At 43.9% G+C, this 144,179-nt stretch overlaps 1 pseudogene; it reads right to left on the reverse strand.

The window, feature by feature from the left end:
- Positions 1-43,426: 43,426 nt before the first annotated feature.
- LOC147724348 (uncharacterized) lies at positions 43,427-119,807 on the reverse strand (annotated as a pseudogene).
- Positions 119,808-144,179: the final 24,372 nt, after the last annotated feature.

Genomic DNA, 144,179 nt, shown 5'->3' on the forward strand with positions numbered 1-144,179 from the left:
TAAAGTATTTATGCAGTGCTCACACAGTCATAAAGTTAAAACACAACACACAAAAAATCCCAAACCAATTTACAAAAATTGAGTACATAAGTAAAATAACTCCAAAACAACAAACATCCGATTAGTATAACCTGAGATATGAATTTGTAAAAGTTTAAATTGAAGGCAGCGTTAAACATACAAAGCTCCAACTGCTGAGGTCAAAGTCAAATGCTAATTAAGGCTGACCGTGATAGAGCTCATGTAGACTACAGCGACCAGGTTTGTCTTGGAAACCTTTATGGGTAGAAAGTAGTCACCAATGAGTAGCCAGTGGGGCAAACTGGATCCTAAGCATGGCTCGATGAAGGATAGTTTGCATAAGAGTAGAGTCAGGGGTGCAGTTGTCAACAAAGGCAAGAAACCTCAGAGCAGAGTCCAATGTCTGTGCCCAGGAAGGCCTTGATATCAACACGTTTGGATGGGTGGAGCAAAAGGGGGCCTTCTAATGCCTTCTAATGCTTTTTTTTGTTAAAATTGAAAGGGTCTCCAAAGAGGCTGGAGGTGAGTTCCCATGATTGTGTGACAGTAGAATTATTAACTCCTAACTTCCCCAAAATATTATTTGTTAATTTTTATAATTCTGGGGAAAGTGATTTTATAAACCAACATGTATGTTATTTGAAAAGCTTTTTGGAAGACTATAGGTTGAAGCAAACCACTTTTTATTATATTATACTTATGGGCAATTTTAATAAACATATATGTGAATTGAATTGTCATGTTGATGACCACCTAGGGCCTGCCCATTCTGTGACACCCCACTTTGACACACACAACAGGGGGAAGGTTTGGAGGACCTTCTGTCTGATGCAGATCTCTTTGAACCTAGTTTTAATGATCCAATTGATCGGATTCCCACTTTTAAAGCTAGGAAGAGGGATACTGTTATTGATTATATATTTATCTCCCCCCCCCCATGTTAGCCCAAGTAGTGTTCTACAACACCAGGTTGTCGCCTTTTAGTGATCACAATGCAGTAATATTAGTGCTAGATAGAGACTGTGGTCTTTTGGGAATAACAGAAATGAAAGCGGGAGCTAATTGCATGGTAACAAGTGATCAGGGGAGGAGGCTTCAATGGGCTAAGGTAATTCCGGAACTCTTTTTTTTTAACCTCTGTGAGAAAACCATATTGCAATATGTGTGGATAATACCACCCCATGGGTCGAGTTCCTTAGAGCCTTTGAAGGTATTTGTAGTCAGATAGCATCCAGTCTGATTGTGACAACCAAACCCAGACTAACTTCGGGCCAAAGGTGATTTGACAACAATTGCTCACGGGCCCATTGCAACTTGGCTCAAGCCCTGAAAAATATACCTCGAGATAAGGAGCAGATAGCCATCTTAGGAAAACAGTATAAGACCACTGTTTTTATGCGGAAAAATGAGATCAAAGAGGAGGCCTGGAATGCACTCTTATCTGTTGAAGTTCTAAAGTATAGCTCGAGATTTTGGGCTATTGTTAATAAACCCTTTTTTCCGACATAGAGAATTGCGCTTTGGAATGTAACATTACAGAGGCCCAGTGGCTTTTCTATTCTGAAGCAATTTATGGATCTAATGTCACTGTGGACCCCTCCTTTAGCATGTGAACTGATAGGATTTTACCTTCTGTGGTTTTTAATGAGGAGGATATTGAAAGGGCTATAATAGAGATGTCCAGTAATAAAGCACCTGGCCCTGATTGTGTCCCTGCTGATTTGTATTAATGTAATCCAAAATTCTGGGCCAAGATATTAATTAATGTTTTCAATGCCTCAAGTGCACAGGGGTTTCCTGCTTAATTGTCTTTATCCACCATTATACCAGTTTTCAAAAAGGGCCAGAGAGGGGATCCACGGTGTAACAGACCAATATGATTAATTAATTCTGCCGTTAGAATTTTAGGCAAAACGATTTTAGCTAAAGTCACGGGCTGGGTGAACAATAATGAGGTTGATCCAATTTACAATATGGTTCTAGACAAGTTAGAAGCACCATGGACCAATGCCTTAACCTATATTTAATAATAGGCAAATATACCATAGGTAAAGAAGGTACCTTGCAGATGGCCTTTATGGCCCTCTCTTCGGCATTCGATCTGAATAACAGATCAAAGCTGTGGTCTATTCTGCTTAATATGGGCATTGACCCTTGCCTAGTCCATTTCTTTGCAGACTTACACCGGGATCTCAGCGACAGTCAGGGTTACCCAGGAAGGTAAAGGCACAAGGCATTTTAAATCGGATAGAGGCGTTCGTCAGGGGTGTATACTGGCTCCACTACTTTTTACTGTTTATATTAATGATCTAGATAAGACCTTAGATCAGGCAAGCTTGGATATCCTGGGAGTAGGAGAAAGGAGTATTCTGGTTCTCCAATACGCGGATGACGCTGTGTTATTAGCTTAACAATACATGGGATATTTTTAATATTGCCAGTTTTCTAGTCGCAGCGGTTCGTCTTAGGAAAAGAAGGTATCCACAGCTAAATTTCTATTAACTGAGTTTCTTAAGCCTTGATGTAGGAAATAGACAGCGAAAACAAACTATAATTAGCGAGCTGGATGCCCAAGGCCTGACCATCCTGAACGGCAACGTAATCGGAGAAAGACCAGCAGACACCACGCACTTGAGCTTAAACAGTCAGTCAACCATAGACTTCACCATCACCAGCAATAACCTCATTTCAATAATAGATTCATTTCAAGTTTGCCCACGCCCAGAGAGCGACCATTTCCCGCCCATCACGGAAATCAATATCAAACTGGCACAGGTACAAAAATTTAAATCCTTGCTACAATATGCAGAAAAGTTTAATCTCAGGAGATTGAATTGGTGAGGATCAGACACAAAGCTAATAATGGACACAATCAGGCATTACATAAACCAAACAGGGACAGAGAAAAAAGACATTCTAAAAAACTGGGAGCACTTGGGCCAAGCTCTTATCAAAACATTTCCAGTCATCCCCGGACGCCAAAATAAAATAGAAACAAGGGGGGAGCCATGGTTCAATATTGAACTCCGAGATCAAAAAAGAAGGATCACAAGAGAGGTACGACTTCAAGCAGTGGCAAGAATTTGGAAAAAAAGAGACAAAGGTAATCTCAAGGAAATGTGAAAAATATACAAGAAAAAATTAGGGGATGCAAAAAAAGAGTACAAACAAACCATCTGGAAAAAGTTACTGTGGGCAAGCAATTTGCCAAACAGCAGGGAATTCTGGGGAATCATAAATAAATTGACTAAGGAACCAAGACTCTGGCAAGAAGCAGGAATTAGTGATGAGACCTGGATACATCACGTAAAAAACAACAAGGTAGGGCACAAAACGTGTGCCGAAGCGACAATAGTTTCAGAAACACCTAGCGGACAGATCTTTGGAGCAGAAAAAATCACTTCCCAAGCCTCAGGAAGAACACAATCAAAAAGAGCAAGAGATAAGTAGCAACAAACAAAACAACTTAACTGACACCAAACAATCAAGAGAAATAATAAAAAAGCTTAAAACGGAGGGGGCAGCCGGACCAAAGGGGCTCCCCAATGCACTTTTCAAGCAAGCTTCAGATTTTTGGGCAGATCATCTAATGCCCCTTTTTAATTACATCTATAGCCAGAACAAGGTCCCCAATTCCTGGAAAGGGAACATAATTCATACCATATTTAAACAAGGAAACCACGGTAAGCCAGAAAATTACAGATTGATCTCCTTGATCGACATGGAGGCCAAATTATATGCATCATACCTCCTAGTCCATCTCCAAGACTGGCTAGATGAAAAGAACATCATTCCAAATTTTCAAACAGGCTTCCGGCCCGGAATGGGAACAACCACAAATCTGGCAATTCTGGCACTCTTAATAGAAAAAGCAGCAAACAGGAAAACTCGATTATATGCATGCTTTATCGACCTGAAATCAGCTTTCGATAGAGTAACCAGATACCATTTATAACATAACATAACATAACATGTGTATTTGTAAAGCGCACGTTCACCCAGCGGTTTCTTGGCGCTGAATAACAGATGTTTATTGTTACCCAACTCAATGGTACTCATTTTATCGACCTCAGATGGATGAAAGGCTGAGTGGACCCGCCGGGATTTGAACCTGTGACCATGAGGTCGAACACAGGCCCCTGAAGTGGACGCATTAGTCCACTGAGCCACCAGACCCGGCTTTATGGGAAAAATTAAAAACCTGGGGGTTACCAAGTAAATTACTGGAAGCAATGATCAATCTATATAGTGAAACATGGTCAAGAGTAAAATTAGTTGACGGGAGCAGAGTTACAGCCAGTATAAAAACAGAGCACAGCCTAAAACAAGGCTGCGTCTTGGCTCCAAGTCTATTCAATTTGTTTCTCACTGACATAACTAAACACATTCAATCGGCCAAGTATCACCCGCCAAATTTGGCTAAAGAACAAATTCCCTTTCTACAGTACGCCGTCGATATCGTGGTGTTGAGTCAAAGCCCGATTGGCCTGCAACGAGCAATTAACAACCTAGCAATTTACCTGGACCAGTAAAACCTTGAGTTGAATAAAAAGAAAACCAAGGTGGTACGCCTAGTGGACCCCAAAAAATCTAAGTTTAAATGGTATGTTAATGGGGTGCTAGTTGAAGAGCAAACAATTTATAAATGTCTTGGCATGAAACTGGGACGGGGAACTTTCCATAAGGAACAAAAACTGGACTTAAGAGCTAAAACCCAATCGTTAATCTTTGCCTACAGACTATTGAATAAAAAAATGGGCTGCCCAGCCTACAACCACCTTTTAAAAGTGATGGCAGCTCAAATCCTACCCACCCTGTCATATGGTCTAGAGATGTGGTGTGGAAAGGAGTCTGAATTATTAAACGAGCTCCAAACAAAGGTCTACAAGGCCGTTTTTAATCTCCCTAAGTCTGTATCTCCCGCACAGGTACGGCTGGAATTCGCCCTCCAGATTCAGATATTCCAGGACATGAACTCCTTTGCGAAGCTGTGCCATAAATTTAGATCATCTGAGCCTCGCATATTAAACAGTTTATGCTGGGAAGAGATCGAAGTCCAGGTGCATAGAGAAACATCTAATACATGGGGAGCGTATTTAAGAAAATCCTTGACTGAACTCAATATCAAATCCGCATGGGACAGCAGGGTAGATCAGGCGAACTTCAACAAATCCAGCAATGATTCAGCAAAGAATAAAATCTCTCTCGGAAGACAAAAAACGTTGTCCAAATGACGTCATGCATGGACAGTGATTAATTCCTACACTCATTTAAAGCCTCAAGCTTATTTATCGGTACAAAAGGGGGTGGTGATGGAGGGAGCATCTGAATCAATCAAACACTCACACCCAGTCAAAAGATCTGGGTTTAATCCATCACCGTTCTTTAGCCCACTCTGCCACCCCAGTTCAGACATGGCTATATGCAAATCAGTCTGACCCTGGGCCTCATGGGAACAGTCCTGCCCGAACTGCCAAGCCATGTCTTCCCTGGACCGGAAACAAGCTTCCGAGGACCGTTTTCTGGCATTCCAGCTGTCTTCAGCCCGGCTTGCTTGAATCCAGTGGCAAAGTGAGCAAGGGACTCACGTCTGAGCATAACCTGCCACACTTATGGCGGCCAAAAGCGGTACAAAAGGGGGTGGTGATGGACGGAGCATCTGAATCAATCAAACACTCACACCCAGTCAACAGATCTGGGTATAATTCATCACCGTTCTTTAGCCCACTCTGCCACCTCAGTTCAGACATGGCCATATGCAAATCAGTCTGACCCTGTGCCTCATGGGAACAGTCCAGCCAAACTGCCAAGCCATGCCTTCCCTGGACCAGAAACAAGCTTCCGAGGACCGGTTTCTGGCATTTCAACCGTCTTCAGCCCGGCTTGCTTGAATCCAGTGGCAAAGTGAGCAAGGGACTCACGTCTGAGCATACTCTGACAACTTATGGCCAACAAAGCGGTACAAAAGGGGGTGGTGATGGATGGAGCATCTGAACCAATCAAACACTGACACCCAGTCAACAGATCTGGGTTTAATCCATCACCGTTCTTTAGCCCACTCTGTCACCCCAGTTCAGACATGGCCATATGCAAATCAGTATGACCCTGTGCCTCATGGGAACAGTCCAGCCCGAACTGCCAAGCCATGCCTTCCCTGGACCGGAAACAAGCTTCCGAAGACCTATTTCTGGCATTTCAGCCGTCTTCAGCCCGGCTTGCTGGAATCCAGTGGCAAAGTGAGCAAGGGACTCAAGTCTGAGCATACTCTGCCAACTTATGGCGAACAAAGCGGTACAAAAGGGGGCGGTGATGGACGGAGCATCTGAACCAATCAAACACTCACATCTAGTCAACAGATCTGGGTTTAATCCATCACCGTTCTTTAGCCCACTCTGCCACCCCAGTTCAGACATGGCCATATGCAAATCAGTCTGACCCTGTGCCTCATGGGAACAGTCTAGCCCGAAATGCCAAGCCATGCCTTCCATGGACCGGACACAAGCTTTCGAGGAACGGTTTCTGGCATTTCAGCCGTCTTCAGCCAGGCTTGCTTGAATCCAGTGGCAAAGTGAGCAAGGGACTCACGTCTGAGCATACTCTGCCAACTTATGGCCAACAAAGCGGTACAAAAGGGGGTGGTGATGGATGGAGCATCTGAACCAATCAAACACTCACACCCAGTCAACTGATCTGGGTTTAATCCATCACAGTTCATTCACATACATAGTCAGAGACTCATCCATCCACTCACAGACCTATTTAGACACTCATGCTCCCACTGAGAGACCAATAATTCCACTCAAACACCCACTGAGATATTGATTGACTCAGTCAGATCCAGTCTGACCATCATGTACTGACTCACAGAGCCACTGAGAGACTTATACTTCCACTCATACATTCACAGACAGAGAGATGCACTCACTGACTTATGGAGCCAGCAACACACTTACTGAAAGAATCATCATGAGTCGACTCTGATATCCATGCATAGACTTATATATGCAATGACAGATCCACTCAGAGACTTATGCATGCACTCACATAACCAAGTGAATCATTAATACAGACTGTTATAGAGATATTGATTAATGTTTTTATAGAGTTAATTATACAGTGATTTATCTAGTGTGATGGTTAGAATTAGCAAAATAGTTATAATTTTTGAATGAGGGGTGGCTATTGAATTCCTGCTTTTGCTTTGCATTTTTTCAACGTATAAACAATGGTACCAATGTCATTGCGATCACTGACATTACTGTGAACACAGAAAATAGGTGTTAGAGATGTTTTTTTTATGAACACTCTAGAACAACATGATTTTAGAGAATACTGTAAGAAACCCCTAGTGTGTAAAATACTGTAATATGTGTGGATATATGTGTTTTAGACTTTATGGAAATGGCGTGATCGTCGTGGTTAACGACGTCATTGCGACATCCCAAATAACTGCGAAAACGGAAAATAGGTCTGAAAGATGGTTTTTAAAGAAACTTAGTACCAACATGCTTTAAAAGATGTATGTATATGGTAATATGTGTAGTACAATGTTCAGAATAGATTTTTTACATATTATTTTTTAATGTGTTGATGGTCATTGAATTTCTGCTTTTGTTTTCCAATTTTGCAACCTGTCACAGTGATCGCGTCATCATCACAAAGATTGTCAAAAACAAAAATATTTAGAAAAAGACATCGCAATATTTCGGGTCCCAGGGTGGGTCTGATGAGAACCTTTGCATTGGTTGTGTTACTATGGCTGCTACACATAAGACCGGATGCAAAGTTTCAGGTGACTTAGAAACACCCTATTGCCTTTGTCTGTAAAGTGCACTCCATCATTTCTATAAATTCCATGCATGTCAAAATGCAGAAAGTTGTTATAGATACAGCCCCTGCAATCTTATCTGAGGAATGCAAAACCAATTTTATTAACATCGTTCCTTGCTTTTTTGTCAATCTGTGGACAGAAGTATATTGACCACTTCCATTTCTGTCTTTGGCATATAGTAGACAGTGTGAGGCAAAACAACATCAGTTTTGCAAAGGTTTTTTTTCATTAGGAATTCCAGCCCTACCCCAGTAGGTGTGCCTAGGTCATTGCCACCACAGTGCACAATCATGAAGTGAGGAGCTTGGAAATCCACAATGGATTTAACCAAAGCCAACTACTGATGAATCTTTAACCCTCTCTGGCCAACTCAAGTAATCTGCACACTTGGCAAACACAGTTACCTGTCAATATCTCTCTTTTTTACAGCCTCTTTAGCTCAATAGATATAGCTGTGACCCACAATCCATACTCTATGAATTCTGAAGTGAAGGAGCAATAGTAGTCAGGAGAAGGCTGGAGCTGAATGAGGTAGTTTTCCTAAGGAAAGGCAGTTAAAAAGGAGGTGATTCAAAAAATATACATATTCCATTGGATGCTGTCAGAATGAAAGTGATTAAAATTAGGTAGTGTCTCAGATGCCTTAGGAAGAAGTCTTATTATTGCCTGTTGTTTAAAAAGGAAATGTAATACAGACATGGATATGCTTTTAAATCTGTGGAGTAAACCACACCTGTTGTATCTCATTTGATAGCAGCATGTTCCTCTAGAATGTGCTGTGAACTTGTGACCTACTAGTTCCACTGGGTTGTGAGGTATACTGAGCTAAGAGTGTATTGGGGAGGAAAGGTGTAAAAGAGACGGTACATTTTTTATAAAGTTGAGGAGTGATGACACAATCTAAGTAACGGCAAGCTTTAATTTCCAACTCACGACTTTGTAATAAACTGTTGCATAGTATTTATATTTAAAAAAGTGAAGCTAAATATAGCTTTTTTCCCGATTCCTCCACGATCATTGCAAATACATAGCGAAAGCGTGCTGACAGGACTGTCATTTTCAGAGAGAAAGGGTTAACAGATGCTAACCATTCACAAGTGGAGCTTGAGTAGTCTAACATGAAATACATGATTTCAATTGCTGCTTTCTCATTGTGATAGAGTGGAAAGTTGAAGAGGTTGACATTTTATAGTTGCTTTCTAGAGTGGTGTACCATTCGTGTGCTTAGTTTTTACAAATCATACCAGGATCAAAACTATTCAGAAAGAGCTAAATGAACAATATAATCTACATTCTCAATTCACTGGTATGTATATAACTTTTTGATTATATAAATAATGTACATTAGAAATGAAGATGCACATGGGAGTTTGATTAAAAAGAGTATCACAGTGATGTGAAACAAATATATCAGATGAACTGTATCTGGCAGAAGGTATGTGTTTAAGATGTTAGTACTGTTGAAAATGACCATGAGCAATGCCTTTAACAATGTCAATGTCTTAAATGCCTAAGCATTATCTGCAGGATAGATACATCTATATTATTTGCATTCTGGGAGTTGTGGTACTTTTAGGAACATTATTAAACAGGAGTACTGTAGTCATAAATAAAACATAAGAAAATATGCTGTTCCTGTATATAAATTGTAAAGTTGTAGTACTTGTTGTTAAGTATGTATTGGGATGTGTTTGTCAATGTGGTTTTTAAGTTATATGAACAGTTTTCATATGTTTAGATGGTGAGATATGGTGTTTCTGGTTGCATATAGTTATGCATACAATGAGACTGTTGAGTTTACTTAAAGATGCAGAGAACTATATATTTTTGGAAAGATGGCCTGAAGTTGTATGTCTTTTATGAATTCACATATATGTTTACATGGTTATCTATGCTCAGCAAGGCTGTTGAAAATTTCATGTATATAGTGAGGGTGGTGCATTTCTTTCAACAGGCTCTTTTTAAAATTGGGGAAGGGTAATAGTGCAGACTATCTTTTGAGAGTTTGTGTGCTAGCTTCACTTAGCATGCAACTTTTCTTTGAGAAATTCTGAATATATGTTTTAAAGACATAGGAAATATTTGCGAAATGATGTAGGTATGCCATTAGGAAAAGGTTTTGTACTTTCAAAAAGTGAGAAACATACTGGTGCATGTGGACGCTGAGTAACAGAGCAACATATACTTTCAGAAATCCATTTATGCAATTATATATCAAGTGCGATATCTAGACTTATTCAATCACTCAGCTACTACACATGCACTCTTCCAATCACACATGCACTAATTATGTATTCATTGAACTACGCAGGCAACACCCATTTGTTCATCCAATCGCCCTGATATTAGCATTAGAGTTATGTGAATATACATGCACTAACTATGCAGATATGGAACCACTGATGTAGTTCCTTTATACTCTGGGAATTATGCAAGCACTACATATATTCTGAGGGAATTATGTAAGCATTATCTATGTACACATCCAGTCATCCAGGGTGTATTGTGTACTCAACCAGAAACACATGTATTTACAATGTTTAGGGCTTGATTCTGATAAGGTTAGGAAAGCAGTCCCACCTAGAGCCTGATTCTGATGCAGTTAGGAAGGCCTCCTAACAGCATTTGCTCCTTCCAAATCGGATCGGGAACGTGTCTTCCCGACCGAGGGCCCAATTATGATGCGGTTAGGAACATATGCTCCCATTGAAGTTAATGGTAGTCCAACCAAATCGTATCAGGAAGTATCCAGATGCATCGTACTCCGTCGGTAGGACTCTCCCGATCCGAGTGGGTTCGGAAACCATTTCCAAACCGATTCAGTCGGGAAGCTTTCCAATCCACATCAGAATCATGCCCTTAGTGAGGGAATGTACTCTTTTAGAACCATCTGGTGCATTTTCTATGTAACCTGTCACATACTGCCAGCATGTACTCGGATGAATTAGTAAGCTATATGCTGTGATACACATTAATATGCAGATTGGTTAGTAGAAAAGTATTGAAAGACTAAATATACCAGTGACAAAGTTGTAGAGAGGAACAGAAATAGATCTTATGTTGTGTTTTGGTATTTACAGTATTGAGGCACTGTTTGTACTTTTATGTATGATGTTTATTTTAAAATTGAGTACATAAGGGATAAAGTAGTCCTTTAGCGTGTATAAATGAGAACTGAGATATGGTGCAGCTGTGTTGTAGGAAAGGGTGCTATTATATTAAAACGCACGTAATAAATAAAGTTTTGTGTTTCGGATTGATACAGGTTGATTTGTAGATTTAAAACTGCAACATAACAAAACAAATATTTATGTATTATGTGTAAGCCAGTAGTAAAGTAGCTTGTACATTGGCTAGACAGAAAATTCAAATATAGTTTTGTTTTTTGCAAAACAATATCTGCATAATTACAGACAGATTGCCCACAAATGCTTGGAGGGAAAAGGACCAGAAGCAACTACAGTATCTATGCAGACCTGAGACTCAAAAGGGGCAAAATGAAGAAAAAGTGGTGAACAAACAGAGAGCTAATCGTAAGAGGACAGACTAATTTCTTAAAAATATATGTGAACATTTCCAAAGATTATGAAATAATGGAAATAAAATTCAAACTATGAAAAATAATAACAATGGACAAAATCTATATAGCAACAACAGGAAAGAATGTAACAAAGATGTAATCAGGAGGCAGAAGCAGTTTAAGGAAATCACCGCTAGGATGCTTCGTAGTAGAGTAGTTATGAATCTACTGAGAAATATTAAGAAATATAGAAGAAGGAGACATGCAGTTAGAAAGAAAGAACGACTTGATAGAGTAGTTGATAAGGCCCTTGCTTTGAAGGTGAAGATTTTTATTTTTTATTATAAATAGAATAGAATGAAGACTCATGACAAAAGGGTGTTGTACTTGAGGAAACAAAACCAGGAAAAAGATTAGTGAATAGAAGCAATTTTTGTACAGCTTTTATTAGAGAATGCATACATACATCAAGTTCAGAATCTTTCTTTAAGGATGAAAGCTATTTCCAGGATAATAGATTAGTGAATGCTCTTGATTACAGATGACAATGTTATGAAATGAAGAATGGCACTCCTATAGTGAAAGACAAATGTAGAACAAGTTATTGCAGAACATGAACAAGGAAGGCGGAGTCAGGCATCTGTATAGCAATGGAATTGTAGTAGTACTCAACAGCAATTCATTGATATATTTCCACATATCTTTCCAAGATGAAGTTTAAAACAGAAAATAAGTACTTTACATGGATTGGATCCTTGCAAGATTAGAAAGCATACAAATTTGCAGGGACAATCACTAACTTGTTTATCAAACAAAGTGAGACAAAGCACTTTTCATGATTTCAGGATGTTATTTGTACACCCCTCAACATAGTTGGGAGGCTGTACTATGTGAAAACTCCTGCTTTATGTTTAGGAGAAATGAATAGAGCACTTTTGTATGGTACTGTGGCAGATGTAGAAAAGGTTTGTAATGATGTGTAGTTTCATTTCTTTGGTCCTCAGCAGAATTCTAGTGAAAATGAAGAGCTGTTAAGAGGAGGAATTGGAGAACAGGACACAGATATTACAGTCAATAGTTTTGAAGAAGAGATTACAAAATGTTAAACAGTATGGACAAAAAAATCTGAGTATGTTTCTATATGTTGTCATCACACTGACTAGAAGATTTAAACATAGACTGTTGACTTGTATTTAAAAAGTGAAAAAGTAAATAATGATAATTGGCAAAAGTTAGCTGTATATTTATTCATAGAGTAAAGCTTTGACGTGTCCATACAGCAAGTAGTGTTACAATAAATTAGAAGATAATAAAATGAACAACACATATCTATTAGATACTAATTTTGTATGATAATAAAATGCCCACTAATGTAAAAAAAATCTATGAAGGACCAAAAACATCCACATTTATGATTGCTTGCTGCATTGCGAAGGGCTCTTATGGATTGCTCTCCAGCACTTACTACAAATCTACAATCCATGCAGTATGATGCCATCCGGGAAAACTGTGGAGCCAAATCTGGAAGTTGAGATTGGAATTCTGAAAGGATTCCCTGCCCCAGTATTGTTTTGGCTGGTATTGAAGCTCAGGGTCCTACAGCCTTGCGTTGCCTTCTTGCTGCTTTTACACTATTGTTATGGTATGTTTTTAGAAGGTAAATCATGGACGAAGCCCATCAAAAATATTTGTTATTTGTACCCCTTGACAATGTCTTGTGACATATGGTGCATTGCACAAACCTGCTCACTTTGAACTCCTTTTTAAAGAATGTTCAAGATAGATACATTGCCACGTTCTGTTTATATTTTTAGTTGAAAAGTGTATTATCCTATGATATTCCTATATTTCTCTGTGACATGATTTTCTTTTGGGTTTCCGATTTCTTTTTTTGGGTGATTTTGAACATGGCCATTCTTGAAAACTCTGGAGTCATATCAGTTGCAGTAATCTTACTTTCTCAGTTGGAATTGTTGCTGGTGCCACAGATGTAGATGGTATTCCAGCTAGCCTCTATGTGATTGCCAGTTAGAGATGTATTCTGTAACGTTTTAAGATGATAAAACAGTATTTGCAGTGTGTCCTTGGCAATGGCACTCATAGAATTACACAGACACTACCTGTGCAATCATCAAGGATGCCCTTTCTTCACCATTCTGCAAATGCGCCTCATGGTACACTACTAGTCGGGGAATGAGTCCCCCTGGCTATTGAGGGTTGTTAGGGACCAACTACCATCCTCTTATCTCTAGTGAGCTCCACACACTGAGTTTGCTAGGAGGTCTTCGGAGGCCACACACCCTTTCTGCACCACTCTGCAAACACTACTCCTGGCACGCTTCTGGTTGGGGAATGAAGTTCTCTTGGATGCTAAGGGACCTTTGGGGCCAAGAAGCCCTCCTGGTACTTTCTGTAAGTCCTACACAGCGGGACTCCTGAGAGCTTATCAGAGGCCCACCCCTTCTCCCACCACCCTGCAAACAACATTGCTACCTAAAAAAACAAAGATTACAAGGATGTTATAGTTAGGAATTAGAATTTAGAACAACCTTTAGAAATTCACTTACAAAGTAAAGGTTACAGGGACATTATAGTTAGGAAATAAAATTTAAAAAACCTTAGAAATTTACTGATAAACAAAAGGGTACAGGGACGTTATAGTTAGGCTCACACTTCACTTGTATAAGACCAGAGAAATTCAGCAGTTATAGTTAACTGAGCTACATATAACTTCATATATTACCATCATTCATGACATGGTCAGTGACATCACTGACGACAGCACTGATGACATCTCAAATGACATCACTGATTACATCGTCCACAGAATCTCTAACGAACCCACTCATGCCCCAATATAACCTTTCATACACCCACTCCAATGTCTACACGAGCATTCTCAAAATCATTGACTCAACCATGCTAGTAATTACTCACCCACTCACAGATTCATAGGTCTACACACCCATCCACACAGTTACCCATACAGTCACTCATATACCAACATATTTATTTATTTCTTTTCTAAAGCATACTGTCACCTAACAGGCATTCTGGTGCTGGCAAACTCAGAGTATAATGTGGGAACGTGCAAAAGAAAAAGGGGAAAAGGCACCAGAAACATCTCACTCACTAATACAGCCACTGATATATCCACTCATACACCCATATAGCCCCTCACACACAGTCAGTTACTCATAGAGCTACTCACATACCTACAGAGTCAATCACACATCCATTTACTCACCTATATAGTTATACACACACCCACTCATTTATTCATACAAATACTAACACATACTTACTCACCTATACAGTCACTGACTGTAGAGTGGAGAGGTGTGGCTCACTGGTTAGAGCAGGCGGACCCTGAAGCAGAGGTCAGACCCGGGACCAGGGTTCAATTCCCGACGCGGCAGGGTCTTGAGCTCAAATGTCCACGGACTCGATAATTCTCGCATCGGTGCCTGACCTAATCATGGTTTCACACTCTGCAACTCTGGGCATTAAGCTTGCTTAATCTCCACAACGGCCCCCCACGGCGGGATGCCTGGCTTTCACCTTGGGGATGCCCTGTAGGGGCTATCTCACAGGGAAAAGCAAGGACGGGTTCCCGAAGCAAGTGCTTAGAGACCCCTGGGTGATAAGCGCTATATAAATCCAATATACAATACAATACAATACTGACAAAAGTACACACTCACACATTCGGTCACTCTCACAATCACTCAGTCAAACATCTAGTCACTGGTTTCTTTCAGGGACTTTCTAAGGTCTTTTTATTCCATTTCCTAACTATAACATCCCTGTAAACTTTGTTGATAAACGTATCAGGAACAATCACAATCTTGTATTTTGTGGTAAATAAAAGAATTACCCTGTCGGAATTTCTATACATTAACAAGGATCATGCATATAATGAGAGGCAGAGTCTGTGGTGTCCGATTCAAAAGGGCTTTAATTCAGTAACTCGAGTTAAGGGAGAATCGGGTTCCATCACCACTAAGGATCAGGAAGGATCGTCATCTGAACTTTATTCACAGAGTACATTATTTATACTTTAAACATACATTAACTTGCATGGAGAAGGCGGAGCGCTCCAGGCGGAGCAAGCGAAGGAGAGAGATAAGAGCACATGGGTGTGAAAAGGGCGTGTAAGAAGGCGTACACGTGGGTGTTCCCTTGAGGTGTCATAGGTGGGTGGATACATGGAGGGGGGTCTGCAGGGTCAGCAGGAACCTTTACCCTATTTGTGTGCGCAACTTGATCATGACGTGGAATTGACGTGTAACTGGGGGAAGCTGGGGGGAGCTGACTTTCGTGCTAGTAGAGAAACTTTGGATGTCAGGACGACCTGCACTTCTGGTATTATCTGATATCTTGAGTTTGGAGGATGTATTATCTGACTTAAAGGTCGCTCGAGCAAAGGCTGCTCATCACTAAATGCTAGTGTGTGCATATATTTCTTCGTGCATTGCGTGGGGGCCATGGGCCTTCTATGGATGCGAGTTCTGTAAATCACTTGAATGGAGACAGAAAGGCTAGGCCCTATCGTTTGCAGGCGGAATATGTTTAACTTTTTCATTAAGCAGGAATGTGTTTCTGTGGAGCAGAGCAGATAACTGTAAGCAAAATACTGTCTTGGCAGGCCGGGCTGGGCACCTCTCGGCTGAGCAGGAAGTATGTGAGAGGTCAGGGATACATAGCTAAACTGCAGCTTTCAGAGTGTCAGGAGGCTTGGAGCCTGAATTCGGGTCCTGGCTCGGCTGAGCCACAAAACGGGTTCATCTCGACTTTTAAACGTGCACCATGCAAATACATTGGCAACACAGGCCTCGGTGCAGAATTAACGTTTCTTTCATGGAGGGCTTGGTAACTGACATGCTAACATTGGACGGAAATGCAGAGGCATTATTATTACAGGCATGAGAGGGGAAGTGCATGGTGACATGGACATACATAGGGTACATGTAGGGTACATGTAGGGGACACATTGGCCATATAAAATTTCTATTTCCTCATTCCCTCCTTGTCCCCTACTGGGCCCTTCAGGACACATCTATATTCATGATACCATATATCTGATCATACAGCATCATTTGTTCGTCTTTTTTCATTAGTATACGTGGATGGGGAATACAGGAAGTGGCACACAAGCCGCAAATCGCTGGGCCACATTGCAGACAGAGACAGCAACTGAATATAACTAGCAGAATCATTCCTAGGAACGACAATACTTTCCATCCCCATGCTGATATTACACTCCAGAGCCAGCCGGACCAAGTCCATGTGCCTGGGTTCTGGTGTATCTCGTGAGCTATCTTGTGGAGTCTTGTTATCGCTGCATACACGGATGGCGCGTTATTAGGAATAAACACGCAACAACTGGAGCCGATCACTCTACAAGCTCCGCCCCAATCTGCCAGGATGACGTCAAGAACAAGGCGGTTCTGAAGAACAACAAGTCTCATGGCAGACTGCTCCTCTGTCAAGTTCGCCAGAGCAGATGCAGTCTCATTTACTACTGCTTCTTGAGTTCTTGTTAACCTGCGTATTCGTTTACTGTTTTGGACGGGACCTATGAAGAAAAAGAATCCTTTATTGAAATCTGTATATTGCTCCAAAGCTGTCTCAGTCTGATCAATCACCGGAGAATCGGTCTCCCTCTTGTTTCTAACATGCACTAGTCGGGAATCTCGATGATAATGGGATGGGGCTAGAAAAACGGGTGGCAGCAGGAACGCTATATAACACGTCCCACCCCAGTCTAAGGGCAGACGTACATATGCTGTCTGACCGCAAATGAAATAGGAATGGCGGGAAGCTTTGAAAGTAGACTTTCCTTTATCATTGAATTCGACTACAGTATTACAATCACTGTGTCCCAAATGCACTGACCCTTTCTTTCTAACGCACAATTCACCTTTTACTGGTAAGACTGATATGAACGGTGGACCTGTATTTTTCTCGGACTGGACATTCAGAATCATAAAGTTAAGGGAAGCATTTCCTTGTTCGTACACTTCATTTTCTAGATCGGCCCCTTTCCTCTGGGGAAGACCGTCTTCGTCTGGAAAACATGCTTTATTCATTACTGTGTTCAAATCTCCCCAAATCCAATCGCCCAGGGAAACTGTGAATTTTCTGTCTTGTGATGACATTAAAGCAAACCATGCTCCGCACGAACCATTGTGCGAGAACGGGAAAGGAAAGAGGGGCAGAACTCCCTTCGTTTTCTGATAAGGTGGGAGTCGGCCACATATCCAGCAATTCGTTACATTGCTGGTCTGATGAGAATGGTGCAACATTCAAATAAAAGTATTGTTGCGCAGTGCTAGTCGATATGACAGTTCATGGGGTGGCAGATCACTGAATGTGTGCTCTACTGTGTCATTAAAGGAAGAGTGTATATGTGAGGCAATAGGAGGAAAGAAAACATGTAGTGTCAGGCTGAGACATATAATAGTTATACTTAGAAGAAACATAATAATCAGGGTTACTATATATCTACTCCGTAAAACCTTGCAGTATTTCTCTCTCATCTTGCTCTTTTTGCTATTCTGGTCTACGATCTTATACAAGTCAGGAACCTGTCTAACTGATTCACCACCGAGTGGACTTAAACAATTAAACGCTGTCTGACTTACTAGACCGTAACTTAGACCTATACTCCTGTTGCGGAGTCTTTTCTAGCAAAGGGGGCTTTGAGTCATTATTGTCGGGGCAGTCTTTAGGCTCGATCAAAGTTCCGGTATTTCCGAGGAATTTTCTAATATGCTGGGCGTGGATCCAGCCTTTTCTTCCTTCGACCTTGACGGCAGTCCTCGTGGTAAGCAGTACTAGCTTCGTTGTTCTCCAGCGGGGCTCAAGAGGGCTTGAACGATCAAAATTCCGGATCAAGACCATATCCCCCGGGACGATGGTGTGTTCTTTGACTTGGGTGTTGCCGGGGAATGCGGCGGCAACCTGTGAACGACAAGAGAGTAGTGCAGACATCAAGGAAGCCAGGTAATCTGTCAGCATATTACTGTCAACATCAGTAATTTTCTTTGGCATAGGCGTACCCCACATATTCGGTGGTCTACCAAAAACCACTTCGTAAGGGGACAGGCCGGTTCTGGAATGAGCTACCATACGCATGTAAAAGAGGGCAACCGGCAAGGCTACCATCCAATCCACGCCTTTTTCTGCACAGACTTTCGCTAATTTCGTCTTAAGTGTCTGATTGTGACGCTCGACAAGTCCGGCTGCCTCTGGGTGTCGTACACAATGAAATTTCCACTGATACCCTAACAAAAGGGACACTTGTTTCATTAATTCAGAGGAGAATGGCTGACCATTATCTGAGTACACGACACGGGGCAATCCGTACCGTGGGAAAAACTCTCGTACCAATTGCCCGGCAGTGGTCACAGCAGTATAATCTGGGACTGGGTACGCTTCTGTCCATCTAGATAGTGCACATACAACTACTAGAACATATTTATATCCTCTACATCTGTCCATCTGGATATAATCCATCTGGAGGACTTAAAAAGGATGGTCAGGGGGATGAAATCCACCTTGTTCCACCGGAATGCCTTTGCCTGGATTGAACTGGCAACAGACTAGGCATGGGCGGAAAATCCGTTCCGCTCGCGGATTTTGCGGATTTTCGGGAAATCCGCAATCCGCGAGATTCGCGAATCTCCCGCAAAATCCGCAAATCCGCGAGCAGCGGATTTTGCTCGCACTGCTCGCACTGTTCGCGTGAGTTCGCGTGAGTTCGCGCCCCGCGAATAAGTGCAAAATTGCAGAAATACGATCTTAGCAAAACTGAAAGTAACTACTTACCAGGTTCAAAAGTTCAGGCTCATCATTAGTAGCCATTTCCTGTAGTGCTTCCTGAGGGGCCCCTCCAGAGTTCAGTTGCCAGTTGAAACTATTATGTGACCCTGCTCTGAACCTCAGAATAGTTACACATATGCCACAAAGGTCCTGAATTACAGCTAAGGGAGACAAGCAGGAGCCAGGCTGGAAGTTAAAATCCATTAATCAGCCCCTAATTCATTATTGTCAGTTGGGGCAGGGCAGGTGTTGTAACTAATTTTGCAACAATGAAAGCACTTAGCAAGTGCAAAAGATCACTAATCAGGGCGCACTAAGGAAGCAGGTGCCAGCTAAAAAAATATTCTGTGACACATTAATCAGCCCCAAATTAATTCAGGTCACTTGAGGCAGGGAAGGTGTGCTTTGCTTTGCCGAAAATAATGTACACTGGACAACCAGAGGGTGTGGTGATGAAACAGAGGGTGGCATGGGTGGGCCAGAGGGTGGCATGAGTAGTCAGAGAGTGGCAGTGGTGACAGAGAGTGGCAGTGATGAAGAAGAGTGTCCCAAACAGGCTGGACACGTAGAAACAACAAGTTCGCAAAACTTGCGACCCGACAGGTAAGTTCGCAAATTGCGAAATTGTGAAAAACCCTCGCGAACTGGCAGAAACACGGGCGAACACAAAAAAAAAAATACGCAAATTCGCGGGAATTCGCGGATTTTGCGGATTGCGAATCCGCAAATCCGCAAAATTCACGAACGCGAGATCCGCAAAATTCGCTCATGCTTACAACAGACCATGCAGGTGCGTACTTTCTGTTTCGCTGCTGCACACAGGTGCTTGTTAAACCAAACATTCTGTAAACTGTCTAGCATTGCCTTTTCTCCTAAGTGTGCTGGACTATGTGCTGTGTTTATGATGACTTGTACCATAGAGTCCGGGAGAAACCATGTAGCTTTGCCTTTTGTCATCCAACCCTGGTCAGTCTGGACCCCTCCTTGTTCAGTCCATTTCTTTATTTCGTCTGGAGTGGCATGTGTCTGTATGTCGAGTACATCTTGTGAGGGATCCCTGACTGTCATGCTGTTTGTCAGTGATGATACTTTTGTCTTTGTCGTGTCTGTTGGTGTCTGGGCTGTAAGTTTAGCTGTACGGTCTGCCAGGTCATTACCCTGGGAAATGGTGTCTGTAACTTTCGTGTGTGCTTTGCATTTCAGGATGGCTATGGCTGTAGGCAAATGTATTGCTTCTAACAGAGCCTGAATGAGGGGACCATGCTGAATTTTGGCCCCATGAGAGGTCAGGAAACCTCTCTCCTTCCATAACACTCCGAAGTCATGAACAACTCCGAATGCATATTGTGAATCTGTATATATGTTCACTTTCAAGTTCTTGGCACGTATGCAGGCTTATGTCAGAGCGATGAGCTCTGCTGCTTGTGCTGACAGTGTGTCTATTCTCTGTGTCTCTATGACTTCAGTATCAGTGGTCACGGCATATGCGGCCACTAACTCTCCTGTGCTTGTTCTCATGCATGAACCATCTACATAAAGTGTCAGGTCAGGGTCTGGCAGTGCAATGTCTGTCAGGTCTTGTCTTGGTTTCGTCACTGTATTAATTACTTCCACACAGTCATGTGGTGTAGTGTCCTCTGTGCTTGAGGGCAAGAGTGTAGCAGGGTTAAGAATGTTGCATCGTCTGATCTGCAACAATCACTCTGTCTTATTGCTAGGGCTGTTGCTGCAACTGATTTCAGGCACGCAGGCAGAGCCAGGCCACTGGATCCAATGTACTAGAAAAATAAGCACAAGGCTTGTGTTTTCCTGCTTGATCTTGTGTAAGGACAGATAATGCTGTTCCATCTCGTTCAGTGACAAAAAGCGTAAAAGGCTAGCTGTAACAAGGAGTCGCTAAAACTGGCGCTTGACATAAGGCTTTTTTCAATTCTTCAAATGCCAGAGTATGTTCTTGTGTCCAAGGGAGGACAGTCGAAGACGCTGCCTCCTGTGTTGTTAGCTGTATGAGTGGTTTGGCTAGATATGCATACTGGGGAATCCATTGTCTGCAGTAAAAAGTGAGGCCAATGAAGACCCGTACTTCCTTTTGTGTCTTGGGCTGTGAAAGGTTAGCAATTAACTGAATAGGGTCTTGTGTCAGCTGTCTACCCCTCTTGGACAGCAAGTGTCCAAGGTACACCACTTGCTGTGCACAGAATTGCAACTTCGAAGGGGACACTTTGTGCCCCTTGTCTGCCAAGAAGCGCAAAACTGTCAGTGATGCATGTTCGCAGTCTGGTTCTGTACGTGCTGTGATCAGGATATCGTCTACATATTGGAGCAGTGCAGTGTTGGCAGGCATGTGAATACTGTCCAGTTGTCTCTTTAATGCTTGACTGTAAATGCTAGGACTTTCTGTAAAACCTTGAGGAGCTCTCGTAAATTTGAAGCTGCGTCCATTTAAACAGAATCCGAAGAGGTATTGGCTCTCTGGATGAATTGGGACACTGAAGAAGGCGTTCTTTAGGTCAATTACAGTAAAGAACGTCGCCTCGGAATCAATTGCAGTCAGTAATGAAGAAATGTCTGGGACCACTGGGTATTGCGGAATTATACATTTGTTCAGTTCTCGAAGATCAATCACTAGTCTGTAGACTGGTGGTGCATTAGGGTCTGTTCGTTTAAGAATAGGGATGACAGGTGAATTACATACATTCGAGTCAGTTTCTACTACCACTCCTTGTGCAATGAGTTTGTCAACAATTTTCAGTAAGGCTACTACGGCATCAGGTGGTAACTTGTATTGTCGGATGCGTGGCAGTACTACTCCTGGTTTGAGAGTGACACGGTGTGGCGTAATGTGCATGTAACCTACGTCAGTCGGACCTTGTGCCCATAAATGCTGTGGTACATTCTGGAGTCTGTGATCAAAATCTTTCAACACATAATGTCCCTTAAAATCACGTAAGAACAATCGTACTCCTTCCGGAGAACAACATATAACTGCTCCTAGTTCTTTCAATGTCTTTATACCAAGCAAATTTTCTGGACATGACTTAGTAAGTAACAAGTCTGTGGTACGGGACAATGGACCGACTCCTGGAACCTCGTCATGACTGATGGTAGTTCTGCTCGCCCCTGTGTCAATCAAAAATTTTCTGTCTCTTCCCAATACACGACTATGTACATAGGGACTTTAATGATCTACAGGAATCTCAATAAGGGGCAAGCCAACCTCCCTCTCTAGGCTGTTTCATGAGGACTGTTGGAATTCTGGATAGTCTGACTGTGTGTACTGGTACATTTGTTGCGTGGCTTGTTGTGTGGCAGCTGCTGGTGGGGGTGGAAAATTCGCTACTGTCTGTTGCGTGTTCTGTGGGGTGCTATTCTGTCTAGGAGGATGCGGTCGTTCTTTTGTCTTGCCTGTAGCTATATTGTGTTTCAGGACAGCACATTCATTTACATAGTGACCTGGTTGCTTGCAATAATTACAGTTCCCTTTAACAGGTGTCGTGCCCTTTTTATTCGTATTAACTGGTACCGATTGTGCAACCAGCACTTTCATTTTCGTATCTTTCATGCGTCTCTTTTCATGATCCTGTTCCTCTCTAATTCTGTTCTGGTGATATTGTAACATTTGCAACATTTGGGAAGTGCTGTTTGCTTGCCAGGTACTCTCAACCTTCAGTACTCTATTTTTGATCGGGGGTAAGGAATTCTCTACTAGTTTGCTCACAAAAAGATGTGGATATGATTCACTACTTGGCTTAAGGCCACTATTAATAGAAAAACATTTCTCGAATCTGGAATAAAAATCACTGGTGTCCTCGTCTTGTTTCTGTTTACAGGCTGAAATAGCATCCCAATCTTCCTTTTTAGTAATCAATAATCTCGGCAGAACCTGTATCAGGAGTTCAGGTAGTACTTTAGCTTTGTCTCCAAGACCAACACCAGGGTGCCTGTCTTTATCCTCGGCTTCCAATTCTGCCCAACTTAACTTTTTCTTCCCCACCTCCCAGTCTTTCTCTTTAAGCTTTTCGTAAATACCAGCAGGCAACAGTACTTTCAATAATTTTATAATGTCAGCGTACGTGTAATCCCCTATGCGGAGAATGTCTTTAATTCACGGTGGAACCCCCCTGGGTCTTTATCATGGCAGGGCAGCATCTTTTTCATTTCCAGTATTTCTAGTTTAGTCAAGGGTGTGTAAACGTATACTCGCTGAAGGTTACCCGCTGCATTTTTGACGGGATGTACCTCTCGTAGGGGGTTCTGTCTGTCTATGTGTAAGCTCTTTCTGTCGTGGTGTGGGGCAGGAATCATGCACATGGTCAGAAAAGTCAAATACTTATGTCTTTGGTCCAGAATGACATTAATTAATTCAGTACCTAGGTCTATCCATCTATCTAGAAGTATATCGTCCAGTAATTTATACAAGGGACCGGGATCAGAATATTGACTCTCGTACAACGTTATCAAATGTTGAACCATGTAAATACCAGCCAAACGCTGTTCGTTCGGAGGAAGGCTCAAAAAGGTCTGGGCCACTACATCACTGTTATATATGTTAGAATTAGACACCCATTGAACGGCTGATCGGGCTAATTCCTGTTCGTGTAGGGTGTGGGGTCTATCGCACTCTACTCGTCTTTTCAGTGCGTTCTCAGTAGCTTGGAATAGATTTTCGAGGGAATATCTTTCTTTTATAGGAGGTCCCTGTTTGCGGTAGTCGAGGCACTTGGGCCTGTCAAACCTACATAATTTATTTTACCCATTTCCTCTGTTTCGTGCTCTCCATCTTCTGATGGTGACTCATCTTTCTCGTCAGACTCTTTCTTGTGTAAGTTTAAGATTTCTTTTCATATTTTCCTGTACATACATTCTGTCTGTCCCTGTTTATCATGTTTACCGGCAGCTATGTTGTCACTCCAATCAGTCAGACCCCTGTTTACTCCTTTGTCTGGTTGGTCTTGTTCCCTGATCATACAGTTAATCAAAAAACGTAAAATCATGCATTTAACCTCCACCTTTCTTAGTTCCATGGCCTCTTCTATACTCTCGGGTCCCTCCCCCGTTCTAATGAAATGGTATATTTTGTCTGAATTTTCCTTCATGCCTGGTAATGTGATCAGATAGTCTACAGCGTGTCTTAATCGTAGTGAGTACACAAGCATTGCACCCACACCTGGTACTGGATCGTATATACAATGTGAAATCGTTACATTATGCTTAAAGGGTGATGCTGTCATTTGTGGCGTTCGTTGTAGTCCTGACCCTAGCAGTTCTCGCGTTGCTGGCGGTGTTTGTGGCGTATTTGGTGGCCACCCTCCCACTGCCCCTTGTCCTACATCGTCTTTCACGGCCTGTGGAAGCCGCATTTGTAGAAGCAGATCCTGTGATGGGGGCGGAGGGAAGGGAGAATTGTTGACAGGAGGAGGGAATTCTGCGTTTACATAATCCGGAGCGGGCTCTTCTAGATAGGAGGAAATAAAAGCCTCAGCTTCTGTCTGCTTCTGTCTACGTGCTTTAGTCGGTACTAGTGGTGGTGGCAACTTACTGGGTACTTCTGAGGGTGTCACTTTAGCTAGTCCTTCTGTGAGGACGGGATAAATACCTGCAATAAGGGCATTTCTTTCTCTATCTGCTTGTTCTGCCTTGACCCGTTCCCCCTCTTCCTGTAGCTCCTTTTCTCTGGCTTTTTCCGCTGCTTGCTTACTTCTCTCTGCTTTGTGGAATTCTTTCTCTGCTCTCCTATGCGCTTCTTTACGCCATAAAACAATGGCATCTTTCTGGGACGGTCTCACTTTCTTTTTCCATTGTGCTTCCTCAACTTTCATAATGCATTCAGCATCCCATGTTCCTGAGGCAGGCCATCTATACTTCTCTTCTAGATCCTTCGTGTAATCCACCCATAAGTCTAAAAACAGTATGGCATCTAGCCCGTGCTTTTGATACATAAAATGACCAGGTGTGTCTCTAGGCGGGACGGGAACTGATTCTTCAAGTATCCCTTTCCTGGTCCCTATCTGACGTAATTTCGAGAACAGTGGCATGTTGGAACTAACTTAACGAAAACACAATATACACAAAAATAGACTGAAAACAACCATTCACACTACAACACTAAAATATTATGAACAGATACATTCTAACTAGTACATGGGGAAAACATGAACTTGAAAAACTGTTAACTTTATGTACTGGACTACAGTACAACCATACCGGTCTCATAAGGAGACACGTCTTTACCGTGCCCACTGAAAGGGGTACGTCTTTACCGTGTCTGTGTACCCAGACACGTCTTTACCGAGCTCAAATTAATGAACCCGTCTCTATGCGTTCCCAATAACGGTACTCACCGGGAAGCAGAACTTGAAGGCCTCGGAAACTCGATACTGCGTGACTGCGGTGCTGCTACTGCTACTGCGCATGCGCCTCGGAACAGGTGGGCCTCGGGATACCTCGGACCTTGCTCTCTCACGGCTTGGGCTCTGGTTGGGATGGTCCGTTATCCTCACCGCCTCGTGTGGATGCCTGGTCGCAGTCTCCGTCTCCTCCGTGGGCCTGAGGGAGTAGGCAGGAAGTCCCGCTGTCGTGTACACTTGAAGTCCGTCACGGCTGCAGAAAGGGGTCAGGGGCTGGACCTACATCACCAGCGCGTGGGGAAGGGGACTTGTTCCTGTTCGGGCGCCAGATTATGTGGTAAATAAAAGAATTACCCTGTCGGAATTTCTATACATTAACAAGGATCATGCATATAATGAGAGGCAGAGTCCGTGGTGTCCGATTCAAAAGGGCTTTAATTCAGTAACTCGAGTTAAGGGAGAATCGGGTTCCATCACCACTAAGGATCAGGAAGGATCGTCATCTGAACTTTATTCACAGAATACATTATTTATACTTTAAACATACATTAACTTGCATGGAGAAGGCGGAGCGCTCCAGGCGGAGCAAGCGAAGGAGAGAGATAAGAGCACATGGGCGTGAAAAGGGCGTGTAAGAAGGCGTACACGTGGGTGTTCCCTTGAGGTATCATAGGTGTGTCATAGGTGGGTGGATACATGGAGGGGGGTCTGCATGGTCAGCAGGAACCTTTACCCTATTTGTGTGTGCAACTTGATCATGACGTGGAATTGACGTGTAACTGGGGGATGCTGGGGGGAGCTGACTTTCGTGCTAGTAGAGAAACCTTGGATGTCAGGACGACCTGCACTTCTGGTATTATCTGATATCTTGAGTTTGGAGGATGTATTATCTGACTTAAAGATCGCTTGAGCAAAGGCTGCTCATCACTAAATGCTAGTGTGTACATATATTTTTTCGTGCATTGCGTTGGGGCCATGGGCCTTCTATGGATGCGAGTTCTGTAAATCACTTGAATGGAGACAGAAAGGCTAGGCCCTATCGTCTGCAGGCAGAATATGTTTACCTTTTTCATTAAGCAGGAATGTGTTTCTGTGGAGCAGAGCAGATAACTGTAAGCAAAATACTGTCTTGGCAGGCCGGGCTGGGCACCTCTCGGCTGAGCAGGAAGTATGTGAGAGGTCAGGGATACATAGCTAAACTGCAGCTTTCAGAGTGTCAGGAGGCTTGGAGCCTGAATTCGGGTCCTGGCTCAGCTGAGCCACAAAACGGGTTCATCTCGACTTTTAAACGTGCACCATGCAAATGCATTGGCAACACAGGCCTCGGTGCAGAATTAACGTTTCTTTCATGGAGGGCTTGGTAACTGACATGCTAACATCGGACGGAAATGCAGAGGCATTATTATTACAGGGATGAGAGGGGAAGTGCATGGTGACATGGACATACATAGGGTACATGTAGGGTACATGTAGGGGACACATTGGCCATATAAAATTTCTATTGCCTCAATTTAACCAAACCATCAGTAATACCATCATTGAGTATCTGGATGTGGTTGTGGAAACTGTGGACAATAACACCCAAACTAAACTTTTCAGAAAATCTGGCAACAGCCTCCTCCATGCTCTCAGTGGACACCCTGAAAATCTGAAATGAAGCTTCCGTACGGGGAGCTCCTCTAAGCTATAAGAGACTGTTGTGCAGGCAAGACTTTTTTCAAAGAGTGTAAGATCATGTTAGAAAGATTCAAAGCCAGTCGATACCGAGACTGCGTTCTCAAGAAAGCTGTCATATGCACCAGCCTTCTCAAAAGAGACAAGTTATTGGTAAAGAATACCATTACTGATACTTCTGAGTCCATTCCCTGACTCATACTGACATTCTATAACAGCTCCAAGAAGGTCAAAGAGATCTTTGAAAAAAACTAACCCATGATCAAAGGTAATTCAGTTTTCGGCAAGCAAGTAGGCATGCACCCCAGCATCACTTTCCACAGAAATAAATCCTTGGAGGTTACTCTTGTCAAAAATTACATCACTTTGAACAAGAATACTACACTCAACACAAAGGCTTTTACCTGTGCAGTTGTTGTATGGCATGTAACAACAGTTGGATTGTCAACACATACACCACCTACAATGGATCAACATGCACCATTAATCAGTTCTTGGCATGTAGTACCAGCCACGGAATGTATGCTTTTGTGTGCCCTTGTAATTTAAGATGCATAGACAGTACCATCTGCACATCCATTGAGTGAGGTATCATTTTACTCTGGAGATAGAGGGGATAGCTGAGTGGTAAGATATTTGTGCCAGCACTGTGATCCCAGACAGAAATGTGAGAAAAACGTGTTTTTAATTCTTTTTTATTGCAAAGAAACAACATAAACCAATACAAACCAAAACAAGTGCAGTAAAATGCGAACATTAAGAATTACATCAAGGGCCACAAAGAGGTGTTTAAAAAGACAAATCATTACATGGGGTCTTTGACATAATCATTTGCTTAGTAGTTTCCATCTGTCTCTAAAAAACATTACAGAGTCTCTTGATCAAATGACAGTGGCAAAGTATCACTGAAAGTAACACATAGCAGACCTCTACTTTCATTCCAGGTGCCCCATATTTTTGTCCATTTGTGTGGGCATCCTTTGCTCTCATAAATAACTATATCGGATTCCCAGTTGGTGTAGCTTGGCTTAACCACCCCCTTCCATGTCCTGGCGATGCTGTGCTTTGCCACCATACAACTCAGTGAAACCCACAGTCTTTCAGTTCTGAACAAATCCGTAGCATCCCAGATATTTAAAAGACATAGCCAGAGAGAAACTTCAATAGGTACGTGACATATCCGGACAAAGTTGACATAATCTTCCCCCAATATTTCCATTGGTGTAGATAGGTACCTGTATGGCCACAGCCTCGGGGGCATCCCGGGGAGCTGAGAATCCCCATTTTAACAAGCACTGTGCTAGTGTAGTTGGTTCTGTGGAGTACTTTAAGCAGTATGAGTTTGAAATGAGAACGGATCACCACCTCCCGGGGTGAAGGCAAGGCCTCCTTCCAGACTTCGTCAGTTGTGTCGCCTACTTCATTACTCCATTTAGTACGTAATTTGTCTTGAGCATCAGGTGTGTTCTTGAGGATTTTTCGATAAGTCAGTAACATGGCTTTCTCTGGAAGGTAATCATCTAATAGCCTGTCTTCTAAGGGTGAGGAGACCGGCAGGTTGGAACCTTTAAGTATTGCTTTAAGTAACAAGCTTTGTGCTCCCTGGTGCCTAGTGTGTGGCCCCCTGCTTGGGGATCGCCCTCCTGCGGCAATCCCCAAGCAGAAATCCGCTAGTGTGATTCTCCCCTTTCCAACAATACCTCTTCCATCTGCCTACATGCTCAGAGGACTGAGATAGTCCCACGAGCACGTAGGCAGTAAAACTGAAGTAAGCTATTTTCAGTTTCAGTAAAAAGACGCCAGCTTGCAGGGGGCGTTGATCGTAATTTTACAGGGAAAAAAATGCCTTGAGAGGTTATGGAAGCTCTTCTCCACCTCCCGAGGCAAAAAAAGGGAAATCCCTCCGCTGTTAAAGCAGAGGGGTATAGTGCTTATGTGCACAAGACAGAACGGTTCTGTCATGTGCACACGGGCATGTAGAAACTTTCCGTCATGAGAAAGGAAAGGGTTAACCAGTAGCATTTGCCACCTGGTTGTATATCATTTTTAACATGCTTCCACACAAAATTTGTATTTTGGTTTGCTAATTGCTTTGGTTTGCTAATAATGTTTCATGAATCTTCATGAAACAATCCTAAAATATCTCCTCCACCCCAGCTCCTTTCTCAAAAGTTTTGGGGTGATCCATCAAGTGGGGGCCATGAAATAGAGTGGGTCCCAAAACACATTTTCCCCTTGCATAGGAAAAATGAACAGTGATTCAGAGAAAACAACTGAATGGAATTACACCAATTTGGCAGAAAGGTAGATCTACACCCAGTAATTGTGCGTGCAATTTGTTATTTTGTGTGAATCTTTTGAGCAGTTTTTGAGAAATTAAGAGGCATATTTACAAGAAAGTGGCGAAGTGTGTCGTAAAGCCAAAAAGGCTAACGACACGCTTCGTCACTTTAGGAATGCAGGGCTGAACCATATTTACTAGAGTATGGAGCAGCCCTGCATTTCCCCCTGCACTGGCACTACATTTAGTAGCCTAACACCAACGCAGGCACCCTTGCACCATAGTGTAAGGGTGTCTGCGTTGAGGGGAAGATTGTGTATGTGCAGGTAGGACCCCCATCCTGCACATCAAATTTTCAATGCCGGTTTGTAACTTCTATATGTGCTGCTTAATGCAAATCGGCACTTTTTAAAATGATTGTTTATGTACATGTGTTTATAAACAATCATTGGTGTTTTGCTGTTTCTTGCTGTTCCCAAGGCAGCGCACATGGAAACAGCAAAAACAAGGAGAAATGCTTTATTTCCCCTGGTCTCAATGTTGACACTGCATCCTAATTATGCTGCTCTTGTAAATATTGGACAGCATCAAAATCAACGGGTGTTGTGGTGGAAACGCTCACCACAACACCCATTGCCTGCTCCTTTTATGCTAAGTGTAGCATGAAAGGGACCTTATTTACAAGGCAGCGTTAAGCTACGTTAAGTGGCTTAACACTGCCTTGTAAATAAGGCAAAGCTATCGCCATCACGTCACAAAAAGTCATGTTGTGGTGGCAATAGGGGCTTGTAAATATGCCCTTAAGTTTCAAAATATATATGTTTTTCATGCCCTGGTACCTTCAGTGAGTAACCATGAGGATTTATGGATACAAGTGTTAAAACTATATGATTTTATTCAATGGACGCAACCTGAAGAAATGGTTGCCCTCTAGGTGGAAATTGGGATTGAAACCGCTGATCCACTGCATTGTAAAAAAAAACAAAGGAAGGGCTGGGGTGTTTCTCAAACATGCGGTTACTTGACCACCCAATCAGTGGATGAAAACAGATGTATGACAAGGGTGAGCAAAGGTCCTGCATAAGTTTTCATTTTCGTACTAATGTGCATAAGACAGGGGGTTTTGTGAATTTTTGGAGGAAAGTGGTGCAGAGTAAAGGGCAGTGATGTAGAGAAACAACTGCCTGCTCTGTTTTTGCATTTGGTTCCGGATTCTGCTTGGAGGATGGTGTGGGGAGAATAGAGAGCGAGAGCGAGAGTGGATTGTTATTCCGGACATGTGCATATAGGAGTAGAAGCTTGAGGTAGGTTCTGGCCTGCAGGAAGAACCATAGTGTTCTTTTTCAGCTTGATTGTGAGTGTATTTGTGGCATTTCATGCTTTTGGAGAGTATTTATTATACTGAGCGTGTGATTTCACGTGTGGACAAAGCTGAGTTGAAACATACAGATACATGCTGTGGATACAATGTTGATTGTTTCAGCAAAGAAGGGTGCCATAATAATAATATCTCTAAATGCCTTGAATAAAGGAAATATTGGAATGCTTCGAATGTATGGTATCAAAATAGGAGTTGCAGCATGGATTGGTGAAATCTGTGTGGTCCCGCCATGTTTTTTTCTGGATAGTGAATGTAATATATCCTGCATGTCACAGGGCTTTGAAGGGTCAAACAGGCAATTGAATTGTACATTTATGCGTCAATAGTATAGGAAGGATTTCCAATATTTAAGTGAACAGTTCTAGGCAGTAGCCTTTGCTTGAATGTAGCAGAAAGGATGTTATGGTCAACAGTACTATAGGTGGCTGAGAAGTCTAGAAGCTCGTCAAAGAACTGAATTGGGTACAAACAGGTCTTCTTGAAGGTACAAGATATGAGAATAAAGACCATGAACTAATATTTGATGTTATTATTGCACAGGGATCAACGGCTTGAAATTCAATCATATAACAAACATAATTTGCATTTCTCAGGGAACTTTTTTTTTTCCTTGATAATTTAACAGTTGCAAGTTGCAACTGTTAATTAACAACGTGGGGCGGTCGTTTTTTGGGTTCCCTTTGATGCAGCTTTTGTATTTTTTGCTTTAAATATTAAACCACAGGACCGTGCGCAGAGGACACCTCACTGCCTACCAGTAGATATTGCTGACAAGGATTGTGTTTCTTACTTGAGTGAGGATCTCATCCCTCTCAGTTAATAACTCCCGTTCTTAAATGGAGGTTGCTAGAAAGCTGAATATATCTGCCCTGCAGAGAGGGGTCCCAATGAGGAGAAAAGTACCACATTAGAGATGGTCGAAGAGAGGCAGTACACCCTTCACTGTCAGCAATTAGCAGCCAGGGTATAGAGGCACGGAGAATAAGAACAAATGTCGAGAAGACCAGCCAAGCAAATCCTCAGAATGTTGAAAAATCCAAAATATTTATTACTTGAAGATGTAAATTTTAATATTACACAAATCCATCTGTTACCGTAAACTATAACTGCACATAGAGTGGCATATTTACAATGCAAGCGAGTCTCTTGGCTCAACACCAGGCTCCACCACTTCTGAAACACAGAGCTGCACCCTATTTACAACAATATGGTGCAGCCCTGGATTTCCCCCTGCGCTGACGCTAAATGTAGCTGCCTGAAGCCAATGCATGTACCCTTGCACCATAGTGCAAGGGTGTATGTGTTTCAGGGGAAGATTGTTTATGTGCAGGAAGGTGTCCCTTCCTTCACATAAACAATTTTTAAATAGTGTTTTGTACCGTCTATGTGTGCTGCTTAGTGCAGCACACATAGAGGTTGCAAAAAAGTAATCTTTTAATGATTGTTTAAGTGCAGTAAGAGACACCTTCCTGTACATAAACAATTAATAGTGTTTTGCTACTTCTATGTGTGCTGCACAACACAGCACACATGGAAACAGCAAAAAGGAGGAACATTAAGCATTTCTCCTCGTTTCAGCAGGATAAGGCCAGTTTTTCCCTGGTCTTAAAGTTGTCACTGTCCCATATTTACGCCACCCTTGTAAATATGAGGCAGCTTAAAAATCAATGGGTATCGTGGTTGATCACCCACTCCAACATCCATTGCCCACCCCTTTCACCCTAAGTATAGCGTGAAAGAGTGCCTTATTTACAAGGCAAAGTTAAGCCTCATTAAGTAGCTTAACACTCCCTTGTACATAAGGTGAAGCCACCTCAACGTCCAAAAAAGTGACGTTGTGGTGATGATAGGGGCTTGTAAATATGGCACAGAGTTCTATAGGAGTCCAAGCAATTTAGTAGGAAGTAGGCAAGATATTGTTGAGTTCCAGTCTTCTACCGAGTTAAGTTCCATCATAATTAAATTGCAACAGAGAATTGAGCGCAATTCTTTTCTGGCTAGGAGGAGACCAATATTTCCTCCTCCTGTGGGTTTATAAATGACTACTAATATTTACCTTGTGATTCCTTCCTCGCTGTGATGAGTCTGCAGAAAATGAGGCACAGTGGGTGCATTTAAAACCTTGCAGGTAACTGCTTTTGTGTTTGCAAATGTGTGTATTCTTTTTGGCATGGTGGACAGGGCTGGACTGACTACCAGGAAGTTTGGAATGCTGCCGACCTGGGGGCTGATTTCACTGCGGTGGGGGCTGATTTCGTTCATGGAGACCTGTATGTGCTTCAAAATAATCAAAGCAAAACAAATTTCGTTTAGCACACACAGGGCTCCATGAATGAAATACCTGCAGGACGTTACAGTGCTTCTTGCTCCATTTAACCACCAATTATACAAGGGACTACGTATATGTGATAACACAAAGCATATTGTCATTATGGCTTTTTTCAATTTTTTTGTCAAGAGAGACTCTTCCTGTGTAGTTCAACTGCAACTATGTGCGTCTCCATCCACATAGCACCAAAAACCTCTTCTTTATCATCAAACCTTTTCTGAAGTGGATCAGATGTAGGTTACTGAACCTAGCACGCCACAATGTGATTCGAAAACAACACTGTTCACATGGCTCCAGATTGCAAAGCCCCACTAGTCCAGGGGACACTAATACGACGACACATATATGGCATTTACCTTATAGTTCAATGAAAATTGCAAACGTTTAATCAAATTAGTTATCTAGTGATGCAGTTCTAAATTTATCTCACTGATTCTGACCCGCAGCTTAATTTGATTTACTAACGTGTCTGAAAAAGGACTTTTACTCTCCTGCAGTTCTAAAGTTCACTTGATCAGCTCCTGGATAATGACTGTTAATTAATCACTGGAATCTGAACGTGTGGTTTTTTAAAGAGAGTGATGGAATTCAGGGCCGACTTTAGCACAGGTGGTGCCCAGTGTGACAATCTTTTTTAGCACCCCCCTCATGACCTCCTCCTCAGATTCCCTGACTACCACCAAGTAAAAGGGCCCCCCATCTCTCCATAGACCATCTCTCACATACATTTCATTTGTTTTAAAGTGCAGGTAAAGGCTGGCTTTACTAATCCAGTCAGCTATCCACTTTAATTCCAGATCCGTTCTTTGGAGCAAGCATATTAACCCTCTGCACTACTTCAAAACTGCCACTAGACAAAACTCTGATCTCTCTCTCTAGCAGGAACAATAATCATAAGATGTTTTCGGGACATTTTTATTTCTGCCTGAAATCTGGATGCACAAGGAACTCTGCATCAGCTGCTTTTAAATCGTAAGTTATTCCTAAACTCTGAGCCCCCCACTTGAGGGCAGAGCCCCCTCCAGATTAGCACCAGTCGCGCTGCACTAAAGCCGGCCATGATGGAATTATCATTGAAAAGGTTCGCCGACTTCATTCCAGTAACCACTGAAATCATGTTTCAATATCTCAAATGCGGTTCATGTAGAACCTGTTGGTGAGAGCAGCCGTAAAGTAGCTTCAACCCATGTTTGACTCCTTTTTTTTTTTGGTGACCATGTCCACGTGGACTATCATCCAGGAAGAAGGTATGGGATCTATCAATCTTGGTGTCTGTACTATAAAATTACAGAGGATTATTGGCTATTGTCCTGAAGGTACTTTTTAACTTATTGGGTAGTGTCATTTTAAGGAAATAACAATGTAGACATATTGGGATTCTTGCTCCGACTGAGGATTTATAGCCACTCCTTTGAGCAGAGTAGACTCAATCTGTTGCATTTATCCCACTCAATTCTGCCTCCTCAGCTATCTCTTCTGAAGGATCATGGGACTTTGCTCTATCAACATAATATTTTTTTATATTTCTTACTTCTGTGGTATTCTAAGTAAGTGTGTTTTTCCAGAAGGACATGAAAATGGTTGTCTTATCTTTTCAGTTTGGCAGTTGCATTATGAATGTAAATTGTTTGAAGTGCAACAGAATAAAACTCAGTGTCCATTACCAGATAACAAAGCTTCTTCTTTTGGTTTTACATGGCCTTCTAAGATGCTGCCACCATTCCTGGGTTCTATACAAATTCGATCCCTTTGCAGGCAACATGAGTTCTAATAGCTGATTCTGAGCTGACCAGGAAACCACATATTGGCTCAGCCCCAAAAGGCTGCATTTTCCATCTCTGCATGCAAAAGAGCTCATTTAGCTTTGGGTGGTAACTTCACATTAGAGGAAGTAACAGATCTGTGCATTTCCTCTAGCACATGGGTATTATCGTGGAGTAAACCACACCATTGGAGTCTCCTCTGAATTTGTTGCTGCCTTCAGAAGTTGAAGGATTCTGTGATACCAAAGATCTGTAAATTAGAGCGTATATTTTAGCTTCAGTGAGATCAACACTTCAAAGATCTATTGACTTAGCTTTCTAGAATTCCAAAACGTGGTCTTAAAAGTAAAACTTTAATTGAAGTATGGCTGTTGATTTTACTCTGAAATTAGCGATTCAGTGCACGAAACACTTGCCCAAATACTGCCACAACATCTCTACCAAAAATTAGAAACAAAAAATGGGCAACTGTAAGCACCGCAATAGAAGTGTGTGTGCTGCTAATATGAGCTATTGACGGTAACAGGAACTACAATGAGCTATTTTCAAGTGTTTCACAAAGTAGCTAAAATGGCTTGTGGAAGTTGTGCAAATCGAATTTTACATCACTTTGGTAAACCTTCAAAATATATTGCACTAAATTAAAACGATGCAATTACCTTTGAACTGCTACAGCAAAGTTACAACAATTGCAAATGAACCAAAATCGGAGCTAGGGAGTTATGAATGATCTTTCCATCTCCTCACATCAGCTTTTATTGGTTTAGCGCACCATCAAATGTCAGTATATTGGTAATCTGACATTTCACTGCTTTGTGAATTTGAAAACTCTCAGGAAAATGTTCAGAGTGCTACAGAAAAACTGGTATTTAAACAACTATTTCATCCCAGCTCGGTATAAACATAATATGTGAAGTGTAGCACTTCCACAGTGCTGCAGACCTGCTAAAAACTTAATTAATTGTGCAGGGAACAAACTATCGGATTTATCTCCATTGGCTTCCATTATCAAGCCCTCTGTATCTGCATTTATGATGTTCATAGCATAGGACTTCTGTGCTCAGGCTTTGAGATATCAACCATCACTTTGTCGATGGTTACCTTTTTTCAATCTTCTTTCTTTCTCCAGAATGCATTGAGCTAAAGCTCGGTGCAGAACACGTTCATGTCTGTCTCCAAAACTGTGCATTGATCTACCTCATACACAAAGAGTCATCTGTGACCGTCATATATTACGGAAAGAGTCAACAAACTGTAGCCGGATTCCTAAAAGGAATCATAAATTCCTGCAGGAGTAATATTCGTCTTAGTTCAGTCATAATTAAATACAAGTGTTTATGTATTTATTTTGGTGGCATGGTGAAATTTTTAATTTGATGATGGGCGTAGGAAGTTGCCATTAGCCTGTCTTAATGGCAAAGTTCTATTCACTAACTTCTCTTAAATGCTGTGAAATGTTTGAAAATATATATATAGTTTTATGAGTTTTTTATAGCGCAAACTAAACCTGAGACATTGGGCAGCAGAGCGCTTTACATGAGTAACCAGGGGGCATATTATCAAGGGGGTTTATCTCCGCTTTTTTGGCCTTAAAAGCCAAGAAAGCGGAGATAAAATTATCTCCCTATTACCTAGCTGTCGCTAAAACCAGTTAGCGACAGCTAGTAGGAGATAGCGACCATCTTGGGCCCCGCTTTGCATGTCAGTGAAATTTATCACTAATGACATGCAAAGTGGGCGTGCCAAGATGTTAGCGACTGGAAACAGTCGCTAACATCGCTATCTCCTTTTACCAACTTTTGGAGATATTCGCGCTAAGCTTGTTTATCTCCAAAAGCTAACACCTGCCCCTGAGCAGTTCTTAGCCATGTTATCCAATGGTAGGTGGATAACATGGCTAAGAGCATTAGCTCGGTAATGCATGAATATCGCGGACTTTTCAGCAATATTCATGCATTTCGGACGATTTTTATCGCTTAGGAGATAAACCTTCATAATAGCAAAGGTTCCTAAGCGATAAAAATCGCCGCAGCTCGGCGATAAAAATATTGCCGCTAAGCCAACATAGCGATAATTATCGCTAGGTGTTGGTAATATGCCCCCAGATTCGTTACACAAGGACACATTCATTTTTGTAAGGCACGGGGAGATTAAGTCATTTGCCCAAAATCACAGGATGTTGAGTCTCGAACACTGTTCCCCAACTTCCAGGCCGACTATCTAGCCCAAGGCTACATCCTCGCCTAGTGCAATGGTGGCCGAAAAATTATTTGACTGGCAGGTATTGTTTTGTGTATAGCTGTTATGACGAAATGAAGCAATTTTTGTTTGCAAATTACAAGGTTTACAGTGAAAGGTTTGAATCAGACCCAAGGCGTTTTATCTCCACTACTGTATAGCTTGTTATGCATCAGTCTCAATCTCACCAACTTTGAGATTTTCATTGGGGTGGGGAGGAGGGTCAAGGCATAATATTAAAAATAATATTAATAATAACAATAATATTAATATTGTTTATCATTATTAATATCAACACTAATATTATCCTTATTAGCAATTCTTATTATGGCAGATAATTGAACAATAATATTAATATTTACAACCATAATAACAATCATAATAAAAACACTCATCCTATTAATAATAATAATAATACATGCATATTATTATGGTTGTTATTTTTACTATTATTATTGCTGTTATCTTTATTATCAATAATAATATTGCTCAATTATTATTGCTATTGTTATTATTATTGTTGTTGTTAGATTTGTAAATATCATTATTAATATTATTTTAATATTACTACTATTAACATTTTTAGTAGTCAGGGCCAGCTTTAGCGCTGGTGGCTCCCAGGGCGAGTATGAGTGACCTCTCCATGAATTCCCTCACTACCACCCTTTAACAGTGCCCCTCAAGTCTTCATAACCACGCTCTCTCACATGGATTTAATTCGTTTGAGAGCACCACTCATCCCAGTGTAGGGTGTGAGAGCCCTTTACATCACAAACACATTACACAGAGATAATCATTCAGTGTATAGGATATGTTACATAAGACAGAGGAATACAAGGTGTAGGATCACATGCCATCCATACTGGTAGGCAGTATAGTTTAAGAGTGCTTGGTCTGGAGAAGCACAAACTGGAAGTGAAAAAAGTAACACCATGGATGGAGGTTCTACCCTTTTTGTAACATTAGGATAATGAAAGAAGGGAACAAATCAAAACGTTCTAATCTATACCATGCAGTTAGCATGCAGCTCTTTGATGGCAGTTAATAGTTCACTGTTTTATGCTAGGATTTTAACTTAAAAACTGCAAGTAGCAAAAGTATCTCTATGACAAAAAGTAGTAACCCACTGCATGGTACGTGCCTTGCAGCATGCATATTAACCTTCTGCGCTACCTTATGATGAGAGTCAAAACTTCCAGTAGACAAAACACTGAGCTCTCTCCAGGAAGAATATTAATCACCAGAGTTCTTTTCACATATTTATTGTTGCCTGAAAATATCTGGAGGAAAGGGATTTGGCAGCTGGTCCTTTTAAAACCATAATGTACTTGTACATGGGGCACCCCCACCTGAAGGCAGCGCCTGAAGGGGTGGCACCGGTCGCACCACCCTAGAGCTGCCCTGTTAGTAGTGGTAGTAGTAGTATAACTTAAAATTGTATTATATTTCCAGTCTAAAATGCTCTTAAGGCAAATAACATATGCACTTGAAAGTTCAAACTGATCCCTTTCTACATGTGCATGCTGTTTCGACATTATCACTACAACATTCGCATTAAAGTGCTGATGACAAAAAAAGGTTCGGAAACAAAGGTTTTGAGAAATTGAATAGGGATCTGCAGTACAATGACAGTGTTTTATTTGAAAATAAATCGAAAACAGTTGAGTGCTGCTTATGAAAGACCAAACGAGGAATGCGTCCACGTCGAGGGCGCACAGTGGGTTTTATTGTACTGCAGCAGTAACATTGAGCATAATCCTGCCATGAAGTCATGCAAATGACTTGTGCTGACGGGCAAGCAGACAATTTGTTTTATTCCAAAAGCAGTGGTTCCTCAGCATGGGACCATGTCCTGCTCAATGCAAAATGACTGCATTGTCACCAGAGATAAGCAGGCGCATTTGGTGAAATTCCTTTTTAGTTTAGACCACAGCACTGAAAATAACGAGCTTTGATCTGTTGTATTTTCAATCCCTATGCGCTGTAACAGTGATTGCATATTGCACATCCTGGGGCGGATTTATGTAAACATCCCATGTTTGTGCATGTAAAATGCTTTCAAAAATACCACAAGCTTAAGAAACAGATGGAATAAGGATTAACAAATCAAATATGTTTTACCTAATCGTAAGCAGAACCATTAAATAACCAATTCAAAAAAATAACAGGACCCCTTTACTACTTGTATGAGGCGTCTATTTGCCCAACCGATATAAAGCTTGTTGATTTTGGATACACTTTGCCACGTGCTGGAACAAACACCAAGCTGACAATTGGGGAGCTCGAATATGACGACAATGACGGGGGGCACACGCATCACATTGCTCAGGGTTATCATCACTCTGCTAATAAAGGCACCGTTTGTGTATTGCACCAAGGTTCCTATGGATATTTCAAAGTTCTAGTACACTACAGAATGGCGAGTTAACGTCAATTTCCTTAGGGGATCATCCTGGTCGCCTATGTTTCAGTCAGTTCAAAGGATTCTCATTGATAATATTCCGTCTGCAGGGAGCCAGTGGAGTGCTTTCAATGCAGGCTTGATGTGGTCGCATCCCTGCAGTTTGAGGCACATTTCTGCTGCTTGGTTCTGGAGACTCAACTGTTTGTTGGTGACTTTCTATCAAAGACTGTTGGGAACAATGTTACAGTCATCCGAGTGGGAATCAAAGGGATCCGGTCAGCTCTACCTGGTGTGGAAGGACTCTACTCTGCAGTGAGAACTATCTATCCATGCCCTTGAGCACTAAAAACTTCTGGAAATTGAAACATATTTCAGAATCAAATATAGCACACAAGGGATTAATTACAAACCACTTGTGCCTCCAGTGAGTCACTTTTTCCCATATTAAAAGTGACGCACTGGTGGTGCAAGAGGCTTGAAAATAAACTCCAAAGTTTGCTAGTTTTGAGTGTGGTTGAAGGGATGTTGTTATATTGGAGCGGCTTTGAAATGGCAGTGAGACGGATTCACGTGCAGGTATGAGCAGGAGTTCCACCTGGAATTTGTTCAGACAGAGTGAATTCCTAAGCCTTACACTTTGAGAGCCAGAGGATGCGAGAAGCACAAATTCCAGCAGCCAATCTGTCTGTACTGGGAATGTGGTGGTAGTACACTGATCAGGAAACTATAGCACAACTGATTAAATAGAGATGGGAACAGATAGCTCAAGCCAAATCTCACGTTTTCTTTTACTCTAGGTCCCATATGAATCACTCCAAATAGAATTTCTGCTAAGACTACATTCTCTCTCATTTCTCAGGAAAGATTTGTGGAAAGTCTACTATGTGGCATTTGTTCTGAGCGTCTTTGTCTTCCTCGGGCTTTAGAATGTGGATATGCGCTCTGATAGTTTCTAACTTCTTGTTCCTCTGTGTCTGCTGATGTTGGTGGCTCACCTCTATGGGCATCGGGTCCTCACCATAGTTTTCTTCCACCTTTTTGTTTACTAGCGCACTAAAAATGCCAACCCTTACTGCAAGGAAGTGTAAGCACTAGAGTATGGCAGTGAATCTGTCAGATGGCTGGTGCATGTCGTGTTTGAGCAGACACGGTGGGGGGTCTTGAGGGATGCCCTGGGAGTGCGGTCAGGGCGTCAACCTGCTTCTAATGAACAGGGGCAGGGGAAGGCCTAACTTATTCAGCGGAGCTGCAATAAGGTAGGTCCACACTCTCGCTCTGCTCACGCCGTCAGCCACGTGCGCTGACGTCATCATTTATTATATACTCCCTGGTCCGAGCCCGGTCCAGGGAGTTGAAAGTGCAACAATGTTGGGCAGTGTCCGGGTGGCTCACAACAGTGCAGACACCTTTCTCATTACCTGCCCAATTTTTACAGTACATGTGTTAATTCTACAATTACTATACAAAACGTTTGCTAGTGGGTGCTCACCTCATCCAGGTATGGCTCAATTTTAGGAGTATATTTATGGCTTACAAATATGTACATTGGGGACCCACCAGGGTCAATTGCACGTGACATTTCCTGCAACCATCTAGTTGCAACCAGTTTGTAGCTTGCCTGTCGTTTTGGCTTTCGGGGCCAGGGATTTGTAAATGGCCTCAGACAAGACAATACCACTGCACCTTATGGACTTCTGGGCAAGGGAAACCGTTGGTCCACTGTGCTCCTTTTGAAAGAATAAAGTTGCACCCACTATGCTTAGAGATTCAAGTACATCCTGATAAGATTTTTCCAATTCATATCCAACAATATTCTTAAACCTAGGTACCTAAAATCTTGCAGTTGTTCAAGGGGTGGAACATCAAACCTAAGTGTGTTCCTAAAGAAGTAGTCTATTCTAAATATTCTCTTGGCTTTAGCAGTGTTAGTAAGTAGACCTTTAAATCTTTTAATGCGTAGAACTTGTCAAATATATCTAATAGGTTCGATGGAGGTATTGCCATCATTATCACTAGTAGAGCATTTTCAGCAAACAAAATGCAATTTTGGAACCACCTTAAGAAGGTTCATCATTGATGCCAGTGTTCACTAACTCTTTACAAAGAGAGAAGCGATGACATGAGTGAGCACCTGTGGTGCATGCCTGTCTTTACAGGCAATGGCCTTGTTATTTTCACCTGCTGCTCCCCAGCACTTCTATCATGCAACCTTACTAATATATTAAGAAACAGAATGGAATATCCAGATCATGCAATGAGTTCCAGGGCAGGCTTATGGGGATATTGTCCAAAATAGACTAAAGGTTTACAAACACCTTATACAAAGGGTCCACCTTAGGTGATGCTCATTTGTCCAGAAGTGGATTACATCTAAATGTCTTAACTACTGTAATGATCTGATTTTCTTTTCAAACACTGCTGTTGAGTGTGATAAGCATTATTATACTTGACCCAATATTCCAATACAGGAAATAGAATGCATGTACAAATATTTTGAAGACTATTTACTAAGCTTACTGGGCGGCAAAAGCTGGGGCGTTTCTGCAGCCTGTTGTATTCAGTGCCCCCAGCCAGGATTTAGGTACATGGATCCATTCGTAATGACACTGCTAACAAGCAGGATGTAGTTGCTTCAAAACACAGGCTCAATTTTTTTTAAATCAACTAGAAATGTATCAGAACCCTCTGCCTTTCTCCCTTTTTGTTTAATAATTTCTTAGAAAGCCTCACTTAAAACAAATGGTTCAGGATGGAGATACTATTGGCAGGTGTAATTATTGCAATCTAGCCACTTCTTGCCTGATCGGTTTCAGAGACTAATAATGAACAAGCCAGCAATCTTCATTGATGTGACTTTCTGCCTTTGCGTGGTGTTGCACGTGCTACTGTTTGCTGCTATATGCTAGAGTGACTTCACATCTCTTGACCTGATTGCTTCAACAAGCTGAACCCTCTTGCGTTCTCCCACTCTTCCTTTGTTTCCCTCAACATGGTTTTATGAAGTCTCTTTCTTGCTCTTATAACACATGGGATTTTTCTTCTTAGAGCCTCCTAGAAGGAAAAATGGCTCATCTGTAGCCTGTATCAAACGATGGATGTAACTGTCTTTAATTACCCTCCTACGACAGGCGGTTTTAGTGCATTACTGAACTGTATATTTCAGTACACTGATGTTGATTCAAAGTTCTTGTGCCCAAAGACCCTATGACGCTTGCAATGAAATTTGTCATAAAGGGAACCTGCTGCTACATAATCTTACTTCACTCTTCACCAATTAGTTGCCACTAACACCTTATCACAACCCTCAAGGCTTGTAGATGAATGCTGAAAGGTGCTTCGTAAGAGGTGTAAAACTAGCGGACCATGATCAGGTGCCAGACAGTCCTCAACTAGCGTGTCAACCATGAGACTCCGCTTAGGGTAGTCCAGTATGATATAATAGATTGTGCAGCACAGTGTTGATGGTGCATCGCCACATGGAGTCTGGCACGGACAAGCCACTGTATGTACATAGAGAATGTATTAAGGTTATCAAAGCAAGATGGTGACCAGAAACCTGGATAGTGCTTGATGTGACCAGTAGCTGTCCGAGGGATACCCCAAATGTGGACTCCCTCCCTGGAATTGTTGCATTATCTCTCCATAACTCAAAGAATGCATTGAAAAGGCTGTATACTTAAGGAGCACGTGAAGCTTGAAGGCGATGGTGCTCAGTGTGGGTGAATCCGCTCTGTACTTCGTAGCCCTCTTGTACATTAAAAGCATCAATAACTTTCCATTTTCAAAGGTTAGTGACAACTGTTAGATATCTTAATAGACACAATTAATTTCATTAACTGTGCTCTTCAGATCAATATATTGGTTCAGGATACGAGTCCCTTCCAGACTGCTGCTGAGGCACTTTACTCTCAGGATACCGAGGACTTTGTACTCCACAATTTGGACTAGATTTACTGCCCACTGTGGTGCGAAGTAAAAATGTGATATTTAGCAACAAATTCACAACAATCAAATGCGCAGATGTTCTGTGATATGCCAGCAAGGTTCTTGTTAAATAGCTTTAGAGGTGACAAGCACACTCCCAGCCATTGCCAGCCCCCATCCCTCCCCAAATAGATTAGGATGATGAGTGTCCAGCCTTATATCTTTTATGAAACATGAGGGCGTTATGCACTGCATTGGATGACCCCAAGCACCTGAATTTTCCCCTGGTGCTAACAAATATAGTAAGTCGTTATTTCAAGGCTGTGATAGGACTAAGAGACCGTTTTATGCAAACTGTATTGCATTCCCCAGTACCCTTCCCTGAGAATATCTAGGGAATTTAATCACTAATCTAGTGTGTGTCATATACAAAGTACTTTTTCATGCAATACAATCCTTGCCTATATGTTAATCAAAGCATCCAGATTTTATAGAGTAGAAGCTAGCTGCCTAAATTCTTGGACCTTTATTTATAAATAAAAATAAAACTATCTTTCTGAGCAGCGCCCCTAGATTGTTTGCCTTTTCATTGACCTATTTTTCTGGAATTATGGCTCTGTAAATCATTCTACTGACACACAGTCTACAATTTGTGCATGTTGTCCCTAAAAATGAGATCAAATTAGCTTCACTGAATTGACTTATTTAACTTTCCACTAAAGCTATAATTAGTTGATTCAGGAACTGCATCAGTCGTGTGGCAGCTAAAAGTTATAAGTGGGCAACTGTATATATTTGCAATACTCACATGTATAACTAAAACAAATATTGCTCCTGGAATGCCAGTGTGCCCTGGCTAGCTGCTGCACAAAACTCTGCTGTAACACATGTCAAAGAATGTGCTCTGCTATGTAGAAAAAGCTTTTTTTTTATAATCAACTTAATTGTTTTTTGCACATGTAAACAAAAGATTACGGGCTAGATGTAGGAAGCATTTTTGTGGTCGCAAATGACCTGATTTACAGAATCATGTCATTTGAGACTGCTTTACCTATTGTTTAAAGCCCAAATTGCAATTCTGTAACTTGTTACCAAATCACAATTTGGGTTTTGCGAGTCAATATTTGGAAGCGGCGTGTTGAGGGTGTCCCTTCCTAATACCGCATTGAAACGGTATGTATGAATGTTTTGCGACTGAAATGTGGTAAAAAACATTCACAATTTACCACCATTACCATTCTCCTCCCACTTCTGTCCTTAAATTTGGGCATTATATCTAACAAGTCAGGACATAGGCTAAATTACCACAGTGAAGAGGATTGGGGGTAGTGGGCAGCCATTTCTAGTTCCTCACCGAATGAGAAAAGAGCAGGGCAGTGCCTAAGGCTCTGAGTATAACAGTTTGATGTATTTAGGGATTCCTGGGCATCCTTTCAAAGAGACTGCTCAGGAAGGTCCAGTCTACTGAGTAAAATGCTTTCTTGAAATCTAATAGTAGTAGGTCACAAGGATTTGGTGCATCATGAAGAAGGAACAGAGTGACATGTACATGTCATATGCAGTGGTGATTACCGCCGTTCGCATATAACCACATTGATCCGTGAGGACCAGGGTGAACAGAACTCATTAAAGCCATGTAGCTAGCATTTTGAAGAATTTGCAAATATCTTTACTTCTGTTTTAATTAAGGATCAAACTCAAACTTGATTTCACTCTTACCCCTTTGACTTGTGTGTTGGTTTATAGACCTCAATACCACATGCCCAATTTTCCTCACTAAGGGGGTCATTATGATTGCGGTTTTTCCGCATCCTCGGGGCCGGCGGAAGCCACCGCCGGCCCAGAGGATGCGGAAAAACCGCAGCAGACTGACCAAAGACCCACCGCCACTTTAGGATGACTGGTGGGTCCTGGTTTCCGTCCGCAGCTTTTCCGCCGCGGTCGGCTTACAACCGCGGTGGAAAAGCTCTAATATGGTGACGGTGTCTTCCAGACACCGTCCACCATATTAGGATGGCCTGTAAATTATGCTTTTCCGTGGCGGGTTTTCCGCCGTGGAAAAGCATACGGAACTTCACTGCGGGGGCCCGTTGCGGGCCCCCTAGGTGAAGGGGGGGTGGGGAGTGCACATGGGGGGTACCTATAGTACCCCCCTGCATTTGCATGCAGAAAGCGGCAGGAACCGCGCGGTGCCTGCCTCTTACTGCATGCAAATGCAATGCGTGCATTTTTAACATTGCCGCGGGTACAGCTTAAAGCCGCACCCGCCGCAATGTTAAAAATAGAGGATGTGACCGCCAGGGTGGCGGTCACATCCTAATTGCACAGGAGGGAACTCCGCATGCCATGCGGAGGTTCCCTCCTGCTCTGGGGTCGCGGACGGACGCAAGTCCGTCCGCGATCCTAATGAGGCCCTTAGTGCCGGATTATATCTCCCATATGGTGATGGAGCAAGCTAATATTTTGGTAATTGGGGATTTCAATAATTGAGCTAATGAAATGACGGGTAATCCAGGAACCCTGGAATTACCCAAACTACATATGATGTTCCCATCTCATATAAAATGACATACCCTTGACCAAGTTTGGACCACCAACGTCACAATGACTAACTCAACAATTGCTCTTTGTGTTTGGTCTGACCATTTTCTCATTATATTCACTCTTAGCAATTTGACCCTATTCAATCCTTTAGCCAGTTCGATGGCATTTGCCAGGAATTTGACTCATTTCAATATTCTTTCTTCTGTAATTCGCTAGCTATGTTGCTGCCTACTAAACACACTAATATAGACCAGTTTGAGGAAAATATCAATGCATGGTTAGTAGATACTAGCAATTTGTTTGCCCCTCTTAGATAAGTTAGGCTGGCTAGGCACCATGATGCTCAGAAATGTTTTTCCAATGATTTTAAACTTGACAAACTGGTCCTCCGTCGCGCTGAATGGAATTGGAAAAAGAACTACTCTCCAGATAAAAGGTAAATCTAGCAATTTATAAAAGCTAAAACACCTATTTTTCCAGAAAGATTCAGAATTCAAATATTAAATACAAAGACATATTTTCAATTATGTCTGAATTATCTAATCCTGACAAAGTGACGGTAAAAATACCAGGTACGCAATTTTTATGCGAAGCGCTTAATTCCTTTTTTATTGATAAAATGAATGCTATCAAGGATAGCATCCCCTCAAACTCTGCCTCTGGGAACTCACCTGCTACTGTTAGGAACTCTCATTTTTCGACTGAAATAGCTCCTATTATCAAGGAACACTTTTCTGACTTACTGGTTAAGGCAAAACCAGGGTCTCCCTCTGATGACAGCCCCCCTCGAAGAAATATTCTTGTCTTTCCCTGACCTTGCTTTATCATTCTTTAACGACTCTCTAACTCAGGGCCTGGTTCCCAGCATCTTTAAAAAAACAGTTTTGGTCAACTGTTAAAGAAAATTGGTACAGACCCACTTATTTTGACTAACTATTGCCCCAATTCATTGGGTGCTTTTCTGGCCAAAGTGTTAGATGCACATGTTGCCAACTGCCTTTGCTCCTTCCTTGAGCAATATCATTTTCTTGATCCCCATCAGGCAGACTTCCGTCCATATCATTCAATTGAGGCAGAATTTCTGACCGCGCTGGATGAAATGAGGGAAGAGGCAGACATGGGCTCTACACAGGAGCGTGTGCTCCTCAACCCATCTGTGGCCTTTGACACACAGTCAAGAGGATGCGGGCATCCATGGAATGGCTCTCAACTGGTTTGTGTCTTTTTTGAAAGATCATTCCCAGTCGGTTCGGCTGTCCTGTCTTGGCTCTCCTAATGTGAAACTGACCTGCGGTGTATTGTCCCTCTCCCCTCATCTTTTTAACCTATACATCTAGGGCCAGATGTAGGTGGCCATTTACCGGCCGGTAACGGCCGATTTCGGCCGTTACCGACCGGTAAATGCAAATTGAGATGTAGGGCCCTGTATTTTACAGAATCGGTAAATTTACCGATCGGTAAATTTACCGATTCTGTAAAATACCGAATCGGTATTTTATCAGATTCGGTAAAATTGATATGTAGGTGGGACTCTTCTGAGTCCCACAAGCATTACAGAATCGGTATTTTACCATCAAATTCTATTTGATGGTAAAATACCGATTCCAGTGTGCATGCACATGTGTGCATGCACACCTGTGCCATATGACAGGCAGACCTGCCCTTAGGGCAGGTATGCCTGCCACATGGCACCCGAACCTTTTTTGGGGGTGCTAGAGGGTGTCAAAGTGACACCCCCTGCACCCTTGTCAAAATCGGTATTTACCGATTCGGTAAATACCGACCGGTAATGCCCCATTCATTCCTATGGGCTTCAAAGCCCATAGGAATGAATGGAGCATTACCGGTCGGTATTTACCGAATCGGTAAATACCGAATTTCACCGATTCGGTAAAAGGGAACATCTGGATTCCCTACATACCCACCCCTCACATTTACCGATTCTTAATTACCGAATCGGTAAAAATCGGTAATTTTCGGTAATTAACAATCGGTAAATGTTACTTACCTACATCTGGCCCCTAGCCTTTGGTATATTCTCTGAGGAAATTGAAAATGTGCATTTTCAACTATGCTGATGATATGCATCTTCTTTTTTAAATCAATAAGATCCTGGACTCAATCTTGATCTTCCAAAATGCCATGCATAGTAACAAACTTTAGCTAAACTGACAAGATGGAGCTTGTTTTGGTCAGAAGCTCTCAAAATCCATGGGACTCCAACCTTTGGCCTGTCAAAATGCGTATTTCCCCTCAGGCTCAAATCTCAGCAAAGAGCCTAGGAGTTCTTATTGATATTATTCTTTCTATGAAACCTCAGGTAGGGTCTGTAGTTTCCTCCTGTTTTCCTCAGCTCTGGATGATAAGAAGAATTGGGAGATTTCTTACCTTGGAAGCCCTTGTCCCAGTTGATATCGGATTAATCATTTCACACACACAACTATGTGAATTTGCTTTATTTTGATCTCCCTGAATACCTTATAAAGACGTTACAGCTGGTTTAAACCAGGCAGCCAGACTGGTTTACTGACAACCAAGGAGGTGTCATATCACCCCCTTCATATGGAAGCTCTACTGGCTACCAGTGAAACAGCGTTCTGCCTTTGAGATTGGCTATACCATTTTTAAATCTCTGCAGGGCACCTGTCCTGAGTTCATCTCCTCGCACATTCACAGGTATGTTCCTCCTCATTTGAGGTCCTTCCATCTCAATCTTTTGGTCATTCCACATTTGAGACGTAGAGGCTAGGAGGTGCTAGATTCTCTCTACTAACCCCTTGATTCTGGTACTCCCTTCCATCTAATATCAGATCAATTGCCTGTTACTCCAGATTTAGACAACTCCTGAAAACATGGCTGTTTAGTAAAGCTTATAAATAAGTTTATGAGCTGCAAGTTATGTTCTTCAATCAGTGCAAAGAAACTGGCTGGTGTATGTCTGCTTTATAAGTATTTTTAATATAACATAATATGTAGGCCTATACAAGACACATTAATCGGTGGATTGGTGAGGCTTGGGAATGAACACAATAGTGGCCAAATTAAGTTCCATCAGGAAGTGGCCCTTCTTGGTCAACTCAGTTTATATAAACAACAGAGCAAAGAGAAGTTCCTATAATTTATGATAGTATTTGAGGGGGAAGCAATCTGTTCCAATTGTTTTGCCAGAATTCATACCCAGTATCACCTCATCTATCCCTTTATGGTAATTAGCACATCCATTTTATCCCTAGTCAATGTTGAGATCAATAGGAGAGGAATATACGCAAGGATAGATTGTCATTGCTCTCCCACAGACTGTGGGTGGTGTACATATAGTGTTTGGCAGCATTCAGTCAATACTGCAGTGATCTCCACGGATCTACATTTTGTAGAACCTGATGTGACTAAAATCACAGAGACCCATTTCTCTGGTGGCACGCCAACACTACAGATTTTTGGCCTGGTTCCCATGCTCATATATCCACTGTGTTCAAGCACTCTGAGAGTTGAGGCCTCTTCCAAGGAGAGCTGTCAGAGTGATGTTTTAGCAAGAGACAGCCAACAATGGAAAATATCTGATTCCTGCCTAATACATTGCTACTCTAGTTGTAGGTTTTGGGTTTCAAGTCTTGTTATTTTATACAGTTTGTCTTTCTTTTTAAGTCTGATGTAGCTTTTCACTATGCCTCTGATAGAGGCTTTGCCTGCAGCCCGGACCTCCCCTCCAAGTTCCCCATACATTGATTTGCAGTGAAATATGCTTGGGATTTGGTGGTGAGGTACTCTGAACAATGGTCCTCTGTAAGGTACTGTGCATTAAGTAGTCAAATGGGTCTCTGGACCTCAATTTTTACTTAAAATGTGACCACAGTTGGCGAGTAAGCTAAAATACCCCTGGGAAGGATTTTTATTGTATTGACTCAAAGTACGTCATTCGAATAGAGAGAAGTAGGATGTCAATATGGGTGTCTTGTGCACTGCAGATATGTAGGTGTATTCCTTGTTGTGGGATGTTAGATCTTCCAGATGTCACATAAACCCATTGAGTCCATCCAGCCCATAAGTTGCTTAGCTTGTGTCAGATGCCCTACAGTGGGTCTACAGAAGTATATATGTCTGGATTGGGTGTGACATTAAAGTACCCTCCAACAATGTTATCTGTTGGAAGAAATCTGGAATATTAGATTCAATAGTTTCAAGAGCCTGGGTGGGTGATTTGGACGGGACATTGACACTCAGGAGATTGTATTGATTCCCTTCAAGGAGACCCTCCACTCCCATAAATCTGCCCTGCAAGTCAGAGAGTCTGGATGTTGCAGCCAGTGGAAAGATTCTATGTAGAAGTATGGCTATTCCTCTGGAGGGCCTTTCAAATCGCGCATGGAAGACCCTGTCATACCCGAATCATCACAAGAAAGGACAGTGCGATCCCAAGAGATGCGTTTTTTGAAACAGAAGAGAAGATGACTAGAAGTGCTTGGCATAATGGAAGATTGCCATTCTTTTATTGTCATCAGGCAGATTTTATATGTTCAAAGAAATATCGATGTGGGCTGTCATGTTGGCTGCAAAGTTTGGATGGTGAGGCAACCACATAATATGTTAGCTCAGGACATTTTAGCCATAGAGTGGAGTTTCCCCATCCAACCTGTACTTTCTCCCTCAAAGCATCTGTTGCCCTATAACTTCCAATCAAACAAATTTTAAGGTAACACATAAGGAGGTGGACAGCCCCTTATTTTAAGGGTACTCTGTCAGTGCTGTATTCAGTTGTGTTGGCTAGGGGTTGGCCAATGACTTCCCCCTTGAGTCTCCAAATCGCTGCAGTGCATCCTCAGAACATTTCCTCTTTGGGGTGGACTGCTGTCTCTTGTTCATTCCCTCATGGACTTCCCTCAGTCTCAGGATTGTCTGTTTGTAGTGTTTTCCCTTTGGCTTAAGCTGGATGGCCATGGTTTCTGCATGCCCTTATCTTGTTTGACTGATTTGTCTCAAACCCGAGGTGTCCTGTGAGTCTTGTGTTTTTCTACCTTCTCGGTGGGATGTTGTTCTCCTTCTTAACTTTGGTTTCATGTTGATCAAGTGGGGTTGGTGTCTCTGGTATGGGAAATCATGGTTCTTATTTGCAGCTCATCTCAGGTTTTCATTTTCTGCTGCCCTCTCCCGGCGTCCTCAGGAGTTTCAAAGAAGTGTGGTCGGTCATTGTGTGAATTGCTTTAAGCTTAGCTGGGGAAACGAGCATTTATTGAAAATTGAGGGCACAAGGTTCTTGATTTACTTCATTAAAAAAGAAAATCTGCTTTTTCTGGGCAGCACAGGTTTAGTCTGGGAAAATCATGATGTATAAGGATTGACATCAAGTTACTAGCTCTACGGGCCTATTGAAGGCTAATGTCTCTGTTCTGTTAATTGAGTATTCAGGCAATTAGTGGGCATAGAATTGTGCCGGGGTGGGGGTCCCAGGGTTTCAATCATGAACCGCTGTGAGATACGCTTCTCCTGTATTCAGGAGGTCAGCCATCTGTCCAGGAATTTCTCAAGTCTGGTAAACTCAACATACTGTTGGAAACCAACAAAGCAAAGGCTATTACATCTCAACCGGTTTTCAGAGTCTTCTGCTCAATTTACAGGAGTGACCTTTACAGATAACATTTTAGACATGCTGTTTTGAGGGTAGCTACATTGTCTTCTGATGTAGAGATCTGACCTTCTCCCTCAGAGATTCTGTTGGTGATGTTCCTGAGGACCTGGCATAGGAGGAACACATCAACACCTACCTCACAAATTGTTGTCTGAACCACCTAATGTGATGCTTAGATGGTTTGTAGTATGATGACCTGGTTGCTAGTTTCTGTGGGCCTCTGGTTCATGAAGAAGCTGCCCAGGCGCCTGGCTCCATTTGATAATGCAGTTGTGAATTTGTACATTTTAGTTTGGGATTGGGTATTAGGGCCTTTGCCTTTGCCTTTTCCATTATATCTCTTTCGAGAGTGAGATGCACGCAAGCTTGGAGGAGGGGTGAACAGTCTCCATTCTCCTCGAGGGGTCCCTCCACATGTCTTCAGTTTCTTTTTGTGTATCGCCAGGGCTCAGTCGCTGGTTGGTATTTTAATGTGGGATGCATTGTGGAAGGATGATAGGAATGTCCCTTCTTCAAACCAGTGCACTAGCCCCCATGTCTTCAGGGTGAGTAGCACGAGCAGCCCGACACGGCCAGGGCAGGTAGTGGGGTGTTGAATGCCTCTTCTCCAACTAGGCCCCAGGTACCAGGTCGGCACCAAGGAGCCCTCTGTGATCCTTGCATGTATGGAGGTACCTGAATATTATGCCGTTGGCCTCTTTCCATGGCAGACCTAAAACAGCAGTTGGCAATGGAAGAAGGCTTGGAGCGGTCAACCTCTCCTGTCCACATGAGTTGAGTCTCTGGTAGGGGGCCCCACACCTGGGTCTTGGACTCCACATGGCAGGGATTTGCCGACCTGGGGTGGCTGACATTTGTCACCCTATATTTGTTAAGGGGGGTGGCTGGGCGGCTCCCACAATCATGCATTCCCAGGTACCAAGAGGTTCAATCTGGGAGGCCAAACCTAGCCATGGGGCTCCACTGTTGGGCGAACCCACATACAGCTGATTACACGTTTGGCTGGGTAGAGCATTCTGCAGTTCCTGCAGGCTTGGCCCCAGTTTCTCATTAGGTCTGGTTGTCGGCCTTTGGATTTCTATTCATCCAGTGCGCCTCTGTAGTAGGCAGCGACATCATGCAGCAGAGCCTAGTCTGGTCCCCATTTTGGGATCAGTCTCTACAGCTGTCAGAGTGGTTCGCATCTGATGAGCTGCTGCCACTTCAGATGGTCAAGCAATGGAATAGTTAACCTGCACCCCTGGAGAGCCACTGCAGGGCTCTTAGGAGATGGTTGGGGCTATTTGGTGATGCAAATTTCATCTGATCATAGGGGAGGTCTGGGAGCATGCCCCTCTCCCCCCCAGATTAATGTATTTTTATACATTACCTAAGTCACCAGTAAATGTCTCCCAAGTCCACATGGTTGTGTGCTTAATGTTTAAAGGTGGACAGGAAGTAAATGAACAGGTAAAATGAAATTATCCTATGGAATGGTCTGATAAGTGCTAGAAATGTGTGTGATTAAAATTTATCTTTACTAAATTAATGTTATTTGCAGTGGAAATGAATTATTATACATTGTGCCACCTAAAAATATGTCAGTAATTAACCGGCTCTACTAGCTTTCACTTCCCTTCACTGGTAGTAATATGCATCCCATTTGAGTGTTTCTAGATGTGCTGCTTGGCAATATGCAACAATCTCTAAAGGAAGGATAACTGTTGTGTGGGAAATGCTGAAGAACTTAACTGGGATGAGCCATTTGGGAGTGGGCAGGACCAAGTGACATCAGAAAAGATCAGAGTAACAGCCTTCATTTTGACAAGAAGGAGACCAAGGTGACAGCAGATATTCATCAAGAGAGTCCTCTCAAACATTTGCCTCTGCTGATAGCAATAGAGGAAGCTGTTTTCAGGTCAGGGTAAGGAGGTGGATCATCATTTTTATACAGCTAAATCTGCTGGTGGATCAAGTCATAATTGGGTAGCCTGAATTCTCGTATTCTGAATAGATTGTTGTAAAAAGGGTTGAGTTCTAGTGGGAATTCTGCTGCGATTAGTGCTAGTGATTAGTCTCGAGTTACTGCCTAGAGTAATGGTTAACACGCATTGGCATAGCCAATAGGTCTCGCTTCTGGGACCTTATAGGTGTTTTGCCACAGGTGTCTGGAAGTTTGGTAAAAGATGCAATTTAACATAAAGGGGGCCCACACGTCGTTGGTATATTCAGTATCTGCAGTTTAATCAAACAAAAAGAGGGCATAAGGGAACCTCATATAATATCTCAACCAATGGAGAAGGCACGCTTTACTGCAACTTGTATGTGCTTTCACCTTATAAATATTTAACACACGACCCGAGGCAGTTTAATGCTAGAGCGAGAAGTGAGGGAGAGAGGAAGTGAGGGAAAGACAAAGAGACAGAGAGAGGAAGAGACAGAGAGAGGAAGGGAAGGAGAGAGTGAGGGAGAGAGTGAGAGAGAGAGAGGAAGGGACAGAGAGAGGTAGGGATGGAGAGAGGTAGGGAGCGAGGGAGAGAGAAAGGGAGGGAGGAAGGGAGAGAGGAAGGAAAAGAGAGAGTGATAGAGAGATGGAGGAAGGGATGGAGAAAGGGAGGAAGAGAGCGAAGGAGAGCGGGAGGGAGGGAGAGAGGAAGTGAAAGAGAGGGAGAGAGTGAGGAAGAGAGGGATGGAGGGAGGCAGAGTGGCAAGGAGGAAGAGGAAGAGATAGATGCAGGTAGTAAGAGAGGTATGGACAGAGAGAGGGAGGGAGGGAGAGCAGGAAATAGGGTGAGAGGAGGGAGAGAGGAAGGGCCGGAGAAATAGCAATGAAGTGAGGGGTGAGAACGAGAAATAAGACTAGATTAAAGAGAGAATAGAGAAAGCAGAAGAGAAGAAAGATGAGAGGAAGAGAGAGACACACACATGTAACGCAGGAGTGAGACTATGCAAAAGAGAGAAAGAGTGACCAAAAGTGCGGGAGTATGAGAGAGCGAGCGGGAAACAGGGTGAATAAGAGAGATGGACAGCTAGATAGGGAGAGAGAGAGGGGCGGAGACTGTGTGAGAGAGGCAGACAGATGTCACCGGCAGCAGAGCTGATGCTATGCCCTTGGGTTGGTAAGTACTCACACAGGTCAGTGTGAGGGGTGCAGCCTTTCAAGCGCTGTTACACAGTTTAACTAAATACAAAATAAACTGTTTAAGCAAAACAGATCGGACATTAAAATGAAGCATAAAAAAGAGAAACAAATGATAATCCGAAATGCAGTTTTAGAAGGACCCCCTTAAAGCACTGACATTTTTCTGTAGTGCTGACTGTGGCGCTCATGATCTGCACTATAGAGCAGTTTATAGCAGTGGGGTAATGAAACCTGATGGCGGACCCCACTGCAAAGTACCTTGAGGGCCCCCCTCCGGACTTACTCACAAGCTCACAGGCTTGGGTGCCGTGCTAAGAGGGCCTCTGGAGCTAGGAGCCCCCGCACTGCTGGGACTTTGTAGCCACCATTCAGAATTTAACATAGTAGGCTGAAAACATCAGAAATCTGCTTTTGTACTGAAGCAGCAATTCAAAGCAGTAAAGATTTCACAACAAAGTCGAAGCAGCCACAGATTAGCAATATTTTCTCTTACATCATGTTACCAAATCCATGGACATACACATATATTCATAAATCCAGAGTAGCATTTGCCGCTTATACTGAAGGTAGAAGCAAAGAGGGACCTGTTTATTAAAAGTTTGTAAATGTAAAAAAAACTAAACATTTTATCAATAGGAACGGTACAGATTTCCAGAATTTTTTTTGATTCACACAAAAAAACAACAACCCATGAGTATGCAAGCACATCTACAATCACAGTTTTCCATACACACTCCTTGGAATTAGTGCATGTGCACGTGTTGTTGCCCATTGCTGGTTAGCTACATATTTTTCAGACTTGTAGACAATCTATATGAGAAACTTTTTCAAATGTGCACAAATTGTTCCCCATGGAAAAATCCCATCCACTACACCCAATCACTTAGGGTGTTCATTCCCAACAATGCATATCAATTTCATGAACCAGTAGTTATGTACTTTGCAGAATGTGAAATTGTGCACACAATAGCTTAGACTACTAGCAAGATTTCGAGTTTGTGGGTGTTTTTGCACGTCCTTTGGTTACTCCTAGCCATAACTTTAAACACAGTCCACATTACCAGTAGACTCTGCAGTCCAATTTAATCTACAAAAGTAATGGATCGAGTAATATGTGTACACAGAAAAGCGGAGATGGAGAAGGACGAAAAAGCAAACGAAAGGCAAGAGTGAAAAGAGGCTCAGAGGGCATAGAAAAATGTAGAAAAGGAGTAGATGAGAGGCAAGAGGCTCAAAGGCGTCAAAGCAAGAGTGAAAAGAGGCGAGAAATGAAGCAGTTCCATGCAAGAGAGAAGGAGCAGAAAGAACTACTGTGCACAGCCTCACTAATTGCAAACAGATGGCCCCTGCCCTCCACAGCTCGCTCCTGCATGGTGAATGCCAGCACAAGCACGAGTGCTTGAAAATGGCGAACTAATTCCAAAAGGTCATCTCCTAGCGCAGCACCTACCCGCTGCCTAGGCGAGACCTAAAAATGGCACCCCACATTCAGCTTCTCAGAATATTCCTGAACTTCAAAGGTAATCAGGAAAAAGCTGAATCCCACTTGTAAAGAAGATTGAAGTGACTTTTGCTCCACTAAACCCAGGCTGGGTGGCCACCTGCTCTTTCCACAGGGCTGGAGGTGTAAGGGAAAGAAGTCAGGTTACTAACTCCACCATGAAGAGCTCTACCCGACTTGCCTCCTTCTGAAAGCTGCAATACATGTTTATGTGAGCAAATTAAGCCAGATATTTAAAGTAACTTGATGGAGTTGTTCTTTTGCATTACCTGGGTAGTCTACTTCTAAAGATTTGATTTTTATTGGGAAGATTGCTGTTCTGAATATCAGAGGTGTATGAAGGGGCCTGCAAGAGTTGGAATTGCTCTTGTGCTTCTCCCTCCTCTAATGATGCCATGGTTGCTAAACGTCTCCAGAACATTGATGCAACTTTGGGGCTTCAGGGAAGACAGGGTGTACCAACCATCTGAGTGACATTAGCTGGGGTGGGATCCACCCTAAGGTAGCCAATATTGATTTCTTTAGAAGTGCAAAGTACTGACAGGAGCATTGCTCCCAGGATGGTGTAGTGTTGGAGTCAGTGATATCACCACCACCGTTTGCCTCGCCTCTTCAAAAGGACGGGCTAATAATATTTAACATTGGCAATAGTTACTGATTACTGGGGTCTGTCATCATCTGTAATGCTTGCTAGCTCAGAAAGTGGGGCTATAATAGGTATCTTCGTTTGAAGCTAGATTTTATGGGGCTCATTGAGCTATTTAATATGTATAGAAAAAGCTGTATAAGAACAAATCAAAAATACATATTAGTATTTAGGAATAAACATATGCTGCCCACTTTAAATATGGATTTACAGGAAGTAATGTTGCAAGAGCAGATTACAGTTGCGAGAACTACGATCTGAAACACATATTATGACATGTCTTCTGTCAAACAGAAAAAAACCTCTGACTAGAGTTAATCAATAGGAAAATAATTGCAATAAAATGGAGACAAAAGATGGCAAAAACAAAAAAATTCAATTCAAGACAGAGAGGGAGGTTTGAATAAAGAATATTTTACTTGGATTCAGTTCATGAAAGTACAATCTTGAGGCTTGAGAATGATTTCTTATATTCACCCATTACCAGCTCTGAAATTAAAAGTAAATTGTAGCATTTCGTGTTCAGTAAGTGGTGGGAGAAAATTGAATACCACAAACGTCTCTTTTAAGAAACCCCCTCCCCTATTCATTTCTGTTATCAGGCTTTTTGGGCTAGAGCACAATGACATCATTTCAGAATGTTGGGCCCTCACAAAAATTATAGGCCTATTTTTGATAGAAAAGAGTCATGTTAAAATCAAATCTGAATTGATGACTACCTGATTAGGTAGCCATCGATATGGTGGTTTCACACTGGCAACATGAGTTTGTTCGAGGCAGAGGAACTATAGATCATAGTAAGAGGGTAATTGATCACTAACCTGTTACTTTCTTTCGGTTTTGCGATTTTGTAGGCGCTAGATGTGATTCCAGAAGTGAGTTTCCAATGCCACCCAAACACTGACACTACAAGAATCATGACAAAAAGATTTAAGTTAAGCCATCCCAATATAAAAGGGGAAGTGGATTCGAAAAATAAGAATAACTTCCTCTGATAAGCTTGGTCCATCTTAGCTAAGGTACTTCACACGTGGTTCCCTTTTCAGGTCACTAGTGAAATATATATATGAGTATCTATCAAAATAAAAGAGATTGTAGAAACTATAGGGTATTCCTAACACATGTACTTTAGAGAAACACAAAGGGGCATATTACCGAGCAATAGCGATAATTATCGCTATTGCTTGGTTAGAGACAAAAATTTACCGCTGAGCTGCGGCGATTTTTATCGCAAATAAACCTTGGTATTACCAAGGTTTATCGCAATTGTGATAAAAATCGGCCGCAATGCATGAATATCGCTGAAAAGTCAGCGATATTCATGCATTACCGAGCTAATGCTCTTAGCCATGTTATCCACCTCCCATTGGATAACATGGCTAAGAACTGCTCAGGGCAGGTGTTAGCTTTTGGAGATATTCGCACTTAGCGCGAATATCTCCCAAAGTTGGTAACAGGAGATAGCAGTGTTAGCGACTGTTTCCAGTCGCTAACATCTTGGCACGCCCACTTTGCATGTCATTAGTGATAAATATCACTGACATGCAAAGTGGGGCCCAAGATGGTCGCTATCTCCTACAAGCTTTCGCTAACTGGTGTTAGCGACAGCTAGGTAATAGGGAGATAGTTTTATCTCCGCTTTCTTGGCTTTTAAAGACAAAAAAGCGGAGATAAACCCCCTTGATAATATGCCCCTTAATTCCTTAATTTCCAGCTTACCTACAACTTCTTTCTTTCCCACCTAAGCCTCTTGTTATGTGAAAACAATGTAGGTGTTCAGTCCACTCCTAGAGAAAAAGAAACGATGCAACCAGGTGGTTTATTCCAGGGACAATATCTATTGTAAAATAATTACCCTTTTGAAGACCTCTTTATTACCAGACATATCACTCGGGAAACCATTTATCATGTTCTAAACGTTGGGAATTATCTAATCTTTCCCCAAAACAATGCTGGCATTTGGGTCCAACAAAAGATGCAGGCTAGACCCGAGAATATTCAAATTAAAGTTTGAAAAATCAGTGTAGAAAGTGTTAAAACATAGGGGTCCATTACGATGGAGGACAGACAAAGTCCGCCCCCCATCATAACGGAATGCGGGACTGCCCGCCAGAGGTGCGGCGGTCCTGCACCTGCAATTAGGATGCCAATGCCACTGTGGCGGTGGCATCCCCCATTCCCAGCATTGTGGTGGGCAGTGCTCACAGCACCGCACACCACAATGCTGGGAATGCATGTTGTGCATTGGCATGCACAAGGTGACAGACACTTCGCGGTGCCTGCCACCTTGTCCATGACAACTATGTGCACCTCCCACCCCCTGACATCCTGGGGGCCCGCTACGGGCCCACAAAAGCAAAGACTGTATGCCTTTTCATGGCGGCAAGGCCGCCATGGAAAGGCTCATCTCCAGCCTCATCATAATATGGATGGAGGTGTCCATATTGTGTCAGTTTTCCACCCGGTCGTCGTGTCAACCGGCGGAAAAGTGACGAATGGTCTTCCCGTCCGCCGCGGACCACCCCAGCCACCCTAATGTGGCGGGGAGAGTAATGGGCGGATGGTGGGCGGATCGCCCCAGCCCGCCATCCTAATGGGCCCCATAGTCTTTGGAAAAAACAAATTTTTCCTATTCATTTTCAAGAACTTCATATCCAAAATAATGATGCACAAACATAAATATCCACAAACGTAAGTATATTTATGTGCAACATATAAACTTGGCATTTTATCACCTTTTAGCTAACTTTGTAGGTAAGGGCTTTTGTGGACTCTTGCTTGACAGGTCCCTGTTTTCATCCTGAAGAGCAGTGATGCAGGCAAGATGACAGCCATGAGTCAGAGAATAACAGGCACCAGGACTCCCGAAGTACATCTACACGAGGAGATGCATCAATAAATCAGGTATGCAAGAAATGTATCAGCTGAGTGTGACCCAGTTATGCCGGTAGGAGGGACATATCTTTTTCATTCTGGCAGGCCTTAAAAACCCATAGGACAGGGTGCATGCTATTTAAAAAGCAGGACATGCATATCAGGGCATATGTTGATCATGGATATGCGTCGCCCTTGCCCCTCCTAGAGGGAGCAAGGGTGATGCAAACCTAGAATGCTATTTACACCTTGCATGACCCTGCGTGGCTTGGTAAATGTGCAGTAACGCAAGGCAGCGCAAGTTGCTACCTTGCGCTACTCTCCCCCAGGGAGGCATTACATGGATGGAACATGGGTGTTCCCACACATCCACCTATGTATTTTGACACATTTCCAGATTTACTATTAGTGGGAGTCCTTGGAATGCATCAAAATGCTATTTCTTCTCAGGGGAGGCATTATGAGGAGAAATATGTTTGTTTGGCATCTTTTTCCCCTCCTTCTACATGTTCTGCATTCTGCATCACACACAGAAATATGATTGAATGCTGAGTATTGTTTTTGTGCAGAAAGGTGCCTCTTCCTGCACAAGAACAATCCTGATGCAAGGATGTCTGCATTGGTGCTAGGCAGCCCGTTGTGCACTAGAGCAGGTAGAGAGCAGGAATGCACAGTATATTGTAAAATACAGCACATTCCTGCCTTCTCTCTTTTACGCAGCGCAGTGCAGCAAGGTGGCTTTCTGCATTGCATTGCATGAAAATTTGATACATATGCCTGTTGGACCTGGCCATTTGTGCCGGGTAATTCCCAAATGTTCTGACTTCATCCTGTATTTTTCTGACCATCTTTTTGATGGCTTTAGGACTCTGGACACTTTAGCACTGCTATTCATTACTAAAGTTCAAGTGCTCTCTCTTTTAAACATGGTATTATTGCTTTGTGCATGTTTGGCATATTTATTGTAGTTGAAAGTCCCTTGTACAGTAGTATCCCAAATACCCAGGGCCTGTACATTAAATGCTACTAGTGGGCATGCAGTGCTCATTGCGCCTCCCACAGAAGGAGCCTTTCAAATCTGTCTCAGGCCTACCACTGCAGGGTCTGCATGTGCAGGTTACTACCACATTGACTTGACATTTAAAGTTACTTTTCACACCTGAAACACCCATTTTAGTACATATAGGTCACCGTAAGTTAGGCCCTAGGTAGCCCTATTTCCAGGTTGCAGTGTAGGTCAAAGGTACTACATGCGCCTTTATTGTGCGACATGTCCTAGTAGTGACAGACACAGCCTATTTGTTTTCTCAATGCTGTGAAGCCACTCCTCTCATAGGGCTAATATAGAGAAATCTCCTAAGGGTACGCAAGTGGTAATACCTGATCTGAAAAAAGTAACATGGCCATGTTTGGTAAGAATGGAATAATGGTGATAAATACTGCTTATTAGTGTAGGTGGGTTTTTCGTTACTATTGTAGAAATGCTACACTTCCCTCCATACACTTCAAGTGGTGGTTTTGATTCAGTGGGAGGTCACAGGGCTAAGGTTCCTAGGCTAACTTTTTAATACACATATAACCTAGGCTGAGATCCAGGTGTGAACTCTGCTTGCTACCATGTACTATGTTGTGGGGCTATCAGCTTGGAGTTACTCCTGTTGTGCCAGACTGCTTTCAAGAAGAAGAAAAGGGCAGAGGAGTGGGTGGACCCCCAAAATTAACTTGAAAGACCTGGACTTTAATTCACATTTTGTTTCTGGAAATCGGCTGTAAGAAGTGGCGTTTGAGACACCAAAAAGTGTCAACTGCCAAGCATCCAGACGGGCTGTGTCAGGAGAGAAAGCACTGTAAAACGTCTGCCTGTGACCAGTACTGGGGGACAAGGCCTGCTAGTCTTCTGGTTTGGTGAGGGGACATCACCCACGAAATCCAAAGCCACCTGCCGTCGACCCTGGACCACCTTTTCCTGTCTGCTTGCTAAGACCAGTGTTCCCTCTGAGAAATAGGAGATCATTGAAGAGAGTGAGGTTTAGTAAGAAATTGTGTCAAGTCGACTCCCATTGCAAGGAATCACTGACATAATATCGCAAGACACATTATCGACCTACACCTTTATCGAAAAAGAAGTTAGAAATGCACTTAATAACATTAAAGAGGCAAGCACGAGCTCACAAAGACCTACCAGTGCATTTCTCAAAGAACAGCTGCCGTGGGTACCCAAAGAAGCAACTGGAAAAATGCCATCCATTGCTTCATTAAAAAGAACAATAGCTTGCACTAAAAAGGCTACAGCAACTACCACACCTACTCCTAAAACGTTTGAAGAGGTGTTAATTCCCCCAGAACTAGCAATCACCTACAATGAGAAACCCTTTATTCTCCATGATAATAAATGCAAAGAAAAGAGAATAATTATGATTCATACTGCAGACAATTTTGTGAAACTTCAAAAGCTGAAATATTGATAATGGATGGGACTTTCAAAATCTGTCCCAAACCATTCTACCAACTATATACTGGTTATGAACTACATCAGAATAGTAACATTCCCTTTATTTACGCCTTACTGCCCAATAAACAGAATTCAAGATATATAGAAATCCTAAATAAAATTAAACAAGAGACAAATAATTATTTTCCTCAGAAAATAATTATAGATTTTGAACAAGCTTTGATAAGAGCTATATTCAAAACATACCCACATACATTAATCCAAGGGTGTTACTACCACTTCAATCAGTGACTATGGTAACACCTGCACCGCCATCCATAATATGATAGTTGTGGTGGGTATGCCTTTCCATGGTGTAGACTCCGCCATGGAAAGGCCTATTGCTGGCCCCTGGGGGTGGGGAGTTGGGGGCTGCACTTGGGGGGTACCTATGGTACTCCCCTTCCTTGCCATACACAAGGTGGCAGGCACCGTGCGGTGCCTGTCATGCCTCTTTTGCATTGCGGCAGGTGCTACCTAAAGCACTGCTCGCAGAATGTCAAAGATACAGGATGCGACGCAGGATGGAGGTCGTATCCTAATTGGTAGTGTGGAACTGCTGCACCCCTGATGGCCAGTCCCAGCACTGCTAGGATGGAGGGCAGACTAAAGTCCGCCCGCCCTCCTAATGGGGCCCTAAGTGTAGAGTATGCAACAAACACTGCATTTGCATACCAGATTGAAAAACTACATTAGCCTATGTGCCAGTAACTGATGTTCCTGAACATTACAACCTTTTACTAGAAAGCCCTTATCACCAACAACATGAGCAAAAATTAAGTCCCCTCCTAGACTACTTTGAAGACACCTAGGTGGGACGACTTCATAGATCAAGCCATAGGAGACAACCCAAATTTAAAAATTCCCTGGTGGAATGTCTATCTGACCACACTTAACCAAGAAGCCAAAACCAATAACTCTGTTGAAGGATGGTATATTGCCTTCCAATCAACAAGAGGACGAGGCACCCTACACTACACAAAAAAATACTCTCCCTACAAAAAGAACGGAGCTATCAGGAACTCACACAACTCAAACCTAAAATATCTAATCAAACTAAGCAAATGTTCCAATACCTTCAACAGCAAGTTAAACTATGCCCTACTACAAGAGGCCTAGAATACTAAGTAATGATAGCCAAAAGTGTACTCTAAAATCTGCAAACAAAGTAAATGATTAATACTTTTCATTTATTCTAAAGCAACACATACAAAACAATTTTATTTTTTCCAAATATAATTACTTTGTCTAATATATTTTTATTAATAAATAGTAATATATATAGATTCAATAATTAAGTGTAAAAGAAAACAAAAACAGCAATAAAACATAAAATGTTTCCGTCCCACAATTAAAAAGATTTTAAAAAACGTACAGTTTCTGTTGTTGTCCACTCAAAACCCCACATCTTCTAAATTAATCCACGTGGTTCATAATTCTAAAACCATTAAAAAGATTCCCCCAAAAAATGAAATAATACAACTGTACCAAAAATAATTCCTCCGTCAATAAATCCACAATCCGGAAACCATCAAAAACCTGAAAAATAGTTAAAAAAAAAATGGTCCATGAAACTTGAAATATTTAGAAAGTGTTAAATATTTATTAGTTACAAAAACTAACATACACTTCCTTAATTTAAAAAAATTATATATTCCGGCACCCGCAACTTCTTTCGAATAAAACCTAGAAAACAAAAACACAAACATTCCCACCCACACAAATGTACACATTATATACCTAATTACATTATTACGAACATTATACACACAATAGTAACACATATACGACTCTATTTTACCATTTCTAACTAGGCCTCAATAATGTAAAACTAGATAAACAGTCAATACCTAACTAACGCATAAAAAACATGATAACATCACAAACCTAACTCAAAAAACACTATAATGTAACTACCTTCAAAATATAGTTAAAATAAAGAAAAGTATTCTGACCTTGCTCGATGTGAAAATTGCAAAAAACACAGTTGATGGGTCAGAGCTGATTTGCATATAGCCAGTGCCTAACCCAGGGTGGTGTGGATTGCAAAAAAACTATGGATTTAGGCCCAGGTCCTTGTACTGGTGTGAATGTATGACATTGTTCTACATTCTGTCCATCAACTGTGTTTTTTGCAAATTTCTTGCTCGATGTGAAGCAGCTCCCATATGCGAGCTTCTCCCCTTCCAAATAACCCAAAACAACAGCGAGCGGTTACAAAATACAAGGCCCAAACAAATATGGCAGCTTTAAACATATAAAATGAAACCATTTTAATGTATAAAATGTTATATTCACTTATAATAAATGTTTTTGTATTTAATTTAAATACTACAAATTGCAAATTATTATTTGAAATGCATTATATGATTTTGAAACTTTGTAAAATTATAATAATACATATTATAACACATATAATTTTTAATATTACAATTCCATAAAATAACAAGTTACAATAAACAATATATTAAACATTGTACAAATCTCGTTTATGTAATAAAATATGTATACTTTCTGTAAAACAAATACAATATCAAAACGATTTAATAATTGTTACTATAGATATATTATATGTTAATATTGCTAACTAAAATGTATACTATTTTTGTATATCAATAAACTATGTTTATTTTTCTCAACTGTATTAAAAAGTTGTTAAAACTTTTAGCGTATTAAAATATTACCAATATATATCATAAATTGAAAAATGTTAATAATATAAAACAATTCTAACAATTGTTTAAAAAATATATTATTAATTCAAATGTATCCAAACAATTGTATATTTACAGTATCTAATAATACAAAATTGTATACAAATATGCACAGAAATTTAGTAATAAATAACAATAACATTGTTACATTATCGCACAAAAAACTGGAAAAAAACAGACTGTTTTATTTTTTCTCAAATAAATATTATTTCTTATATTTTCTTAACATTTACATACTACATTTTTTTAATTAAATGTTCTAAAAAATTAAATGTCGAATTTATTGTCTATCCTCTCATTTGTATTAAATTCAAAGTTTCATAAAAAATCTATTTATATTAATTATACTGTAATAAATTATATGTTATAATTTAATATTGGGGTAGGTGCTGTACATTAAACTCAATTAATTTTCTATTCCCACTCCATTCAGTATTAAATTAGAGTAGGTTCTGGACTCTAAAATGTATTAATTTACTATTCCCACTCCAGTCATTATTAAATTGGGGTAGGTGCTGGACACTAAACTTAAATATTTACTATTCCCACTCCAGTCAGTATTAAAATAGGGTAGGTGCTGAACACTAAACCCAATTAATTTACGATTCCCACTCCAGTCAATATTACATTATGGTAGGTGCTGGACGCTAAACTTATTCCACTTATTACACTTCACTATTCCTACTCCAATAAGTATTAATTTAGGGTAGGTGCTGGACACCAAACTTAATTCATTTACTATTCCCACTCCAGTCAGTATTAAATTGGGGTAGGTACTGGACACTAAACTTAAAGTTGGCTTACAACTGCAACGGAAAAGCTCTAATATGGTGGCGGTGTCTCTCAGACACCGCCAGCCATATTAGGATGGGCTTTAAAAAATGCTTTTCCACGGTGGGTTTTCCGCCATAGAAAAGCATGTGAAACTTCACTGTGGGGGCCCATTGCGGGCCCCCTGGGTGAAGGTGGGGTGGGGGGTGCACATGGGAGGTACCTATGGTACCCCACTGCATTTGTATGGAGAAATCAGCAGGCACCGCACGGTGCCTGACGCTTTCTGCATACAAATGCAATGTATGCATTTTTACCATTGCGGCGGGTGCAGCTTGAAGCCGGTCCCGCCGCAATGGTAAAAATAGAGGATGTGACCGCCAGGGTGGTGGTCACATCCTAATTGGACAGGAGGGAACTCAGCAGGCCATGCGGAGGTTCCCTCATCCTCTATGGTCGCGGACGGACTCAAGTCTGTCCACGATCATAATGGGCCCCTTAATTAGGGTAGGGGCTGGACACTAAACTTAATTAATTTACTATTCCCATTCCAGTCAATATTAAATTATAGTAGGTGCTGGACATCAATGTTAATTAAATTACTATTCCCACTCCAGTCAGTATTAAATTGAGATAGATGATGAAAAATAAACTTAATTAGTATAATATTCACACTCCAAACACATTAAATTAGGATAGCTGCGGGAGAGTAAAAATGTTAGATTACAATATTTAATTTAAAAACACTCGCCTCATTTAACAACTAGAAAATGTACATCCCACAAACTAATAATTTAACAAAATAAATTTATTTTACATTATTTTTGAAGGACTCCCCACCCTTATCCCCTATAAACACAACATTTCTCTCAAAATAAAATTATTCTAAAATTCGAAATTAACTTTACATTTAGAAATGTAATTTTTAAAATATTATTGTAAATTTTTACACAAATAAAAAAAATTCTTAAACACTCCCCTCCCTGATCCCCTATAAAACCAACATCCCACTCCTATAAATACATTTCTAAATTTCTAAATTTTGTATTAGATTTAAACAATATGTTTAAAATGTATATCCTATTTTTATACATTATTTTAAAACACTTCCCACCCTTATCCCCTATAAACCCAACATCCAGCTCCTAACAAATATGATGCAATTAGAAATGTTATTATTAAATTATAAATATTAATTTATAAATGTATATTATATTTGTAAATATTACTTTTAAAACACTACCCACCCTTATCCTCTGTAAACCCAACATCCCGCTCCTAAAAATATAATTTTTACTTTATTTAACTAATATACTACTACAAAAAAACACAAATATAATGCTTTAACAATATTTTTCCATAACAATATTTTTACAATCGATTTGACATACTTCGATATTTCTGACAATACTTAAAAATGATATTTTTAACATCGATATACAGAACATCGATATTTAATACAATTGGTATATTAAACTCGATATTTCTGTATATGGATATTTAAAACTTGATATTTAGACTACCTACCTATTGCGAGGTGTGAGGAAATGACTGTTGAACTGATTGGCTCTTTGCCAATCAGCCCTTAGCTCATGTGCATCTGAGGGTCAGAAACCCCATTTATAGGGATAGGCTGCAGTGTGGACACCTGCTGTTTTGAGCTGACTGGTGCCCCTGTACAGTAGGGATGCAGTAACTCATATGCCTTAGAGGGCCACTGGACTTAGCCAGAAGTGTGTACTGTTCTAGAGCATAGCAGGAAAAGTGAGGTCCCTATGAGAACCCCTTATGCATCCACCCCCAGATGAAGGATCAGCACTGGGAACTTCTTGTTATCTTTCCCTGCCATTGGAGTGGACAAAAAAGGCTTACAATCAACGTGGATTTGTGAGGAACCTCTGGTTGCTACAGGAGGGCAACTGCATATGAAGAGGATCAGGGATCAGTGAGTAAAGCCTGCCTGGGCCATACGCAGTGAGTGCACCCTGACTAGCTGCTCCCGCTCCAATTCCCACTCAGCAACTCCAAACCATCCAAGCCCGCAGGTGCAGGTATGACTAAATTCTGGCCAATCAGTTCACAGGAACTTGCTGATTTGAATAGTATGTCCACTTTGAAACACTTTGCATTTTAAAAAGGAGTCAGAATGGACTTTTGACAATGAGAATACCAGTGGGGCATATCCTGGATGTTGCCAAAAGTGAATGGCGAATTACCACCATCACTAAAGTGAAGATGAAGTGGGAGAGGGAACCACCAAGGAAACACTTTAGCTCTGACCTAAGGGGGATTGTGTGGTTGCTTGTAAATGTTGTATTTTCTCTTTGTGTTTTTAGCGGTAGAAATAGAATACTTTCCTTTTTCCGTGAAAGTGAATGTTTGACTGGAAAATGAATAACTGCTGATGTTGCGCACAGTTTAAGTTGCAAGCCTTTGTTCACTCACCTGATGCAAATCTCCCTACCCGAAGGGTGCTTTGGATGGCTGAGGTGTTGAAGGGGTACTTGGCAAACTTGCTAGGAATCCATATTAGGTTGGGCCCCGGGACATCAAGAGTAATAGGCCTCAACCGCCACGTTGGGCCCAGTAACCCCTTCTTGGACTGTGGCTCCCTGAAAGGGGCTCTGTTGAACCTGTTTTTAGCAAAATGTTAAATTCTGTATCATTTAAGCCAGTACTCTATGAACAATTTTCAACTAACGTTTTAGATTCTGCAAATGAAACTGCAGTGTTGACAGCAGCTGTTGACAACTCTATTCAGGTAATAAAAAGTGAAGCTAGGTTATTTGGTCAAATTTCTGGATATCATTTCAATCAAAGTAAAACTCCCCATAGTAAATGCAATTGTTATTGAATCCCCCACGTTCCAAAGGTGGAAACAGCTACTTATTCAGGAGGGACTGCTGATGTCAAACAAGTTGGTTTCACTAAGTCATAATTTCATAAGACAAAACGTGATAAAATTTAGATGGCCTACAGCTTGGCCTTATTGGATCTTTTTTAATATTGTCAGAATATCAATACTACACAAATGTTTGTATATTTGTAAGACAATGCCACTATTTTCACTAATATGCTGTTTACTAAAATTGATTCTAAAATCAATAGTTTTGTAAGGGGTATAAAAGGCCTAGACAACCACTGAAACTTTTTAAATGTCCTAATGAGACGGGTGGTTGGATCTTTCAAGCTTTAAATTTCAATATTATTGTGCTGTGATGAAGTATCAAGATGTTTTCATTAAACATTGCTAGAATCTGATTTCTGATACTGCCGGGCTTTGCTCTGTTTATTAATTAAGTCTAGGTCTAGCAGAGGGCTCTCTACTGCATTTTGTCTGGCAGAGCTATCACAAAAATGTTTGCTTTAAGACAGTACAATCTGCCTTAAGAATTTGTAAAAACTGTACCCGATACTTTATTCTCACACAATTTGATTATTTCCCCCCCTTATGGCAGTTTGTCTTTTTCCCCTACATCTTTCATGATTATTATTGTGAGATTTGTGAAACATTCTGGTATTAGACAGTGGGGACAAATCTTCTCTAAAGTAAAATTGCCTAAGTTTGCCTCGATCCAAGAAAAATTTAGATTTCCTAAGGATTCATTTTCTTCCATCCTCAGGTTAGAAATCTTTTGAATGAAAGGCTACAGTTCAACACAACTGCGAACAAAACCATTTTTTGTGTAATTAATTGGGTGTAAACAACTTAGGGCATCATTAGCATGGCGGGCAGCTCACAGTAAAAGCGACCACCCGCCATAGGGACAGGGGTCCCGTGGGGGCAATTAGGATGCGCCCTCCACAGTGGCAGGCTCATCCTGCATTCCTGGCATTGTAAATTAAATTGTAAATTGTAAATTGTAAATTGTTGTGTCTTGTAAAGCGCACTGCTACCCGGAGGCCTCGTAGCGCTATAGACCGCTGGGGAACCCGTCCTGGCTTTCCCTGTGAGATAGTCCCTCCTGGGGGTCTCCAAGGTGAAACCAGGCATCCCCGGCGTTTGTGTGGGGCCGTTGTGGAGATGAGGCAAGCTAATGCCCAGAGTTGCCTAGTGTGCTCCCTGGTCGGAGTAGGCACCGATGCGAGAATTATCAGTCCGCTGATCCTGGTCCAAGACCCTGCCGCGTCGGGAATCGAACCCTGGTCCCGGGCCGTTCTCTGCACTCGGGTCTGCCGCCTCTAACCAGTGAGCCACCTCTCCATTGTAGCGGGCGGTGCACTCAGCATCACCCGCCACAATGCCGAGGAAGGCGTGTTGTGCATGGAACTGCTGGGGGGTACCATAGGTACCCCCCATGTGCACTCCCCAGAGTACCTGGGGGTCTGCAACGGGCCCCTGCGGTCAATTCCCGCATGCCAAAGGCATCTGTCCGCACCCATCTTAATATGGCTGGGGGGGGCTAACAGACACCGCCACCATATTAAACCCTTTTCCGCCCGGTCAACTCATTGACCAGGTGGAAAAGCGGAGGATGGCCATGCTCCACTCCTTTCCTCCCTCTATCTCTTTCCATTTATCCATTGTTTATCTCTCCTTTATCTTCTTTATCCATGATCTCTTTCTCTCCATCTTTCTTCCTCTCTTTCTTTCTCTCGCTTGCACATGTGCCTGTTGCACTTAACTTCAGGCAGCTGGGAAAAGTGACAGAGGCACCAGCAGCGGGCCTGGGGTTATAAATACGGGTTCCAGTGGCTGCAGTCTACCTGGAAAATGTCTGAATAAATAAAAGGCCAGTCCAGCCCTGATGGAGACATCTGCCATTCCAATGTCTCTTCCTTTTGTGACTTGTCTTCAGATTATGGCTTTTATAGTCTTTCCCCAGTATATTGAACACCTGCAATAATGTACGTGTATATATTATACTGCTGTTTAATTTATGTTCAGTTTTAGTCATCAGTTGTATACAGTGGCTAATGTTGTTTCTCTATGTATATTTCTGACCCTAAATATACTTTGTATACTTGTTGACACCAGCACCTGATTAAGGAAGGTAAATTTACACTTGAATGTAAGTTTGTATTCTTTGTAATTCAAAAAGGAGTTTTGTAATATCTTTACAAGTGCAGAGTTTCCGCACTCGTGGCAGAGACTCCGCACACAAAAAATAGGAAGTTTTAAAGATGGTACTAGTATTTGAATACCAAATAAATGTGAACCTAAACTAGAGTGTAAGTCTAATTTATGAATCAGGCCCTACGTGTACTTTGTATACTTTTGTATGTCATATAATTTGATCCTCTGTAGAACACGCTGGTAACCTTTAGGTCTGGTGCACACTGTGTGAATCTGGAAATAAGTAAAATAAATGTTTCTTAATACATCAGACAATTTTATAGGCATATTGTAATCATACGACTCAATATTGTGCTTCTTTTGTGTTCTAGGTCCTTGTCTTTAATGACTATAAACCTTCTTTCATACACAAAGTCTTCCACGTACCTCCCTGACAGCCAAAGCCTTCTGCCTAAGCTATGCAATTTGGAATTATCTTAAACGTGGTCCTTTTATATTAGTAAACATTCAATTAATTTACTAGAAGGATGCCATTGTCGAATCCTAAATTGGACTTGAATCAAGTTCATTAGTAAATTAAAAACACAATGGGTACTTATAGAGCACAACAGGCTACTTGGCTATTATTATCTACCCTTGGACGTTTCCAGAAGTTTCTCAGTCACCACAAAACACGCAGAATCCACAGCTAATCACACTACCATTTTAATATACAATAAAATGATGAAACACTTGAGCACGTAAACAATGAAGCCTACGACCAGGACTTCTGTCATAGGCACAAGACCGGAGCACATTGTTAAATGAACTTAATACATTTGTATCTAATTCCTAACTATGCTCTGTTTTACAGCAATTCTGAAATGACCCATAGTCTGTTAGGCCTTTACGAAACCCAGCGATTAATTTGATTTAGTGCTATAATCATTTTTTCTGCAGGATAGTGGATTAGCGGTTTTACAAATAATAACAAAATAATACAATTTATAATAAGTGTGCAGAATTAGCTTGTGAGCTTTAATGAAAATAATGTATTTAAATGCATATAAATGTAGTAAGCCATCATATTTACTCGTACTAGGCAGTTAGCTTGTCAGGCAATGTTACTTTCGCCCTTTGCTAAAGTAACATTGCCTGACAAGCTAACTTGACTAGAAAAGCTAAATGCACATACAATGTTTATTTTTTTACCTATTCATGAACATATTTTCTTAACAAATAATAGTTGCATAAATATTTTCATATATTTTCACTGAATGTTTCTATTTACTGAAAGATCACTGTTCACGATTGATAGAAATTAGCTTTAATGTGGTAATGAAGAGTTCATATATGAAGATGCAGCGTTTTTATAGAATTTGAATGGCTATTGTGCTAAATGTTTTATTTTACGTTTTATTGGTGTTTCAACAACTTCTACATAGACTATTGTTAAGAAACTTGGGGGCAGATTTACAAGCCCCTTATGCTGCTTTTACGCAGCGGTTGTGTCACTTTTGTGATGCAGCAGCGTCGCAAAAGATGCGCTATGGTGCGGGGTATTTACAATTTGACACATCTCCCAAATGCGTCACGTTGTAAAGCCCTGCACCAGAAGAGGCATACCATCGCAGGGGGAGGCGTTCCGGCGCAGGAACGCCTCCCAAAAGTGGCTGAGTTAAATCTACAAGATTTCACTCAGTCACTTTTGGGCCCATGCTGCGTCAAAACCCTGCGCCTGATCATTGCTAGAGCTGCGTCACGCTCGCGACACAACTCCAGCAATACGCCGCTTTTACGGCACAGATGCGTGACGCATCTGTGCCGTTTTTGCCCCATGGTGCGCCGCATTGTAAATGCGGCGCAAAAAAGGTGGCGGAGCTGCGGCGCACAATTACTGGCGCATCCCTGCCGATATGCAGGGATGCACCAGTAATTGCAAATCTGCCCCTTGATATATTAGACTTTTAGAGCTGAGATCTATAAGTGGGGAAATAGACCTCAATGGGCGAATGACACACATGAACTTAAAAGCTGAGTTGCTAACTTAACATTGCTATTTGAAGGCTATTGTACTTCTGTGTACGAGCCGTACCCCATGTACGATGGGTGTACCCATCGTACATGGGGTACGGCTCGTACACCCATTGTACATGGGGTACGGCTCGTACACCCATCGTACATGGGGTACGGCTCGTACACCCATTGTCCGTGGAGTACGGCTCGTACAGCCCATGATCGCAGGGGTACGCACCGTACCCCTGCGAGCATGGGGTGTACGGACCGTACGGTGTGTATCTGTTTGTGTGCTTTTCTGTATGACTCGCCCTACCTGACGTGGACCGTACGAATCGTGTCCTCATACCCCGGTCCGGATCGTACTCTTCGGGTCGTACGGCATATGTATGAGTCGTACGGCATGTGTACGAGTCGTACGGTTCACGGTTTCAGCCTTGCAATACGTACGGATCTCGACGATTCGGTCGGATTCACGGAATACGAATCGTACTACGTGACTCGGACGGACGGGTACGATTCGTATGGAGAGGGCTCCGTATACAAATCGGACGGACGTTTTTTTCCCGAATCGGAATCGACCCCAATGTGTTTTCTGCATAAGCACTAAATCCTGGGAGTGTCGTCACTCCCATGTAAATATTGCACTAGCCGTAAATGTATTATTTAACCCATTCAATGTCACATTCCGAATTGCTTCTCTAAATTGCACTGTCATTTCATATTATATATTACCCGTATGTCTAAAGTGTTTTGTCAAAGTGCTGTTTGCCTTCTAAATGTTCAATGTGATTATAAACTATAATGACCCAATTCCTTTGAAGCGCAATGCACCCCATCCCAATTGCACAACGTTATTCCAGAAATATTCAGCAAAACGCTATTTTCAATGTGTAAGCCATTTTCAAAAATGTTATTTCATTTTATCCGATGTTTTTTGTTTTGTCAAAACTTTATCCATTTGACACATATGGTTTCGTACTGTCCCATTTCTTCTAATGCTCAAGCAATGCCCATCCGGGCCTTTTTCAACAGCATGCAGGAATGCATTGCTCCTCCTAGGCACACTTGGTCGCATCAACCCAATGCATTTTGGGCTCAAATCCCCTTCTTCAGGGAATACTACAACATTAGAAAACCATCATGAATAGATTTTATGCAATAAAAATGCATAGTACTTTATAATATCATTCAGTTCAATATTTCAGAACTCCAATCCATGCAACAGGTGTCACCCATCGTTTACCCCCAAAAAACATAAAGATGTCCTAAAACTATCCACTAACGTATCCCCATTGTGTTTAACAAAATGTCATGCCTGCCCTCATAACTATTCAACCCATGTCACTATACCAAAGTTTTACCAAAACAACTCCTATATTTTATTTAAAAAAACAACTTGTGAAATACCAACACCGCTTTCCCATGTACCTGCAAAATGTTCCCACTGCTTTAAATAATGCAACTTCTTCAACTGCTTTCCAACATTTTGTCGTGCAAGTGGTCAATTACCACCTCCCATGTGACTCTTGCCATTTACATTCTACCATCCAAACCACACCCATGTTGATTTTCTATGTGTTTCTAAATATCCAATTCAAAGCCCCAACCATTCAAATAATGTCCCCCAAAAATACAGATTTCATGTATCATTGCGTCACACCCACCAGTACTGCATGAATTAACAGTTTCCCCATTATCGTTTACATGATTCTAAACAATCACAAAATCAATATTTGGGTATTGCTCAAGCACAAACTGGTACATTTCAACAACACTCTGATGATTCTTAACCCACGACAACAATTCCCTCTTAAGAGCGTGATGTTCCAGAATTTCCTTATGTGTGACATTGGTTTGTAGCAATTTAATCCTTGATTCTATTGGGTGAAAAATAAACAATGGGCAGATTAAATTCAATGTCCAGACATCTAATTGATTGTCTGCATACCTTTGTTACTCCATTTGTTCCAAATTATGCAGGGTAAGTTTTATTCTTGCACGCAAGAATAAAACTTACAATGTATAATTTGGAATACATTGAGTAACAAAGGTGTGCATTTAAACCAAAATGACAATAATGTTTTCAGCCTTAACCCCGAATCCGTATGCCTTTGGTATGGTATCTTCAAATTTACCGTGATTAATTCTCATATTTCTACTCATCATGTATCATACCACTCCTCCAGCTTGTTTAATAAAGTGCTGTATGCAACCTGAATGTTCGCAGCACTTACATGCTATATCAAGCTTAGTACCCACTTGTCTAATCACCTCGTAAGCCATCTCTCCTCCTGTTTTTTTAATATCATGCCACTTATGTCCAAAAGTGCAACATGCTTATAATCTGTGCATACATACCTTATACTACACAGATTAATTCTTACATACCTGAGAATTTTTTTCACTTTGTCTCTGTTTTGATACTTTGCTGTTACTTAAAATACTGAGAATAAATTACATCCTTGCAACCATTATTTCAAAACTCTTCCAAAACATGCAGTTAGGTCACACATAAATCATAATCAGGGCTTGAAATACATCATTAATAACCGTGGATGAAAAATCATGGATCAGCACATGAGTGCGAGAATGAAGATCAGGTTATGCCATGACATAGAATCACCAAAAGTCACCAGAAACTAATCTTCCATCATAAACCCAGAAGTCACGAGGCACGGGAACTGTTGTGCTCCCCTTATGTGTCATACGATACCAAACAAAAATTAAATGCCTCACCATAGGTGTATAAGAATATCTAGGCCCACACAGACCTTGCTAACTCAGCATTTACATTACAGGGAGTGCAGTAATAGTTTAGGCGATGGGATCAGTACCCCCGCCGAGATTCTTCCCCATCCAGGGAATAAGCAGTGCCCCCAGCATGTGTCTCCACTGAGGGTGGCACACCTTGTAGCCCAGGGTGGAGAAATCGAATAGAGTCCCCCGCATGCAGGAAGATTCAAGGTGACTGCAAGCGTCAGAGAACTTCTACCCTTCAGGTTGCAGGCAGCCTCGTATCCCCCTCACCCTGTAGGGGAGGGGCTACAACCCTCTGAGGCGGGCTGTGTGAATTCAGAGCAGCTACATGCCACAGAGTGCTTCAGCCCTCACGCTGTGGGCAGCCTTGTATCCCCAGAATCTGTAGGGGAGGGAATACAACCCTCCAAGGAGAGTCTCAGGCTTGGTGTCTGCTCTAGTGTCCGGGATCCGATGTTACAGGGTAGCAAGAAGGTCACAACAGCAGCGCAGGGAGGGGCGATCAAAATGAAGCTCTGCATTCAGTCCCTCAGCTGTAGTAGGGATTAACACCTGCTCGCTCTGCCACCAGTGACGCACCCAGCAGGCAACGATCACCAGGATATTACTCTTGGCTAGTGAACGCACTCCCAATGCGCTCTATGGTAGAACAAGCACAAGCACAGGGCTCCATAGGTGCTACTCGCATACACCAGGATGCTCAATACACTGGTAGGGACACCACAAGGGAGGCATCAGTAAACAAAGAGGCCAGCACCCTAGAGCAATTAAGGGCAGTCCCTCCTGGCAGTCCAGCAGTCCCTAGGTGGTCCAGAATCAGGGAGCAGGCTAGCAGCAGGGCAATACTCAGATGAGCAATCCAATGGGTCCCCTGGCAGCTCAGCAGTCCTTCTGGCAGAGGTTCAGTCTATAAAGCCAGAAGATTCTGATTCCAATTCCCAGGTGTCTAAAAACATGGGGGCACAGTCCCTGTACTTATTGTCCAACAGTCTTTTATCTGGGGGCACTTTAAACAACCTTAGAAGTGCACAACACCCCCATTTAATCCCAAGCCTTGGCTCCAGGTGGGCTGCAAGGGGGCAGAGACAGCATCGTAACAGTCAGGCACACCCCTAATCAGGTTTAGGTGTAACTCCCCCTACTGCTCTAAATTCAGTCCAGGAAGACTCCTCCCACCACTCTAATTGCAGCCAAGATCTATTCAGCCCAGCGCTGTCACCCAGGGAAGGTAGGACACACCTCAACCCCACTTGTGACTGTCTAGATCTCCATCCCACGGAGTGAGGCTTTGAGGCCTAGCTGTACCACCGATGTGGTCCTTTCAACTCTTCCTGATATGACGGGGGAAGTATTTGACAGCTTAGCAACCAGGGTAAAATCTGGATCCCCTGCAGACCCACTCAGACCGGTACAGTTGAGAGAATTCTCCACCCTATGCCTGCCACATCTTCGTCATCTTATAAATGTATCCCTCTCATCAGGCATAGTTCCATCTAAATGGAAACAGGCCTATGTTTCTCCAATCCTGAAGAAACCCACATTGGATCCTCTCAAATTAGAGAATTATCAACATATTTCGCTTCTCCCATGGGCCACGAAGGTCGCAGAGGCCCATGTAAATAATATCTTATCAGAACATTTGCAGAGGATCAATATTCTGGATTCGTCCCAGAATGGGTTTCGTGCTGGGCACAGCACCGATACGGCTTTACTCTCGATGACGGAATACCTGCGGACGGTGGTGGATTCTGTTCAAACTGCGGCACTGGTGCTACTTGACCTCAGTGCCACGTTTGACACAGTCTCCCACTCGATACTGTTGGAACGGTTGGGAGACGCAGGTGTCTCTGGCTTGGCACCTGATTGGTTTTGATCTTTTCTGGATGATCGCTCTTTCAGGGTTGCCACCTTGCCTTATGAATCGAAACCTTATCCCTTGGAACTAGGAGTGCCTCAGGGTTCCGCTCTGAGTCCCACACTTTTTAATCTTTATGTGCAGCTGCTAGCTGCGGTCGCCAAGCTTTGGGGTATGACTGTTGTCTCATACGCTGACGACACGCAGCTGGCGGTTGCTCTTAGTGGAAACTCTGACCTTGATGCCCTGGGGTTTTGAAATGGTCTCTTGGCTGTGGCTAGTTGGATGACAGCTAACTGTCTTCAGATTAATGCTAAGAAGACAGAGGTCCTGATCGTGGGCAAGCAGAGCAACCTTTGGGGTGATAATTGGTGGCCCCCAGAGCTTAGCATTACTCCAATCCCGTCTCTAGAGGTTAAAAACCTAGGTGTCTGGCTTGATCCGACCCTTTCTTTCTGTGGCCACACAAAGAGAGTAGCAGCGACCTGTTTTGGGATTTTACGTGGTCTGAGGCCCGTTTTAAAATTCTATGATGCCCCCACTAGGCATTTGGTTATTCAGGCAACTATCTTGTCCCGACTTGATTATGCCAGTTCCCTCTTGTTAGGGGCTAATCAAGCGGAAATCACACGGCTACAACGTGCGCAGAATGCTGCGGCCAGGGCCTTGGTAGATTTACCCCCGGATTCTCGAGAGCTTTTTTACCCCTTACAATCCGTCTAGCTCTTTGAGGTCTCTGGGGCAAAATCTGGTCGTTGTTCCACGTTTTAAGCTTTGTAGAGTAGGTGGACGATCCTTCCGTGTGTTGGCCGCAAAACTCTGGAACTCACTTCCTGGCCACATTTGTGCATTAGATGACTTACTTAAGTTTAGGAAGGCGATCAAAACCCTTCTGTTCCCCTCTGACTGCTAGGATCCCTCTCTTTCGGTTCTTCTGTTGTTTTGCGTGGTGTTGTGTTTCTCTGCCTATCCTAATCGCCGGGACGCCCCTTTGCTGGGGCAGCTGTACGCTATAGAAGTCTGCGTAACATAACAAAACATAACATAACATAGAGTGAATGCACATCCCCTTCTCCTGTCAGTCTAAACCAGAGGGTGAATACACAACCAGGCAGGACAGAAAAAGTCAAAAGCACACAGAAATGCCCACGTCTAAAAAAGGCATTTCTGCAATAATATTAACAAATCCGCTTCCATCCAATGAGCAGGATTTATTACAACTATTCCAAACATACCAAATATGGTCATGCTACCCCTTTCATAATAGAAACTATCACTGAAGCACATATCAAGGAATTCCCAATGCAAACCTATGAGAGGGCACCCTCAAGGCAGTGAGAAACTAAATAAGCTGTTTGTCAATACCAGAATGTGCCACAGAGTAAAGGCACATGTCTTATCTTTTACCTACACCATACTCTGCCCATGGGGCTAGCTGGACCTACCGTTGGGGTGACTTATATGTAGTAAATAGGGGTTTCAGACATGGCAACTACTATAAGTGCCACATCAATGAGGCAGTAAACTGTGCGAGCAGGCCCTGCACAGGCAGAGGCCTGAGACAGGTTTAAGAGGCTACTTCGGTGGGTGGTGCAAGCAAAGCTGAAGGCGCATTAGTAGTATTTAATTTACCGGCCCTTGGAATACAGGATACCCCTGTACAATGGACTTGCAGGTAAATTAAATATGCCAAACAGGTGTAGACCAATCTTACCAAGGTCACTTTAGCACTAATCAGCAGTGGTAAAGTGTCCATAGCTATAAAATCACCAAAAACAGGTCAGAAAAAATACAGGAGTAAGGTAAAAAGTTTGGGGATAACCTTGCAAAAAGGACCAGTTCCAACATCCTTTCTATATTCATATCTTTTAAGTCTGATGTTTTGTGTATGATATCGCCCACTGTGATATCATTACTGGCTTGAGTGGCCTCATCATATATTACTCCCTATAGCTGTTGTCCGCTGTTTTCCGGCTGTATCAATTGCATCTTCATTAGTGAACCTGCCTTGTTCTGAATAGATACTGTTTACTGTCCAATGTACTTTTAGTAGGCATCATTTGGCTCATTAATTTCTTGCCTCCCACTCTGAGACTATTATCAACCAGACCCTCTGCACCTTTCACACCTTCCTGCCCTGAAAGAGAGCTGGACATTTGAAGGTCCTAAACATCCCCTCCACTTTCCTTTTCTGACCCCTTCTCATACTGTGTCTTCATTTTATTTGCTTCTTCTAAAAGCTGCTGAACTTTTAAATCCATTCTGTGTTGGACTGCTCTTTGTAATGGCAGTGTTTGCTTGGTTGCACTTTCTTCTTCCTTTCTTGGCGGGGGGTGGAGTTCACTGTTTTCTAGGGTGCGCATATCTGGGAGAGGCAAAGTCACTAAGTTGCTGACACTACAATATTTATATATTGATAGGGGTCAATTTAACAAACTGTAAACTGTATTTATTCTTTATTCCCCCAGTTGCGACCGTTGCGTATTTCTTCTAATCCGGCTAGCAGCTTACAACTTGGCAGCTACACAAAAGACTTCTCACAAGTCAGCCTCCCCGTCTCAGCTGCCCACCCAGGTAGTGAGACCAGCTCGTCCTGACTCCTCTCGGCATAGCATTCTCACCTATCACCTCCTGGGGGGCTGCATGAGATGCCTATAATGCCTTTCTTCTCTCCTCTTTGCCCTGTTGGTTGAACCTCTTGTTTCATCCAGGCCTCGGCGCCGGTTTCAGGTTTCTTTTTGTGCTCCCTGCTATCCATTTTTTAGTTCAGTGGTGCCATTTGGACACCACTATTGCAGCCGATGACATTGCTCCCTCACTTCCCCAATTGGTGTGCAGGGCTCCGAGTATGCTATCGGAGGCGTATATGGGTAGCGTCTGCTCATCTGAACTGGAGCTTCATGAAAATATTGATCTTCTTTTGCAGTTGAATTGTAAGGGCACTAAGTAACGAAGACTGGAGCTACAGCTTCATGGAAGAATTTCAATACTTTTGCATCATACTAAAGAATTTCCTGACTTCAAGATTATGTTCTTTAACTTTTGTTGTGTGACTCTGCACATAAAAAGATAAGTCAGTTTCTGCTTACCCTCTTGCAAAGTTTTTCCACTTCTTTTATCTTCTTTCATCAATTGCGATGTTAGTTTGATTTTGGTCTCTCCACGTCATACTCACAAAAGGCACTACAATTGTTGTGCCATTTGGACTGGGTTGTACACCAGTTCCACTGTTTGCTAGTTGTATGGTGCCTTTCAACACACGGTTGGTGCATGCCATAATAGTTTTACTCGGGGAATTGTACAGAGATGTTCTTGCATGCTTAATACCATGATAAAATAGGAATTATTGGATTACCATGGACATGAGTTGCGCCCCTTAATCCAAAACATTTTGTGCATCTCTTCAATTACACTTTTTGTTGTGATGTTTCTCACAAACTCCACCTCCATCCACCAGAACTATGGGGAAATGTTCTGCTTCCACTAAATAATCCATAGGTCCAATAAAGTCCACACATATCTTTGACTAAACACTCACCGAGACACTTAATGAATGCATTGTTTCACCACCGACCCTCAACTGTTTTCACTGTGCATACACTAAGGCCATTTTTTCACCCAGTCCTTTCCGTCCTTGTCCATTATCGGTCACCAAAATAGGTTTCAGTTTGCTTTTTTAAGGGTGTGTCTGATACAACATTAGACCCTAAAGTCTACCATGCATTTCCTTCACTGTCAGAGCTAAAGCTCAGCCATTAAAAAGTTGTTTCTTGGCGTTACCAATGCTTATTCATAAAAAATGGTGATGTAGATCGCAAAATGCCTCTTCCTTCTTAAGCTGGTCGCAGCAGCAGTGTGTTGGTAACTTTTACTCCTTTATCTTTCTGCTAGTGAATCTATTTCTGGATGACTGAGCAGTTGGTATCCCATATAGGGAGAGGAATACATTATCGGTTGATTCATGAGTGGTTGTAATTTGTAGGTAGAGATCAGAACCTTGATGGCAAAATTGCAAATTCTCCCAGAAGTCTTAAAAAGAGCATGAGACATGTTTTGAAGATGATGGGACTAGAGGACTATTACCCAAAGGCCTTTAGGCTTAGAGGCACATCCATATATTAGAGGGGGGCTAAAGACACTGAGCTAACTCTTCCTCATTTGCACAGAGGTGTGGTCCCATGTAAATAAGAAAATGCCTTTGACATTTGCACCTTTGCTGTATACCAACCTGAGAGCCAAGACTGGCTTTTAGGAGGTGCACTAGCTCTGTGCCACCAGGGAAGCTCCACAATGACCCATTTTGTAGGAAGCTTAGGGATGTCTGGCTCTGCCAGGCACCCCCTTACACCTTGCAGTGGTACTCTGCACCTGCTTACGGGCTGGACTGGGGATCCAAACGAAGCAATTGAAAAATGTCACAACTAGACCTGCTCCTTTTTCTCTCTGTGTCTTTCCATCGATCCTCTGTTTCTCTCTCCTCTTTTCTCTCTCCTCTTTCTTCTTTCTCCCCGGTCTCTTTCTCTCCACCTCTTTCCCTCCCTCTCTATCTTGAAGACCCATGTGCTTGTTGCACTTCACTTCGGGTAGCTGGGAAAAGTCAGAAAAGTGAAGATAGGCAGCATCCCCACTGATGTGGGGTATCCATGTTTATGTTAAGAGTAACTGAAAAGGATGAGGAATGTGGTCCATGCTCAGCCCGTTAGATAATAGGCATAAAGAAAAGACTTATTAACAATTTGTGATACTAGTCTGATTTGTGTGTTTACATTAATAAAAAAATGTGTGTTTTTGAAGCAACAAGAAAAAGAAGAAAGTGTTAGTGTAAACGTTAAAATGAGAATATTCGAGGAAACACTAAATCAGAGAGGACAAGTTCAAAACATACAAAGCCGTTTCTGTCAGTATTTGCTTGAACAAAGCTAATTTACAGGTAACATTGGAACTCCATCCAGTCATTTAACCCTTTGGGTTTTAGTGAGTTCAAAAATCGTATCCAATAGTTCTATCAATCGTTAAACTTTATTGTTCCGAGTGGACGGAACACTTAAAATTCATATCCTTCCTCCTAAATCACATGATTAACCCTGCCATATCACGATGCCATAGCGGACCTTTTCTAAAATAGGACATCCATAGTCCATAATATGTGTTAGTGGGAAAAGTTTCAAACGTTTTGAAACTTTATTAACAATTCAAATGCCGCAATTTATCACGAGGGCCATTATAATTAACCCAGGGCAAAGCACTACGCTATGCTCGCGTAATTTGCAAAGTTTGCGCAACTTTGCACTACGCGAACTGCACGTAGCACAGTGCGAACACGCGTAGCGAAGCGTAGCTTAGTGCAGTGGTCATTTTTTGCTTGCTCGCGGTCCTCAACATCAAGTTGGCGACCGCGAGCAAGCAAAATGCATCCTGGCGAGACTTTTTCCTCGTTCGCGATCAGCAACATCAAGTTGCCGATCACAAGTGTGGAAAATAAACATCCCGGTGAGATTCTCAACTCAGGGTGGTCTGGTTTCTCATTGCGAGTGGTTGCGTATGCTCTCGACCGCTCGCAGTGAGAAACTACCAGCCCGCGTTGAGAAAGCTGCTGCTCGAGTAAAAATCTCCTCGAGCGGCAGAAAACTACAGCTCGCACTGTGCAAGATGCCGTTTTCAATGATTGCACAGTGCCGGATGCTTGTCCGCACTATGCAATAATTGAAAACAGCATCTTGCACAGTGCAAACAGGGTACTACGCAGTTCTGGTAGTGCTACGCGCAGTTCGCATAGTGCGAAGTGCACTTCGCCTAGCTACGCATTGCGCTACTTCGTGAACTACTTCCAGCCCTAATGATAATGCACCTCTCACTACAGTAGTCTCGTCGTTCTAAATGACCAAGTATATAAAAGAGCACATAACTATGCGCTAAGGCTCATGACGTGGTCAAAGTTTAGCTTTGTTGGAAGATGGTTATTCCAGGCTTTATTAAACCACCATCATAACTGGCACTATTTTCAAACAAGCAAAGGGTTGATTTTAGCTGGAACAAAGCTTGAATCAGGAGCATTGAAAACCGTATCCACTGTTGCATGGGCTATATGACGCAAATATAGGTGATAATTAAACCCTGACTCATAAGACGTATGAGTTCGAAATTATTGCTAAATGGAGCAACATTAAATAGAACGTTTCGTTTTCCCTGGCTAATGTGACACAACTTAGAATGGTATGGATGGAATAATAATTGCGGAACTAACCTTAACAAAAATGACTTGCAAGTCCTCAGTCAATTTTTCAAATTAAAATTCCAAAGGTTAGAGTGCAAAGTTCAGTTAACCATGATAATTCACTATTCAAGTATGGTTTACATGATGATTGTAAAAGTTTAGTAGACCAAAATGCAGTATACCAGAAGGATACACTATTCAAGTACGGCTCACATGAAGATTCTATAGTCAGTTTGACATTCCAGATGTAATTAACAGAGCAAATGGTCCCATTTTGCTCGCAGCACTGAATATTACAAGCAGTATTAGTAAGCAGCAGTATTATATTTAACAATCAACATAGCTTCCCTCTGTAACATGGCATCACGATATGGCAGGGTTAATCATATGGTTTACTTTAGAAGGATATGAATTTTAAGTGTTCTGTCCACTCGGAACAAAACATTTTAACGATGGATACTTCCATTGATGGCGGCTACTGATGACTTTAGATGACGCTATTGACGCAAATGCTTTCAGATACAGGCGACTCCACCTTGTAGGAGTAATGCTACATTACTTACCGGTAATCCTCATTACTCCTGGTCCCGTTGTCCTCGGCCCATTCATTACTAATGGAGATTACTATCTCCTGACAGAAAATAAAAAACAAGAGGAATGCTGGGATATACCTACTGCCCCTCCCCGCGGGAGTATAAAGGTAGTACCTACCCAGCAGACCTCCTGTACTAACAAGCCTAGACAGGAAGGCCGGCCGCCCGGGAGGGAGGGAGGGGCGTATGAATGGGCCGAGGACAACAGGACCAGGAGTAATGAGGATTACCGGTAAGTAATGTAGCATTACCCCCAGGTCCCTTATGTCCTCGGCCCATTCATTACTAATGGAGAAATACCAAAGCAGTAAAAAGCCGGCCTTCCCAACCCAACAGAAGCCAACCCAGGAAACCACACCAAGGCAGCAACCGCAGAAGGAAAAAGGAAGAACCGGGGAAACTCCAGGCAGAGCCCCCGACAAGAGGGACCCCACCAGACCAGCAGACACCCAACAAGAGCAAGGGCGCACAGCCAGACGACCAGACCGGCCACCACAGAGGCCAACCAGCCCACCGCAGGACACCCGACAGCCAACCAGCGACAGGGTGAACACAGACACCCAAGACACCACAGGCAAGGGGTCAACAGCAGAAGAGAGGCCAAACGAAGAGAAAGGCCATGAACCACCAGGCCAAAAAGCCAGAAACGGGCAGGAGAAGACAACCCACGCCAGAACTGGCAGGAGACAAGCGGACTAGAGGAACCAAAGGCCCAACCAAGAAAAACAGCGGAAGCCCACCAGAACCCGACCCGAAAGGCAAGACCGAGCCCAAGGCCAGGGAAAGAGAGAAACCCCAGACACCAGGGAACGAAGAGCAAACCCGAGGAAGCCAAGCCACCAGGTCCCGCAAGACGAGGACACAAGGCAAAGGGAACCCGCACCTCCAGGAAACCCGAGCAGGAACAACCAACAAGGGTAACCAACCGGGACAAGAGACCCGGAAAAAGAGGAAAGGGAACCGAAGGAACCCCAGGAACCCCAAAACAGAACTCCAGCCAAAGCGGAGGAAACGGGAGCAGGAAACAACAGCCCGAAGAAGGCAAACCTGAACACCAAAGCAGGAGAGCAACCGGACGGGCCAAGGACCCGGAGGACCCAAGACAACAGCAAGGGAACCACGAAGGACACAACAACCACAGCCAAGCCAAGCCAAACCAAAAAAAAGGCCAGGCAAAAAGACCCCAAACAGCCCAAGCAAAGGGCCGGGGCAGAAACCCAGAGGTCAGAGAGACAGAGGCAAAACCACCCCAGAGGACCTCACAGAAGCAACCGCAGCCAGGGAGGAAAGCACAAGCAAACCACAACCCACAGCCCGGCAAGACCCAAGGCAGGGCCAGCACAGGGGACGAACCCCGCATGGCGAAAGCCGCAACCAGGGACACAGGCAGGAAGCACAAGCCGAAGCCAAAGCAACCCGCAGAACCAACCCAAAACAAGGGAAGGACAAAGAGGGCAAGACCCCAACAGAGCACAGGCCCGAGAGCCAACAGCCCCGCCGAAGCCCCAACGAACCCCAGAAGAGGCAAGAAGGGCAAACAAGAAGGCAACAGTGTGACGGCCAGAAACAAGAACCAGACCGGAACACCCCCCAACCAAAAGCAACCGGAACCCCACGACGCAGGGACCAGACACCCCACAGGCAAACAGGGCACCCGCAAAGAAGCGCCAAGCCACCCATGAAACTCCCAGAAGACACTCCACCCTGCAGGCCAGGACCGCAGAAAGAGCACAACCAGGCAACCCAGAGCAGGACGCACAAACAGAAGGCAGACCAGCCCAGAACAGGAGCCAACAGGGAGGAAGCCCAAGGCAACAGGCCACCACAGAAAGCCACGGCCGAAAGCCAAGCAGAAGCAAACGCAGGCCACAGCAACCAGCGCAGCGCGCCCCCCACACGGCCAAGCAACGGGGAGATGCGCAGAGCGACCCCGAAGAAACGGGGAGACGGTGCCCCCGCCCCAAAGGGCCGAGAACCCGGAACACCGGCCAGGAGGAAGCCATGCCACCCAGCAAGCCCGGCAGGCCGGGAGGCAGACCCAGCAGACATCCAGTGAGATAAGAATCCACAGGCCCAGGAGAGGCAACAACAACGGCCACCCCGCACCACCACCAAAACCAGAAGAGGCAGTGGAGAAACCCACAGGAAGAAGCCAATCGCACCCCACCGCCCCAGGCGGCCAGGCAGAAAAACCACCAGGCCAGACCAAGCGACCGAGCAGACAGCGGAGCGCGGGGACCACACACCAACCCCGAGACAAGGAGGCAGGACAGGACCCCGCAGCCGCCAGGAGACCCCAGGCAGCCTAAACAGCCGATACAGGAGGGGATGCCAGGAAACAGCCCGCAAAGGGAAGGCCACAGCACCAGAAGGACCAAGCAGGCCCCCACCACGCCCGACACAGGAGCAGGCCGGGAGGAGCAGAACCGCCGCACCCAAGGCAGCCAAAAAGCAACCCAAGCAGAGGCAGAGGGGAGAGAGCACCCCAAAGAACCAACGGCACCCACGAGAGGAACCAGGCGCAGCCAAGGCAAAGGAGGGACAGGACCAGGAACCCGGAAGGGCAGGATCCCCAAGCAGGGCAGAGGCCACAACAGCCAGCCAGCAGAGGAGGCAAGACCACCGAGGAAGTACAGGACGGCAGGCCAACCTGAACGAGGGGAGCCCACAGGACCCACCGTGCAGCGGCCCAAGAAGCAGGAACAACGACCCAGCACCAGACGGGGCAGAGAGCCGGATCAGAAGGCAACCCAAACAGACCGCCGAAAAGAAGAGACACTGGCACCAGAGCACCAGAGGGCAAGGCTCAAACCAGCAGGCAGTGAAACCCCAATCACACAGGGAACCCACGAGCAAGCAAAGGCAGGAGCAGGAAAAAGAACCAGCCACCACAGTGGCGACCGGAACCCCAGCCAGAAACAGAAAGGGCAAACACCCCCAGAGCGCCAAGAGCAGGGGAACCCTCGAAGAAAAGAACCAAGGGAACAAACCCACGGAACGAACACCACCGGAGAACCAGGGTCAGCCGAAGGCAGCGCGGACCCCGAAACAGCAGCAGCAGGAAACCCCCAAAAGGGAAGAAACCGCAAACCCCGAAGGGGCGACAGCACCAAGATGGAAGGGGGGGCCGACAGAACACAACCACCCCCAACACCGAGGAACCCTGCCAAGGCGGAAGAAACCGCGAGAGGCGAGAGCCGCCCAGAATCACCGGAGGAAGAGCGCCCCCGCCGAGACAAGAACCAGGACCACCCACCGCCAAGGCGTCCGCTCAAGTCAAAAGGGCGCGACAGGCAGAGTCACAGGGACAGAGCAGCCCCACCACAGAGGCAGGCAGCACACCCCCTTCCCCCCCCCAGACCCGGGCCCAAGAGAGAGAGGGGCAGAGCAGCGGCCCAGCTGAAAAGCAACCAGCAAACAGCAGAGGCCAAACAAACCCCGTCGCACACCCCCAACCTAGACCCACCAAGAGGAGGCGACCAGAGTGGGCGCAGGGCAGCATGTAAAGTCCCACACACATACGCAGCCCCGGGAACAGGTCCAGCAGCCAAGAGGGGGCATGCAAAGGAACAGACCCCCTCGCAAGAGCAGAACCCCAAGTCCAAGCACAACAAAAACAGTGCAACGGACAACGAAAATCAACAGCAGAACCAGGCGAGGCACGAACACCCAACCCCGGTCCGGCAAGGCCCAGCGTAAGAACTGCAACCGAACGTGCCACAGGAGCCCACATGCAACACACAAACACAGGATGTGGAGCCCAATGCCGAGGACCGAACACGTGACACCAGCAACAAGACGGCAGCATCAGAAGGAACGCCCCAAGCACTGGCACCACCTGGAACAGCACAGGAACAGGAAACCAGCCCTCTAGCACCCTCCCGGGGGAAGGCAGGGCACAGCAGCCGGAGATCGAGCAGTACGCACCTAGGCAGGCCTCAGCGGCAGCCTCGCACAGTCACACCAAACACTGTACACAGTAACACGAGTGTTGGGTGTGGGGGAGTGAATCACGGAGCTGTGGCCAGAGCCGAGCCCACAGAATAGGCTCTCTGTATCCGGGATCAGGAGTCATCCATAGAAACAGCTCTGAACCCCACCAGCTCCCCGGACAGGAAGACGGGCCCCGGAAGAAAAAGGAGAAAATGGGTTACACCTCCGACGGGACCCAAACCCACAAACCCTGGCACAGGAGGAGGTCAGGTCCGTGGGATATCGAGCTCAAGACCTGCCGAGGCGGGGAATCCAACCCTGGGCCCGGGACAGACCTCCGCACCAGGGACCGCCGCTCCAACCATAGGGCTACACCTCTCCACTAGACATCCGAGGCATGCAAAGGTAAACGCTCCAGGAATCCAACGCCCTGCAACAAACAGTGGACAGAGACACAATTTGTACAAAACACCGCAAAAGCGGGACTCACCCGGACCGGGGGCCCGAGCAGAACCATCAAGGCCCCCACACACCCACAGCCGGATCCGGGAATCGAAGGACAGCGCAGCGCGTCTCCCACCCGGCCAGGCTCGGGGAGACGCTCCCAGTGACCCGGAAGGAACCGGGAGGCGGCGCACCAGCCGCAAAGGGCCGGCAAACCAGAACAGCGGCCGTGGAGAAGTCAATCCCCCCCAGCAAGCCCGGCAGGCCGGGGGGGAGACACAACAGGAACCTCACCCCTGCCCGAGAAGCCAGGCAGCCGGACAGGAGGAGCCACAGGAGGACAGAACGCCACTCAAGCCCAGCAGGAGCAGGTGCAGTCCCCCCACACCAACAGCATCCATCAACCATTTCTGTCGAAGACAGAAAATAAGAACAGGAGGTCTGCTGGGTAGGTACTACCTTTATACTCCCGGGGGGAGGGGCAGTAGGTATATCCCAGCATTCCTCTTGTTTTTTATTTTCTGTCAGGAGATAGTAATCTCCATTAGTAATGAATGGGCCGAGGACATAAGGGACCTGGGGGTAATCGACCCTTTCTGCGAGAGGAAGGTGTTTGTGGCAGAGACGGGTCAAAAGAAGTGCAAGGTAACAAGAGGTTTTTCCTCTTTCAAAACATTCTTTGAAGTATCCTGATGTGGAAATCGAAAGTCGGATTCAGTTTTTCATTTTTGGTTACAGATTGTTTTGAGTTATCCAAGTTTGAGAGAGTTGCGTACTAGACAGCACATTCAACCCACCGCCATTCAGGTATGCTATACACCGTTCTTAGCGGCTGCAGCATTAAAATTGACAGAATTTTAAGAGCAGTGGAGTCATGTCGCTTTTCGTTATTTTTGTAGTGGTGTGCTGGATTTCATATTTGACCTGCCACGTAATCTAACTAAAAAAGGATTGGGCCACTAAGTGATCTTTTGTAGATCTCTGAAAGGTATGTTAGAGCTTTTAATGGATTTACTTGTAATGGTAAAAGTACGGCAATTTGGCCTTTTAGTGGGTTTACCATTGTGTGTTCAATGTTTGGTTCTTTCAGAAAAAGTCATTGGAATAAAAAACAGCTGTGAAGCACCATGGATGCTATCGCAATGAATAAGTTAGGTAGATATGGTGTTTATTTCTATAGAGGTGTATGAGAATGTTTGAAAGGTTATATGAGTCACACATGCGCTTTTCATTTATATTCATTTTCATTTTTATATTTTCAGCTCATTCCCCAGGTCCTGAGGAAAACCCACAAATAATACATGGGTTTGAAACGCGTAGACCTTTGCTCTGTTGTGTCTAAATAAGTATTCCAATAAATGATAAGGGGCAGATTTATGTTAACTGGCGCATCCCGAGGGATGTGCCAGTTAACATGCGCCACAGTGCGCAACAGCTACGCCACCCATGGTGCGCCGCATTTATGATGCGGCGCACCATGGGGCAAAAACGGCACAGATGCGTGACGCATCTGTGCCGGAAATGTGGCGCATTGCTAGAGTTGCATCGCAAGCGCGACGCAGCTCCAGCAATGCTCTGGGGGGGCCTATTCTTTCAATGCTGCCTCAAGCCTTACGCCTGCTTCAAGCAGGCGCAGGGTTTTGACGCAGCATTGCCCTGAAAGTGACTGAGTGAAATCTCATAGATTTCACTCAGCCACTTTCAGGAGGCGTTCCTGCGCAGGAACGCCCCCCCTGCGCAGGAACGCCTCCTCATGGCGCAGTGCTGTACAACGTGACGCATCTCCTAGATGCGTCACGTTGTAAATAGGGCGCAGGAATGCGCCACATTTCCGTGCCGTTGCGTGACGCAACGGCGGCGTAAACGTGGCGCAAGCCCTTCATAAATCTGCCCCACAGTGTCTAGGTTTAAACCAATGTATTATTTAGAAGCTTTGTAGGCAATCAAAACCAGAACACCGTACTGTTTGACCAACATTCCCTGGGAGAGTTCTCTATCTCCCCCTTACTCTGTGGTATTTGTTTTCACTTTCCCTTGATTTTCTCTTCCTTTGATTTCTTCCATTCTGTTGGGGCTTTGGGCTGGTTGAAATTTGGTCTATTCTAATGAAATTCGTGTTGGTTATTGAGTATTTGGTATTTTGTATTTTGTATTGTTATTGTTTGGTCCGATCAAATGTTTGGATTGTAATTTAATTTTAAATGATCCATCATTAAAGATAAAGTTAAAAAGAAAACTCAACAAATTTAAAAGTAAATAAAAAAACTTTTTCTAATTAATTTAGTTGTGATCACTACGAGTGCACGTGTGATTCTGTCTATTAAATTTTTGAATGGTACCCCATGTTATGAGAGGCATTACTGTAATTAGCACCCAGGCAAACTCAAAATCTAGCCCAAGAACCCAAGATAAATAACACTTGTCTCCACCTGAGGGTAGGATCGCAGTCACTAAACCAAAAAATAAAATCTGAATCCAAGACAGAAGCCGGATCTTAATTGCCAAAAACAAATCATGGAAGATGACTGGACCAGGTTGAAAAGCAGTGGTCGAGTCAAGTACCAAGGGCAATGAAAGCCAAATACAATGGCCAGAAAAGGAAGTGGAAGAAATGATACCTAGGAAGACAACAAAGGGGAAAACAACAAAGGTATGGGAATGGATTTACAGGTACGAATAACAACATCAAGCAAAGGAGTCAAAACAATCGATGTTGCTGGATATGGTCTTCTGCGTCCAAAAGCTCTTTAATGGGCTCTGCCATCTCTGACCTGAGAGTCAGCTACTGGTCCTCGGGAGCCTTGGGCAGTGTTTTCAGACTCAACCCTGGAAGTTATAACTATAGTCTCCACTGTCCCATTCTCTGTATCCTCCATGAAGTATGTTTATTGACTATCTTATGCAGTATTTTACACTAAAACCTGACATTTACTGCCTCTTGGAGACTCTGATGTGGAGAGGGAGGCCATTCCATGCTTTAGGAGCAATGTAAGAGGACGCCCATCCTCCAGACCTGGTTCTGCTTTTGTATGGGGTGCGTTCTAGTAGGATCCTTGCTGGGCAGAGTTTTTGGTTGGTTGATGGAAAGAAATGCAATTGTTCAGGTAGGTCGGACCTAAGTGTAACACCTTGAATATGTGTATGAGGAGTTTGAAATTAGCATATTTGTTTATTGGGAACCAGTGGAGCGCTATGAGGTGTGGTTTGATGTGAATTCTGTGTGTGTAGTTAATCACAAGCCTGGCTGTGAAGTAATGGATGCTTTTCAGTCTTCCAGTGTGTTACTTGGTAAACCTAGAGTAGAGGGCCTGCCTGTAGTCCAACTTGCTAGTGACTAGAACATGAGTTACAATTTTTCTAGTGTTGCTTGGGAGGTATTTGAAGACCTTCCTCATAATCTTTGGGGTCAGGAAGCAGAATGCATTGAGCGTTGACTTGTGTGGTCATGTCAAGTTTGCTGTTGATGAATATTTAGAGATCCTGGGGTGGGTGCTGGGTATGGGCCCGAGCTCGACTGGCTTCCAATTGGCATGCCATGGTGAGTGTTTCCGGCCAAAGTTTACTACTTCAGCCTTGTCGGTGCTGAGTTTGAGACAGTTTACTTTCATCCAGAGAGTGACTTAGGTCATGCAAATGGTGAACTTGTTTCTTGTGTTAGGGGCTTTGTCCAAGAGGGAGAGTATGAGTTGTGTGCCATCAGCACAGAAGAGGATGTTGGTGTTGTGTCTGCGGATTGTGTTGGTGAGAGAGATGTACGCGTTGAAGAGGGTGGGGCTGAGAAATGAACTGTCAGGCATCCTGCAGATGAGTTTGTGGGTCAGAGGAGTAAGGTGCTAGGCTGACAACTTGTGTTTTATCTGTTAAGAAGATGATCCAGCAGAGAGCGTCTCATTTTATGCCAATCTCATGCAGGTGCCTGATGAGGATGGGGTGCAACCCCATGTCAGATGCTGCAGAGAGGTCCAGGAGAATGAGGGCTGCTGTGTCTCCTCTTTCAAGCATCATGCAAATTTCATCTGTGGCACCGATGACTGCTATTTCTGTACTGTGGTTAGGCCTGAATCAGGACTGCATGGTGTTAAGGAGCTGGTGATTGCTTAGGTAGTTAGTGTGGCATCGGTTGATTAGTTTCTCTAAGACCTTTTCTGGATAGGGTAGGAGGGGTATGAGTCTGTAGTTGGAAAGCATGCCTAAGTCAGCAGATGGTTTCATGAGCAGCGGCATGACAGTGGCATGTTTCCAGATTTCTAGGAATGTGGCTTATTAGATGGAGGCATTGAAGATGTGTTGTAGTGGTTCGCTGATCATTAGGAGTCCTTTGATCAAGGGTCATCGGTCAGATGGGCCCCTGAGTGGATGATCTTCATGGTAGCAGCAATTTCAACCATATTGGTGGTGAGCCACGAGGTCTGGGTTCATTCTTCAGCCATAATTGGAATTTGTGACAGTGATGGGCCAGTTAAGGGTCAAAGTTGCCATATAGGAAGGTGATTATTATAAGAAAATGCTGAGATATTATTGCAACGGTCTTGTGAGGGGGAGATGTTGCTGAAGATGGCAGGAGGCACAGAGAAATCTTTGATTATGACGTAGATTTCCTTGCAGTTGTTAGCGCAGGCATCAATGAGATCTACAAGAGCTGTGTGCATTGTGTTCGGTTCTGTATCTGCTAGTTATTGCATCTCAGGGCTCATCTGAAGATGTCTTATTGTGGTGTCTTGACTCGTTCTTCATTTGTGCTCCAGTTGCTTGCAATGGAATTTTGTCAAACTGAGTTCCTCATTGTATCAGCAGGCATGTGGTCTGGCTCCTGCCGTTGGGTTGCACTTGATGGGAGCCAGGGTGTTGGCACATGGGGTGATCCAGCTGTTGAAGTTCTTAATGCCTTTCAGCAAGTTGCTTTTGTGCTTTGATGAGTGCACAGAGAGGGTGGAAGCCCAGTCCTCCTCTGTGATGCTTTTCCAGCTGTGGCAGATGATTCAAGAGTTGCTGGCTGTGTCTGTGGTGGTGTGGGATGGGAATGCTGAAACTGGCGAGGGCATGGCCAGAGCACGTGATGGTTGCTGGCTTGTTTACTGTGATGTTGCTGATTGAGGAGAAAATCAAGTCCAATAGTTGTCCAGCGGTGTGCAGGGTTTTCTGTAAAGGTTGAAGAGTTTGGGTAAGTGTGGTCTTACAGGTGAAGTTTGAGGTCTCTGTGGAGGATTAAGGTGCTGGTGTTGATGATGAGGGAAGCGAGAAAGTTTTTGCGAAATTGGTGCAGTGTCTGTTGGTCTGTAAACAAGGATTCCGCCTGAGGAGAAGTTGATTTTCATGTGCATCCTGAATAGGGCTGGGCAGAATGTTTAATTCCGCCCATGAATTGGTAGAATTTGATGACTACGCTTTACTCATGTGATGCAGAATTCCAGCCAAATGCTGGCAATTGCTGCATGGTAGAATTCTTTACAGCGAGGCCTCAGAAATACGAGCAATATTTGGTGTCCCAAAGCTCAATTTTTTAACAGGGTCAGTCATGGGGTGTTGTGACCATTCTTCGGTCAGAGGGCTGCTTCTCGGGTAGATTTGCTGCTGCTTGAGTAGATTTACTACTAGAACAGGAGCAAAATCAACTCAAATGACCCTGCGCTCTTGCGCACTCCATGCTCAAGCTACAGGTGCTAACGTGCAATGCGGGCAGCGCAGTGGGCATATTTTCCCACTGTTGGTAGAATTCATCAGACTTTCACAGAGGATTTATGTAACTTAACAGAATTCTGCAGAGTGAAACTCTGCGAATTCCACCCATCCCTAATCTGGAACACAAGGTTTTCCATTGATGATGGGAAAAGTGGTTTCAAGAAGAATAGAAATTAAATCAAGCATGGACTTTAGAATGGTCTGTAAAGACAAGAGGCATGCAGAATGTAGACGGGAAGGAGAGGAACATCAAGAGAAATAAGGGAGGGCAAAATTGACATTTTAAGTTAAGGTCAACTTTTCATGCAAGCATTTAGGAATGTAGCAGGTGGAAATTTTGTTGCGATCACATGTAATCAAAGAATGCAAATCTGTAGAAAGAAACAATTTTGAAATTGGACTCAAAAGGAAAGTGGTGTTCCACCGTCATTCTAGAAACTTTCAAAGCTGTGGCAGGCACTTGCCTCGCCTTAAAAACAACCCTAGTGCTTGTTAAGGCCTCTATGTGAGCGATTGTCAAGCATTGCAAAATTTAAGGACATCCCTGTACTTGAAATTACCATCTGACAACACCATTGAGAAAGCTCGAATGCACATCACCCCACTGTAGATGTGATATAAATACTTGCAAACCCAGAGAGGACACATGTGCTTACCTACAATGGCAGTACATTCAATACATGGCTTTTCACGCAATAATTCTAACTTCTTCGCACTATGACTCTTACTGCTCACCCTAGCGCCAGGACACTTCCTCCGGAGGTAGCCGCTTGCGCTTTATAAAATTCAGTAATATTATTATTATTACTATAAAGTATTACTGCAGGCAAATCATTTTACACCGTACATAAACTAGACATATGTTATGTAAACAACCACCAACTTTATATATAACAATACAATTGATAAATATGTTGCAGCAACTATCATTAGTAAATTCAGCGCATTGCTTATCTGACCAATTCCTTACCTGGTTCGGAAGGGCATTGGAAACTGCTGTTGCCTGAACCAGGAGCCACAGATTAGACACCATGGTCTGCAGATGGATGGTACTTGTGATCAACATGCCCCTCTCGCATTCATGTGAGTACAGGGTGAGTGATGTGCTTGTTGGAGTACAGGATTCAGCATAATGTAACCTATTTGATTTGGCAATGCCTGTTTTTGTTACCTCACTTGAAGTGATACCAATTCAAATGTATAGATTAAGCATGGGCGGAAAATCCGTTCCGCTCGCGAATTTTGCGGATTTTCGGTAAATTCGCAATCCGCGAACGCTCGCGAATTTACTGAAAATCCGCAAATTCGCACGCAGCGGATTTTTTTTTCTTGGTGATACAATTTTGCGGCGTGCGGTGTAAGTTCGCAATTGCGAACATGTAGGCAGCAACAATCTCGCACTCGCGAAATTACAAAAATTGCAATTCTGCACAAGAAATCCACTACCAAGCAGCATAGACCTTCTGAAAATGATGATTTTTATCAGAATAACTCCTCAGGTTGACATTTGCCTGCACTTTTTTGGATTTGAGGCCTTTTGACTTTCTTCGGATCACTTTTGGATTAGAAATCAACTTTCACAAGTAAGCTTGTTTGGGGCATTACAGTTGCTGTAATGCTGTTCTGCAGAAAAACGAGTTTTGCAAAAGTGAAAGCATTCAGCAGGTTCAAAAGTTCAAACTCATCATTAGTAACCATTCCCTGTCGTGCTTCCTGACTGGGGCCCCTCCAGAGTTCAGTTGCTAGTTGCAACAATTGTATGACCCTGCTCCGACCCTCACAGCAGGATCATAGAATAGCTACAAGTAGGCCATAAAAGGTCCTGGAAAAAAAATTGCACTGCAACAGAAAGCAAATTACAGATAAGGAAGCAGGTGCCAGACTGGAATTTTAAAACAGTGACACATTAATAAATCAACCCCAAATTAATTCATGTCAGTTGAAGCAGGGCTGGTGTGCTTGCTGTTCCCCCCATAATCTACAGTGATGATGAGCCAGAGGGTGGCATTGATGTACCAGAGGGTGGCATGGGTGAAACAGAGGGTGGCAGGGGTGAAACAGAGGGTGCTGGGAACCTGTGATGATGAACCAGACGTAGAAACAACATAATCGCGACCGTTGCGAGCCGACATGTAAGTTCGCAATTGCGAACTGGTACAAAACCCTCGCGAACTGGCAGAAATCCTTGCAAACACAAAAAAAATCAGCAAATTCGCGAGAATTCGCGGATTTCGCGGATTGCGAGTTCGCAAATTCGCAAAATTCGCGAACGCCAGATTGGCAAAATTCGCTCATGCTTAGTATAGATGCATGATTGCTGTTCATACGTGCAGCAGTATTCTGAGGCTGACAAAGTGCACAGAATTCAGCATTTTACCTTGTGGCCTTCTATTCTATTCTATCCTTTGTAGATTTCTAAAGTGCATTGCTACCCGAAGGCATCCCAGCTCTGATGGAGCCATGGAGTTCCATATGAACTTACAGGGGACCACAGAAATAGGTCAATGTTATTTAGGAAAGAGTCAGGATTTGAGCTAGTTACTAAACAGGCCCTCCAGGATTTTGAGATTTCGCGATTTCACGGTTTGCCGCGAAATCGGCACTTTTGTAAAAATGCCGCGAATTTTACAAAAGTGCCCGCAAAATCGGCACTTTTGTAAAAATTGCGGCACTTTTATAAAAATGCCCGCAAAATCAGAAGGTGATGTGTGCCTGCCTGGTTCCTCGGCAGCACTCTGATTGCTGCATAAATGTAGGGCATACTGGGTAGGCAAATACCCCTGTGTCAAGATACAACAAAACTCCCCAATTTCTGTCCTCTCCTCTAGCAAAACCTTCCCAGATCCCTAGAACTCGCTGCAGCTTGGAATCAGGCAGGCGCTCTGCAGCCCTGGTCCCTTGATACTGAACAATGTCACAGTGTGAGGAGGGGGCAGGCGGAATATACCTCGTTTGAACCCCCACTCTCAACCCGCCCCACGCCAAAAAAAAAGCTTGTTGAGGCTGGTGCCGACGTCCTGGGGTGGTTTCACACCCCTTAATGGATGTCGGCAGTTGGAAACGTGGGCAACACAGCTGGAAACCACTAGTTACAGTGGTTTTCAACTCGTTTTCCTCACCATGTGAGTTGGCAGGTATGTGAATGCACATTCTGCCTGGGACGTCTCCAGTAAAGCTGAGCATTGTTCCTGCAGGACACACCCCGAAACTGGAGTCGTTAATGTTCACACAGTCTCTCCATCACACACGGTCACAAACTTACCACCCACCCAAAGACCCGAATGAAGCTAAATGTGGGGCAGACAGCATGATCTGAATTGTGACTGTCTGCCTGCAGCTAGAACTGTGGGCAACCTCTAAGCTCCTTCCATCACTGAGCAGGGTGTCAAGGCAACTGGGCGCCTTCGGGTTGAAAGTGATGAAATGCCCTGATGTCAGTCCTGCACATTGGCACAAAATGAATCACACAATACACCCACCAAGTCACAGAAAAACATGGCAACGACTTCTCACAGACACACTGGCCACAAAGAAAAGTATACCAACTCCACATCTACAAACATCTACCACTGGACAAACTGAACACCGCCTGACCACCTCTTGAAATACACATTAACAATATACACAAACTGACCTCCAGGCAGAAACTCACAGGCCGAATTACAAACACAAAGACAAAACACAAACACATTCTTATTACCACGAACAACACACACTACCCTTTATATTCCCTCTTACCTCCACACACAGAAACACAAAGTGCTCTTACACTAGCACACAATGAAATACAGACTGCCAGACTCCCTCTCTTATACATACAAAGAAACACAAAATGATCATAAACATACATAAACCATCATACTGCAGTAACAGGTACTGGCCACCCACAGTGACCACAGTTTCCATTGATTTAAGGCTGAGAATGAATGATTATGAGTAAAATAAAATGCTGCAAAAATGCAGCTAAATTTCCATATTTGTGCCGCTCAATTTCCATATTTGTGCCGCTAAATTTGCTACTCATGCCGCTATATCCTGGGGGGTCTGACGAAACAGTGGGGCATATTCTCAAGGAGGTATTGTCAAAGTCGCGATAAAGTTATTACCCTGTTCACAAGCTGGTGCCAACAGCCCATAGCACCAGTTTACCTGTGATAGCAGCCGCAAAAAACATCGCCACAGATGACCCCGGCAACTAACGCTAATGAGATGCAGAGTAGGCGTTCCCGTGCAAAAAGCAGCAACAACACCACTCCGCAACATTCTCAACTACCAGCCAGATCGGCGATACAACCACAAAGCATGCGATAAGGCGCGTTAGCCTGCTCTGACCTGGTGCAAAGTCGGACGGCATCCGGCACCACAAAAGGGAGCCCAGCCCACGGCCACACATGAAGAACAACAGATGTCATGGAGGTACTTATCATGCAGCTCGTGTACCACTCCCCCCAAACAACCAGAGAGGCAGCAAAGACTCAGACCGCGGACCTTAAGAAAACGCACCAGCCTCACAGACTTAACACCAGAGAATGTCATTGCCCACTACAGGCTCAAAAGGACAACCATCCTCTGCATCCCCAACATCATTGCCCACAGGCTGACAGTACCAACACAGCGGACAACCAACATCCCTCTGCAGACAAAGCTGCTGGCTGTGCTGCCCCTGTTGGCCTCTGGTACCTCCCAACCAACAACCGCCAGAGTCAGAGGAGTCTAACAGCCAGCCCTATCAAAGTTCCTCAAACCTGTCCTGCATGCCATCATCAGCTTTGTATCCCAGTACCTATACTTCCCCCACACTGCGCAGGAACAGCTGGAGACCAAGCAAGGCTTCTATGCCATAGCTGGATTTCCACATGTGTTGGGGGTAATAGACTGCACACATGTCCTACTTGTGCCCCCTGCTGACACTGCACACAATTATCGCAACAGAAGGCACATGCATTCCATCAATGTGCAGGCAATAGTGGACCACCGGGGACTCTACACCAATGTGAACCCAGGCAGTGTGCATGATTCCTTCATCATCTGACAGTCCTCCTCAACCGGCGCTTCCAGGAGGGCACCTACAGAAATGCTCTGCTCGTTGGTAATACCAAATGAACACACCACACACCTAAACTTCACAATCATGCAACTCACAACTCGGAGAATGCACACATTACAAACTCACATACAACATGCCAAACAACATGCCTATCTACCAGTCATGCCAGCATAACTTAATGTGGGAACCTGGGCTAGCCATGTACACAAGCCATCAATGGCATGGCACCTCAGCCACACAATAGCAGATTGTGGGGAGAGGTGGGAACCAGGCATGTGCAAAGGAGGCAAGTGACCCATGAATAAACATGTACACAATGCCAAGTGTGGCCTGGATGTGCTGGCCAGACCGCAGTATGCAGACCACACATAACCATGTTGACAAACAACTCTGGTGTTTGGAGTGTAGTGGAAAGTGGACAGTGGACGCAACCATGTCATCAGAGCCAGTGAGGGAGATCGAAGAAATGTAGCTTGTCACGCCCCCCTCCCCGTAAGCGTGAACGGAGAGGGCTGGCCCGGCGTACGCCAGGCCAGCATAGGGGTGTGAATAAAAGGCACATAACCCTGAACGTGGTCCTCTTCCGGAATGCCCAATGTGTCTGCCAGGGCGATGCCTCTCACCCCACCACAAGGTAGATGCCATCGCCGTGAGCGCGGTTGCCTGCGATCCTGTGCACCCGCTGCACCCCGGGCTGCTGGTCCTCGAACCCGTCTTGCCCGCCCCGGCACACCCAGGCCTCAACACCCAACTGCTGACACCGGCGTGTGTCGAAGAGGGCCCACCAAATGCCGGTGCAAGCTCCAGGCCAGAGGCACACAACCTTGGCAGCCTCCTCAGACCATCACGGCCTCCGCGACACATGTCTGCTGAACTCCATTCTCGTTGACATACTCCAAAGACATACACAGCGGACAAGTAGGACACACATTTGGTACTGAGTCTTGATTACACCATGGCATAGAACATTATTTAAGGCTGAGGTTATGTCAATATACTTCTTTCAATGTGGTGCCACCAAGGCTGTGCATAGGACTTGCACCAAACGTGTCTGTGGGCACTTGCTGACTGTGGCCTTTGGCCTACACTGCGGTCCTGAAGGCCTCACACCAATCCAATGCAGTTCTTCACAGGCAGGACACAGCATTGTCGCTGGCTAAACACCCGCTTGTCTCTGGTGCCACTACCTATGTCACCCACAAATCTAATCCAAATGCCATTCCAACGTTGTGTGTTAGAGTTCCAAGAGGAGATGGCTGGACAGCGGTTAACCTGCACTGACCGCAGACTCCATCCGGCACTGCGGCCAACTAGGTCACATTTTTGGAACTGAGTCTTGATATCTTCATGGCAGTGTACATGTCACAGTATGCAAGGAGATGAGTAAGGGGAAGATGCGCTTCAGTCCGGAGGAGAAAAGGCTCCCCTTTACAGAGGTGATGGGACACAACCAACAATCTCACTGGTGCCACTGACTCCATGCAGTTCATGCCTTCCACACGTGGTTGTGGGCCCCTGATGACCGCTGGCTCCGGCACACACTGCGGTGGAAGAGGTCACACATTTTGAACTGAGTCTTGCCCTCTACATGGCAGAGTCAATGCCATTGTACAGGACTCATCTCAGACTGCATCCCCTTCCAGCTCTTGTGCCCTGAGTGTCTGCCATGAAATTCATGGTCGATCTCTGTTTGTACGTCAGTGGCGTCTGGGCCATGGGCTGGAGGTTGTCTTCCTCTACATGTAGCTGACACTGACAAGGTGGAAAAGTGGAGTCTGTAGTAACCCTGGGCGAAGAACTACGCTCCGTTCGCGGAGTTTGCGGAGTTTCGGCAACTCCGCGTTCCGCGGAGTACGTGTAGCTGTCGATTACTCCGCGATCCGGTGCATAGCGTAGTTCTCGCGCGCTGAATAACATTTTCGCGTGCGCGGCAATGTCTTACCTTGGTTCTGCGTTCGCTTTTTCCCGGTCGCGTGTGCCACCATGTTTATAAACCCTCCCGCACCATTCCGTGCGACTGTGCGAACGCGATAACGTCATTTGGATGCATGATAGTGTCATAAGGACGCGCAAGGATGCTTGTTCGTAAGATCGAGTTGCCGAACACGCAGAACCTGCAATCTTGCACAGAATAACTCGCGAGCATGTTAAAAGTTAAACCATAATAATAAATTACCATTTTGGTTAGCCAAAAAGTGAGAAACCCCTTAAAGTTGTACCTTTGGCTGTATTTTTTGGGGGAAGGAGTCCTCTTTTTGTTTCTACTCTATTTTTGAAGATTAAGGAGGAAGGGCTCTTGAGTTTACAACTTCCTGTTCCTGTCCACCATGCTCCTCCCAGTGCTTTGTCCATGAGGTGCTCACTTTCATTTGGATTTTGAGCTGGAAGGATCACTTTCTGTGTGTGTTGGCTGCATTACTGCTTTTTCTTGGATTTTATTGAAGACTTTTGGATTTTGAATTCTCTTTTTCAAGTAAGTTTCAGTAATGTATGAGTGAGTATGATGTTGTAGGCTTGTGTTTGTTTGATTTGAGATTTTTTTTAACTACAGTATTCATTCCTGGATTTAAATTATTGATGGGGGCCTGTACTTTTATGAGGTCCCAACTTGTATTTCTTTTTAAATTTCATCCAGGCTACATAGAGAGGTACCCATGGGTAAAATCATAATTCTGTGGTCTGTATTTAAATTTGTATTCAAATTTGTAAACAAACATCATGGCTGGCATTGGATTATGGTCATTATGCAATACCAATGTCTGTTGTGGAATTTCTGTTTGTGTAATTTAAATGGTTTTTATTTTTTTAAGCCAATAGCTGACCCTAGTACTCCATGTAGTTAGTGTGTAGGCATGCTTGAGTTCATTGTATTAACTTTGTGTGGTTGGCCTGGCCATGTGTTGGCGGACATTTTATGATTCCCAGCCACTTTGCTCTTGCCATAGGCCTCCAACCTTGTGGCCTACTCTGCCAGTAGGCCAGAGGTACTAGTCATAGGGTCATGAAAGTTAATCAACTGTTTTTGTGGTGTACCCTTAATTAGAAAATCATGGATGGCTTGGTTTGATTTAGAAAATCTTATTTTTATGTGTGGGGTATGTCAGGTTTTGGGTGTGTTTAACGAATCTGTCAATTTCTGCCATTAGGTAACCCTAGGAATACAGCCTGTGTAGTTTTGGTAACTTCGCACAGTGTGAGAACGTGACCTTACATTTTTTGTCTTGTTCGCGCGCTCAATGTACTGGCTCAGGAACGCAATAACGACGTTTCATTCAATTTGCGCTGCCGAACACGCCGATTTTGCATTCTCGCGAACGATATGTCCCAAGTTGCATAAAAGTTCCTCGAAAATGTTTAATGTGTTTCTTGTGCTACAAAAAGTCCTCATTTATGTGTCATTTGGTTGTAGTTTTGTCTTATTGGAGCATGTACCTCTTCCAGTTTCTTTCTGTCCTCTATGTAATGATTTCTTGTTTATGGGTGGGGTGACCAATTTGGGCAGTGGTGTGTCCATTTTGTGAAGCTAAGCATTGTCCCTTTGCCATAGGCTTTTATTGTCTGTCTTCTCTTTCTTTTCATGTTGTTGTGGGTGGCCAGGCCATGTGGTGGTGGCCATTTTGTGTGTACTTCTTTTGTGATGATTCTGCCATGTTGTTGTTGGTGGCCAGGCCATGTGGTGGCGGCCATTTTGTAGGTACTTCCTTTGTGATGATTCTGCCTTGTTGTTGTTGGTGGCCAGGCCATGTGGTGGAGGCCATTTTGGGTATACATGCTTTGTGATTTTTCCATGTTGTTGCTGGTGGCCAGGCCCTATGGTGGCGGCCATTTTGTGTGTCCTTCCTTTGTGCTTTTGCCATAGGCATCCAAAGATTTTGACTATTCTGGCAGTAGGGCAGTGGTACTACTACTCACAGCCATAGGTGCATTAAAGTTAATCAACTCTTTTTGTGCTGTATCTTTAATTACATCGTGTATGGCTTTGGATTGCTTCACATTTATGTTGGTACTTTCAGCTTTTGCTTGCTTGTGTGTAACTAATAGGGCACTCCCTGCCAGTAGGTAACCTTAGGAATACAGCTCGCGTACTTTTGGTAACGTCGCACAGTGTGGACACGCGACCTTATATTTTTTGTCTTGTTCGCGCGCTCAATGTACTGGCTCGGGAACGCGATAACGACGTTTCATTCAATTCGCGCTGCCGAACGCGCCGATTTTGCATTCTCGCGGACAACATGTCCCGAGTTGCATAAAAGTTCCTCAAAAATGTTTAATCTGTTTCTTGTGCTACAAAAAGTCCTCATTTATGTGTCATTTGGTTGTAGTGTTGTCTTATTGGAGCATGGACCTCTTCCACTTTCTTTCTGTCCTCTATGTAATGATTTCTTGTTTATGGGTGGGGTGACCAATTTGGGCAGTGGTGTGTCCATTTTGTGAAGCTAAGCATTGTCCCTTTGCCATAGGCTTTTAATGTCTGTCTTCTCTTTCTTTTCATGTTGTTGTGGGTGGCCAGGCCATGTGGTGGGGGCCATTTTGTGTGTACTTCCTTTGTGATGATTCTGCCATGTTGTTGTTGGTGGCCAGGCCATGTGGTGGCGGCCATTTTGTAGGTACTTCCTTTGTGATGATTCTGCCATGTTGTTGTTGGTGGCCAGGCCATGTGGTGGCGGCTATTTTGTGTATGCTTCCTTAGTGACTGATTTTGCCATGTTGTTGGTGGCCAGGCCATGTGGTGGAGGCCATTTTGGGTATACATGCTTTGTGATTTTTCCATGTTGTTGCTGGTGGCCAGGCCCTATGGTGGCGGCCATTTTGTGTGTCCTTCCTTTGTGCTTTTGCCATAGGCATCCAAGGTTTTTGACTATTCTGGCAGTAGGGCAGAGGTACTACTAGTCACAGCCATAGGTGCATTAAAGTTAATCAACTCTTTTTGTGCTGTATCTTTAATTACATTGTGTATGGCTTTGGATTGCTTCACATTTTTTTTTATGTTGGTACTTTCAGCTTTTGGTTGCTTGTGTGTAACTAATAGGGCACTCCCTGCCAGTAGGTAACCTTAGGAATACAGCTCGCGTACTTTTGGTAACGTCGCACAGTGTGGACACGCGACCTTACATTTTTTGTCTTGTTCGCGCGCTCAATGTACTGGCTTGGGAACGCGATAACGACGTTTCATTCAATTCGCGCTGCCGAACACGCCGATTTTGCATTCTCGCGAACAATATTTCCCGAGTTGCATAAAAGTTCCTCGAAAATGTTTAATCTGTTTCTTGTGCTACAAAAAGTCCTCATTTATGTGTCATTTGGTTGTAGTGTTGTCTTATTGGAGCATGGACCTCTTCCACTTTCTTTCTGTCCTCTATGTAATGATTTCTTGTTTATGGGTGGGGTGACCAATTTGGGCAGTGGTGTGTCCATTTTGTGAAGCTAAGCATTGTCCCTTTGCCATAGGCTTTTATTGTCTGTCTTCTCTTTCTTTTCATGTTGTTGTGGGTGGCCAGGCCATGTGGTGGGGGCCATTTTGTGTGTACTTCCTTTGTGATGATTCTGCCATGTTGTTGTTGGTGGCCAGGCCATGTGGTGGCGGCCATTTTGTAGGTACTTCCTTTGTGAATTTGTCATTGGCCTCCCTGCTTTTGGTCTGATCTGACAGTAGGCCAGAGTCCCAGAGGTAGTAGTTAGCGGGGCTGCTCTATGTAGCTGTTTCTATTTGGTCTATTCAATTAACATCATTAGTGCATTATGTGTATGGCATTGCATTCCTAAATGTGTTGTCTGGGCAGGGGTGTAGGTAACTTTTTTTGTGTGTGTAATAATGTTATGCCTTGTATGTGTTTTTGCGCCTTGTATGTGTTATTGCGGTGTAGGTTTCCAACCTCTTAGCCATGTTTTTTTTTTTTATTCCTTGCATTAACCTGTCATGTGTAGCATGCATCCTCCTTTTTCTGTCCATATTGGTATATAGGCCCACTTGACTTTATTGGTTCTTTCTGGACTTCATGTGGCTGGGAGCTGTGGTGCTGGTAGTATTAGTCTTCTGTTTTGTGTTCTATACATTGGCCTGTGTGTCTTTCAATTGTTCATGTTGGCTTACTGCTTGTTTGACTGATGTGGTTCTGTCTTCTTTGCTTGACTGACTGAGGAGGTGCTGTTTGTTTTCATCCATCGCCCGTTCTACTGCCAGACGGACGTCCTTCAGTTGTACGCCACGTGTGGTGTGTGACTCATCTGACCACCACACATCTCTGCAATTTGTGCTACTGAGTACTGCTGTGTGCTGACATCAGAAGAAGATGGGCCCTAAGAAAGCAGGCACCAGGTCCTCCACCACCAAGAAAGTTGCTGAGAAGAAGGTACAGAAAAAGGAAGTGTCACTTAAGTGTGGTATGGACCCCAAAACCTTTTTTGGGCCCCCAAAAGGTACGCCTGCAGCAGCGGTGTCCGGGGTGCAAGCTGGGGCCAGCACATCCGCATTAACGGGGCCAAGCCACCAACCCAGGGCCAAGCACATGAGGGTCGAAGAGGTAGCCAGCCTAGTGTTACAAAGCAGTGATACTGAGCCTGAACTAAACTTATCGCTGTCTCAAAGTAGTACACAATCCTTGCAAGATGAAAGTGCTCAACAACCACCGCCAGCACTAGATGTTCAACAACCACTTCCCGCAATAGTTGTTGAACAACCACAAGCACCGCCCGCAATAGTTGTTGAACAACAACAACCAAATCCCACAATAGTAGTTGTTGAAGAACCACAGCCCGCTATAGTACTTCCTCAAGAACAACAACCACCATCTCCGCACGCAATAGTAGTAGTTGTTCCTCCTGAAGTCGGGGCAGTTCAGGAAGTAGAGCCTCATTCCGAGGAAGAAGAAGAGGAAGCCACTTCTGGAGGTGATCTATTGTCTTTCAATTTACCAAGGAAAAGGAGGGTTAGTGGTGGCAGTGCATCGACTTCTTCGACAAGCATCCCTTCAGATGACCTTGATGAGGAGTGGCATCCAAAAGTATCTGAGCATTCAAAGGAGAGACATCCCAAGACCAGGCTAGGAAAAAGGAAGGATCCACCAATGCTTGAAATGGAGGTCGATGTAGGTGAGCAGGATACTGCTGGTGATAAAGACGGGTCTGACACTGTTATCATCACGAGCGTTATTCCTGGTGCAGAGGATGTAGAGACCAACATTTTCACCCTATCCAGAAGGGCTGCGATTAGTGATGAGCAGGTAGCACGTATAACTCCTACACACTCAGCACCCAAAGTAACACCAGCTCCCATTTTTTCATCAGCGAAGGCCCGGCAGCGTCCGACATCCAGCACAAGCGCCACCTCAACAGAAGGAGGTAGTGGCAGTACTAGTACTGAGCTGTCACATAGGGAAATTCAACAAAAATCCTCCAGTTCATCCGGCATTGGAAGTGGGTCCTCTTCCTATGGCAGGAGACAAAAGTTTACCCCCAAAGTGTGGGATTTTTTTACGGTTCACCCCATCAGGAGAACATTGCTATATGTACCATTTGTCATACCAATGTTAGTCGTGGTAAGATTGGTACAAACTATGGTACTGGAGGCCAAACGACCCATTTGAAAAAAACACACATAATCCAGTGGGAGAACCACCTTGCAAGCTTAAAAAATGTCAGCACTGGTGTTGGTGGGGATACAGTACTACAAGGTCCACTCATGGTTGACCAGGAGGACGAAGAGGCAGACGATGACCTTCTATCTGGGAGTGGTATACAAATGAGCCCTGTCGCCAGCACTGGAGTGGTGCAGTCCACATCCTCCGCATCAGCAACTTCTCAGTGGCACCATAGTCAGCCGGAGACACCAAGGAGTGCAAAGTCTGCGTTAAAAGGTGGTCCGTCTAGCATAACAGAAAGAAATACCAAGCAGCTTACCATTACTAGCATGTTTAGGCAGGAGAGAAAGTACGAGCAGAACCACCCAATAGCACGTTTGTATAATGCGAAACTTGCAAAAATGTTGGCACTCGACCTTCTCCCATTTTCATTTGTTGAGGCAGTGGGATTTCGGGAATTAGTGGCAACACTCTCCCCAAAATGGGATGTTCCCAGTCGCTACTATTTTGCAAGAGTTGCTATTCCAGCACTACACCACGACGTGCTGGAATTGATTGGGAAAGCCTTACAACAGAGTGTTGTCCATTGTATCCACCTGACAACAGACATGTGGAGCAGTCGCGAAGCCACAGCAGATTATATGTGCATCACCGCACACTGGATCTCTTTTGCAGGTGTTAAAGACAAGTTAACTTCAGGCCTTGACGTTGCTGGGATTTTTAATGATACTCGCAGACATGCAACTGTAGCCATGTTTGGTATGGAGAAAATCATACTGCTGAAAACATTTTGTCAGAGTTTAACAGCAAGGTCTTTGAATGGCTGCAACCAAGAGGCCTTAAGATTGGTTTTGTTGCCACCGACAATGGCAGTAATGTAGTGAAGGCAATGAGAGAAGGACATTATTTCAGGGTACCCTGTTTGGCACACTGCATTAACTTAGTCGTGCAAGACTTTCTGAAAACTGAAGCCAAAGTCAGCAACATACTGACCATCTGCAGAAGAATATGCACGCATTTTAACCATTCTTTTAAAGCACGGAAGCTGCTACGCGTCATTCAGCGTGAGCATAGATTGCCAGTCAAAGCACTGATCCAGGAGGTCCCAACACGTTGGAACTCTACTTATTTCATGCTTGAGCGTCTCTTTGAGCAGTACATACCACTGAATGCTTATTTCATGTCAAGAAGATTAGGGGATCCTACTGTTAATCTTAAAACCCTGACCGTTGAGATGTGGCAGTGGGACATCATTAAATGCTTGACAGAGATGCTACAACCTTTTGAGGTCTTCACACGTGCAGTTAGCAGGGAGGACTGTACTATGGGCCAAGCCATCCCATTGTTGTACATGCTCGAGCAACAGCTGAAGGAGGTCTGTGAAAGATACGAAGGTGACGAAGAAAAAGTTGATGCATGTACCTTGGCCAAGGCCTTAGCCAACCGCTTATCTGTAAATGCAAGGCTTCAAGGGATTGTGTCAGATCAACATTACATAACTGCAACAATGTTGGATCCACAGTACAAATTGTTTGTCAGCAGGAGCGCAGTAATTCCTTTTTCAGATAGGGATGTTGCCAATTACAAAACTTCCATAGCTGTGGAAGCTAATGATTTAGAAACCGAACGGCTGTTGCTTAAAGGCCTGTCAGTGCCAGCCCAGGACAGTCAAAGTACTCCAGGCCATCCTCCTGAGGCAAGTTCATCAGAGCGTGAGAGCAGTGCATCTGCTTCCCAGCAGGCACCAACAGTACCAAAAGCAGCACCTACACGATCTGATTCAGCAGACACAACCAAAAGCATAACTGCTTTTTTTCTACAAAAAGGGATGGGTAAGTCTGTTGCTGTTGCAAAGGGGAAAGAGGACCTGCAAAGCCGAGCACCAATGAACACTGAGCGGATGGTTCAGGCCTATCTGGATGACACAACAGAGGTGTTCATGGAGCAAAGCCCATTGGTCTATTGGTATGAAAGAAGGAGACAGTGGCCAGTGCTGAGCAGGCTGGCGATAAAGTATCTGGCTTGTCCTGTAGCCAGTGTCCCTTCTGAGCGGGTTTTCAGTGCTGCTGGTGCCATTGTGACATCGAAAAGGACCAGTCTCTCCCCCAAAAGCCTGGAGAGGCTGACAATGATAAAAACGAATCAACACTTCATATCACCAGACTATACTGTACGTGAATCAGAGCTGGATGAAGAAAGCGAGTCCGAAGACATCATCACTACTGTGTTACATGACCTACTTCTGTCTGAACCCCCTGAGTTTGAGGACGAGCTCCTCTTCCCTGACAAATAGGCTTTTAAATTGTTACTTTCTCCCTTCCTTTATTTGTGTTATTTATTTTCTTATTAACAATGGCTTTCTGGTGCAAAACTGCTAATAAAAACCACAACCAAATCCATCCCCACCACTGATTCTTTTTATGTACCTACTGGAGTTGCACGCCTGTGCATTTATTTTCACTGTATCTTTTTATTTACCTCCTGGAGTTGCACGCCTGTGCATTTATGTTCCATGTTGACTGCACTCCTCAGAGTCTTGCTCCATCTTCTTGACTCCCACTCAAGTCAAATCAATTCCATCTTGCCAGTCATACATTGGATGTTGTAGATGGAGTATAGTACAATAACAATAATGTAGCCTCTAACAGTCCTTCCATAACAAGTGTACCGTACATGACTACAGCCATCCTCTATTTCATTTGGAATCTGCAACTCATCACTGCCTTACTGAGTCTTAAGGCTACCACTTCTGTCTGCAGGCATTCATAGACGACTCTTCAGTGTCAAAAGAAACTTGAGCAGGCATTCATAGACGACTCTTCAGTGTCACAAGAAACTTGAGCAGGCATCCACAACTGAAGTCAACTTGTTGTGACTCGCATTACTTTTAAAAGGCTCGGCAGCATCTGTGATCAATCATCTGACAGTGAAAGAGAAGAGCAAGACAGGTATATTAAATGAATGATGCCATGCATTGCATTGGATGTATTGTTTTGCTGACTCTGAGCAAATGTGCATGGAGTTGAAGTATACTAGTAACTTCAGACTCACGTGATAGCCAATTTTTCCATTTAATTTAATAATATAAATTATTTACGCACTTGTGTTCCTACTACTACACAGATGCAGTCAGGACTTAATTTATCGTAATCACTCACTACAGACTGAGTTGCTGTTGCTGTTGGACTTGACGTGCCACACCTGATAATGATGGTGACCACCATATCTTTGCTGTCAGGCAGTTGGATCTGAGCTGATTGATGTACGATGTTTCTTGGAGTGGAATACAAGGTAATAAATACAAATAAGAGGCACAGCACAGTAGACCCAGGCTACTACATGTGTGTGCACTGTGCAGTGGTAGAGTACAATAGTGGTATGATTGATGACTGAGAATGACGCATTGATTTTGTTGATTAATTTTGTAAATGGTAGGTTGCTTTTTTATTTGCCTTTCTGTGGCTCTGTGAAATTTTTAGGGAAACGCAATTTGTATTATGGGTGACCCTGTGTCGTCGTCGTGGGCCTGTTCTGTGCTGGATCCTGTCTTTTCTTGTACTTCTAGATTAATAATGATGTGCAACTAGTAGACTTATACATATTGTATCCAAGCCGCCTCAGTCTGAAAGTCCTCTCATATGACTACTCCTCTTGTAGTATTTTTGATCTTTACTGTATTACAATTTGTTTAGGTCATTCACATTCTTTTGTATTTGCCTTTTCTTTTTCAGGCTGGACGTTTTTCACCCACTGCTATTATACTATGTATTTTCTCATGAATTTGTATTGTCCTTTTCCTTTGACTGTAGAATGCTTTTATGATTTTTAACTAAATCGAATAAAGTGGTTTTTGACTTGACTTGACTACTATGAGCATCAACTCACCCTTACCACTAATCCTCATCATCAAGCAATTGCATGGCGGGAAACCAAGAATGATATTCAGCGTGTCCTTTTCTTACGTTTATTCCTTACATTCATTGGGTAGTGGATCAACATCATAAATCATCGTCTTCATTGTTTTGCTTTTGTTGTCTCCATGCGTACTGTTTTTCTTTCTCAAACCTTTCCCAAAACCCCCGTACCCATCCATTCAACAAACCCTAACCCTCTTCCCCCGGGCTGCGTGGTTTCATTGAGGTGTGATGTTTCTTACATTAAATATACACCAACAATTTGATCATGCGCTTGCTGGGGCAGATGTGGTGAAAGCAAGAATAGTGAAATGTCAACAAGGCATGGCCAGGATCTTCTTCGGCTTCCCAAATCAAGCTCTGTGTATAATGGCAATTAATTTACCATTACCATCAAACAACGAATACATCTAATGAATTGGCGTAATTGTTTGGGTTTAAGTTTAAAGCATTATGATTTAGAAAAGTTTGACGTTGCCGTGAGTACTACAACTACAGTTGAACTTCTTATCTTCTCTTGCACTTACTTTCCAGTCCCCAAAACCATTGTTTTGTTTCAGTTTAGCAGTTGCAATATTGGGTCAGTCATGTAATGTACTGTACTTACTTATACTACCCCCACATTGTCTGTCACGCAAATGACTGCCTCTTTCTTTTTGTCTCAAAATGCTACTGGCAGGGTCTGTCTACTACTGGTACTATCACAGAAGTTCAGAACCACAGATTCTTCTCCATTGTCTTGGGAAACAAATGCAGCCCTTGCAGTGCCACACTTCATCATAAATCATCATCAGCAATCACAGGTAAGATAAGTTTGCTGTGAGGTATAACGCAAGACAGACTGGTAGTTCTTCTAATACTACAAATATAACTCGGTGAGGGTTTACCGCATCTATCTGTCTGCATGTTAAAGATGTGGGCAATATATTTTTTTATTAGAAAGCACTGTCTGCCGACCTGCATGGCCAATTAAACCTTGCGATGTTGCACAACGTACATTATTTGGTGAAACAATCCCCCCTCCACCCCCCCAAGAAACGCAAATGAACTTCAAATGTTTTCTTTTGAACATAACTTTGTGTCTCGTTTATCGTTTATTTGAAAATAATATAAATAAAGATGATACAAAAATAAAATATATATTAAATCTTACCCCACAGCTGTCCCTACCCGCCTCCCCTAACCCCAACCAAATTTCCACGTTCAATGCAACCCCAACACCCAATTCCCACCCACCAACAAAAGGATTGAAAAAGGGGCAAACAAACAGGGTCCATCTCAAAGCCGGCGGGCTTTTAAGTGTTTATCAACAATGACCTTCACACGCTCCTCTATTTCACCCTCCAGCCTGGCTACCCGGAGGAGAATCTTTCTGACGGCACCTACATTGGCATGCATGTTGTTGTGGGGGGGTGGGCGATGCTGTAAAAATCTGGCAGCGGGCAGCTGCCTGACCACGGCGACGTACTCCTGCAGGCTTGGGGGCCGGGGCATTGGAAGAGGCAGCAGCTGCTGCCGCCGCCTCCTCCTCCTCCTCGGCCTGAGCCACCAGCCGGCGGTAGGCCTCAACGATGGCCTGCAGTTTCCGCTGCCGGGCCCGGACTGCCAACTCCTTTCTCGTTGGTTTTGAAGGAGTAACTATAAAGAAAGAGACAGAATTGTTGTAATCCTAAATCCCAGCAAATCAAGAACACAAAATGTATTCAACACATAGTGGCACAGTACAGTAGCACTAGCAAGCAAGCTGAGCACAAAAAATTGTGTTTTATCTATCTTGAACATTCTACGGCTTATATACTTAATTTGTTTGACTTTTTGGCACGGCATTGTGCCTGCCCTAGTAGCATAGCATGGGTGTACTTCAACGGTCACACACATACAAACACCTGTCTTTTTCATATCTCGTTTTCTTAAATCATATACTCTGTGCTTCCGGGAACAGTGAAAGTCTCAAACTAACATTAATTAACAGGGGCCAGCTAGTACTAGTAAATGTCTAGTAGAGACTATCATTCTTTATATCACGCAACAAACCTTAGGTGGTTTGTGTTTCGCCAGCAACGACCCGGAATGCATCCAGTCGTCCCCTCCTTCCCTTGCCTTTGGGTTTGACCAAAACACCGCTGATGACACTATCCACCACTACCCACCGATATTGGATGTGTCTCCCACCCACGCAGGCAGCTGTGTTTTCCCCTTTCTATGCTTCCACAACAACCCATGCATCCGACTGCTATCAGCCACCTGCATTGCTGATTCCAAAGTATCCTTCTATATTAGATGATTGGTGCTTTTTCCTTGCTCCTTTCATCATACTTAAAATCAATCTCCTTAGTGTTAAACCATCGCGTTCATGTAATGTTGTGGATAAGACTTTTTTAGTCTGCCACCAACCTTTCACAGCTGAGTTGTAGTCAGATAGAAGAGGCCTGTTATTTTATCAATTGTCGCCGGTGGTAATGCTAAGCTTGGTAATGACAAATAAAGGTGGCGTCATATATTGTTATTGTCCAGTAGAACTTCAAGTTCATTATATATACCAGAGTACAGTGAGGAAGTTTTCCCCACCCACCAAGTAATGCGGATCACTATTGAATGTAACTTACCATCGCGCAATGTTGTTGGCTCCTCCCCCACTGGTGCTGGTGTAGGTGCCTCTGGTCCTCCTGTCCCCTCTGGGATCGCCTTTGCTGACACTACGCCGCTGTCCCCGTCGGCACTGCTGGATGGTTCTGCACCTATAGAAATAGGTACACCTTTTTAGATGGATGCACAGCCCCCATTGTACTTGTTCACCAAGAATGGAGTTCTGCAAAACAGTTAAGTACAACGTAATCAGTAGAAGTCCACATTGCCTAGTACAGCAGAGTAAGTAACTCACTACTACACATTTAGCATTCATTTGTTATGGTATGGTACCCAAGCTCATCTCATCTCTACTGCTACTCTAGTCCTTGGAAAGTTAGACTGAACCATGTAACCTAACCAGTTTGTACATCAATGTCTACAGTTTTGCGCATGCTACCTCGCAGCTTGTTGCGCAGTACGAGAAGACGCCTTTGAGGCCACATGATTGTTCAAAGCATACACCTAAAGAGTTTGGAAAATAAAAAGGCCCGTATTTACTTTTTCAATGTGGATTGTGGAATCGAGTTTGCTTACAGCCTCAGGTTACACCTTTTTTTTAGCATGACTGCTAAAAGTAAAAACTTGCATATATGTATTTAATTTTTTCATACTGTCTAACGTGTACCACTATTGTCATTATTTTTCGGCAGATGAGAAGATTTCCTTCTACGAAGCAGAGATTTCCAGAGCTTACCAAAAAGAGGCATATGTAACCAGTATACGTTCAATGGTGAGGGGTCTCCGACATTTCCCACATTTCCCTATTGTGAACTGGTAGCTGTACAAATGTAGATTACTTTATTCAGCCTTTTTTAACTCTGGATTTTTTATGGTGGGCCTGCCCTTGACGTATTTCAAGGAACAACTTAAAAAAACTTTGATGTTACTTACTTAGTTACTTGTAACAAAATAAAGCTTTTAAAGTACCACATTGACTCGGAAGTATATTTTCAGTGTCTGTTGTCTTGTAGACTTACACGAGAGAGTGAGCAAAAGGGGGTTACTTAGGTTATGGAGTGTGTAATAAAAGCATTGGGCATCTTGGTATTGGGGTTCAGGAGTGGGATAATTGAATAATTGAACAATGACTGAGCCCATATAGGTTGTCGTTCAGTGAATTGTGGGTTCCTCAGAGTTCTGTGACTGAGGTGTAAGACTGTAAGTAAGGTCCAACCTGCCTATCACCAACATCCAATTTTGTGGTGCATAGTTACATAGTTATGTATGTGACTGCATAGAAGAATGGAATACCCACAAGAGTAGTAGTTGTATACTAACGTTTACAAAATACTAGACCAACATCTGGATGCATACTTCGTTGGTGTCAATTGGCGAAGAAGAGACATTACCGAGGAAAAAGCATAAGACAGGAGTGGACCCTGTGCCTGCAGCTATTCTATCACAGATTTTTTGAAAAGATTATTACCTTAACTAAAGAGTGGGCAACAGGGCAAGCTTACCTACAGATGGTCTAGTAGTAGCACAGAGGCTCTTTGAAGGAACAGAAAGGCAGGGACAGATTCCCAAAATTTTGAAAACATAATCAAAATCAAAAAAGCATTTGTCAAAATTTAGTTAGGAATGAAATGTCATCAATCGGTTGGAAAAAAAAGTTCCGTTAGAAAGTTAGGGAAATATCATTGTTTCAAAAGAAAGCACTGTTGGACTTACTGGGGACAGCAGTAGGATCCTCAGTAGAGGAGCTCTGTGCCTGTGGTTCAGGTTCACCCGCCGACTCGGTCCCAGCCTTCTGCTTGCCCCTGGGTTCTGTGGATCATGTAAGAAATAATAAAGAAAGAGAAAGGCATTGAGTGCTGTGAAACATAGACAGCACAGCATTTCAAAAATGACTGCTACAACATTCAAAGAAAGAAACATTGATCTACCAAATGACTACTGCCTTGCATGATTCACTGACTCTATACTTTGAGAAAACAAATCAAATGTTCCATAAACAATCTGATTGCAGATTACTAAGTAACACAGAGGCAGTAACACCTGAACAACACCACCAATTCAAGAATGGGGTCATCAATTATCTGTAAGTAGGCATTTCTTTTTTATTTTTGCCAGCAAAATGCATAGATCGCAAGGAGGAGACATGCTTAACTTTGTGCATACTAACACGAAATTGTACGTTCATTGCATCATATTTTGTCCTGCTACTCACTGAATGCTACTGCTGCCCTACCCACTCAGTAAACAAACTACACCAGTTCTATGGAGGGCTGAGGCAGGGGCGGCTCTAGGCTCATGGTGGTCCTGGCCAGGGAGCGTAGGTAGGGGGGCCCGGAAGAGGGGGTCGGGGTGGAGCATGGAGGCCAGTGAAGAGGGGGGAGTCAGGGTGTTTGGAAGTGGAACAGAGCGGGAGGCACCAAATCCCTGCCAGGGGCCGCCACGCAAATATGTAGCCATCCTATGAGGATTATGAAATTAAGGATATATATTGGTGTGGTGGCCCCTGGCGTTTGGTGGCCCTGTGCAGTTGCACAGCTTGCACATGCCTAAAGCCGTCCCTGGCTGAGGTAAGAAGAACAAAGTAACTTTAGCATTCATTGCCAGAGGAGGATTCATGCAGTAGAGAAGTCCGTGAAAAAAAAATGATACAATATGCAAACACGTACAATTATCCATCAATCCGCTATTTCACTGACGGACAAAGGAAGGACAAGAGTCACAAGACTCTATTAATAGCATTAACTAACTTCAGTTCTCTACAATAAAGAAAATCTCACATCAATAAACAGCAAAAGCTAGCACCAAATTGAACACGCAAGAGTCAGTGAAGATGAAGAAGAGCAGCACAGACCAGTGTCATACAATTACAGTAGATCTAATGGAATACATCGGAAATGTAACTAGGAGCACCAGTCATCGCGTTACTTATTCAGCCAAGATTTACAAAGATAAAATAACAATACTTATACTACTATAGATATATATTATAGACACACTTTTTTGGGGGGGAAGCCACTCACCAAGACCCACGACCTCGACACCAAGCAGGTCCAACAGGTCCTGCTCCCGGTCCAAAATGTCTGCCCAGAGGTGGGCCAGCTGATGGTGGGTACGCCGGATACCGGAGCAGCGGAAGACTGCCCGGCGCACCTTCGCCCACCGCCGGAGACGCTCTTCAATCTGGTGGTAGCCGGAGCCGGGCCTGCCGCCTGCTGCCAACATCAAGGGGAGGTGGCGCTGGATAAAAAAGACCAGGGCAGCCACCTCCTCCTCCCCAAACAGTTGGCGGGCCTCACCCCTAGGGGGCGCATTCTGCCGCAAGGCAGCCGGGTTTTTTGGGGCACAGGCGCCTTGCCCTTTGAGCCGCCGCTGCTGCTGGCGCCCTTGACCATAGTTCTGGGTGGAGGGGAGAAGAAAAGTTCAAGAAAAACAGGTAGGGGAAAGAAGAATCAAGGTAAAAGAAGGAAGTAGAATAAAACAATAGAAAAGATGTAAAAGTAGAAATAAAATGAAAAATATAAACCTAGGCACAGAGAGAGATAGGAAATAACTAAAGAAAGTTTGAAAAAGTAAGTAAAAAGACCAGGATTGAAGAGATATCAGAAAGATGCTAAAGTAGGCCCAAAACCATAGCCAGAGTGTGTGATCCAAGATGGCTGCGCCCATCGCGACCGCGTGGGTAGGTTCACGCGATATTTAACGCGATCACGCACTTTTGTAGTGCGAACGAGAAGATGAGTTCCCGAACAAGTCTTGCACACCCCGAACACGTTACTTGTGACCCGGAACAGGAAATAAGGGAACGCAAGCGGGCGGGACAAACCTCTTGGGTAACTTAGCGCGCTAGCCATCCCGAGCATGCAGGCAATGCCGCGAACACGCGCACCGCGCTCCCGAAGACAAAAAACGGCGCGCGAACGGGTCTAGCAAGCAACTACGCATGGCTGCGGAGCTACGCGTAGTTCGCGGAGTGCAAGTGCGGCTTCGCGTAGCTCCGCGGAGTCCGACTCCGTGAACTACGCCCAGGGTTAGTCTGTAGCATTCAACTCCTCCATTTACCTGTTTCTGGTTGCTTCTGGCCTCTGTATCATGCCCTGGAAGGACACCTTCCACTGTCCCACACAACCCTCCGCGACAATCCCCTTGGACATTGACGAGTACACACTAAGCTCGCGTGGCCCTACCTCAGTGCACCACAAGTCACCGACCTGTGGCGGTGTGCCTGTGCTGGCCACTGTGCATCCTGGGCCACGAACACTGTGCTGCTCAAGTCAGGGACCCATGATATCCATACCTTGTACTACTGATTGTCTGCTCACTGTTGTAGTTTTTGCCAGCACCAACCAACCCCTGAGTTGTGGCTTACACTAACAACACCCATCCAAAATAGGCGTCACTGGAGATGTGACCCTGGCAATAAAAAGGGCAGGGAGCACGTGTCCGTAGCCAGTCCCACAAAGTCACTCAGTGTGTCCGTTAGGTCATTATGCATATGGGACCGGGGCCATTCCACATTACATTGTGCTGTGTACAGCGTGCTCAACCATGTCACTGCAGGCAGTGGTGTAGACCTGGGACATGTAACTGTGTTGTATCGTCATGTGAGCGTAAGGGGGGTGGGCAGGCATACAACAGTACTGCGTAGGGGTGTGGCTCTTCCACATGTGGATCTGGGTGTGTTTCAATGTGGGCATTGCCAAGGATGTGACTGATGCGTGTGTCTCTGTTATAGTGTCTGTGCCACCCATCACACAATCGAAAGTTTTGCTGTGGCATGCCCCCGGTGTATGTAGTCAGACAAAGGGGTAAATGGGGGAGAGCATGCCTGCTCGGGGTCAGGGATCACACATGCCAATTGTTGCGTGTGTCGCTATTAGGCCAGAATGAGCCAAAGATGTACCCTCAACTGCATGTTGAGTTCAGCCAGGCAGGTGTTCCACATCTGTGTCAGACCTGTCCTTGCAATGGGCCTATACACATGTGGCCGGCCACATTCTGCGCAGCACCAACACTATGTCATATTCAAGCTTGTAGACATGCGCAGACAGGCATGTCAATGGTGTGCTGTAGGGTTACATGTGATGTAATTGTGCTGCGCACACTAGTGAATGTGCTAGGGGGCAGGTGCAGAAGTGAGTCTACATAGTACACAGTGATGCAGCTCATGTGAAACATGCAGTACATATGATACAGGAATCACAAAGTCACACATATCACACCCCAATAAACCAGTGAGCCTGCCAACACATCATACAGTATGTAGTCATGATTCATGTCTCTCTGCACTGTCACAGGTGGCCAAGGATATGTACTTTGCGCTTGGATAAAAAACACCCCTCTGAGCCCTGAAAACACCGGCACAAAGGCAGTACAATGTGGCCCACAAATGCACCAGGGGCATGGTGGAGCACACATTTGGCCTGTTGAAGTCACATTTCAGGTGCCTGGATGTCACAGGTGGTAAGCTCCTGTACAGCCAAGACCTTGTGTGCAAGATGATTGTTGCATGTTGTGTGTTGCACAACATATGTATATGCAGCAAGGCCCCATGGATACGAGTGCCAGATGCACCGGACGATAATGATGAAGATGAGGCAGGTGGACCACACTCCACTGCAGCCCCAGCAGGAATAGCCCATAGGGACTACATCATTGACAATGTCTTCTCTGGCATCACATTTTGTGGGTCCTTAGCAGTAATGGCACAGTACGTTGACTGACCACAGGCACTGCATGTGCTAATAAAAGCATTCCGATGCACACTCCCTGCATGCATGTCACTCATCTGTACAGGCACTTCACTCAGACAAGTGTGGGTGCGACATGTTGTGCTGTCAATTGAGGGATTTGTTAATGGATGGTAAGGGTGTCACCTCTGTGCAGTGGGGCTGTTTATGGTATAACGTAATTGAACTGCCAGTTCTGTTTGTCTCAGTTGTTACGGTATACCACTCTTCGGCGTTTCACATGTGTCCCAATTCAATCCATTTTGGCTGGCATTTGTGGCCTACAAGTGACAACAGGGATTCTTTTGTGCTCTGATATGTGCCGCCATGATGCAGGGATGCACCTTATGTCTCAAGTCCCACGACATGGACAACATGTACGTAAGGGGTAGTCACTGCCCCTTCATTAGTCTGTCATTCTTGTTTGTCCATGGACATGGCACGTTGGTGTGCAGGGGGTGTTGTTTGTCCCTCTGCATTGTGAGGGGGAGATGCGGTTCCACAGTGTGTAGCATGTTTGTTTCCGCATTGGAGCAGGTTACATACTGAATCCATGTTGATGTACATTGTGGCTGTTTGTGGAGAATTGACTATCTGATTGGTCATTTGTTCTGCATCACAACTGTGGGGTTGTGCTCGCATGTTGTCATCTCACCGTTTATTTACTCTGCTTTTATGGTGCATTTTTCCGCCAGACACTTAAGATTTGCTTGCCGGTCGCTGGTTTTGGGTGCATTTTGTACCGCGATTGGCCTCATCACAAGATTTCTGGCGTTTGCGTGTCGCATTTTTGCAGCTTTGGGTTGATTTTTATGTGGATATTTGACGCCTTATCTGGAGACTATCGCATGGTACCGCCGTGTTGAAAATGCTTCATTGACACAGCCTAATTTTCCCGCAATAGACTGCCATGTTGAAAGTTGCGTCAAGTTACTTTTGCGATGGTTATCACACATTCTTGAGAATATGCCCCAGTGTCTCCTTGTCTAGTCTTCTTAATTCTAAAGGCAGTGAGTTCCAAAGTTTTGGGCACCAGAGGATCTCAGTTCCCTGGTGTATGGTATCAATATTGTCCTAATCAAGGAGGGTCCTTTGGAGTGAAGCCCTCTATGTACTAGACATAGAGCTAGTGGAGGAAGGTCAAGGCATTATTTGGCGAGATGTATTTTGGAACATTGCGTGATGTTCGACCTGCATCGTTCTGAACAACCCTGAATATTTTTGGTACTTCTGCTGTACTAAGTATTTCTGACAACAGTATTTGGAGATTCACAATTACTGCACATTCCTCTGCGAATTAGGGACTGAATGTAATTGGGCTAGTCACATTCAGACACTTCATTGAGCAGCTAGACATCTCTAGATGCACAATCAAATTTCATGACTTTGAAAATTTGGGGCATCTGTGCAAGTCCTAATTATAGACGTTAATTCTAGGGGTGGGTGCAGAATTCCACCCCGCCGGCGTAGTTCGCAGAGTTTTGCCCACTCCGCGTTCCACGCAGAGTTCCAAAGAAACTCAGCGAAGTGACGCAGAGTGTTATATTTTTTTTGAGCTGCTTGCCAACGGTAAGTTGGCGACCGCTCGTGGAAAAACATTTCGAGCTAGAACTCCTCCTGACAGGATTTCTTGTTGCTGGCGGTCGCAGTGGGTAGAGACCGGTCACGTTTAGAAATCTGCCATGCACGTTGAGGAAGCTGCCACTCGAGTAGAATTTGTACTCGAGCAGCCGAAAGCAGCAGCGCCCTCTGGAGTGACACGTAGTGTGTTTGCGCTGATTTTACATCGTGGGACAAACTCCTGACACTAAGAATGAGTGCGAGCAGTGTGATTTAACAGACTCCGCTGCTGGCGGTAATCAGCGCAGAGTGGCAGAGTTTTTTTGGCAATTCGCAGGGTTCTGTGGAGTAAAACTCAATGTTATGATAAATGTGACTTTTTCTGGAGAACAGAATGTAGGTTTTACTTTCTTTCCAGAGAATACAATTTTCAGACCTCCAGTACTAAAAAGTAAATAAATAAAACATAAATTGAGCAGGAGAAACAGGATTGTAAAAAAATGTCAACTAAGTGAATTTGTTTATGTTAAAAACACATATGATCACCTTCAGGAAATCAGGCGATAATTAGACAGTATTGCAATGCGTTCATACTCTGGGCCGAGTGTGATAATCAGGTTTAGAATAGTGCCACATTAGTTTTAGTCACAACAGTAAACCCAGTTGTATAATGTTCAAGAAAAATAAATAAAGCTAGTTTATGCCTTAGATGTCCGGTAATTATTTTATCACAGAGCATTCAAATGTATTTGTCATATGTTTCCTTGACATCTCAATATTTTGATAAAGCAAGCATTCAATCTTTATTTTCTGCTGAAGGGAGAAGGGGTGTTTTTACAGGCTTCACTGCAAGTAGGCTGAATGTAGAACATGTGCGACCGCCTTGCCTAAGCACCAGTGGGCAGGTTGTGATAGCAGTTTATGTACTGCTGGCGCATCTCCTTTATTAATTCAGCTAATGGTGTTACTTTTATACACGCGCTTCATGCTTGCTAAAGCGAGCTCCTTTCAGCAAGCCCCGTCCCAGCTCTCCATCATGCAACATGCAGCCGAGATTAGCAATCATCTGCACCAATGCCCCCATTCCCCAGCAGAAAAGGACATAAAACCTGTAAACGGCATCCCGCCTCTCTGCTTCCTACACGCTGTACGACCTGGGTGTTTTTGCAATCAAGCTGTGTGGCCGTCTGCATTCTGCTTTCGTTACTTATTACATTTTAAGGAGAGATGAGTCAGTGCACTTTCAAAGATGGCGGAAAGGAATATTTTGAGATAACTGAAAGTCATTAATCAGAAATGTACAGCGCATTGTGGTTTTACAATATAGAGGAAGGGAAGGCTCAGCGCATCGCCTCTCATGCCTATATATTCACTCATTAGAGCATGTATTTTAATGTGTCCTCCATTAGGGGCCTGTGCTTAATAGCATTGTTTTGCTGTGGATGGAGCTTTTTTCTTGCGTTAGTGTGCCATGGATAGGGTACTACAGTAATGGATTCTCAGTGTGCAGCGCGCTAATGTACTGTATATAATTCATGACTACAATCACAAACTAATTAGGGGTTTGTGAGGATAAGAGAGAATGATAGTAAGGACCGGATTCTCTGGTGGACCCTAGTCAACAAGATGGAAACCTTTGAAGGTCAAATCATTGTCTCCTCAAAGCCCTCAAATTGGGAAGGCATCCCTGATGTTAACAGAAACGTCAGAAAAATTGACCAAACACATTACACACTACATTTGTGACCCTTTCTTTAAATTTGTCACATGAGCACAAAGATGAAAACATAATTATTGTTTACAGCAGAGTGAGGATTTTCAGACAAAACTGAGATTTCCAAACGCAGCATGAAGGTAAATGAGATTTTGGTTAAGAGAACCTTTATGAGTCCTTTTCCTAACTGAAAATCTCAGCTGCAAAAACACTTTGGGGCAGATTTATGAAGGGCTTGCGCCACGTTTACGCCGCCGTTGCGTGACGCAACGGAGCGGAAACGTGGCGCATCCCTGCGCCCTATTTACAACGTGACGCATCTAGGAGATGCGTCACGTTGTACAGCACTGCGCCATGAGGAGGCGTTCCTGCGCAGGGGGGGGCGTTCCTGCGCAGGAACGCCTCTTGAAAGTGGCTGAGTGAAATCTATGAGATTTCACTCAGTCACTTTCAGGGCAATGCTGCGTCAAAACCCTGCGCCTGCTTGAAGCAGGCGTAAGGCTTGAGGCAGCATTGAAAGAATAGGCCCCCCAGAGCATTGCTGGAGCTGCGTCGCGCTTGCGACGCAACTCCAGCAATGCGCCACATTTCCGGCACAGATGCGTCACGCATCTGTGCCGTTTTTGCCCCATGGTGCGCCGCATCATAAATGCGGCGCACCATGGGTGGCGTAGCTGTGGAGCACTGTGGCGCATGTTAACTGGCGCATCCCTCGGGATGCGCCAGTTAACATAAATCTGCCCCTATGTCTAAACCTGCATAATTTCACAGTACACCTGGTACACAGGAAATAACTGAACAATGATATGAGCCAATTAGGAGGATGCAATATGTTTATAAACAGGTCAAAAGTGTTTAAATCTCCTACTTCTCTGCGTTCGAAGATGAATGTGGGAAGATTCCATGGGCCTGAAAGATGGAAACCATATTGAGTTCTGACGTTCTATTGTGAAAAAAATTAGGGACAATGAGCTGAATATAATATACACGGGAGGGATCGTGTTCGTCTCTGACTCCTGTAGCAAAGCTGGATTTGTCTTGCAGCTAGGCATGATCATAAGACTGAGATCTTCCTATCATATAGTCTTAAATCATGTCTGTTGGGATTAAAAACAGCATGTTAAATCATTTTAAATAAAAGCTTTTAAAGGCTAGGTGAAGGCAACAGTTAGCATTTACAAGAATGCAATCAATACCTCTATCTATAGGGATTTTCTTAGGGTACACTAAAGATGTTTAGATTTACCAGTGAAGGCAACTGAGTAGAATGTTGAGTGTTGAGCCTAAAGTTACAACAGCAGATACCATAATCAAGCAGCTGGAGTACGCACTAATCCCAAAGGGTGTTGGAAGGCTGCTGTTCCAGAGGTTTGATGTATTTCACCCATTTACCATTGTAGCAGTTGGTGAGAGTAGGTTATGTACTCCGCGTATGCTAGTAAAAGGCGAGACAAGATACTTGTGAGGAGTTTTTTGTTTGTCCTTTGAGGGTGCTACTAACCAGGTTGTAGTGGAAGTTTGGCCTTAGTATATAAAACATTTTTGACCAAAGTGACTCCTTAGGCTGCAAGTTGAATTTCTTATTTCTTATAACTACCATAGATTTTCAGTTTGCCAGGCCCTGGTAACATTATACTGCTTCTGCAAAGTCCAGTGCGCACAAGGATTTCTCTATTTAGTGGAAAGGGGACCTTCTATAGGTCAGCATATTTACTCTGAGGTCCACAAATGAGAAGTTGTCAATAATTCAAACTAATAGTCAGGTTTACTTTCAAACAAATACACCTTGGTTTTAGAACAAATGGAAATTGAATAGAGCTAAAAATTCAGAGCTCACTCTCAAATTAACACACCACTGTGTAACATCTAGGATGTACATTCACCCATTAAGTAAATAGGTGTACCAATAAAAGTCTGTATACCTACCCAATCAGTCTTGATGAACAGAAATTCTAATTCTTGTTAAATATAAAGAGAAGGACATTTATCCTGCGGTATATATGTATACTACAGAACTCCGTTACACACATGAAGGAAACAAAGTCTATAGTCAACACGACTTTGCAAAATAAACAATAACCGTACACAAACAATGCTCAGTTTTACTCCCTAAACTTAAGGAAGCTGGTTACAAATATGGACTTTTTGACCCGTCAGTAATGCAAACATGGAAAATTGAGATGTTCAAATCATTCACCTCACCTGCAGATCTGATTGCTTATTTAGGAGCATATTTACAAGCCCCTAACACCACAGGAACATCACTTTTTTGACATTCCTGTGGCAATACAGACTTTGCCCTATTTACAAGGCAGCGTTAAGCCACTTAAGGTGAAACACCAAAACCCGTCCTAGGATGCTTGTTTCCAGTCCAGGGAGGACTTGGCCTCGCAATTCGAGCAGTTCCAATTGGGCGCAGGGTCAAGACTGATTTGCATATGGCTGGGTTCAAACTGGAATTGAGTGGGGAGCATAAACGCGAAGGATTTAGGCACAGATCTCTGTACTGGGGTGAATGTATGGCATTGTTCTGCATTCTGTCCATCATCTCTTCTTTTTGCCTTGTAAATAAGGCACACTTTCACGCTATACTTAGCCTGAAAGCGGAGGGCAATGAGTGTTGTGGTGGGCATTCCACCACAACAAACATTGATTTTGACACTGCCCCATATTTACAATGGTGGCGTAAATATGGGGCTGCATAAAAAAATAAGACCAAAAAAAGCCTTGTCTTAATATGGCGCAACAAGGAGAAATGCTTTATTTCTCCTTGTTTTTGCTGTTTCTATGTATGTTGCATTGTGGAGCACACATAGAAACAGCAAAACAGCAAAAAGCCATGCATGATTGTTTATAACAATAATTAAAAAAAGTATGCGATGCAACTTCCTTGTGTGCTGCACAAAGCACCACACATAGAATTTACAAATTGCCATTTAAGATTGTTTATGTGCACGAAGGGATACCTTCCTGCACATAAACAATCATTCCCACAATGGAGGCACCTTTGCTCTGTGGTGCAAGGGTGCCTGCTTTGGCACGCGGCAGCAGTAAAATGTGCTAGCGCAGGTGGAAACACAGGTCTGCACTGTATTGTTGTAAATATGGTGCAGCCCTGCGTTTCTAAAGTGGGAGAATGCCGCTTTAGGCCAAAAAGGCTAACAATGTGCAACTCCACTTCCTTGTAAATATACCCCTTAGACTTTTGAGCTCTGGTTGGAATGGAAATGGAATCCTCAATACATATTACTTAATAGTTTGTGTTCCATAACTAATGTTTTCTTTATTTTAAGTAGCAGACAGTATGGTGTTCAATTTAGTTCTTGGATTGTACCTTCATTGTCTCAATGTTTCATTAGCGTGTTTCTCCTTCAGGGGGTTATTTATGTCTTGTTCAGTATGCATGTCATGCTTGTCATTATTCATCAGCTAGTTTCTTGTTCTTTCTCTGCTTACTTTTAATGTTCTATCTCTTTTTTTCAATCTATGTTACCTAAGCACTAATATAGCCAATAGTATTTAAAAATTGATTCTTCAATTGTTGAAGGTTTATGGGATCCTCTGAAAGGGCGAACAATTTTAGATTATTTACACAAATGTAATGTTGATTGTTGATATTATATAACTTTATTTTGATCGCAAAAATCATAAATGTACACAGCACAAGAAAGATAAGATACAGAATATAAAAATGTTGTGATCTCTTTTTACAGGAAGCTCCAATGAATGATAACTTTTTAGATTACATGACAATAAGATGGATTGGTGATATAATTTCCTCACCAACAAAGGGTCACATAAATGGTCTAACTATAATTTTCTATTGCATATTGCAGCTTACAATTTTAAAGCTAAAAAATTACTCAGAACGTTGTTATGTTTATGTTAAATTCATATAGTTTAACACTCTTTTCATTTCTTCAATATTTATGCTACTGCCCAAGATGATCTCAAGATTTGGGAAATTGATATCTTTGGAACTACTTAATGTAGGCAATGTTCCAATTATGATAATTTCAGATCCATTGTTGGACAGAATAACCTTGGTTAAATTATGGCCTACAAAATCTTATGCTCTACTAAAGCATTTGTAACCAATGCTAAATTTATTGATCACTGGATGCTTACATATCCCACTGATAAATATTTTACTTTTCTCTCTACTGCTCACTCTACATCTTAACATAGTGATTACTTATTTTCTTCTAGGAATTTAAGCCATATGATTGAAGATCCCAGAATAGAACCCATAACTATCTCAGAGCATGCTTTAATTTCATTTTCTTTAACCCTAGCTGATATTTTCTAGCATACATTCATGTGAGGAATGAGTACTGTTATTATACTTACTGACAGAAATCAACTCATCTTATTATCTGTCATCTCTGGATATTTACAAAATAATACAACAGAAGACACTTCAAAGATTAGAAATTCAGATTCCTTTAATGCATAGAGCACTCCAAAATAAAATCATTAGAAAAACAAATCACTTTAGCTGACAAACATTTTATATCTTTATTAGAGGTTCTCTTTAAAATACATTTACAAAATCTTCGGTGTGAGTATAACACTCTGCTTAGTAAAAAAGGGTGTCTTTTTATCTGTAAACAAAAAATGTATTTCAATTTAATGCTAATAAACATGGTCTTATATATTTGCTAACTTACTCTGTACTTGACAGATGAATGCTATAAAAAACCTGAATGGTCAATTACTTGTATCTGCTACTGAGATAGCCAAAGAATTAAAAAAAATTCTAGTCACATCTCTACAGCAAACCTCCTGATGCTCAAGATACTGCAAATGATCAATTTTTACTTTATTTCAACTTGCCAACAATATCCCAAGTTGCTAAAACTATTCTTGATGCATTTTTAAGTATACAATTGGTTTTATACTGCAATTAAGACCTAGAACTCCCAAATATCCCCTGGTCCTGGTGGTATCCGGTGGGTTTATACAATATTTGTGCAACCCAACTAACCTTTTCTCTTTATTTCAGGATTTAGCTTTTAATACTTCCGTTGAGGGATCCTTTAAAGAAGCTGTAATCATTTTCTGCAGTAAGCCAGATAAAGAAAAGACCATACATTGATTCGGAATTATTGCCCCATTTCTATGGTATGTTGTGATCCATACCTAACCTACCATTATATGCTGTCCTGTAATATTTTATATTTTTAAATAATTTTCACACTTTGGAAAACGTACCTTGACCCTTTCTGCGTGTCGATGGGCACTTATGTGGCCTTTCTGAAGAAATTGCTACTCCTCCTTGTCCTGTTTTTTCCTTTTGACCGCAAGAGTTATCTCTCCGCGCGGCATCGGAGCAGACCTCCCTCGCACTCCAATTTACGGAGTGTGGGCAGCACCGAGTTAGCAATACCCTGGGGAACCCTCTGTTTTTTTCTCCGTCTTCTTCCCGGCCCGTACAGCTTTTCCGCATTGCCCGGCTCTTACTGTTAAGGGGACTCTCCCGTTTTAGAGAAGAGACCCCTACCAGGCACTGCATGATGCGCGACTCTTCCCCTGCGTGTCTAATTTCAATACTTTCTCCGCATTCCCTGTGTTCCCTAGCAATGCAAATTCAACCAGCTGATCACCTGCGCTGTCCTTTCAACCTCTTCTTGTCGGTTGGGACGCAAGCGATCAGCTGAATCACCTTTACTTCTTTGTTTTTTTTATGTTAAACCCTTCTATAACAATTTTTGAGGGCTAATTATAACCCCTTGCCTTTATTCCAGAGCATTCCACACCTTTTAATCAATCATTACAAGCCATTGGGCATATATTTATTTTACTAATTTCCTTAATACCTAATATTTTAGGCTTTTGACCCTTTGGTTTAATCATTAAGTATGTCTGACGTTGAATCAGACGATTCATAAACTCAGACCCCTGATCCCAACCCTAATGAGAGCTTATTAAGAAAATAATTAAAAAAGAAATGCACTCATCCATGAGGGAGGCTATATGCAAAATTGTTGCCGGTAAGAGACCCCTACCCAAAACTACCAACCCCACTGCTCTCCACAAACCTATCTGGATGCCCTAAGCGGCTCACTTTACCAAAGTGCTCTACCCGATTCCCTCTTTACGGATGACGACCAAGGAACAACTGAATCCTTGGATGGATATTTTTTTGACCTGGACCAAGTCAAAAATTATCCCGACTTTGATCTCTCAGGGGAGGAACTCCCCTCCTTGTCAAAAGAAATAACCATTGATCCCTTAGGTGGAGAAATGTTCTCCCTCTACAATATACAACACCCTAGTAGTTCCCAATGGTGGCCTCAGAACCATGTGGCCAAGTTTATCAAGAGGTGGATAAGGAACCCCCATGAAAGAGACACAAGGAATATACTAAAAGCTGAACGCCCAAGACCCATGGTCCAAGATAAAATTTGTCTCATCCCAAATCTGGACCCAGAACTTATCAAGTTCTTATTTAAACTGGGCGAGGACCCTAGGAAGGGGATGGAACACTCCCTCAAAACCTTCCAAGATCGCATGCTCGACTTGCTAGGTCCATTATGCAGAATGATCGATTTACCAAACATCGATTTGTTGAGGGGATGGAGCCAGAGTACACTAATCCTCCTCGGCAATGCTAATGCTACAATTAATACTGAGAGACGGAAAGTTATTTTATCCAAAATTGATCCTTAGCTCTCTGACATGGCAGAGAAGGAACCCTCTGTCAACCCTAATGTTCTTCTTTTTGGGGAGGACATGACCAAAGGACTAGGTAAATACGTGGCAACGTTCATGACACTGGATAAGGCGCAAGCTAACATGCGAAGAGTCTTTAACCCAAGCATTTTTGCTAGGGCCGGTAGAAGGGGTGACTCTGCTGGCCGCCCCTACCAAAGACCCTTCTTCAGGTAACGAGGTTTTGGTCGCCCTCCTTCTATCCTCAACGAGGATGACCCTTCCACTCAAGAGGCTTCAGAGCCAGAGGCCAGAATTCCTCTAACACCTCAAGTAAGTATCTTTTCACCTCATCCTTCCTTTTCAACAGGAAAAGTGGGGGGTCGCCTAAAACACTTCTTACACATCTGGAAACAAATTACACACGATCCTTGGGTACTAGAAACTGTTCAGAGTTTCAAAAAATTTTTTTATAGAAAAACCCAAACAAGTTGCCCGCTGCGTTCCCCTGGAGAGTTCGCCAGGGAATGTTATTAATGCTTTGTGCTCCATTACAAGTAAAGCCGAGGAGCTACTGAGGGCTCCAGTGCATAGGGTCCCTAATTCCAACCCGAGATGGTTTGACTTGTCTTGTTCAAAAGCGGCCCATAAGCTAAGGGAGGCACTAAAGATTGTCATGCAGAATACACCCACATTCGGGACTGTCGGAAAGGATGTAAATTGGCCTTAGCCAATCGTAAAAGTGCGACTAAGGAGGAGACTTGGAGAGAGTTGGTGGAGGCGAGCACGCTGAGGAATGGTTCACTGTTTTGGGGCATTGTCAACAGACCACTGTTTCCGGAAGATTGCAGTAATTCAATTGGCTCTCATATAACAGAAGAGGAATGGGTGGCCCACTTCCAACTAATGTTCAATGCCCAAAAGGGCAACCCTGCTCAACTACCTTATATACCACCTACTGTTCCCATGGTATTTGAGAGGGCTGACATAGAGGCAGGTATTGCAGGCCTAACTAGCAATAAAGTCCCGGGTCCAGATGGACTCTCGCCAGACCTCTTCAAATCGGATCCCTCATTCTCGGCCCGATCCTTACAGCGATTTTAAATGCAGCGGCCATAGATGGTTGCCCTGCCGCCTGGGAAATCTCTACCATCGTACCAGTATTTAAAAAAGGGGATCGCAACAGTACCCATTGTTATTGCCCCATCTCTCTTATCGATTCCGTGGTTAAGGTGATGAGAGGGGCCCTATTGGAAAGACTATCCTCATGGGCAGTGGAAGGAAACATCATCTTCGATACCCAATACGGGTTCATGGCAGGAAAGTCAACGGTGGCCCAATGTTTACATTTGTACCTGATCCTTGGCAAGTTCACGATGGCCCACCTGGATACGATCCACATGTCCTTCATGGACCTATCATCCGCGTTTGATTGCATAAATCGGGTCAAGCTGTGGCAGTCCATGAGGGCCATGGAGATAGGGGCCCCCATCATGGACTTTCTGATGGACATGCATAGAGAAACTGAAGCAAACGTCAGATACTCGCAGGACCTCTGGGTATCCAGGACATTTGATATTGAGAGAGGGGTGAGGCAGGGATGTATCCTTGCACCTTTCCTGTTTAATCTTTATATCAATGACTTGGAGAAAGCCCTGGTAGCTACAGGGGCTGACTTCCCGCATGTAGGTTGCAGGGTCTCCCTGTCCTCCTATATGCAGATGATGCTGTCCTGATAGCTAGAACACCAAGAGGTTTGCAACGCCTCTTGGATGCCTTTCTGAACTTCATGTTGTCTCGTGACCTAAAGATCAACAATGCCAAATCTTACATCAAGAAGGTGGGGCCAGGACAAAAGAAAAAGTTCTGTTTCTCAGGAGGCCCCGAGAAGATTCCCACAACTCCTGTCTTCTCATATCTGGGGGTATTGCTGGATGAGCGCTTGAAGTGGGGGCCTCTCATTCAAAGGTAAAGGGGGGATTTCCCCAGAATAGTGGGTGCATTTTTCAACTTTGCTGCCAAGATGAGCAAGCGCCCAATTGCAGCAATGGTGAAAATTTACAAGGCAAAGGGTGTTTCAGCCATAAGCTACGGTAGTGAAGTGTGGGGGTACACCACGGCAGCCCCTTTGCAGGTGGTAGAAAACACATTTTTAAAACGCCTTTGGGAATGCCTTCTGGCTTATCGAACCTCATAGCCCATGAAGAATTGAGGATCCCCTATTTATGTGACATTCCCGCTCTGCGCCCTTTAGTTTTTTGGCTTAAGTGCTTGCTCAACAGAGATCTACTAACTAACCCAGCAAATTATGACAGACTGTATGTCCTTGGACCACATGTCCTGAATCCCATGGCTATGGTATATTAAAGGTCGCCTTTCAGAGTTGGGACGCCCTGACCTTTTTTCCAATCCCCTAACCATCACAAGAAAATACGTTGTATCTGTTAAAGATGTATTTCTCTCTAGAAGGAGGTTGGAAAGGGAAGCTCAGGAGTTATGTAAACACAGTGTCCGTAAATACCTGACCCTAATAACGGAGCCATTAATAGAGCCCTATCTCTTGCGGACCCTGACTACCTATGAGCGTTTTTTACGGACTAGGTTCTGGTTAGATCATTTTCATCTTTTGATTGCGGTGTGTTAGACCTGACATCATTGGCTTGAGTCTCTCCTCCATTTTTTCTGTTTGCCTCTACTGTTTTACGATGTTTTGCTGGTATATGCTTTGGGCGCCGTGTCACTGCTGATCAGTGCCATAGCGCAAGTGCTCCCGATGTTAAATTGATGTGTCTATTGTATCCATGTTTGGCTTATTTGGTTTACTGTCAGTCCCTAGTCTAGTGCACCAGGAGTGCCGGGGCTTGTAAATACAAATGCCGCTCGTGGGCTTGCAGCACGTGTAGTGCCACCCACAGGAGCGGCTTCGTAAAAGAATGTCTACGGGTCGGTCATTGCGAGACCCACGTGCAGTCTTGTACTGTCACGCAGGCTGCGCAAGTATATCTACTTGCCAGCCCCTCCAACCTTCCCTTAACTTCATGTTAGTCACCCCTATGGTAGGCCCGCGGGCCGGGTGCATTGTAAGCGTAAGGTAGGACACGCCTGACCAAGTTGGCCTGTCCTAATAGTGAAGTACCGCCATCTTCGTGCTTCACTATTGCGAGGTAGCCTGCTCTCCATTGCTTAGAATGGGCCGCCGGATTATTAATGCTATGATCCTAGCTGGCTCGGAGAGCACGGTGCAATGTCGAGTTTGGTATCCCTGAACTCGGGGTTCAATTACGCGTCCGTTGGTGTGGATGGTTTTTGGACTCTTGGTTCGAAAATAGCACTTTTAGAAAGTGTCTATTTTCTTGCCTAACCATATCTGGTTTCTGCTGGTCTTGCGTGTGTGTGACAGGAGCTGGGTGGCTCCACAGGTCTGGATGAGTCAGTATGGGATGAGTGGGACATTTACGTTGAGAGTAGGGGGAGAGTAGTTGTTGATAGCCTGCCTTGCCGGATACAATGCTGGCTCCACCTCCTGCTAAGCGACTGATGGCTCTGTGCCTGCCATGGACGATCCTAGCCCCACCTCCTGCCAGGAGGGCGATAGCTCTGCTCCTGCCAGTATCAATGCTGGCTCCACCTCCTGCGGGGCGTCTGAGGACTCAGCCCGGCTCAATGAATAGGCCAGGTGCTACTGTCTAGCTCCACCCACCACAGACCCAGGATGTTGGGAAATCCCCGGCATAGACAAAGGGATCAAAGACGAAAAGGGGTATAAGAGAAGGACCCCTGAACTAGGAAATCAGATCACTTCTGACAAGGAACCCTGTAACCAAGGACAAGAGGCCTGCTGATCTAAGGGACTGCCTACCCCTTCTGCCAAGTGTGCTGTTGTTGGGGGAATCCTGCAGTGCTTCTTTATTTTTGCCAAGGAACCAGGAGAGAGGAACTGTGTGTGTACTCTCACGCTTGCTAAGAAAATCTCCAAGGACTGGAAGAGTGCCAGTCTCCTGCTGAAGTCACAGGGCTAAAAGACTTCATCTGCTAAAAGTGCTATTGGCTGGAAGTGTGAATCCAGCACCTCTGAAAGAACCAGCAATCACGACGACCGGACGCTGGGCCCGACCGACGCCAGCAGCAACGCCAGTGAGTGGGAGTACGGCTCTAGCTCCAGAGGACCTCGTGTCTGCACCGCTGCTGATCGCATCACCTGTGTGCCCCTTCGACGCCGTGAGCGCTGCTCACTCTGTGCAACTGCATCATCGACGACGCCTGCTGAGGCCTGATCGACACCGAAGACGCGACGCCGGATTGCTCGACGCCGTGGATCATCGTGTGCTTCATTTTCCTAAGGTACTGTGTTGTTGGGGGTCCGTGTGACTCCAGGCCCGACGTAGCGCTCCTCGCGGTCGACGCCACACCTGTGGATTATCTTTGCCTCGACATTGTGTAACTCCCATGTGGGTTACCCTGTTGCTAAGAACTGTGTTTCCAAGAAGAAGATTTGCTTGATACTAAAGACTTTTGTGCTAAAGAAGAAACTACCTTTGAACTATCCTTTTTCCTTCCTGAACGTATTTATTCTGATTGTGTACAGTTTTGCCGTTATTTGGTCTTGTGCTAAGCCTTATATAAAAATACTTATTTTTATAATACTACTGTGTCGTGTCCATTTGTAGTGTATTCACTGTATTACTGTATGTGGTCATAATTGCTTAACGCACAGCCTCGGAGATAAGCCTGTTCTGCTCTGCCAAGCTACCAAGGGGGTGAGCAGGGGTTATCGAAGGGTGTGATCCTGAGGTTCCGTGACAATTATAAGTGGTGTATTCGACTCGCACGAATATGGTCGAGTCTGGTATCTAAGAACCGCAAATGACGAGTTTAGTAAGTGTGCGCAGTTTCGCTGTGCTAACTTAAACCGTTCGTTTGTTATGTGGGTTTTTGCATCTGTACCCACGGGTTCCATCTTAGATACGGCATCCATTTTGTCTCTTGCCCTCAAGTAGCCAGCGAACGGACGCTGTCCGCTTCGCGACCCTGGGACTCCCAAGATATTTGCGGAAGACACATGTCCTTTGTAAGTGTCTTTATGACGAGGGGGATGTTACTGTAAGGCAGATGGCGCCGCTCAAGGCTCATCTTGCTGCACGCACTTATTGTCTTAGCCGTGCATCTCGTTAGGCACGTCCCTTTGATGCCTGTATCTCGTGTTTCCCGATACCTCCCCTTTTACACCCTTTCCGATCTCCCCACTGTCTCCGTCTTCCTCTGCACCTGTCTTTGTTCCTATTTCGATCTGTTTATTACCGATTGGAACGTACTAATGTTGGGAAGATGGTTTTTACAGTTGGGAACCGCCAAATGTTTCCGCACTTATGTTCCGGACCTTATGCGTTTTCAAAGTGACTAAAGCGACCCCTCTGGGGGATGATGGTGGGAACCGGGCCATAAACTTTTGTGTTCAATGTAACCCTATGGGGAAATTGTGTATAAAAGGAGCGATTCACAGAACCAATTTGAAGCAGTCTCCCCAAGTTGCACGTGTGTTGCTTGTCGTGACTACTGTGTTCCCTGCAGTAAATAAACCTTGAATCTTTGACGTCGAAGGAAGTGTCCCGTGTCTCTGTGATTCGTACGCCGGAGCAGGTTACCCACGAAGGTTTCAGGTGTTGTGCCCTGGCACCGCTGGGTCCTACAGAACCCAGTCCTTCAGTTGGCGCCCAACGTGGGGCTGCATCAGTGGTACCGGTCCAAGCCCGACGATCGTGAGGAACTTCGTGTGAAATCTCCGAGGGAAGGTGCACTCCGCTTCATCGATCCTGTTGTCGAAATAAGTGGCCCGAAGACTTTTCCCGCGAAGATTCCCGCCTCCTGACTGCTGCGACGGACTGCTGCCCTGACTGTAGACCTGTTTTGGCGCCTGGCGTAGACCTTGGTATAGCGAGACGATAGACGGGCCTTCCTGGAGACACCATTGATCTTTGAGTTAAGTATTTGTGGGTCGCTCCCAGAGTTCTTGGTTGTTGACACTTTAGCGAGTGTTTTTGTTGTTGACGCTGTGTGAGTGTTTTTGTCGGTGACACTTTGCTAGCGTTTTTGTTGTTGTGTTGTTTGACGACTGCAGCCGCCAAAAACCGAGGGTTTGGTTCTTTGCTGGGACTTGGTAAATCCCGTAACCCTTGAAGTTTGTGAAACTCGGCTAGTGTGCAAGATGCCTGGTCGCAGTACTTTGTTTAGTTGTTTCAGACTTGGTGGTACGGATTCCCGACTGGAGGACTCGTGTCCGATACCTCCGGTTGGAACTCCCACGTATGAATTATATAGCAAACATGGACTAGGCCCGATCACCTTTAATGATTATTGGATTAAATACACAAAGAAGGACGGCGACCTTCGCTGGCCACCTCATGGTAGCTTCGAGGCGCCGATTTTAGATAATCTAGAGATTAAATTGTTCGAACGAAAATCAAGGCCGGCCATGTTTGATGCCTTTCGGTTGTGGCGCAAAGAAGCCCGACAGAAAGAAATCAGACAGACTAAACGAAATCAGCGAGATAATGTTGCTACCATAGTGAAGAAAGCAGAGGAGTTTCAGCGTGATAAGGAGGTTAAGGATAAGGAAGTGTTTGATAGACTACAGCGTATGACCGTAGATAAATGTTATCCCGTTCTGCCTACGGAGTCAGAAAAGAAGGAAGAGCCAGTTGAGGATTCTTTAATGTCTTATCTTATGAAGTCGCCACCTCCGTACGTACAGGGTACCGCAGCTGCAGCTCCTGTGGTTCCTGCCGTACCTATTCCTCCGCCTATTCCTCAACCTGCACCCGCTCTTCCGACTGTTCCTGCTCCTTTGTCTGTTTCTATCCCTACTGCTCCTCCGCTTCCACATACTCCTGCTCCCGCTGCAGCTCCTGTTTTGTTAACTCCTGCTGTTGCTACTGTTTCTACTCCTTCACTTGTTAGTCCTGTATCTTATACTTCTCCCTCTACTCGTTCTCGTAATTCTCCTCTTGCCGCTAGTTTCTTTCATTCGCTTGGGCCTGTTCATGGGTCCGCTAGCTCCGATGGTCCTCAGAGACGTAGTCAGCTTCCAGGAAATAGAGAACGCGTTGCGCTATATAATATGGCGATGGGTTGGATGGTAAACCCTCTCAGAAATCCGCCTCGTGTTGTACTCGAAACATTTTGTCAATTTAATATACCTACCCAAAGATACGTGTTCGATGAAATGTGTAAGTTCCTCCGCGATCAGATAGAGGCTGATGCGCCTGATGAGGTGCTGACCGCCCTGTCTGAGCTTCAGCTCCAGTTTTCACATGGACTGATAGTAGATACTAATGTTCGACGTGCTATTGAGCGGTTGTTATCTCTTCGCCCCGCTCCGATACCTCATGCATTGTTTGTTGAGGATATTGAACCACAACCAGACGCATCTGGCCAATATCCTATGCGTGAAGTTCCGCCGGTTTGGGTACCAGCTGATCCTAATGCTAATCCTCCGATATTGGCGCACTTCCAGAGGGTATGGATACATCTCCCATGGAAACGCTCGGAAGTGTTGCAGGTGAAGCAATCTTTGCCTGACCCTCGCAAAAACCCTACAGGGTATTATAAAGAATTATCGCAGCTTGTAGATGCTACGGTAATGAATCTTGCCGATATCGATATGTTGTTTGGCAATGTAGTACCGCAACCGGTATGGGCTAAGATTCGACATGAAAATCACCCGGCTGAATTAGGTGGTGCTTGGGCTGCCATTGTAGCGGCAGACGCCGGACAAGTAGCTGCTACTAAACCCGACCAGTTGATTCTTGACCTCCCTCAAAGGATTATTACGCTAATGAAAACTCTTATGCCAGCTATGAAGGTGAACTGGGACAAATTGTCAGCCTGTAAGCAGAAGAAAGATGAGAGTGTTTCCGACTTCTTTACGAGGTTCGAGGAGGCATTCATCGACCATAGTGGTCAGGATATGGGTACCGAGGGTGGACAGAGATTGTTTGTGGATAAATTTGTTTCAAACTTATTGCCCGATTTGAGCAATAAATTGAGGAATTCGGAAAGTGCATGGGCCGTTTCTACTTCAGCTCAGATATTGGCTACAGCGCAATATTATGAGAATAGAGAGAAAGAAGAGAGCGACCGTGCTGATAAAAAGACGAAAGAGCTAAAAACTAAAGTGTTGCTTCAACAAGCATATCCTCCGCGTTCAAATCAGAATGCACCCCAGCAGAATAGATCGCAGTCACAATCGAATCGTTCGCAGTCGCGTAATGATTCCTCCTCCCAAAGATCATCGTTAGGATACAATCAATGTGCTTATTGTAGACAGGAGGGACACATTAAATTCAATTGCCCTGTTTTGAATGAACGTAATAGTGGTAACTCATCTAGAGGAGGTCGTGGTGGTTCACAGCAGGCACCGCGTGGTAGAGGTCGTGGTGCCCAGAGCGATCGCTCAGATAACTCCTCTAATAATAATAATTGTTTCGATCAACGTGGATCGTCGCAAGGACGATCTGCGCAGTACAATGTAGACGATTATTACGTCGATCAGGGAACTGACGACAATAATTACTAGGACAGCCAAAGACAAGGAGAGGGAGTGGTATCAGTTCCGGTTGATCAGAGAGAGCCTTACGTCGCAGTTGCTACATCGGGCGTCGTTGAGCCTTTTCTGTTGGACACTGGTGCAGCGAAAAGTTCTATTCAGCATTCGAAACTCCCTGGCGCACCTTTGTCTGGCTTAACAAATGTTTCTGTTGGATTCTCTGGCGCCCCCGTTAGCAATCCGGTTTCACGCCCCTTTCTCCCTTAAAATTGGGCCACGTGAGCTAGAAGCTCCGTTAATTTTGACTACTGGTTGTGGTGAAAATCTTTTGGGCCTGGATTTGCTTAAACGTTTGTATGCGACTTTGTACTGTTCTCCTGCGGGAGTACAGCTTACGTTTGGAGAGAGAGTTGTCTCTCCCATGTATTTGTCTCTCGACAAGCTCCCACCGGAATTGAGTTCTCTTCCTGCGTCTCTGTGGGCGACAGGTCCGAATGACGTGGGCCTACTTGATATCTCGCCCTATGTTGTTCAGTTGAAATCGAATGTGCGATTGCCGCGTATTCCCCAGTATCGTATCTCCCTTGATGGTGAACGAGCATTGTTAGCGATCATTTATGATTTGATCGAGAAAGATGTTATTGAAGAGACTCGGGGAAACGTGTGCAACAGCCCTGTGCTGCCCATTCTTAAACGTACGGATCCTTCCAAACCACCTGTTTATCGTTTTGTTATCGATTTACGGGAGGTGAATAAAATTGTGGTTCCTCAATTCCCTGTTGTGCCTGACATCACGGCGCTACTGACTCTGATTCCGGCTTCTGCATCGTGGTTTTCGGTGATTGACTTGAAAAATGCGTTTTTCAGCATCCCGATTGCTGAAGAGAGCAGAGACCTTTTCGGTTTCTCTCTCGGTGGACGCAGCTTCCGGTTCAAGCGCGCTCCTCAGGGCTACTGTGAAAGTCCATCGATTTACAGTCAAGCCTTGAAGGGTCAACTGGATGCGTTTAGGTTGCCGGTTGGTGCGGCCTTAATCCAATACGTCGACGACTTATTGGTGGCTGCCGATACTCAGGACATTTGCAAAATTGCTACAGTGTCGTTGCTGCAACATCTCTGTGAGTTGAATCACAAGGTGTCACCTACTAAACTCCAATATTGTTGTCAAGAAGTAACCTATCTAGGTCACTTATTGTCAAAGGAGGGAAGGAGGTTGACCCCAGAGAGAATTGCAGCGATTGCACGAATGGCTGTGCCAAAAACCCAAAGAGATGTGCGTGCCTTTCTAGGTATCACGTCGTACTGCAGGCAATGGATTCCTAATTTTTCATTGCTAGCGAAACCATTGGTGGCTCTTACGTGCAAGGATGTTTCAACTCCTTTACCATGGACGGAAGAATGTCAGAAAAGTTTTTCTGAATTGCGTGATTCATTGTGTTCGGCACCTGTGTTGGGTACCCCTGACTACAGTAAGCCGTTTACATTATACGTTCACGAGAGGGAAGGTTGTGCTTTGAGTGTCTTAACGCAACCTTTTGGTGGTAGGCAACGTCCATGCGCATATTTTTCCTCGACCTTAGACCCAGTAGCTAGAGCCTTGCCGAGTTGCTTGAGAGCAACAGCGGCAGCTGCGGTCTCCATCCGACAATCAGCAGGATTGGTCATGGATAATATGCTTACGGTGATGGTTCCGCATGCAGTCGATACTCTTTTGAATCGTACGAAAACTCAGCACTTGACGAGTGCGAGGTTGTCTGGGTACGAATTGACGCTCTTGGCAAGCCACATTCAGATCAAACGTTGTAATGTTCTGAATCCGGCAACTTTGTTACCAATTAACGCAGAGTCAGATGAAGTAGCAGAACATGATTGCTACTTGAGGACCGAAGAAGAAACAAAAGGTCGAGTGGACCTTAAAAACACCCCATTGGAAGACCCGGATGGTACTTTGTATGTGGATGGGTCATGTTTTAAGTTGCCAAATGGTGATGTGACTACTGCTTATGCTGTTGTAACGCTGAATACTGTTGTTGAGACTGCAAGGTTGAATCAGAATTCTGCCCAAGCTGCAGAATTGATTGCTCTCACTAGAGCATGTGTGTTAGCCAAAGGGAAACGTGTGAATGTGTTTACCGACAGCCAATACGCATTTGGCGTCGCACACAGTTTCGGACGATTGTGGAGAGAGAGAGGTTTCTTGACGTCGCATGGTACGAAGATTCAGCATGGCCAGCTTGTGAATGATCTTTTGGATGCATTGACGTTGCCTAAGCAAGTAGCGATTGTTAAATGTAGTGCGCATCGTAAGGTGACGGATGATGTTGGTCGTGGTAACGCGTTTGCAGACGAGATTGCTAAGGAGACTGCCCGGAACCTTAGCACTCGAATGTATGTGACGAGTTCGGTTAGGTGGCCTACAGAATCAAGCATGTGTGAAGACACTATCGAAAGTGTGAAAGAAATTCAGAATGAGGCCACCGACACTGAAAAGACGAAGTGGAAAGAAAGTACGGGAAAGTTGGACGTGAATGGTTGCTGGATTGATTTGTCTGATCAGAAAAGGTGGATGTTACCGGATGCGTATGTGCTGGCCGTTGTGACAATGGCGCATGGGTTAGCACATATCAGCGTGAAAGGTATTTGTAAATTGTTATCTCCTGTGTGGAAGAATGATGGTATTACGAAATGTGCTGAACGTTTGGTGAAGAATTGTATGGTGTGTATGATGTATAATCCTGGCAAAGGAACCCCAACTCCTCCTGGCAGTTTTGCTCCCCCTTCATGTCCCTTTGAGGTGATCCAATTGGACTTCATCCATATGGAGCGATGCAATAATTTGAAATACGTCTTAGTTGTGGTTTACGCATTCTCCCGATGGATCGAGGCCTATCCTCTCAAAGACAATACTGCTTTGTCTACTGCGAAAATCCTACTGAAGGAATATTTTCCTCGGTACGGAATGCCTAGAGTCGTGTGGTCAGATAACGGAAGTGAGTTTGTGGGTAGTGTGATGAAGAGTGTGTGTAAGGGCCTTGGAATTAATCAGAAATTCCATAGCGCCAATCATCCCCAGTCAGCTGGATTGGTTGAAGGGTACAACGGCACCCTTAAATTAAAGCTAGCAAAGATTCAGGCTACGACTGGTCTTTCGTGGCCTGACGCTTTACCTTTAGCATTACTGTCAACTAGGGCGACTGTACACTCCCGAGTAGGGCTTAGTCCCTATGAAATAGTGTTCGGCCGTCCTGCGAATGTGTGGGGGGTTCCTAGGCCAGGAATGTTCTCTGATCTTGAGTACCCAATGTTGATCGATTATCTACATGACTTGACTGCTAAACTGAGGTTAATTCACCAACAGGTTTACGACGCATTACCGACGCAGACGGAGGGTCCAGGCCACCAGCTCCAGCCCGGAGACTGGGTGGTGACAAGAAACTTTTCACGTAAAAACAATCTGGACCCGAGGTTCACCGGACCCTATCAAGTGCTCCTGGCTACGAGGACTGCCGTTCGTCTTGAGGGACGTAAGAATTGGGTGCATGCCACCCATACTAAACGAGTCCCCATTCCTTTGCCGGCAGACCCGTGGGTAAGGAGAGGCATTACGTCTACAGAAACAGAAACATTGCCAGCGTTTGTGCCTTTTAGCGACGCACAGCCTGTTGGAGAATCATCAGCGCAGCAGAAAGACTCTGTTGAGAAATTGTCATCGAAAAACTCAAGACCAGAACACTTAACTGATCAGCAGGACGCTGTCTCTTCAACAGATCCTTTGTTCGACGAGCAGACCCGTCCTGGGAAACACCGATACTCTCTGCGATCTCGCACTAAGGACAAATAAAATATTTTGCTTTGTTGAATTGACGATTGCATTATCCCCGTTTCCCGTGATCAGTTTTTGAACATTCGTATTATTGTAATTGATTTTTGTACACATATATTGAGTTTCCTTCATTGTATCTTTTGCTTCCACAGCTGAGAGACTTTGTTTTTGCATATATACATATTGTGTATTGAAGGCCGTAGGGCCGCGCGCGTACTTCCTTCTGGATAGTAGGTCTTGACGCTAGGTTAAAGGCCGTCGGTTCCTGGGAACTCCTAGGGATTGACTATTGCTACACAGAACGAAGTGCGTCAAGAAACGTTGCGGACGGCCATAGGGAATGGCATTTTCGAAGCTGAATGATTTGGAGGGAGCTCAGGTTCATCGATTCAAGCTGCAGCAACTCAGTCGTACCAAATGTTTTATATTCCAACTGTTTGTATTGTTTTTGACTGCTTCAGCATTTTTGGCGGGTGGGGTGTATTACATGATGTCTTACTTCTTACCTGCTACACCTATTCCTACTCCTGACCCTAACCTTACCTCTACTGTTTCTCCCCATTCCTTTCATATGTTACCGGAACACGAGCAGGCTAGACGTGTAGAATTCCGCAATAATTCCTTTATTCAGCTCCTTCATCAGCATCAGTTAGTGGTTAACACTACTAATTGTTGGGTGTGTGGGTTGATGCCACATACTACGGATAAGGGAATTCCATATCTGGTGTTACCGTATAGTTCCCAAGGGTCCGCTCGAGCATTTCAAACAATGTTTCGAAGCGCACTGGGTTTCCACCCCATTCGAGAACCACGTCCCCCCTACTCTGGTCCTACCTCGTATCAAAAGCCTTTGTCAATAGCAATAGAGGATTTAGATAGCGATATCTATGATCCTTCGCTTATTCCCGAAGAAGAGGTACAAGCCTATAGGGTCCTAAGTAGAGGTGAATATAGTGTGTTCACTAGCGAAAAGCAGCTTAAAAACTCGCCTCCAATATGGGTCGTACCCCACACTGGTAATTTTTGTCTTATGGGTCGTGGTCGTAGATCGCAAGCCCGACTTGGAGCAAGTGCTTGCACTGAAAATTACATTCTGCCAATGTTCTCGTCCCCTGTGTTTCTGGCTGCCAAGGGTACATACTTTATCTGCTATGATCGTGCCTATGCATGGTTGCCCGCTGACTTCATGGGCTCATGCTTCATTGCAAATCTGTTGCCTCCGACGTTCACTGTAGATGCCGATTATCACAAGACTAGAGTTGTGAGAGGCGTAATTAGCGAAGAGGATACTGTCGGTCAAGAGGCAGGAGACTTTTTCAAGGGTTTCCTCCCATTTTGGGGACCTATGGTTAACAGTAGGAACCTGAGACAATTGACTCGAGTGGTAGAATCGACAGCTAATATTACAGCCAGTGCCCTTGGTAATATCACCACAGAACTTCAGGCGGAGAGACTTATGACGTTACAAAACCGTATGGTTTTAGATGTCATCTTAGCAGATCGAGGTGGGGTATGTAAGGTGATCCATTCGAGCTGCTGCATTTTCATTCCAGATAATGCTCCAACTGTCTATCAAGCCATCTCGAGGTTGCATAAGATCTCCGAATCCATACACGTGGATGAAGGGGATTGGACGCTGCTAGGGTGGTTTTGGGGCCTGATGTCGACTTGGGGTTGGAAAATTCTGATGATCATTGGAGTTGTTGTGGTGTTCCTGTTCACGTGTTGCCTTTGTGTGCAGTGTGGTCCTGCCTTATGTGGCCTCTGTGCTACAACGTGTATGAGACAGCCACCTGTTACCAATGGGACTCGATTGGACAGAGCTATGCTACAGCAACATCTCGAGGATCTGATGAATATCGAATATGATTCCGACTAGTGCTTGCCTACCTGAGGGCAAAAGGAGCGTCTGAGGTTCCGTGACAATTATAAGTGGTGTATTCGACTCGCACGAATATGGTCGAGTCTGGTATCTAAGAACCGCAAATGACGAGTTTAGTAAGTGTGCGCAGTTTCGCTGTGCTAACTTAAACCGTTCGTTTGTTATGTGGGTTTTTGCATCTGTACCCACGGGTTCCATCTTAGATACGGCATCCATTTTGTCTCTTGCCCTCAAGTAGCCAGCGAACGGACGCTGTCCGCTTCGCGACCCTGGGACTCCCAAGATATTTGCGGAAGACACATGTCCTTTGTAAGTGTCTTTATGACGAGGGGGATGTTACTGTAAGGCAGATGGCGCCGCTCAAGGCTCATCTTGCTGCACGGACTTATTGTCTTAGCCGTGCATCTCATTAGGCACGTCCCTTTGATGCCTGTATCTCGTGTTTCCCGATACCTCCCCTTTTACACCCTTTCCGATCTCCCCACTGTCTCCGTCTTCCTCTGCACCTGTCTTTGTTCCTATTTCGATCTGTTTATTACCGATTGGAACGTACTAATGTTGGGAAGATGGTTTTTACAGTTGGGAACCGCCAAATGTTTCCGCACTTATGTTCCGGACCTTATGCGTTTTCAAAGTGACTAAAGCGACCCCTCTGCGGGATGATGGTGGGAACCGGGCCATAAACTTTTGTGTTCAATGTAACCCTATGGGGAAATTGTGTATAAAAGGAGCGATTCACAGAACCAATTTGAAGCAGTCTCCCCAAGTTGCACGTGTGTTGCTTGTCGTGACTACTGTGTTCCCTGCAGTAAATAAACCTTGAATCTTTGACGTCGAAG

The sequence above is a fragment of the Lissotriton vulgaris genome, chromosome 4_1, assembly GCF_964263255.1.
Source record: "Lissotriton vulgaris chromosome 4_1, aLisVul1.2, whole genome shotgun sequence".
NCBI lineage: Eukaryota > Metazoa > Chordata > Amphibia > Caudata > Salamandridae > Lissotriton > Lissotriton vulgaris.